Source organism: Melanostigma gelatinosum (genome assembly GCF_949748355.1).
Source record: "Melanostigma gelatinosum genome assembly, chromosome: 15".
In the NCBI taxonomy this organism is placed as follows: Eukaryota; Metazoa; Chordata; class Actinopteri; order Perciformes; family Zoarcidae; genus Melanostigma; species Melanostigma gelatinosum.
In genome coordinates, this window is record NC_136648.1 from 8550584 (window position 1) to 8659847 (window position 109264).

The 109264-nt window shown below is 41.7% G+C and overlaps 9 protein-coding genes across 14 annotated transcripts; 6 read left to right on the forward strand and 3 right to left on the reverse strand.

Annotated features, from left to right (window-relative positions):
* Positions 1-5388: 5388 nt before the first annotated feature.
* Positions 5389-11271, forward strand: cdcp2 (CUB domain containing protein 2; the record flags this gene model as incomplete). Its single annotated transcript, XM_079285040.1, has 6 exons — positions 5389-5455; positions 5710-6057; positions 7531-7872; positions 10154-10507; positions 10664-10842; positions 10966-11271. 6 exons carry the CDS (start codon positions 5389-5391, stop codon positions 11269-11271), a joined length of 1596 nt encoding a protein of 531 aa, XP_079141166.1.
* A 95-nt stretch (positions 11272-11366) lies between these two features.
* On the reverse strand, positions 11367-13152 carry tceanc2 (transcription elongation factor A (SII) N-terminal and central domain containing 2). Its single transcript, XM_079285029.1, has 4 exons — positions 12712-13152; positions 12476-12617; positions 12017-12210; positions 11367-11809 (listed from the first exon to the last, which is right to left on the reverse strand). The coding sequence occupies exons 1-4, from the start codon at positions 12808-12810 to the stop codon at positions 11621-11623; spliced, it is 624 nt and encodes a 207-aa protein (XP_079141155.1). The 5' UTR covers positions 12811-13152; the 3' UTR covers positions 11367-11620.
* Positions 13153-15263: 2111 nt separating this feature from the next.
* Positions 15264-18293, forward strand: tmem59 (transmembrane protein 59). 2 transcript variants are annotated; one of them, XM_079284990.1, is made up of 8 exons: positions 15264-15452; positions 15691-15796; positions 15909-16003; positions 16134-16286; positions 16430-16502; positions 17135-17252; positions 17339-17456; positions 17590-18293. In XM_079284990.1, the coding sequence occupies exons 1-8, from the start codon at positions 15306-15308 to the stop codon at positions 17740-17742; spliced, it is 963 nt and encodes a 320-aa protein (XP_079141116.1). In that variant the 5' UTR covers positions 15264-15305; the 3' UTR covers positions 17743-18293. The 2 variants fall into 2 exon arrangements, with proteins under 2 accessions (XP_079141116.1, XP_079141117.1); XM_079284991.1 differs by having other exon boundaries at positions 16460-16502.
* A 1098-nt stretch (positions 18294-19391) lies between these two features.
* Positions 19392-23050, reverse strand: lrrc42 (leucine rich repeat containing 42). Its single transcript, XM_079284552.1, has 7 exons — positions 22355-23050; positions 22144-22275; positions 21930-22051; positions 21742-21827; positions 21544-21657; positions 19944-20028; positions 19392-19841 (listed from the first exon to the last, which is right to left on the reverse strand). The coding sequence occupies exons 1-7, from the start codon at positions 22741-22743 to the stop codon at positions 19546-19548; spliced, it is 1224 nt and encodes a 407-aa protein (XP_079140678.1). The 5' UTR covers positions 22744-23050; the 3' UTR covers positions 19392-19545.
* Positions 23051-23703: 653 nt separating this feature from the next.
* Positions 23704-28189, forward strand: yipf1 (Yip1 domain family, member 1). 2 transcript variants are annotated; one of them, XM_079284696.1, is made up of 10 exons: positions 23704-23759; positions 24205-24313; positions 24539-24696; positions 24794-24874; positions 24973-25060; positions 25250-25366; positions 25482-25648; positions 26324-26506; positions 27110-27216; positions 27496-28189. In XM_079284696.1, exons 2-9 carry the CDS (start codon positions 24280-24282, stop codon positions 27194-27196), a joined length of 915 nt encoding a protein of 304 aa, XP_079140822.1. In that variant the 5' UTR covers positions 23704-23759; positions 24205-24279; the 3' UTR covers positions 27197-27216; positions 27496-28189. The 2 variants fall into 2 exon arrangements, with proteins under 2 accessions (XP_079140822.1, XP_079140821.1); XM_079284695.1 differs by lacking the exon at positions 23704-23759 and adding an exon at positions 23779-23912.
* A 1514-nt stretch (positions 28190-29703) lies between these two features.
* LOC306789776 (uncharacterized protein) lies at positions 29704-30459 on the forward strand (the record flags this gene model as incomplete). Its single annotated transcript, XM_079285847.1, has 1 exon — positions 29704-30459. The coding sequence occupies one exon, from the start codon at positions 29704-29706 to the stop codon at positions 30457-30459; it is 756 nt and encodes a 251-aa protein (XP_079141973.1).
* Positions 30460-30838: 379 nt separating this feature from the next.
* On the forward strand, positions 30839-39293 carry ndc1 (NDC1 transmembrane nucleoporin). 2 transcript variants are annotated; one of them, XM_079285553.1, is made up of 18 exons: positions 30839-30964; positions 32313-32433; positions 32520-32621; positions 33283-33457; positions 33541-33676; positions 33928-34036; positions 34213-34264; positions 34441-34573; positions 35030-35122; positions 35209-35290; positions 35455-35616; positions 35697-35957; positions 36270-36382; positions 36883-36933; positions 37537-37600; positions 37702-37802; positions 38137-38297; positions 38403-39293. In XM_079285553.1, the coding sequence occupies exons 1-18, from the start codon at positions 30926-30928 to the stop codon at positions 38464-38466; spliced, it is 2019 nt and encodes a 672-aa protein (XP_079141679.1). In that variant the 5' UTR covers positions 30839-30925; the 3' UTR covers positions 38467-39293. The 2 variants fall into 2 exon arrangements, with proteins under 2 accessions (XP_079141679.1, XP_079141680.1); XM_079285554.1 differs by lacking the exon at positions 36883-36933.
* Positions 39294-39991: 698 nt separating this feature from the next.
* Positions 39992-46943, reverse strand: dcaf8 (DDB1 and CUL4 associated factor 8). The gene is made up of 13 exons (XM_079284488.1): positions 46710-46943; positions 46168-46241; positions 45963-46058; positions 45094-45734; positions 44785-44925; positions 44467-44561; positions 44131-44241; positions 43844-43974; positions 43149-43256; positions 42866-42996; positions 42455-42574; positions 42213-42329; positions 39992-41830 (listed from the first exon to the last, which is right to left on the reverse strand). Exons 2-13 carry the CDS (start codon positions 46202-46204, stop codon positions 41723-41725), a joined length of 1836 nt encoding a protein of 611 aa, XP_079140614.1. The 5' UTR covers positions 46205-46241; positions 46710-46943; the 3' UTR covers positions 39992-41722.
* A 1810-nt stretch (positions 46944-48753) lies between these two features.
* On the forward strand, positions 48754-95948 carry LOC306789667 (guanine nucleotide exchange factor VAV3-like). 3 transcript variants are annotated; one of them, XM_079285733.1, is made up of 28 exons: positions 48754-49071; positions 52393-52509; positions 56454-56512; positions 57027-57092; positions 57735-57852; positions 58489-58578; positions 58954-59022; positions 59115-59218; positions 59829-59928; positions 60361-60456; positions 63665-63733; positions 64465-64551; positions 65159-65244; positions 65441-65573; positions 67317-67426; positions 69147-69248; positions 69628-69719; positions 70527-70549; positions 71043-71067; positions 72819-72949; positions 75488-75553; positions 75803-75837; positions 75985-76101; positions 79785-79872; positions 80332-80461; positions 86638-86697; positions 94118-94266; positions 95084-95948. In XM_079285733.1, exons 1-28 carry the CDS (start codon positions 48868-48870, stop codon positions 95123-95125), a joined length of 2568 nt encoding a protein of 855 aa, XP_079141859.1. In that variant the 5' UTR covers positions 48754-48867; the 3' UTR covers positions 95126-95948. The 3 variants fall into 3 exon arrangements, with proteins under 3 accessions (XP_079141859.1, XP_079141860.1, XP_079141861.1); XM_079285734.1 differs by having other exon boundaries at positions 86638-86691; XM_079285735.1 differs by lacking the exon at positions 86638-86697.
* The last annotated feature ends 13316 nt before the right edge of the window (positions 95949-109264 follow it).

Sequence of the window (109264 nt, forward strand, 5' to 3'; positions counted from 1 at the left end):
CCAGTTGTAGAGTTTGACCCGTCAGTGCCCTCAAATATACACCAGCAGCAGCGATCGGGAGAGTGATGATCATAAATTTCTTCACAAAACAATGCTTTAGATACTGAGCCCAAAGTCAGCTATTATAAGGAATGTGTGTGGCTTGCCTTGTACCCAGAGTTCTATTACAACACTGGGCGAAGGCTTTACTCAACATAAAGCATGTGGAGGAAATGTTACTGACTACCTACCTTATGTGTGACGAAAGCCAAGTTCAGCTTCCCATGAAACCAATATTACCGGGAAATAACTATGTGCTGTGTGCTGTGTGCTGTGTGCAAAACAACAGTGTTTAATTTCTCAACGGATCTATCCATCTCGTATGCATCAGGAGGCGGTAAAACACAAGCCCTTGATTTATTTCAATGAGAACTCTGCAATGACTCAACAGAGTCGCAATGCACAGGGCTGCAGCAGAAAAACATGTCGCCTGGAATTTTATTTTTTATCTAGTGTCATCTGGCAACTCACCTGGTAAAACACTACATCTGTAACGGGTATTTCTACCGTTTACCTCGCAGTAATTGCAACAGAAGGGATGAAACGACTGTCACCGGGAGAATTTTTCAGAGTTGTAAAATCTTTCCGCATCGTGCTGTAAACAAACTGTGCTGTGTTTTGGCGTCTGGTAAAGCCTCACAAATCTATTGCTCAGACCAACCTTCCCGGATCATATTTCATCATCTCACAGCTACCTGCTGCAACATGCTGCGTTCAGTCTGAACGTCCATCACCTCAACGATGCGGCAGAACTATCATCTTGGGCATGTCACACAAATTCATAGACGGGAGGAAACAATTTCTTCTGTGAAAGGTTACGTGGGATTGATAAGCAGCAGGATCAAAATTGTGACAGCCCAACCTATGCGTTACAAAAGCTTCCCATGACGCCAATATTACAGCGGGAATAATTATTTGAAGAGGCTGTGGAAAAGGCAACAATAATGTTTGCATCCCAACAGCAACACAATCTGCATTAGGGAGGCTAAGATTAGCCAGTTGAAGAAAATTGTTCACAATTGCACATCGATAGCAGCAACATAGCAAAAATACTATAATACAGCAAGTTAGCAGCGTTGCTAACACTTTATGGCTGAAGATGTATTCATAAGCGTCACGCACTTACCTTTGCTTGACAGTTGATAAGACCATCAATCTTCACAAAGCCGTCCTGAAAGTGACAGTCAGCAGGCTAACATTAGTTTTCTCATGAAATGCTACATGAGGAGCAGAATTAGCACGTGAGCAAATAACAGTGTGACTTCAGCAAATAGTGGGAAATGTTTTGACAACTCAACCCTTCGAAACACGTTTTTCTGGCCAGTTGAGGGCAGCAAAAACAAGTCGTGAACAGAACATTGAAATATCACCATTGTTTAAATTATGTTTTATATTGTACACTTATTGTATATTGTGTAATCATGTAAATTGAAATTCATTTCTCAAAATTGTTATGGTTGTCCTATTTGTAACAATTGTAATGATCTACATTAAATATGCCAAACACCAATAGAATATCTTTGCTGCAGCTGTGACAATCCATTAGTTTTACATGCAGTATGTTTGATAAGTAATATTATTTTTATACAGTGCAATGTTTCTCTTTAGAAAAAAGAACCTCCAATTAAGACAGCTAAATCCCATTTAGCCTCACTGACTTTACAATGTCTCATTATTTGCATTTTACTTTGTTTCTGTGTTTATTTTCTGTGATGATTTTGGTACATATTCACATTATATGCAATTCAATTAGTATAATAGCAAAAACAACCAGCAACATAATACGTCAGCTCATCTAATGTAGCGGAATGAAGGTAGTAGAAGTGGAGGTTTTCATGGGAAGTCGATTCTTTCTCCCTTCTGTCGCTTAACCCAGATAACGGGTTTCATTGCCCTCATAACTATAGAGGGAGGCGTAGCTCATTAAGGTCCATAATCCAATCTGTGAGCTCCCTGAATTGGAGGTGCAATGGCATATCAATGTTGTCCTTGGTAGAGAGAGTGGGTGGACATGTAACAAAGTGGTGCAGAGAAAATGTTAAACTCATTGTGAGTGAGAAAAAATAACATTTCTGGCTGTAAATGAGCACCAGCTGGGAATACAAGGTACAAGCAGCAATGTTCCCTCTGTACACATTCAGTTTGGATGGTCCACAAAGTTGCCACTGATGCTCTAAAAGTTTGATTGTGATGTAGAATGTTCTGAATGTGATTTTAAGTAAAGCTCTGTTGTTAGACATTTAGCTTTTAGTGCAAACTGCACTCAAAAGTAGCAGAAACCGGAGACAGAAATCCAACCAGCTCTGCAAAAAACATGGACCGAACACAATCGTACATTTAAACAGCATGCATCGTAAATTGATTGAGGGTTATCCTGAGGCTCTTTCTGCAGAAACACACCATGCATGATACAATATTTAATTTTATCATGCTAACCAAGACACCATATCACCCCGAACACTTGGAGACGGCATGGAGATGTTGTGCCCAGCTGCAGGCTGTGTGAAGCATTCACTTTTTATTGTCCTGTGACATTGATGTTTATGTGTTCATCTCATTTCCCCCTGACTGTCAAGAGCTTGAGGGAACATTCATCAGAGTGAGCAGTTACCAACAGTTCCTGTACAGCCGTATAGCAGAACGTAATCTGTCTCGAGCTGGAAAAGGATGTTTTGTAAACACATTACGGTTTATTGAAATTTCTCCAGCGAAACACAAACATCAAGATTTGCATCGTCTGTGTTCTTGCTATTTGGATGAAAAGATGCCAGATGCTATAGCTGTCGAGTGCCCCCGCCCACAACAACAACACACACACATATAAACACTCCTCCTGCCACAACCGCAGGTTGGTAATGGATTATGTTATACTGCTCAATATAACTATATTATTATACAACTGGACCAAAACCATTCAATTAAGCTCCCCAGGTCAAAAGGCTGCTATTTGTTGGACTGAGCTTCCTCTTTATTCTGCTGCAATTTATTAATAGTGTTTTTTATTTTTTTTTGCGGTTTTTTTTATGAGCATTTATTTGCTAATGGGTGATTTAATTACTCTAAACAAACGATATCTTTCTGAAACACATTTCAGCCCTGCCCAGTGCTCACATCCTTGAACAATGACAAGCATTCAGAGAGGACGGAATTAAAATTCAAAGGCAAGGCGGTTGACTTTCGTTCCAGGAACTGCTGTGTGAAAAACACTTGACTGATTTTAATCATATTCTTATTTATTTCAGTGTAGAGCTCTGCATGACTTCTGTGAAAGCCAGAGGTGATTCTTTTCACTGTGTTTTCAAAGTGTAACAGCACCATCTAGCAGGTTTCTGTGGGTATTGGCGTTGCTCACTGAATCCATTAGATATTCACTCTAAAAGCCTTCACAGCACCACTGGCAGAGCTAACACTTATTTGCAGCATAGGATTTTGCTAGAGTGCTTTATCTCCCTGTCTGTTACATGCGGGGTTAGGATTGCTTACGTGTGTCTACACTGTTCAGTTGTAAGACCGAGCCAAAGCAGGAGGAATGAGTCAGGGGATATGATTGGCATTTGGCAAATACGACAAAAAATCTCTGTCTGAGAGGCGATTCAGCATTTGTCTCAGAAACAGAAACTGAAGTGTAAACAACATTTGCATTGAAAAAAAGCTTCCATCTTTGAGAGAGATGGCCTTGCGATGACCAGTGACTTCTACTAACAACTCAACTTTATTTCATAGAACTTTTTGCTGGACTACATTTATTGGACAGCTGCAATTAGGTATTAATTACAGACAAGAAAAAACACGTGTGGAAAACATATGATGAGCTAATTAGATACACAGTATGACACGCTGTTAAAAACAGATAGAACAGGAGGATGTAGGATGTTATACTCAAGTACAAGCTGCATGTGTGAGTCTCAGCGGTAACAGAAACAGCAGGGACAGGAAGGACTTCTTGCAGCGGGCACTTTTATTTTTGATTCCATTAAAATGCAAATGCTGTAACACTTGAATAGATTAAAATGTAGAGGATGACTACTTATAATGGAATATTTGAGTGGTGTTGAAAGGATCAGCGCGAGATACATTGTTGGAGAGTTAGACCACTCTGTCAGTTAAATATGAAGCAGACAGGAGACTTTGCTTAGCATTGAGAGACTCCAGGATGAATGAATAGTTACCCCACAGACCCCAAACCAAATTATATAAAGTATATATAAGCTGGTCGTGTTTTTTTTAGCCTTTGGACAGAGCCAGGCTAGCTGTTTGCCCCCTGCCTCTCGTCTCTGTGCTAAGCTAAGCTAACTGTCTCCTGGCTGTAGCGTCATCTTCAATGGACAGCCATGAGCATGGTATCAATCTTCTCATCTAACTTTTGACAAGCAACTCATTTAGCACATTCCCCAGAATGTCAAACTATTCCTTGAAGTGAAGGATTTGAGGATATTTCATTTGCAAACATAGTTCGGTAAAAAAAATATGAACTCATCGTCCTTTTTACCTCCTTTTTTGAAACTTTCAGCGGCATCTCGTGGTCTTCATCTCATGCTCAATAATACACTGTACCATGTACCCTCATCTCTCTCACTACTTATAACCAAAAGTAAACAAAAGATTAAACTACAAACTGTTCCTGCAACAACACGTAGCAATTTTGTCATGTCTTCTGTTAATACAAGGACTTAACTATTTACTCTGTAATGTGTTGCCGTTATTGTTTCACAGTAATAAATCAACATGCATGAACTCACTCAGATTGTATCTATATTGGTTGAACCTGGTTAAATGAACGGTTCATTTAAAAAAGATAAACTGAGATATGTATCTTTCTTTTAATCTCCATTTCTTCATAGAGTTTCATTCCTTTTCAAAGTTAAGATGTGGATGTCTTTGTGTTTCACAAGAAAAGCAACATCCACACAGTGCCCCTTAGTCCACGACATCAATAGTTCTGGGATCCTCTCCCTCACATCGCTCTAATGAAGCCATTTATATTAGTGACAAATGTGTTACTCCTCCTTTCTTTCTTCCTGTCTCTTTTATCAACTCCACTTGCAGCTAGTGTTCAGTATGTGTGTGAGACCATCATTAAAAATGCATGCAATCTCTCCAAACAGTGTCCCGACAAGCCACTCATGCTCATCGGATATCAGTCATTAAAATTTAGCGAAGAGGGCAAAGCGTGGCCTTACGTATGGTATCAGGTTTCTCATTCAGGCAGTGAATGAATTTTTCAAAGTCCTATTACCTCTACAGGCATCACTGCTGATGCCTCAAGGCTGTGCACTCTGACACTGCCGTTGTTTGTCTCTGCTGGTATTGTCGCTAAGGCGTGACAAAAGCCGAATCAACAATAACAACATGAGTCTCATGGTGGCCATCCTGATTCATTTACTACTGCTTGTTGTCAAGGCTGATTCAAAAAAAGGTGAGTTGCTATTCGTTATCTCGATGGAGCAAAGCTTCAATTTGATGGAAGTGCTTTATCTTGCAGGTACTGTATATACAGAAAACGTTGGGCTTCAATTGTTCAATGTCAGCTTGTAATGCACTTTTAGGGGTTGTATCAGGTTGCTAGAAAAAAACATAAGTCAAGAAAATAAGTAAGCAAGGAAAGAGCCATGAATCGTATTCAGACTACTTTTCTCCTGAGCTGAAATTCAACGTAATTGTCATTACAAGGTGTCAAATGTGGCGGAATCCTCTCTGCACCATCTGGCAATATCTCCAGTCCAAACTTCCCAGGCCTGTATCCCTACAACATTGACTGCTCCTGGCTTATCGTGGTGGCAGAGGGCTCCTCCGTTCTCCTGACCTTTCACCACTTTGAGCTGGAGTACCATGCCAACTGTGCATACGACTACATCAAGATCTACAATGGCATATCTGAGGACGAGGGGAACCTCCTTGGGACATTTTGTGGTGACATCTCCCCTCCACAGTTCACCTCTTCTTGGAATGTCATGTCCATCCTCTTCCATTCAGACCGCCATGTGGCCTACGGGGGCTTCAGCGTTGGCTACAGGAAAGGTAACTCGTTATCGTTGATGCAATATGACAGCGATCAGTGGGTCAACAGCCCAAAACCTGAGTTTACTTTTTCTGGCACAACCATAATTCATGGAATTCAGATAAATCGTCTTGACCTTAAACTCACAGGAGCACTTGATTTCACCAAAACATTACACAGAAGGCTCGCTGAGGCTCTGTGAGGCTGTGAGCTAAATGCTCACATCAACAAATTATAATGCTCACAATGATAATGCCATCATAATTATGTTTGGCCAGTATAATTGACCATGTTCATCATCTGAGGTTAGTGTGTTAGCATGCTAACGTGTAACTTTCTCTCAAAAAGCAAAATTTGCCCCAAAGATGGTGCTAGATGAAAGGTCAGGGGATTTAAGTTATTGCAGTTCATCCTCCGGGGACTATGAATGTCTGTATCAAATTTTGACAGCAATTCAATATTTGTTGAGGTATTTCAGTAAAAAAACATATTGGTGCTGAAGTAAAAGTGAATGGATCACAAAAGTCATTAGAATTTATCTTTCAAGGACCTTGAATATCTTTGCAATCTTTACAACCCTCTCTAGAGGTTATTGTACTCCCAAACTGTCGTCTGTAGTGTTCATCTTTTTCAAAAAGAAAAATGTAAGGTGCATCTAGGTCAGGGGTCTTCAACTAAAATTCCAAAAGGTCCAGATTGAGAAAACTCTCCTCGGGCATATATATATATATATATATATATATATATATATATATATATATATATATATATATATATATATATATATATATATATATATATTGAAGAAGCCTAGTAGTAGTAACAATGTCTCTGTGTAGTCAACAACTGTCAAATCAAATAAAGAAAGTACACATCTATTATATAATTATATTTTAACAATTATTGTTCTCAGTTTTCAAATTTAACTGGATGGATTATAAATAATACATAGAAATACATCAATAAATGTTCTTCTCATTTCAAGTACAATAAGGGCTGGATTAAAGAATAACTGACATAACAGAAAGCTTTTGAAAAATGTGCATCTTAAAATAAAGTAATTCATTTTAGAAACATTAATTTCACTGAATTGTCCTGCAGCTTTAAATTCAGTTCATTCAGGTGTGAAGTGATGTCAATAAAAAAGTCAATATATAATATTTTTGTCTTCTAAAAAGATAAATCAGTGAGCATGGACTTTATCTGTGGTTATTAAACCACTTGTTTCAGCTCGATTCTCTCTGGTAACATCATTGTTGGACAGTGAATTCATGTGTTAGGATTCTGATCATTTTGGGCTCTTCGGTTTATTTTCTGTGTCTTCATTTCAGATGTGAGTGGGTACGTTCGTAAAACTCGCTGCCTAATATGTATGATTACGAAATATCGATTTTGGGTCCTGGGTCCGGATGCAACTGCGTCTGGGTCCGGATCCGGACCGCAGTCCGCCAGTTAGAGACCCCTGATCTAGGTTTTCCTTTTATCCTTTCTAGACATGTGCGGTGGGGTCTTAACTGGCCTATCAGGTGTGATCTCCAGTCCGGGCTACCCTCAGGAGTACAGCAACAATGCCGACTGCTCTTGGGCCATCCACGTGTCCAACACCAGTGTGGTCACCTTGGTCTTCTTGGACTTCCAGCTGGAAAACAACGAGGGATGTAATTTTGATTTTGTCGCCTTGTTTGATGGCCCGACAGTCACTCATCGCCACCTGGGTAAAGTCTGCGGGGCAGACAAACCCCCCAACATAGTGACCACATCCAACCATCTTCTGGTGATCTTCAAGTCCGACTTCAACATTGGTGGACGTGGGTTCAAGGCCTACTATTACTCAGGTTGGAAAGTTTGTTGTGTTTATTTGTACGGCAGTGTGTTTAATGTTACGCGAACATTTGGGTTCGCGTAAAGCAACATTCACAGAAATCCTATTTATTTGCATATACAGAGCAGAAAAGCTACAAAAAATCAGAGGAAAAAATACACATTATATCACACTGGAAGTTTGAAACAAGGCACACATAAAGACCTAGAACATGACACAAAATAACCTGTCATCTGATGAAATGAAAATTAAACACCTCTGCTACGATGAAAAGCACTATCTCTGAATAGAGCAGAGCTCATCAACGGTCTCACACCATCCACGAACAAGAAAAGGTCCCCAAAGTAAAAGTCCTTGAGTGTTCTTGCCGCAGCACAGACTTGAATCAAATCGACACACTGCAAGGCAAGGCAAGTTTATTTGTATAGCACATTTCAACAACAAGGTAATTCAAAGTGCTTCACATAAAACCATTAAAAGCATCAAAACACAAGGCAAAAGAAAAGGATATTTAAAAACAATTAAAGAAACAGTGTAAGAAATAAAATTCAGTAGTAAAATGCAGAAATGCAGGAAATTGATTAATATATTAATTGAATGTGGTTCAATTAAAGGCAGCAGCAAACAGAAAAGTCTTCAATCTTGATTTAAATGAGCTGAGGGGACTTTGTTCCAGATATGTGGAGCAGAAAAACTGAACGCTGCTTCTCCATGTTTAGTTCTGACTCTGGGAACAGATAGTAGACCGGTCCCAGACGACCTGAGGGGTCGGGATGGTTCATAAGGTAGCAGCAGATCAGAGATGTATTTTGGCCCTAAACCATTCAGTGCTTTGTAAACCAACAGCAGGATTTTAAAGTCAATTCTTTGTTGGACAGGAAGCCAGTGCAAAGACCTCAGAACTGGAGTGATGTGATCCACCCTCCTGGTCTTAGTGAGGACTCAAGCTGCAGCGTTCTGAATCAGCTGCAGCTTTCTGACGGACTTTTTACAGAGACCTGTAAACACACCGTTACAGTAGTCCAGTTTGCTGAAGATAAATGCGTGGACAAGTTTTTCCAAATCCTGTTGAGACATAAGTCCTCTAATCCTTGATATATTCTTCAGGTGATAGTAGGCTGATTTTGTAATTGTCTTGATATGGCTGTTCAGGTTGAGGTCTGAATCCATAACTACACCTAGATTTCTGGCTTGGTTTGTGGGTTTTAACATCAGTGACTGAAGCTGAGCGGTGATTTTCAATTGTTCGTCCTTGGTACCAAAAACAATTACTTCTGTTTTATCTTTGTTTAATTGAAGAAAATTCTGGCACATCCAGTTGTTGATTTGTTCAATGCAGTTACCCAGCCCTTGTATGGGATTATAGTCCCCTGGTGACATAGTTATGTAGATTTGTGTGTCGTCTGCATAATTATGATAACACACTTTGTTGTTTTCCATAATTTGAGCTAGTGGAAGCATGTAGATGTTGAACAGAAGAGGCCCCAGTATTGAACCTTGGGGAACACCACATGTAATTTTAGTCAGCTCTGATGTGTAATCAGCTACAGACACAAAGTATTCTCGGCCCTTCAAGTAGGATTCAAACCAGTTAAGTGCTGTGCCAGAGAGTCCCACCCAGATTTTTAGTCTTTCTAGGAGTATGGCATGGTCGACCGTGTCGAATGCAGCACTGAGATCTAGTAACACTAAGACTGAACTTCTGCCATTGTCTATGTTTAAGTGGATGTCGTTGAAAACCTTAACAAGAGCAGTTTCAGTGCTGTGGTGCTGTCGAAAGCCTGACTGGAAAACATCAAAGAAGTTATTTACGGCCAAGAAGTTGGTCAGCTGTTGGAAAACCGCTTTTTCAATTATTTTACTTAAAAATGGGAGGTTTGATATTGGCCCATAATTTTTCATCGTTCCGGAGTCTAAACTAACCTTCTTTGCAGGATAACTTTTGGACAGCCGATCACAGACTGTCCCCATTTCTCCTTGTCGAGCATAAACTAATTGGCAAGAGGGTGAAAATGCTGCATTATTTTTTGCAAAGAGTTATATGAGAAGACTGATAGCACTCTCACAAATCACAGTAGTATTGATCTTCTCAATAAAGTCTCAGGCAGAAAACTATTCCTTAAACTGTAAAGGAGTAATCTTATTTCGCCAATAATACTTGTATAAACAGGAACTTGTATTTTCTGTCATGTCACTCGTATAAAACGAATGCAGCATCCTAAAAGGATCCTCACTGAATGACTCTAATATAAATAAAGTTGACAATCTTTATCTGATCAACTGTGCTTTAACAGGTGAATGCCAGCAGGTCCTGTCAGCTGTAAATGGCAACTTCAGCAGCCCGCATTTCCCAAACATCTACCCAAACAACATCAACTGCCACTGGAGCGTCACTCTAGCAGCTGGGTACCGCATCAAACTCTTTTTCCCCGTCATGGACTTGGAAGACCGCAACAGTCTGTCAGACCAGTGTGACTACGACTATGTCGCCGTTTACGATGGGGACAGTCAGACAGACGCCCTGCTGGGCCGCTGGTGTGGCAGGGAGCAACCCCCCTTTCTCGTCTCAAAGGGCAACAAGTTGCTGGTGGTCCTCAGCGCAGACAGAAATGAGGCTCATAGAGGGTTCACTGCTTTTTATCTTGGAGGTAAATGTTCCCTATGTGGTTGATTCGACTTATACTCTGTGCGCTGTAGGTTTAAGTCATTCAACCCCTTTTGCTTACAATGTTCAGTCTAAATATCAAACTCTTCGTGCAAAAAAAAATGCTAAACACTGTGTCGTCTTCCCCCCTCAAATCAAGTGGTACCTGTAAACATTAGCTGCACAAGATCAGAATTCACCATATTGATACCACAGCAGTCCTTACCTCAGCTGGACCGTGAGAGCATCTACCTGGGAGACAAAACCTGTGCAGCCCAGCTGACAGCCACCTCATATAAGATACTTGCTCAGTTTGTCAACTGCGGTACTGCTGGCCAGGTGACTAGCCACATTCTCATATCACTTACTGGTACATCATAATAGGCAACGATTTACCATACTTTGTGTTGAAGATGTTGTGACTAGACTTCTGTTGATGCTGAAACACCTGATCCCTTGCAGAAACACCGGAACATCACAGTGCTGGTAAACAAACTCTACATCGATTTCTCTGATGGGAAGCAGCAGAATGTGCAAGAGTATAAAGTGCAGTGTGACGCCCTGCGGAAGATAGCGTCAGTGACAATCATCTCGGCAGAGGAGCGACATCTCGAGGAGCAGGCCCAGCAAACTGACAATGACAGCAGTGACGATGCAGGCGGTCCGGAAGCTGTGCCTCATGACCTGAGCGACATCGTCTTCATCAGCATCTGTGTTTTGGCTGTTATTCTCATGGTGGTAGCTATTGTTTGGCTGGTGCTGCTATAGAATTGTATGTATAGTCATACAGATGGTCTTAACAAAGGACTCGAAAGCTTACGTTGTCTTATTTTCAATTATATTTTGTATAAAAATGTTCACCAACAGTATAAAAACAGATCATCAACATAAAAATACTGAATGATTCCAGTACAAAGGGATGACATTATCATGACCACCAACAATAAAGTACTTCTTTTTACGTGCATTTATAAAACATCGTAACGCTGCTAATGTGCCATAAAGTGTAAAGATATTTTGTATCCCCTTTACAGAAAATAAAGAAAATTTGTAAAAATATTTTTAAAAATGAACCTGAACAAATTTCAAGTAAAACACCAGAAGTCTTCAAAACCAGTTATTTCTTGTATTTAGAAACCAGCTGGTTGACTGATATTGTGTTGTCCTTCACTTGAGTCCGGATATCAGGGTTGTGTTTGAAGGCAAACACCAGCGCTCTAACAGTCCGTCTGTATGAACTGCTGACTAAGCGGGAGCTCTGGTGAAACACTTCTCTCTCTATGTTGTCTATAAGACCAGAATCCTCCTGTAGGTCAGACAAGAACACGCATGCATAAGCAAACAGATATAGGAAAGGATGTCAATGGAATTGCAGAAAAACATACTGAATTCTCCATCAATTTATATTCCCAAAATATCACATCCAATGTTGTGTCACATCTAAATGAGAGGTGGGATAAACAGAATGAGTGGAACACATTACATTGGATTTCACTGAGCCGCTCTTTCTCACCTTAACCTCCAGGCCCTCAGACATTAGTCTTCTGGCCTTGCTCCGGAGTCCTTCAGATCGTTTGTCGGAGCGCACTTCAATAGCTGGCTTATTGGAATTCTCCTCAATGAACGTCCTCCAGTCAGTGTAAACCTTCGCGGCCACTGACCTCACCTCAGGGTCCAGATGCTTCCGCATTTTGTTGACAGCGTGACCTGAGAAGAGAGGGAGGTTTTCATAATGTGATGAGCCAATTTGTGCAATGTGAATCTGATGAAGGGCTGATGAACTGTCTATTGAACTGAATTGTGTTACCGCCTGAGCAGAGCGATATAAACCATAAATAAAGTACTAACTTTTAACGACTTCACAGTAATGCTTTCCACATCTACAGTGTGTCAGCAGCAGTATGCACAGCGATGCATAAGCATTGCTCGTTTTTAACATAACATCTAAACATGAAGTTTTTCCTCAATCTACCTATTTTGGTGGACTTGAGCACCTCCCTGGATGGGATCTTCTTGCTCAGCTCTGTCAAGGCGGTCAGCAGGTTGTCCTTGCTCTGTTGTGGCAGCTCCAGGATGGACTTGTAGCGCATGATATCCTCGATCACAACCACCCTCTGTAACAGACCAAACACAAGGGCAATGAGTGACTGAAGTAAGTCTGTCACGGAATAACGTTCATTCACATCACATGTAGGTATGACAGCTCACCCGTAAAGATTCAATGGTTGCCTGTTTGTAAACCTTTTCGTTGCTTTTGGATGTTATAGGTGTTTCCCCTTTGGGAAGCCGCACTACAAACTTGTCCATCCTCAAAATATAAAGTAGCAACTGGTTGGTTTTGACGAAACTATAGCTGATGATTAAACAGTTAACACTTAGTTCAATTAAAGGGAATTGGTCGCCAATAACGACGCTCAGGTCAGAAGGAGTGCTAACAGCTGTTAGCTCTATTAGCAGTTAGCTAGCTACCTGGTTAACGCTACCAAGCTATGATCTCCGAATACATTACAATGTATGAAAGTCATTGCTCGCTTGGTTCAAGTCATCCGTCCATCCCCCACTAGTTGATAGTTGAATTTAAGACCACAAACGGTCACTAATCTGTTTGGTAAAGCTAGCTAGCTGCAGCTAAATGGCAAACAGCAGGGACCGATGTTGTGTTCAGGTGCTGTCGAAAATTACAGAGTCAACCCAACAAGGTGGGGACGTCGTCCACATACTACAAAATTCAGCAAATAGGCATCAATCGTATTACTAGACACAGCAAAAATACATACATATTAATACATTAATGAATGCAATTATTAAAGTTGGTTCAACAACTCATAAGAAAAGAGATAAAAGAAGAGGCAGATTTTAAGGCGCTCGTTGTAACTTCCATGTGTTCTGCTGATTTTCACTCAGACTCTGATATGAACATACATAGTGAATACTGACTTTTGATTGATCACAACATCGTTTTAATTTAAATGTACTTTATTGGTGAGACCGTATTTAATAGATGTTAAGTTCAACTGTTACTATTTAGTTTGGATTCAACTTTTTTTCAACCAAGAGATGGTGCCATGATATCTAAAGCATACACAGGTGACACTTGATACATGTTATGCATTAATTATTCTGATGAAGTTTGTACCATAATTCTTTAATTTAAAAGATTCAGAAAACTAAATAATAAAATAATGTAGAGGTTCTCAATAAAACACTGTTGCTGCAACGTTTGATCTTGAATCACCCAGAGAACCTGATATGTAGAGGGCAGAAAGGAGCACCGACACCTAGTGACACGTGTCGGTGCTCAAGTAAAACGTCACTTTACACCAAAGAGTAAAATGTACAAGTGGTACTGCGTTCTGGAAAGTACCGGCCCACTTCAAGCTATATCAGTGATTCACATTTAGAAAGATAAGATGTTAAAAGTAGTTTACAACTGTCTGTTTATTATTAAGTGACAGCTAAATAACTACCATTGAAAAATGTTTACTATTAAAAATATTCATACGCCTGTTAGGGATGATTGTCACCTGTTTGTCATTATTGTTTATTCGCCAATCAGCACCTTATTAACCAGCACCTAAACATTTTTTAAATATATTTGTAACGTTGTTTGCTTTATTGATCAGCTTCAGTGTTGTTTAAATCACAATTTAAAAAGATACCAGCACTTCTACTTTACATTCATCAAAACACCAAAGATATGTATTTCTACTGTATATATTCATTCAGAAAAGCCAATACAGTCAACTTAATTTAGATTATTTATTTGATTCAAATTAGCTAGAGTTCCAGGTGAAAAACCCACACGGATATGAAGGCAAATCACTGTCAAAATCTGTTTTTTCTTTAAGTACATCTTGCTGATTACAACATAATTGACGAAGGTTTTGAATGCAGGACTTTTACTCGTCGTGGATTGTTTCATCAGTATGGTATTTGTACTTTTACTGCAGTGAAGGATCTGAATAATTTTTCGTCCACTAATTACTGGTGGTAGATGGACTGGTTTTTATGTTTGCTGACAGTGAATGCATTTAGTACTGCAGTGTTTGCAAGGGAAATGCAAAATCAAATCCTATCAAATCCTATCCTCAAATTTTTGAATTGTTAAAAATAATTGCTGAAAAAAGGAGTGGTAATGTCAATCAATAAATCAGGACTTTTGTTCATGCTCCTGCTTGTCAACTCCCTTTTTCTGTCCTTATCCTGAACTAGTTCTTTAGCATTCCCTCAACATTCACACAATGTTCTTTTCGTTGGTGTGCGTATAAACATGGGCCTCACCCAATCCTGCCTTGCAAGCGTGTCAGTATCCAATTATGCAAATTATGTATTTCAAAATCAAATGCAGTCGTTCATGTATATATTTACTGTTGTTGTCTTGCTTGCTGCAGAAAGTATTTCTGTGCAGCTTGACTTGTTTTTGTCATAAAACAACATACAAAAGAAAAAACTAAACAAATCTCAGCATAGTTAAAAGAGCATAGGACTCAAAAATAAACTATAAATGACATGTAACTCAAACTAGTATAGCATAACATTGAAGTGAGTTATTACAAGTATTATTATTACAAGCCTGCTCAAAATGATGTTCCTTTCCAAGAAAACAAGAAGATATTTTCACACTGGTTATCATTTTCTTATCTACTAAATTAGAAGAATCGAGGAGTTTACGAGGCGCACGTAAATACAGCACAAGTTTACACTAACAGTCTCGCGTGAGTCCCAGTTCCCGCGAGATAACAGGCCGATTAAATAGGAGGAAGAAGAAGAGCGTGTTGTTTGTTTGGGTTTTCGCTGACAAAATGGGGACTCTTTCCTTCTTTGTCTGCGCGTTGGGACTCTTCGCGTGCACATCAGGGTCTGCAGATGTGTTCGACAGCGTCTTGGGAAACACAGCGTCTTGCCACAAGTCATGTGAAATGACGTACAGTTTGCACACGTATCCACGGGTGAGTAACGTTACTCCTCTCGAGGAGCAAAGTAATTCTCTGCTAGCGTCAGCTAACGTTTGGTATCTTGGGCGAAGCGGAAGTGGGCCCTACAATCACTTTGTTACAACGTCTTTAGTCTAACGTTAATGAAATGTTGTGTGTGAAGGGGGGCAGTTGTATGACCGTTGGACGTGAGTCATCTTTCACGGTTGTTGTTTGTCGAGGCAATCAACTGGTCCTGTGATTTGTTTTGTAGGAGGAGGAACTCTATGCCTGTCAGAGAGGCTGCCGTCTGTTCTCCATTTGTCAGTTTGTTCGTGACAGCGACGATCTTAATCAGACGAAATCCGAGTGTGAATCAAGTAAGCTGTGCACTGAACCTTCAACCTATTTAATGCAGTGTCCAGACCGCTATGATGTCACTTGTTATCCCTGTTTTTTTAAACCTCTCTCACCACCTCAAACCCTCCGCAGCCTGTCGTGAAGCCTACACCCACTCTGATGAGCAGTACGCATGCAACCTGGGCTGTCAGAACCAGCTTCCGTTTGCTGAGCAGCGGCAGGAGCAGGTAATACCTGTTTGGTACATACACGGCCATACCTGCCGACTTTATAAATACACAATGACTCAGTGGTCTGTGTTGATATGCAAACTTCTCAATGAAGAACAGTGTTCTCAGTATTGTTTGTTTTATCTAGCTGGAGGCCATGATGCCTAGGATTCACCTGCTGTTCCCCCTGACTCTGGTCAGAGGGTTTTGGGAGGATTTGATGAGTCAGGCCCACAGCTTCATCACCTCCACGTGGATCTTCTACCTCCAGGCTGATGATGGCAAAGTTGTCATTTTCCAGGTATTTTACTGAGGGGAGGAGGAGGGGGGGGGGGGTGGTACTCTGCAATCTAATCCAACATACTGTAATGCAAACATCCTGTTACTGTCCAAGTGTAATGAAGAACAATGTTAGAAATCCGACTCAGGCCTTCTGTTTAATAGACTGAACCACAAGTCAAGTTTTTCTCCCAGTTTGAAGTGGAAAAAGACTTCAGAGAGGAGCCACAGAAGAGCTGTAAGTCCTCCACTCAGTTTTCTTACAATACAATTAAAGTGTCTTTACAAGTATTGCTGAAACAAATGCATTATTTATCAATGTTTAATTTGAGGTTTTTACAGAAAATAGAGTACTCTGCTATTTTAGAAGATGACTTAGTTTGTTGATATCTTCAGAGGGGCCGAGTGGTCTTCGGGGGGCTGCGGGTTGAGTAGAATGAACACTGGAAGAAGAGAGAAAAGCTGGTAGTCTTATTGAGAGGGGACGCAATATCATTTAAATGTAGGGATAACACGGGTATATTTTCAGTCAGGCACCCTGAAGACATTCACAAGAGCAGTTGTGTACAAAATGAAAAAAGCGAGCTTGTGAAATGAGTGCAAACCCCGGCTCCATTCTCCTACGTATGGCCGACCAATCTCATCGGGAAGTGGCCGTGGATGCCGGATCATAGATTTTAGCCCTTATCCGACATCAGAACGGTTGTGCAGGGAGGGGGTTCCTCAGTTCGGCCAGTGTACTGGTGCCACAGACAGACAGACTGACAGACTGATTCCAGCTTCTTTTTTTTTTTTTTTCAAAATCATCAGGGAAGTAAAAAGATTACATGTGCATGCATGTAAAATAAGTTTTTATTTCTCATTTTCAAGTTCCCGGATTGAGCCCAGTTTACAAAGAATACCATCGCACTTTAATCCAGGAGAGGGACAGAGATATGACCGGGGACAGCAGCTATGATGACTACAGCCTCTTCAACTGTCTCTCCAGGTTTGTAACTGTTGACTTGATTTGTAGAGCATGACATGAACAGAACCAGTCAGGCAAGTCTCTCATATTTGCATATGTCTCCTCAGGAACCCGTGGCTACCAGGGTGGATCCTAACCACAACTCTGGTCCTGTCTGTGCTGGTCCTGATCTGGATCTGCTGTGCCACGGTGGCAACTGCTGTTGACCAGTCTGTTCCTGCTGAGGCAAGTTCTGTGCCCCCCCCCCCCCATTGTAGTTATGTTCAAGGTTGTGATTATCTTTACTTTTTGAGTACTTATGTTGGTAATGTCAAAGCCAAAACAATATTTAAATAGTTTCCTCTTCTTTTCCATTCAGAAATTGAGCATCTATGGTGACCGGGACAACGTAATGGCGCAGAAACTGACTCCATACCCAGCATCCTCGCTGATCATCATTTCCTCCAAAGGGCCAGAGGTAGAGGCCGGGCCGCTCCCTTCCAAAGTCAACCTGAGCCAGTCCGATGTCTAGAGGCCAAAGCCGTAGCAGAGAAGGGATTTCCTCTTTTTATGAATAATATTAGGTTGATTTTTATCCTCTGGCTCCAGACCTGTGCTTCTCTTGGGCTAAACAGGAGCAACTACTTGCAGAAGATTTTGTATAACTGATGTAATGTCTCGTCTCCCTTTTTGATGCTTTTAAAATTGGAGTAATGGAAGGGTATTTTTCTGTATATTGGTATAATTGAGGCATTAAAGTAATCTGCACTAAATATAATGATTTGGGATTTTTCTTCAATTTGAAAGTGTGCGTTGGCTCTCTTGGTGTGCTTATTTTGGTGTGCTTATTTTATTGAACAATAGTTAAATGAAATGTTTGACTTTTTTTTTTTTTGGTCATATAGATCGTGCTAATATGCTCTCTGTATGTTCTCATGTTTCTACTGCAATGATTTACAGAAGTTTGATTTTACAATAAACTTATGCTCATCTCAATTAATAGTGACGGTACACAGTAACACCTACTGTCCTGCTTCACTGTTTGTTCTCATGATTGATCAGGATTAAAAACAATGGAGGGAAGTTGACATGGGTGCGAGTTTTTATTTATTTATTTTTTTTATATATATATACACACTAGTAACGGAGTCTCTAAACACACTTCCAACACAAGAATGAAGCTGTAGGATTTAAGTAACCATTTTTAAGGGCGTAATTGTTTACGCAGGACTGCAGATAATAGCAATAGTTCTCGTGTGATAAATGAGTTATCACTGATCTTTATTTAGGAGTTATGAAATGTCGAAGCGATTGCATGTACAGTGAATCACAACTTGCTTACCACTGGACTTGGAATATGAATAATCTGTAAATACAGCTACATTTTTAAATTGGCTTTAATGTGAATAGCCTCTGATGACTTAATGTAATGGCTTAGCTTTGAATTAGCTGCCAACGCCCCCTTTTTCTCCCCCTCGTGCTATAGTGTTTCTGCATTGGTATACTCCCTACCCTCCAGGTTCCCTGTGTGGTAATTTGATTTGCGGCAGAACTGCACAGCCTCTACACAGTCTGTTTACAGGTCTTGGGGAGTACTATTGCACAAATGGAAAAAGCTGGTTAAAGCCTTTTGTGGCTTTAGTGGGAGCAGCGCAAAGTGTGATACATTGCCTCAAGTTATGTCACTTGCGTCAGTTGGGGCTGTGGAGTACAAGTTTGAAAATTAAAAAAATAAAATATCTGGTGATGTGGAGGGCGAGAACTGAGCTTAACCAGACCTCTAGAAGAGAGACTACATGAGCTGCTACGAGCATGACTCACCTGAATCTCTGCCCGAAGTGTTCCAGTTGCATTGTGGGTAATATAGCTGCCAAGTTTAGCCAAGAAAAAAATAAAGTGGAATAAAAATACCTTTTTTTAAACTGCCCATCGAGGTTTCAACGATGCGATTAATTCTATTAACAGTCCTTCAGAAATATGCAACAAAAGAACAAACCTTGTACAGGGTCTCTATAAAACAAAGATTAGGTAATAAGGCAACCACCTTTAGATTACCATGTCGTTGGCATTGAGCCTCAGTTAAGCCTATTCCATATAAATTCTCAACTAAAAATCAGCTAGGCCGTGTCTCCAAACAACAAAACGTCAAGCAAGGAAGTGGACATATAAATAATACTCAACTTTATTTATAAAAATTCACCCCACCTGTATCCAAGAAAAGGTGTTTACAGTTCACCAGCGTGAATCATCTCGGGAAAATAATTGTTCATTTGAGGCTAAATGTTACCGGTTAGCCGACATGCTCGAGCCGCTCTCTGCTGCATGGTGGCATATCTCAGTAGCTGTTCAACAAGTCCATGTCCTCCGCAGACAGAGCTGATGAAGACAAACGTTTTGTTGGAGGACTTCGATGGGAACTGTCCGGCTTTCCTGACTGACGCTGCCTTTTCTTGATATTGTCCCAGGAAGGCTTCCCTTCGTGACTTCTGGCGGGAGGATTCTGTTTCTCTGGTACGTGACTGTTTGCTGCGGGTCTGAAGAAATGCAGTCTCTCCCTCTCGGCCTCCTTCTCGCTCTCACACACCAAAGGTGCAGCATTCAGTACTTCTCTGACAAACTTCTGCCTGCCAACTAGAGAACAAAAACACTTACAATATAGTCATAGTCATAAGTCATGATCTTGACTTTTAAATAGTAAAGCAAAATCTGAATGCAACGCAAAAATGATCTTACAAAAGCGAAGTGCTGATGTTCTGGATTCATCAATTTTCTTCTGCTTTGGCATCTGTGAGCTATTTGTTTCCCACTGGTTTACAACCTGAAAATTAAACAATTATTTATGAGATGTCAAACAGCTCTACACCTGCAACATTTAGCCCAAACTAGAAAATGCATTTCCTGCTGAAAATGCGTTGGAATGCTGAAAATAGATATCCAATTTTAAAAAAATTGCAAAAAGCTGAATAATTCAAAAAGTTGAAAGATTACAAATATTAAGTTATATCACCCCTCTCCTGAAAGAGCTGAACATTTTGATATTCGAACGGTTTCTGTAGCTTAAAAGAATTCCAGCAGTAGTGATATTTGTTGTAGTAGTAGTAGTAGAAGTATTATTCGCAGTATAAGTATGAGTAGCATTTGAATAAGTACTAGTTGTAGCAGTAGTGATATTTGTAGTAGCAGTAGAAGTTGTCGTCGAAGTATTTGTAATTAGAAGAAGTAGTAGAAGTAGTAGTATCAGCAGTCGTACTAATAGCTGTAGTAGTATTAGTACTGGTTATTAGTACTGGTAGTAGCAGGAATAGCAGTATTAGCAGTTGTGGTATCAGTAATAATAGTAGTGGTAGTGGTAGTAATAATATTTATGGTAGCAGTAATAGCAGTAGCAGTAGTAGTAATAGTAGCAACAGCAAAAGTTGTAGTAGTAGTGGTAATACTAGAAATATTAGCAGTAGTAGTAGTTGTCGCAGTATTAGTAAGAGCATTCATTATTTCAACAAAAAAGCCTAATTTTGAGCGAAACGTTTAAATACAGTTAATCCATGAGGCTTTTATTTTGAAAGGGTGGGACTGGGTGGGGGAGAGGAGACATAATCATCATGTTTGACACATAAACAGAGGTTATTAAATGACAGGCTTCATCACGAGCAGTTCAGTTAGAATTCACTCTCTGGGGCTTTTATTTTGAAATGGGGTGTGGGGTGTGGGGGAGAAGGGGAGAGGGGACAGAATCATAATGTTAGATAAACACAAACCGGTTATTAAATGACAGGCTCATCACAAGCATTTCAGTTAGGATTCATTCTGTGGGGCTTTTATTTTAAAATGGCATGTGTGTGTGTGTGTGTGGGGGGGGGGGTGGAGGAGGGGGGAAAGACCTCTGAAGATCCCTAAGACCTGAATGACTGTATGAGAGACACAGAGAGACAGAGAGGGAGAGGAGTGTATGTGTGCGTGTGTCTGTGAGTCTGTGAGTTCAACATCACTAATTGGCTCAATCGCGAACACCTGTGTGCCTGAAGCCATTTGAAAATATTCTCCATAGAGATCACATTGAAAATAAAAAGCTTAATAATTCAAAAAGTTTAAAGGTTTGAAATATGAAAAGTCATAGCAGACCTCTGGTGAAAGAGCTGAACATTTTAATAGTTGAACGGTTTCTGTAGCTTAAAAAATGAAGGAGGAGAAGCGGTGCGACGGAAGAAATAGAAGAAGTTGAATAAAGATTTGAAGAACAATTGTTGGAATGCTTAACAGCATTCCAACAATTAAACTACATTGCTTGCATTACAGAAACACAAATCAACTGTTGTCAACATCTGAAAACATTTACCTGCTCTGCCCAACCTTCTGTTTTACATCTCGAGTGATCAAAGGTGTCCAGCGGTTTCTCGGAATGAATGAGCCCCAACAGGTCCCACATGTTTGTCTTCAGTCTAGCGCCAAGCTGGAGATAAGAAATGCATTTAGACATCAGCGTCATAATATAGCTGCAGCCAAGTGTTTACACGCACAACCATTACCCTTGTACCTTCAAACTGGTCCCAGATGCGTCAAGATTTTCAAGTTTGGGGAGGCACGTGAGGTATCTCAGAGCCCTCACTGAGATAGGGTTGTCTGTACAAGAAACAGAGTAATGATGGACGTCAAAGACTACATTCTTAGATCTGGAGGTGGTGGTATTTGCGGTGCCACTAAAATGTGACTGTGGGTACTAACAGGAAACATCAAGTAGCTGAAGACAGTCCAGTCCCTTCCTCAGCATCCGGATAGGTGCGGTCAATCTTTGCAGGCCGACATCCGACAGACCGTTACCACCAATGAAAAGCTGGATTAGGTTACTGAAGAAGAAGAAGAAGAAGCAGAGTTAGTTAACATTGGCCCTTAAAAATTCTCCACATCACGTCATCAGGACTAAGAAATCAGTCAGTACCTGGTCAATGAGCTGGATGTTAGGTGATGGAATATCTCGTGCTCGTCGCCCAGTCTGCAGCCAAACAGGTCTAAAGACTTCAAACTGTGAAATGTTTTTATTTCACCCATCCTCTCATGCAAGAGTGGAAATCTGCAGAAATTAAACAAGAGATTATATTGCTGTCTCTGGGAAGTACAACTTGGGAGGCTAACATGTGTTGGCACTTCACCTATTTCTGAGACACAGGGACCCAAGCACCAGCTCCCCATATGCGTCACCGAACAGCTGCAGGGCTTTCGGAGAAACGTCTGCGTTTAAAAACACACGGTTCTCCTCTGCTGCTGCGAAAAGCCTGTCCCCTATCTGCTCGGGGAAGCCCACCAGAGAGTCCACGTGGTGGATGTTGTCCGCCACGAACAACAGGGCGATGTCAAAGAGAGACTTGGTGGTGTATCTCAGACTGCCCTCTGCGTTGTATGTGAATATGAAGTGCTCTTTCCTCAGCACAAACGGGTTTGTCCTTCTGCACGCCGACACTGGCTTCGGCTGCGCCAGGACGATGTCACCGACGCGGCGAAGGCTGCCTCTTTCTCGGACATAAATGGCGCTATTGTCCATGCTAAAGGTCGCACTTTTTACTGTCCCTGTGAGAAGGACACAACTCTTTTAAGTCATGCACGTTTAGACGGCGGAAGCGTTAAAAACAAAACACTCCAGGTGACGTTAGCTCGCTAGTTAGCTAAGCCATGGTCGTTGACTGAGCTAAAGCCGAGACCTGACGGACTCCCGAGTCTTAAAATACTCTCTTTTTTTGGTTTAGCTGCTATCGTGTCTCATATTAATTCGCTTGTAACGCACAGTTTTTAACTTGTTGCAGCCAGAGCCGTCTAGAGTTATATCATCTTCGTTTACTACTTCTACGAATACTTCTTCTTCTTCTTTTGTTTTTAATGGCGGTTGGCAAACAGGTTTTTGGTGCATTACCGCCACCCACCTACTCGCCTCATTCATCATCATTCCCCAAACTTGATTAATTTAAGTGCTTCTCCTTGTAGTGTTACAAAATGCTCTCCACAAAATGCTCTCCAAGACTTCATTTTAGTTTCTTTAATCGTTTATCGAACTACTGCTTTCGCTATTTTGTACTCTTTGACATTTTTGAAATTGGTGTATTTTATTACTTTGAAATCCTTATTATCTTTCTTTATTACCTCACTGCACTCATCATTCCACCTTTTTGTACTGGCTTACCTTATGATTGTCTGATCGGCAGCACCAATTATAGGATCTCTCACATTTTCATTAAATATTTCTATATCCTCTTCTCTATCTGAGTTAACTAAGAAAGGCCCAGGACATTACAGGGTTTTTTGACTTAGAAAAAGCCTATGATATGATTTGGAAGAAATATAAATATGTAATATATTGAATATAGATCAACGTGGTATGTGTTGTTGTTGTTTTGAGGAATAAATTAAAAGTCTGTGGTCTGATCCACACTCCGGAGCAGAAGGTGGCGGTAATGCACCAATGAGCTGGATGCCAACCGCAGTAACACCAGAAGAAGAAGAAGAAGAAGACGACGACGACGAAGAAGAAGAACACTTGCTCGTGCACAACTCTGCTAACTTCCGGTAACTATTGCTTTAAACAAATGATGGTCCATTGGAATGAACGGAGATGACGTGACTCTCTTTAAACGGCTCTGGCTGGTATATCCTGTTCCAACCTCTGATTCCAACCTGACGGAAGTGAAAGGATTCTTTAGGGTTTTGGTATATTATTTGGTAAGCATGCATTGTCTTCAAAAAAATAACAAAAGCTGTGCACTGATTTTAAAATGCAAATGCGACTCGGAGTCGTAAAGTCACGTTCGACAGTTAGCTAACGTGAGCTAATGTACCATTAGATAGCTAAGCTAATGTTAGTTGTTGATGAGCTGTCAAGTAAGGGCTTTGCTAACTTGAGCTAACTTTTATTCCTGTATTGATTTTAGTTTACTACCTATTCATTCAAAAACATACGCTGAGGGAATAATCAGGCCTAGGAGTTTAAAATGTTATTTTCTCTCCTCCATAGCTTTCCCAAAGTAAGTTGTCATTAACTCGCCCATACGTTACTGTGAGGCGACCCACGGACAGTGAATCTGTGTAAATGGCGTCGACAAATGACCCATTCCAATTTCAAGGTAAATGTCCTCCACAATCTCTTTGTTTGATTAAGGAATTAAACTGCTACATTGATGTTTAGCTTCAGTTTGCTCTTTCCCAGTCTGTGTGGCATCTGTAAACACACACATCTCTCATTACTCTCCCTGTGCTGCACTTATTGGTAGAATATAAATCATAGTTCACCCGTAATCTGTCCACATTTTGGATTAACGTTCTCCATTTATCCACCCTATGGAATTTAGAATTTGAAGAAGCTGGCAATCTGTTGGAAGCCAACAGAGATGCAACCACCATTAGTATTGAAGATGATGAAATCAAACCCGAGAAGCAGAGAAGAGCGGCTGCTTTCTCTCCTGATGGTGAAGACGAGGACCCACTGGCCAGTGATGACAAGACAGAGGTCTGCACAACACTGGCACTTTCTTTCACGCATTTCCGTTGGCAATTAAATGTCGATGATTAATTTAGCTTTTCTCCATGTTTTTTCCCAATTGAAGCTTCTCTCTGGGCAACAGAAAAGTGTCCCCTTCTGGACATTTGAGTACTATCAAAGATTTTTTGACGTTGAGACCCATCACGTAATATATATTTACATCTTATTTTAATGACTTTTAAATGTTGTTACATTTTGTCTTGTTACCTTAACACATGTAATGGTTATTAACATTTCTTTCAGGTGAAGGAAAGAATCATTGGATCAATGCTGCCATGGCCTGGAAAGAATTTCATTCATCTCTACCTTCGTAGAAATCCTGATCTATATGGTACGCACACAAACCGTTTAACACGCGTGTCCTAATAACAGGTTGTCCAACTTGTTCTGGTTGTGAAAAAAAAGACAGTTGTGTCCCTGTTCTGTCGCTTACATTTTGTAATATTTGTAGCGAATGCTGTTTAAAGAAACCAAATGGGCGCACAAACTGAAGTTCAAATGTCTTTATGTGTGCTTTCAGGACCATTCTGGATTTGCACCACCCTTGTGTTTGCTATCGCCATCAGTGGAAACATATCCAACTTTCTGGTGCACTTAGGCAAACCAAACTACAAGTACACCCCAGAGTTTCAAAAAGGTACGTGCTGTTATTCTTTGATATTTATGGCTCACTTGTGCAGGTTGAATGTAAGAGGAGACTGTACGTTTTGCTTAAATAACTCTTGTTTTTTTTATTCTGCTGTGTTTTCTAGTGACGATAGCTGCAACAGCGATCTTCAGCTATGCTTGGTTTGTGCCCCTTGCCCTGTGGGGTTTCCTGCTCTGGAGAAACAACAAGATCATGAACTTGGTGTCGTACTCCTTCATGGAGATCGTCTGTGTGTATGGATATTCCCTTGCGATTTACATACCAGCAGTGGTAAGACCTACAATTTTCATTTCAGAATGTCAGTTTCTGTGACTGGCACTCAGCCCCAAGCCCACCGGTTCCAATTAAAGACGTAAAATGAACAAAGATGGGCAACAGAATTCTAGCTTCATTTTTTTAAAAGGCTCAGTAATTCTGTAAACCAGTTGAACACTGTAGCTTTTAGCAAACAGTGCATTTTCTGAGGAATATTTTCAATTGTTGATTAATGCACATTTGGTGCAGTAATGAATATTTCATGACAGCAGGAAGGTGTGTGTGTGTGGGATTGGGTACACAGACAATAGTAGGATCAGTTAATTGTTGGAGTTTTACTTCTCATTGGATTTGTTGATAACAAATAATATATAGAATATCACCAGACTCATCTACAATGTGGTTATAACATTCACCTCTGTAAAATGTAATAGTTGTATCTTTTAATATCTTTCGCACACAGCATGTGATTCAATGTAGAATGTACCATTTACATTGATGTTAGTACCCTGTATTTAATGATGGCATGTAGCCTCATACAAAACATTGTTACCGTTCATTACAAATGTTGACAATTGATTCATACTTATTTCCCTTGTATCCATGAAACATTTTGAGCATTCATTGTGTCTAATAATTATCTTTAAATGAGCCACACATTATATAATGCACTGTCGTTTGCTCCATAAGGTCCTATGGATTCTCCCATATGAATGGCTGAAGTGGTGCACCATCGTGGTGGCTCTCTGCCTCTCTGGCTCAGTTCTGGTGATGACTTTCTGGCCTGCAGTGAAGGATGACCACCCAAAAATTATCATAGCAATCATGTCGGCCATTGTTGTGCTCAACGTCCTGCTTGCTGTCGGCTGTAAGGTAATTGTGCTCCATGATGTTGCTTTTACGTAACTTTACTGTTCGGGTTCATTACAGATTTAATGGAAACTAAATCTGTTTGAAGAAATACGATACAACATTCGTCATCCTGCTTTTGGGAAACTACATCTTTATTAATCCAGTTGATTCTAGCTGCCTGTCCATGTTGGTGTAGATAACAACAATCATTCAGCCACTCTCATTTGTCCTCAATGATCTCAGTAGCACGCAAGCTTTGACCCAACTAGTCTATGTCAGTCACCGACACTACACAGACTCCATGTGGGTTTCTGGGAAATGACTATACCTGATCGTGTCAAGTTAACTCCCTCTGTGGAGACGCTCTTCATCGGAAACTGTGACTGCATTGGCTAACTGGTGTGAGAACGGCCCGTTTGTGCTTTCCTGTCAGGTGCACAGAGGTGTCGTATGTCTGGTCGCATTAAATGTAATTAGTCTACAAAGTAAGCCTGATGGTCTGAAGGTTGATCAAGATGAATGGATGATGGCAAGAATGCTGTATTCTCTCGTCACACTTACTGTAATTGTTTCTTTGCCGGGTTGTTTTACTCTCCTTTCCTTGGTTTTTTTGGGTTTTTTTAGGCCTATTTCTTCAGTAAACCAGAACAAGCCGTACCAGCTGACATTTCTGCTGCAACAAATGTGACCGAAGCGCCCTCTCCGACATGAAAGCCTTTCTTTTACTAAAGGTAACCAATAGTGACCCGGGCCGCGATCCCGTTGTACAAATACACTACTAACCCGACACAAGTCATATTCCTCCACCCTGTACTTTCCCTTTGAATTTGCATTTATTTGTAGCAGCTCTACATTGTTGCATTGGCCTATTTTAGGGGCTTTAGTTCGAGCGTGTGTTTTTTTTTTTTTCTTCACCTGCTAGAACAGAGCATCTAACACCAGACTTCTTTTACACGATTTCTTCTTCCTTAAGCAAGTGTTATTATTTATTTATTTATTTTTTATTGCAGGTTCTCCGGTTGCCTTATCAGAGAGAATTGGGTTGCTGTGTTGATGAAGTCATGGGCCGTCTGGATTTCACCTTCACTCGGACATTCTGGCTCAAGACCTTAAAACCCAGTGTGCATGCTCGGTACAACCGCATGACCGTTGAAAATGAACACTGGCACCAAGTATGCTATTTCTAATGGGATGGGTTCTGCATTTCCTTCAAGATAAATGGGGTACGGTGTTACACAGCACATGAGATCTCTTGTAGTATGGTAGCTTTCTGCTTTATTGTTCTTATGTTGAAATATTTAGACAACCGGTCTGTGTAGTAATGTTGGTCGCGTCGAAGGCATTTTGTGTATGCATTTTATTTTATATTCAGTTAATGGGAACATGTCGGTATACTTTATGTAAAAAATATTCCGTATCAACAGCACAACAATTATAGGTCTTGTTAAGATTTTTAAGGGTTGGACTTATTGTGTACGAATAGAGTAGTTGTATTTTCCTCTAACTGATTTAACCGCAAGTGCCCACAACTAATGCCAAAGACTCATTCTAAATGTCCACGGTATTTACAATTTGTGCAACAGTTTTTTTGTTTGGTTTGTTTCTACATTTTACAAACTGTAGTTGATCAGATTTATGAATTTTAAAATGTCCGTTCTCAATGAGTGTTTCATTGGAAGAAAATAAAAAATGGACTTTGTGGCACCCAACTTTATTTATGAAACCATTGATAATAAAGGTGTTGTGACAATGGTTTGCAGTCCACCCGGTGCCTATGTTCAAGCACAAATGAAACCATGAAGTCGCACACTGTCTTTACACATTAAAGGAATAATTCCACATTTAGGAAAATATGCTTGTTATCATCAATGTGTTACAATGTCTAAGTGCGGCTCGCGACAATAATTCAATTCTTCTACAGCCGTGAGGCGTGTTTATACGTATCAGACAGGAAGACGTTCTTTGTAAACGAGGTTAACATGTCGCAGGAGTCACAGGACTCTGTCTTCTGGTTGGCTGACATTATTCTCTGGCTGCACTTTGCTGCTAAAAGTTAAACCATCTCCAAATTGTTAAGCCACCACAGCTTTCCAAAGACATCACGTGGCAGCTCTGCTTTGGCCACACTTCACCACTGCTCTGGTGTGTTTTTGCCATTAGAGGTGCTGTAAAGTGTATTTTGTTACCCTCAGACAGAGCAATGCTAGCAGTTTCCCCCTGTTTCCAGTCTTTATGTTCAGCTAAATCAACTGGCTTTTAGCTGGAGCCTTAGGCCTATATTTAATTGACAGATATGAGAGTGAAATCAACCCTCTCAGCAGGAAAGTAGACAAGTCTGTTTCCCAAAATGTCTAACTCTTCCTTCAAACAAGTCATTTTGTCGACATATTTTCCAAGTTTAAAACAAGGAAAAACTAAGCTAAACACCAACTGCAATTCAAATCAATTTTAAAACAAACTGACTAAATCTTATTCCTGCAGTGTGCGTTTCATTTCTTACATTTTCCTGATTCAGAATGAAGTGACTGGATAATTACATCATATAAATGCTTAAGATGGCAGTAAACTATTTTTGTTCACCTCTTTCTTCCAGTAAACTCAAAGGTTTTAGGTTGGACAACCTTAAATCACCCACACGTGTAGGCAACGTGACATTTTTTTTCCAGCTCCTAGAGCATTAAAGGCTGCCAGTACATTTCAACAGTTGGACCTTTTAAATATTTACGGGAGGGATTCCAACTCATCCATCTTAACTGTCGTGTGGTTGCGCATACTGATAGAATCTACTGTGTCACTGTTTGGATGCACTGATCACCTGCAGTGGAAAATGTCACTTATGTATGTAAAGCCTGTTTCTACAGGCATGCAGCGTGTGGTCAGCACCTTACACACAGGACACCTCTAAGTCTGTGTTTCATGTAAGCATTAATTCACAAGGACAAGTTCTCAGATTATTTAACAAAATAGGGAGAGAAAAAAAAGAATTGTGTCACTTGAAACTGTGTCACATGGATGGTGGCGCCCTAATTAATGGTCATTCTAGCCCCAGCTTTGTGTTACACAGGAGCTGCCTGTCAAACGGATAACCCTGTTGGAGGAATGTCACCTGCCTCGCTCTTGGCATAGATGAAGCTGCTTGAGAGGTGGATTTACCGACATAATGCTCAAGGACTATTTGATTAACTTGTGAGTAAAAACATTTATTATCTTGCCACAGGATGGCCACTTCAAATGGCAAAGGTGAGAAAGTGTCCAAATTTGAGACATTGAAACTTTTGGAGAAATGCAGAAAGGAAAGAGACGATGCCATGCACAGAGAAAGTGTTCTCAGAGAGAAACTCAGACAGTATGAGTCGAGGATACGTTCAACTGATGCTGTGAAACAGAAACTGAAGAGCTTGACTATGGACAACAAGGAGCTGAGGAAACAAGTGAAGGCTCTTCGTACTGAGATTGGACTTGAGAGCAGCCCTAAGTTCAATGGAAAGACCACAAATGACATAATCAATGACTTGCATGAAAAGGACTGTGAGTGCAGTTCCCTGGTGGAGAAGACTGTGAAACTGAGTCTGACCATTGATGATTTGACTTCACAGTTGGCCAATACAGTCACCTCTAAAACACTTCTGGAGGATCAAGTGCAATCATTGCAGCAAAATCTCAAGGATATGACAAATAATCAACGCCGCTTGCTGAAGTTGTGGGAAGACAAGAAGGTCCAAAGGGAGCAGCTTGCCCTCCCTGCAATTGCCCAGAAACCTGTGCAGAAACCATTCTACCACAAAGCAGTTCAAACAGAGATGTCCGTCAGTTCATCCCAAAAGCTTCCCGCCAATGCTTTTGAGACCAAGTCATTCTCTCGGGACAATGATGAAACAGTTTTGGATAAACACAGTTTTCCGACCTGTGGGAATGGCTTTCATCATGACAAGAAAGCTTTCATGCATGATGAAACAAAAGGAATAAAGAATTGACTCGACTCATTGACTGATATTCACTCACACTGTATTGAGAAAGTAAAGCTGAGATACTTTTTAATTAATGTTATTTATGAATTTTTGGTGCCTTGTGTAATTTGATTCTGTGATAATGTAGTTATTTCAGTATTTGTGTAACTAAACCTAACTTTATAGATCAACATTTAACTGAAACAGCTTTTCAAAGCTATTGTTTGTGAGCTTATTCCGTTTAATCAAGCGCGCAACTGCCTGACTGACATTTATACATATTTTTGTTGGTGTTAAATAAGTTCATTAAACTAAATTCGGGTTGATGTGATACAGCCAACAGGCAGGAACACGGACAACTTTTTTTATCGGGGTCCTTCAAGGGTCCTTTGAATGCATGTGGCGCGATATGGGAAACGGTGGAAAATAGTTTGACAGCAGGAGAGCCGAAGAGATTGTTGTCGTTGTTTGGCTCTCGATCTAGCCAAACAACATGTTTTCTACAGAGCAAAGTTGCTGGTTTGTCCGCAAGGTGAGTCTTTAAACGTAATTCTTCTTTCATGAAAGAGAAGACGTGTTGAGGGTGCTAGCGTGCTAACTTAAAGTAGCCTGTCTGTTTATGCTGGTCGGTAGCGTAGCTAATATAACGTTATATCTTTCAGAGAAATTCAAAAACAAGTTAAAGCACACGATGGATGCAACTGTTTTGCACAATTATACTCGCGTTATACACGAAAAAACCGGAGCAAGGAAAAAATAGAAAGGATTATCAAGAGCAGATTACGCTAATGTTAGCTGTATAAGACCTGCACTTCACTTATACAGCTTTTCCCCCACTAATCTTTTGACATAATGGTGAGTTTTTTGGAAAGAAATGAGCCAAATCAAGTATAGACATCTGTGTGTCTGTTAGTCCACTTTTACGAGTTACCCATCTTAATACAATTGAACAATTCTGAGTGCGTTTTCATAATACCCAAGTCTGGTTGCCTTTCAAACATGTAAGATATGTCACAAAAATGCAGATGCTCTATAGTTTCTACCTCAGGACAATAATAACTTTATTTATATAGCACCTTTTAAAAACAGAATTTACAAAGCAATACAACAGAAAGCTCAACAGTGAGGCCCAACAAAGCAAGACAAACTAAGTTAAGAGTTAAACCCTGATAAAACACTCCAATAGATGAAACTAATCGATACGATAAAAATAAACGAACACATTTATCAAAATAATTCAGTAAAATAAAGCAGTAAAGCGACAATATCACGTATAAGCCAATATGTAAAAATGTGTTTTAAGAAGTAATTTAAAAGAGAACAGATAATAAAGAGGATACAACAAAACCACCCGGGGCTGCAGATCAAGATTACTTTTATTAGGACACTCTGCCTAGTATTTTCTTGATTAGTCAAGTAATCGTTTAGCCTGTTAAATGTCAGAAAATAAATAAAGCTGCCCATCACTTAAGTTTTAAACTGGATATAAAATGCACTTACTGGATAAACATTACATACAATCTGGGTCCTTTTTTTGTTTGTTTGCATTTTCAGAAACAGGATCTTTCAACTCAAATATATTTTTTTCCTCATGGTGGAATGTTGTTTCAACTTCTTACAGATTAAACTGTTACTGCGTTTCATATCACCCAGGTTTACATCTCAGATCTTGGGAGTAGGCAATGTTGGAACAGGGTTTTAAAGAGAAAAGAGATCAAAAGTCTGCAAAACAAATCGAGAGAGCCTTTTGGAATCGCCGATTGTACCTTTCTATAACATATTGATAACTAAGGAGCAGAATACGTTGTCTGTTTAGCCACTGCTCTGTAAAGATGGGTTAAAGATTTATGGATTTAATAATGACTGACTGCTCTTTTCAGGTGATTTGCTGGAGAGCGGTGGCCAGTATTGCTTGGGCTGTCCTGTTGTTGCTACCCATCACAGTGGTTTTTGTAATCCTCAGCAGGTTCAGTCTGCTCCACCCCATCCAGACAATATCCGGTCAGTCACCGCGTTCATTGTGAGATTTGACTCGTCATCAATCTGAAGTTGTGTGAATCTCACTGTGGACTGTTTCTTCATTGCAGAATGCCTGTCCTTCTTATCGTGTGCAAGTGCCATCTTCTCATTGATCCTGCTGTGCGGAGTGATCATCATGGTGGGGTTCCTGAACCTGGAGTATTATACAGGTAGGTGGCAGATCACTGCAAATGTATATTAAGCGTTTCCTTGATTGACAAGGTCCTCCAGTCTCTGGTTTAGTAGATGTTCAGTTTATCAGAGCAAAGATGCATTACATCAGCTTATCATCAAAGTTTATTTATGTGTGTGATGATGCATCACATTATGTTTGGTGTATGTCGCAATACGATGTGGAAGAACATTTTTTAACTGCTCAAATCAAATCTCACAGACCTAAGGACCTAAAATGCTGGCGATACACGTCTGGCACCAGCTCATACACCTTATGCACCGCAGGATTTATTTTGAATAGCTCGAGCTATCCTCAAGACTCAAAGATGAATAAAGCTTCCTGTGCTTTCCCTGAGAGGACACACTGAAGCATAAGGGTACAGTCAACATTCTAGCCTTAGCTACACGTTCAACAGCAAGAAGAAAGTGTTTGGATTCCTCTCATTAAATGGTGGCAACAAGCAATTTTTGTATATTTTGTATTTTATCGTTACAAATCTGTCTTTTAATGAATCATTACATATTAGCACTATTTACCCATAGTATAATCTTTGCCAAATCAGTCAATATGATGCTGACATTGCAAATTGTTTGTACACCTTGGCACATATGCTAGCCTTTGGTTGTAACTGGTAATTTCTTTCTGTTTCTCTTCAGTCATCCCAACGATTGCATGCTCAAAAATCGCCCTGTTGGGTCAGCTGCTCCACCCTCGTCAGTTTGTCAACTCCCTGGCCCACTGCATCATGGGAATAATCGTGGCCTGGTGTTGCGCTGTCACTATCGGGGGCAGATACGAGACGATCGGCTATCCTTGCACACAGGGTGATGGGTGAGCAGCTGTCGCTTCCAACTCATCACGTCGAGACTTCCATGCTTCATCCTCAGTCTAATTTCCTCAATTTTGTTTTTCAGCACTGACGGTTCCCCTCAGATGTGTCTGAATGAATATCACCTCTTCCTTCTGCTGGCTGGAGCCTTTGTTGGGTTCTCTCACAGTCTGCTTGGCGTGATCTACAACATGAACTACGTCTCTTTTCACACTGTTCAGGTATGGGGTTGTAATCACTCAATCAAAAAATACATCAGTGGTCGTTGAAGACACACCGGGCTCAAAGACTGCCATTTGTTTTCATTTAGAATCGGTGTCTATTTTCGATCAACATGCGCACTCACAGTGTTGTAAGCCCTGTTCTCTCCAGTTACACAGGCTCGCCCAAACTTAAGAATAATAAAATAACTGGCATCTTTTAAATGGTGGATGATGAGCGTTGACGTTAACCCACTGTTATTTTCCCCCAGCAATACAAATACCTTCGCTTTAAAGGATCCCTACCTTTGGTGGTGAAGTGCAGCGCCGCTCAAGCACTTTACTCTGTCAGGAACTACATTGTTGTGTATTTCTTTTTGGGTAAGTGATCTCTGGCTACAAAGGAAACTTCAATAACACAGAGCTCTTAGAACAAACTGCTGTAAGAGTTAAAACTTCCATGATCTTCTCCCAAAAAGTCTTTTATTTATTGTTGTTGTTTGCCGCACAAAGTTGTTCGAGATGATAGACAACATATTTCATTTTATTATTAACAGGATATATTCCAAAAGCATGGATTTGTAAAACACTGAATCTTCATTTGAACAGGTCAGTAAGGATTATGTTTTAAAAAATATATCAAGTCAATTTTATTTGAATAACCCAATCTCACAAATTGCCTCAACTGGCTTTATAATCTGTAAAAACAAAATGACTTGCAGGCACACTGTGCTGCTTCCTGGCCTGCATGCATGTATTCATCGATTCATGTCTGTGATCTCCAGCTCTGTCCACCCTCTGGACAGCGTAGCTGGACTGCTGGACCTCTCCCTGCTCTACCACCAGTGGATCAGTGCCAGCTTCCTTCTCTTCACGTGGCACGTCACACTGCTGCTTTTTAGGATATTTGTCACTGAGGTATGTCAATCAATAACAGACAAAATGTATAAAAATCCCTATTATTGAAAAACAAAGGTCTCACATTGCTGCTGTTTCTACATATTTCCCTCTCTGTTTCTCTTATCTTGTAATAAGTTCTGTTTTTCTGTCGCTCAACATTTAATTTACCAGACCTGAGCACATCCGAGGGCTAAAGATTACCCCCAGTGCCAGCTGGCTGTGGTGACCAGCAGACAATTGCATTTTATTGCCAGTTTGTGACTGTAATTGGCTTAAAAGTACAGTGTTGTGTTGCAGAGACGACTTGTTTGCTTCTTAATTATTTAGAGACACTAGGGGGCAATGTTGTCATTGCTTTGAGTTCTCAAGTATCTGAAAAGCACCAGAGCTCATCTCACATGTTCGATTAAATGTACACTTGAGGAGTGGGCCTTCTAAGATAATGTCATCTAATGTATTTCCTGTTATCTGCAGGTCTACAGTTTTCCTGTGCAGTCATCTTTTACCGAGGACGCCCATCAGTGTCTTCCTAAAGTTCTAACGGACAAGCAACCAATGATATTGAAGGTAGATAACATGCATGATTTTCCTCTTCTTTGTGCTTGCTGCTAACCACATATGGTTCTTGTAACTTGTCTTTTCCCAAATTGTAGTTCCTAGCTCTGCAGGACTTGGCTCTGCTGTCTCAACACTCCCCATCAAGACGCTGTGAGGTCTTCAGTCTGAGTCAGCCAGGTCTGTCTTGTTGTCTACACAGACAAGTGGTCCTTGCTTGAGCGGTTACTGATTGACTATTTGCAAAACAAAAATTACACTCTGCATGATCACATTGTATTTATACATAATTAGCTTACAACAAAATCAAAAAGTATTTATCTTTCCATTCTCGTCTTTCCCAGGTGGCCATCCTTACAACTGGAACGCCATCACTCAGGAGTGTCTGTCTCTGCTGGCTGATCTTACCCAGAGACTCGTAGCCTACCATGACACTGTAGCAACCAATGGCAGGGCCAAATCTCTGTCTACTGGGAGTGACAGGAAGACCTCGTCTGAGACATCAAGTATGTTGTTTTAAAACATAATAACATGTCATTATTTATGCCCAGTTCCCTTCATCATTTCACTTCTTCCTTTCTTAAAGTAACCTCGTGCCCAGGAGATCTGATGAGCCCGAGGCCCACTTTACTGATGAAGACTCCCGCCTCCGTCTTCGCAGGCTCCATTGTCGGCGCCCCACAGAGCCCTCTGACGGCACCATTCACTCCTGACCTGGACAGCCCCTTTGCTTCTCCCGCCCTGCGCCGGCTCACTGCTCCTATGGACCAATTCTCACCAGGGTTTGGCACAGTGCAAAGCCCACACATCATGAGGAGAGCCCCAAAGCTCTGGTCCACCCCCACAGGTGAGAGGAGGCTCAAATCAAACACACTTAAAGGTCCAATTTTATCCAGTAAATTATAAGTTTAACCTCGTTTGATCGGTTTCTTTATAGCTCTGATACTAATGTTGAGTCAGTTTTGAGGTGTATTTTGTACTTTTTTTGTATTTATTCACCTCAAATGACTGAACAGAGGTTTTGTAACGTCTGGTATGGCATGACGTCGACTTATAGGTCAGGGTATCATTGCATACGTTTAGTAGCAGATGGTTGATTAGTAGATATGAGCTATTTTTTGGTTGTTCCCACTTATTTACTTGGCGTCTCTCTGTGCAGATTCTCAGGTCAATGGTAGTCCCCCGGCATCACCTGCCTCAGTTCCCAGTCCCAAGCAGGAGCCGTCCAAACCAAGTCGCCTGGCTCAGTTCCTCCAGAACAGAAAAGAACAGGTACTTCAATAAACAATGGCCATACGAATGTGTTTATACCGCATTGACTAAAGGCTTTTCATACTTAACATTTATTAACATTGGGCTAACAATAGTTGCCATACAAGAGGGGTTCGTCTTGTCTTGTTGTTTTATTTTTTTTAACTTTCCAAACAATCCGACACTCATCTCTGCTTTATGCAGTGATTGGCTAACAAGTGCACATGTTTGAAAATGAACAAAGCCAATCCCGTCTGTGCTGGCAGAGCAATAAGATAAGAGTGTCAACTTGATTAAGAACCATTAAGAACCTCCTTGTAGCCTGGTTACTGAGGATTACCTCTGCGTTACAATGTAACGGTCACATTATCTGCCTTTGTTCTGGTGGAGTGTTCGTCCATCTTTGTCATCGTTGTTCAGCACTCTGTTAAGTCTATAAGGCCATTATTTCTACATGTGTGTTACATTTTGTTGTGTAGTTTTGAAAGCAAAACAACTTTATACTTAATTGTCCCATTCAGGTTAAACATTTCTTGGCCAAACGCGTGCTGATAATGTATTTGTTTAACAAGGTAAGGCTGTGTGGCATGTGCATGCTGTCTTCTTTAGACACTGGGGCTCCCTGCATGCTCTCATCTGACACCGTAGATCTTCATTTAGTTTTACTAAACCCAACAACCTCACCCTCCAAGTATCACTAATTTACCTCCTGGTTCTCTGGGCTCAGTTGTGCACACATTACTAATGTAGCTCTTTTCCATTCCCCTCGCTGTTACGATACAATGTTACTAATTACTTTAAAAGCTTGTTTGAAGGAGTTGTGTAACCTACTTGTCTTGCAGGTCACTTGAGTACGGTACTATAAAAACTGTGTTGTTTGTACCATTAAATGTTGAGAAATCATGTCCTTATATCAGGAGAGTGAGGTACTGATGAGTTTACCACCACCAGATGTTGTGCTTGCGTTGCACTATTTCCTATTTGTAGAAACTAGCTTGGTTAGTCTGCATCACTTCCTGAGGTTCACGTATCTTTCGTCGATCACACATGCATGTTGTGATGTAGTCTCATTCAAACCGGTCCAATCCAACAACTTCCTGATTCATCAGTCTGCTGTAAAGATGCATTTGTCTGCTCAGCAGAAAGCTCGTACAAGCTAACATTGTCTCTTACAGCTTCCAGAAGCTTCCAGTCAAGCTCTGTTTGCAGACAGCCAGGCTCACATCTGGGCTTTAGAAGGTGGGAAGAGATGTTGGTCTTGATTTTCATTTGATACAGATGCGACCTGTCCTTGATGATGCAACATGTACATTACTATCTCCTCTAATATCCTCCTCCAGGGCTGTCTTACCTTGTTCAAGCCTCCTTCTCAGAAGACCAGTTTGGTGTTGTACAGACTACATTACCCAGCATTCTCGGTTGCATGCTGGTCTTACAAGAGGTAAGCTGTAATGGTTTACTGCAGCCACCCTGAGGGCCCAGCTGTGTTGTAGAGGGGCGAGTTCATCTAAATCATGATAAAACATCTTTCCTTTATCCACATGGTGTAAACTGTGGTGGCTCAGCCAGATAAGAGAGTTTCTCTGTATCTGTGCAACACTCAGTTGTCGACATTTGTATTGATTGACATTCACTCAAGTGATACTGAACTGCTCTGAAGTGTTTTTGCATGTAAAAGACGAGAAGCGGAGAATTGTACAGATGCTGTACATGGCGACGCAGACGCGAGATCACTTCACCCACTGACGGCAGTTGTTTCCTGTCCTTGTTTTCAGGTAGTAGATCGACACTTCAAGCTGCCTCATGCCTCCAGTAAGCCCGTCAGGTCGGCCAGCAGCATGGGAGACTCCGCTCACAAAACACTGCGCTTTGCTCTCAGGGCCACTCTCAAGACTGCCATCTACAGGATAACAACCACTTTTGGAAATCACTTAAAGTAAGGCCCGTCATTAAAATTGACTTAATTCAAATCCTAAAGATAATAATCATGGGTATATTCTTTTAAAAAAAAATTTTAATACGTGTTTTTTTTAATCCTCAGTGCTGTTAAGATGTCTGCAGAGCACCGGAAGAGATTGCAGCAGTTTCTGGAGTACAAGGAATAACACAACTGTTGTGCTGTCAGATTCTTATTGTGATGTGTGTGCGCCTATGCACATTAGCATAATTGAGGCAACAAGTGAAAGCCCATGGTAGTGCCTCTTTTAATATTTATGCCTGCACTGTGTCATTGCGGATTGTATCGCATAGGCTAGATCACGTCTCCGACGCGAGGGCTTCCTGCCCAACTGACACTCAAACAGATGGAAGTGGTTTCCTCCTGTGTTTGAGAGATTGAAACTAGCTCACTGTACAGATAAGCAACTCATTCCAAAAGACATTTGCTTTACTTGTATTACAAGGAAGCCATATCAGGTGATCATATTTGGCTTTCATGAATTGTGATGAGTTGTAAAGGGCTAGTTGCGCTGCATCGGTTCTAAATTATGTACATGATCTTTTGTCTTTTTTTGTCTTATGAGTGAGATGGATAGTATGAGAGGTCAGAGTGATGAGAAAGATGCTGTGTTCTCTTTAGTTTCACAGGTGTCTGAAATGTGTTCTGGAAATATATATTTTGTTTTACAACTGGTTTTGTTCTAAACACCAGCCGGAAGAACTAGTTTACTGTAATCTATGCACATCAGTTCAGGTTCTCCAACTAGAAAATACACCAGTCAGATTTACAGATCAGACGCCGCTGTTTGTACATGTCAACTATTTGTGTTTGTCGGTTTCTGTTGATGTGAAATAAGGCTCTTTCATGTCTGATGGAGATCTAGGTGTGACTGGCAACAAGTGTGGGGAATCTGCCAACAAGTATCGAGTTTAAATTCTCACTCGGAGACCTGTTGAATAAATAATAAATAATTGACTGAACTAAAGCTTGCTCTTGTCACCAGAGTTACTTCAGGAGTCCCTGGTTGGAAACAGCTAGGAGGAAGAAGGTGTCCCATGTTTATTCAAATGTCCCAGTGAGCCAGCATGCACAGTACCAGAAGTTTATAAATTAAACTAACCAGTCATTCATTTATTGTTTACACCTGTTTTTTTCCAAAAAAGTCCTGCCATACAATTTTTTGGGATTTGTTGCATATGTTTTACACGATGTCTTACAGACCAAATTAATTGTAAAGCAAAGATGTGTTTATTTACGGAAGTTATACTGGAGAGACGTCGCAACAATCAGTCTGACAGAAAAGTCCTAACGGTGGTCCTGAGATGGTCAAATTTGTATACTGTAGTTGTATCGCACATGAGCTTTAAGGACGCTACTAAGTTGCATTATGGGAAATGTAGGTTCCAGCATTTTTGGGGCGTAAGTCAATTTAGATACTTTGATTTTAGTTTTTTAAATCTGTTCTCAATTGCAGTATGAAATCACTAACAAATATTGGCAAAGAATATCAACTTGAATTATCACTATTAGTGTGAGCCGTCACAAACTGCAAAGTTTGTGAATGTGTCTGGAATTCTGCTAAACTGGTGACAAAAGTCTGCACAGATAAAGAATAGGAGCCACTTATGAATCAATCAAAATCATTAATGCAGTATGTTACAAGAATACAACACAGAATCACACTGTGAAATGACAACATCAAGAGCACTGTCTTTGTTTATTGCACGAATCGTACACATTTCCAACTTAACTGGTAGAATGCAATATTAGGCAGTGGACAAAAAAATTGTTCAACGCCTTATGTATACAAGATGCCAAAAATAGCCAGTGGGAAAATCTGGATTTAACTGTCTCAAATGATGGATGAGAATCTAGAAAGTCAACTCTTTATTTTATTTTCTTGAACAAGAGAATCTTAACTTTAATACTCGTCAGCTGTTCTGCTCATAACAGAAGGATGTCATTCACAAAAAGGAAAAACTGAAGAAAAATGGTGCCTCAAGTCAACTCTTTTTCTCTGGATTTTAAAAGTACTTTGTCCTCATATAGAATATAAACCTCTGCATCAATACCAATCAAATGTTTTGACATTTTTTCTCTTTTTTGAAGTCAAACAGCAGTTTCTAAAGTTGATTTTGTTTTTACAGTTTTAATATATATTTATATATGTACATATAAATTCAACTAACAAGAGTTCTCATAGAAAATGAGAAAAGCTGGACTTTATCGCTCTCACACAACAAATTACTGGCAAGCATATTGACCCCACCCCTTTGAGTTGTCATGGTGTTCAAATGTTTGTTTGAAAGACGTCATTCAGCTGTTGATTTGAGACCGTTGGCGTCGCAGAGGCATTTTCAGGAACCACGTGGTTATTACTCCAATCTCAATTAGCACACAAGCAATTGTTTAAATTGGGATTTGATCAAGGTTGGTTCTGGCTCTTTAAGATGATTAAATTCACCCACAGCAATCATTATCCTATGCACATGCTGAACACCATCCAAGATTTCCTGTCAAAGATGGAGAGTCAGGGGAAGAAGAGGGGGAGCAAAGGCTGGTGGAAGCAAAAGAAACTTCTTCCTCAGTCAAAAAATAACATTTTAGTGCAAAATATCTCCCCACTCAGAAAAAAAAAAATAATTCAGAAGAATAAACTAAACTCCACTGTGGGGTCTCCAATGAAGGTTACAACAGCTCTTCCCCCCTCAAGTCACACACTCAGTGCACATTTTGTCCGTGTCTCAAACTAAAGCGTCCCTGATTCAAAGTGCACTCAGTAGTGAGGGGGAGGGAGAAGCATGTCGGGTGATGCAGCATGTAGGGATTTAGTAAGACCAGTTCAGATCTTAAAGGAAGTCACATTTAGGGGATGGGTTGATGGTATGATTCTAAGCCCTTGATCCCTGCTGAACCTCATCCGCACAGAGCGCTCAAGAGCAAGAGGTGTGTCACTAAGAGAGAGAGGGGGGGGGGGGGGGTGCTGGTGATGTACAGCTTCCTACAGGGTGCCTACAGAGGAGGTGCTTGTTGCCTTAAACACACACACAGTACATTGTTCTGGGGCTAGACAGAGCATATAGATAATGTATGCACAAGCAGGGGCCCTCCGAGTGGTTTATAGGGATGCAAGCGCTCACTAAACCTCTTTGTACAATTCTCAAAAATCAGGATTCTGGAAGTGTGTATGCGGTCTGTAGTCGTCATTTGCACACTCACAACTGATGGAAAACCAGGCGTTAGGCTCCGTCACTCTGCTTCAAAAGTATGTTTAATTAGTGTGTTTGTATCTGTGACTTTGTGTGTGTGTAAAAAGAAAACAAGTCTGTGGCTCAGTGTTTGAGTGTGCCAGTGTGTCAATAGTTTGCCTATGTGCCTCAATTCAAGGGCAATAAATGTTTGTGTGTGTGTGTGTGTGTTGCTCAGGAGGACATGCACTGGACATGGTCTGGACCTCCTTCCTCTTCATCAGAGGAATCTGGAGAGCTCCAGGACTCATCTGTGTCTGTGTCTGCACCCTCACGGCGGGCCTGCATCAACACACAGAAGAGGAGGACACAGAGAAGTTAGAATGAGACTCTTTTGGGCTGAAATAACATTTTTAGTGCTAAATTACCAGTAATACTAACTGCATCCTACATACTTTTTAAGGGGCACTCCAGCAATGTAGTATTACCTTTCCATAAAACTGGGAGACTCGCAAAACCCAGATTAAAAAAAGAAGAATCAAAGCAGAGGCGAAAATATCTTTACCTTTAGACAAACTCTGGATCCTAAATGTCCCTTATGTAACCAATAGGAGATATATATATATATATTTTTTTTTTTTTGTTAGATGCTCACTTCTTTTCAACTCCACACCCAAAAACATAATTAACAAATGCAGGTTTGTTGGAGAGTTCGAGAGCTCACCCTCTGAGGCCGTCTGTTCCTCATGTGTCTCATCAGGAACCACAGCAGCTGGGTGTCGTACTGGTCACCGTGGCGCACACTGTCTTCATCGCGCTCCCGCTTGTTTTTCTTCATCACCTTAACAAACACGACAAACAAGTGTGAATTTGGCGAAGAGGAGCATGCAACCCACAACAGACGAACCCCCCCCCCCCCCAATCCCATGAGCCTCCTGGCGGAGATAATGGAGCAGAATAGAATACCTCTTTTAGACCCTTGAGTCCTGTGGGGCTTTCAGCCGTGGGGGCCCACAGTTTGATGTCGTGGTCCAGCCCACTGGTGGCCATACCTGGAAGATTGGGATGTGGCTCCAAACAGTTCACCTGTAGTTGTTGAGGGTAGAGAAAAAGATTAACAAAATGAAGATGGACGAAGTTTTAAAAAGAATATTGTTAAGACAGATGTCTCAAGAGCAAAAAGCACCACAACCACAGTCAGTGCAAGTGTGTTTTATCAAAATAAAATTTGGAACGGAATACAGACACGGAGTAACGAACACTAAGACAAAGAGATTACAGAAGCACTAATAATCAATAGTTGTTTTTTTACAGCCTATCCTAAGTCATCTTTGAACCCAACAAAAAGATATGTCATCCCCCCTCTCTTTGACTCACCACTCCTCCCCGGTCTCCCTCCATAAATTGGACGATGCGAGCAGAGTACTTGTCCCACAGGTAGATGTGTCCGCAGTCACTGCCGCTGACCACAAACTCACTGCGCGGCCCGTAGAAGTTCACCCCCTTCACTGTGTGAGAGAGAGGTGAAGATGAGGGAGGATGATACAGTGTTCGTCTGTGTGACAGCCACAATCTCTCTGCAGTCCTGCTGTATACTTTAAGAAAAAAGGACTCAATCGATTACATTTTGAAATAAATTGTTGGGAATGAAATAGAACACCTGTTGCATTATTGCGGTGTCCTTTGTATCTCCTGCGATAGTCTGCCCCATCACTGTGGTTGGAGTCAAACAGGTAGATGTCCTCATCATTGTAACTGACCAGGAGCTCTGCAGACAAAAAAAGAAAAGAAAAAGAGACAGTTCAAACAGTCTTTTGTTAATTCCCTTTAATGCCATCAAGGCAGAACATGGTCTGAACTTTTTTTGAGATATTTTGACAAGGTCAGCTAAATGTTGGATCTCAGAAAAATAGATTTTTGTTGGACCCAAGTAAATTCCTATAATTGGCTCTAAAGCTGACCTGACTGGTGTTCTGCAAAGCACACGCATGCTTTTTAGAATGCTGATATTGCATTGTGGTTGCATCACGAAGGCCAACAAGGGCAAAAGTTTGGGCGCTTTAAGACATTGAAACAAGCCTGCAGGATTCAGAACTTTCAATATTTCTAAAAGATGTTCACAACAGAAGGAGAAATTAGAAAATCTAAATGAATTCAAAGATAAATGTGAAACAGGAGATTGCAAGGAAATTAAATCATGCTATGAGGTATTCAGTTATTTCCATACACACTGCATGCAAGCTGTTACATGTCTTTATCTCCGCTGTGCTCATGATAGGGAAATCTAAATGTCATGTTTTTAGTACTTTAAACTTATTTTTCTTTCAATGTTTTCATCGTGCAAGTTGTTTTTACCTGTGCCATCGTGACTGTACACGAGGCAGGTTATGTTGGTTTTGGACTCACTGGATACCAGATGTGAAGGACAAAACTTCTTCAGCACACCATTGTTTTCATTCTCATTGATCTTCCTCTGGTCATAGATCCTAAAGAGGGCGAGGAGAAGAGAAAAAGGAATTCAGAAGTAACATCTGAGAGACAGTAAGCAACAATTTCAAATATTACTGTACTATTTCCATTGGATGCCATTTTGCATTAATAGTGAAATAATCAGCATTAGCACCACAACCTGAGCTTCATACCTCACATACTGGTCTCTACCGCCCACAGCAAACTGGTGCGTCTTTGCTGGGTTGACAAAGATGGTGTACAGCCCCACTTTTTTATCTCCTTCCTTTACAACCACCAGTTTACTGCCACACAAATTTTTAAAAAAGGAGACAGAAAAACAGGATTACCATCTCTGGAAAGGGGGCATGTTAATAATCACGGCTTATGGCAAACACAGGAAAACTGGCAAAGAGGAATGCATGAAAAAGTGGATGTCCACCAACACTGAACGAAAGAACAACAACAATACAAACGGCCAGAGGTGACTGAATTTGAACTTGGTAAACTTTAATAATAGTAACACTCACTTGGCAGGACGGTCCAGACGCAGGTCAATACCAAACACCACGGCATCCTCTCCAGCGGACAGAAAGGAGCAGGGGGAATCGGGCTCAAGGGCCAGCTGGAACAAAAACAAGTAGAAACTAGAATTACCACATAGCGATTGCATACCTCCGCAAACCAGCCACGGTGCAGCTTACTTATCCAATTAGACATTCGTGGGAAATTGTCATAATTAGCAGATGATCCTCATCCTGAGATTTGTGAGGTTACAGTAACCGTTGACCACCAAATTATAGTCGGTTCAACACTTCCAGTCACACATACAGTACACAGACGCTCACCTTGTGTGCCGCCCCTTTGTGCTGTGCGACCCGTTTGGTGTTCTTGCAGCGCTGTGTGGCAGAGAGCTCGGCCACTCGGATCTGACCGTCTCGAGCACACATGGCCAAGGTGGAGTCTCCACTGTGAGGCAGGAACTTTGCCTATGTAGATCAAGGGCAGGGAGAAAAGAAGAAGTCTCTGACCAAAATAGTCACTTTGATTAGCCACTCACTCAGTCACTTCAATCTGTGTCTATCATTTACTCGAGATAAACATGAAGTAATCACTAACCCTCATTGTTAAATCAAGGATTCTTTGTTTTCCCTTACCTGAAAGACATTGCTCTTGTGGCCACTGTCAAACTCCAGCTCAGCACGGCGGACAGCCCAGTCCCAGATCACCACTCGCAGGTCGTCGCTGCCCGAAGCCAGGCGTGTGCCCGAGGGGTTGAAGTGCAACGTGTTGACGCAGCCCGTGTGCCTCTCCAGTCGGCCCTGGAGCTCCAGCCTCTGCACGAGGCCACGGGCTCCACACACACGCCTCACAAACTGGTGCGAGTCCCTGCCGATCTCCCTCAAGCGCAGCGAGGGTATCGCCCGCCATATCGGGCCACGCAGGTCACAGAGCTCTGCTCCCAGCCAGGCCTCCATAGCGTCATCGTCGTCTTCGTCATCATCATCTTTCTGTTCGTCGTCCTCGTCGTCATCCTCGTCTGAGCTGGTGGAGTGATTGGTGCCGCCGCCAGGTCTATTCCTCTTTCTGGCGGCCCTTTTCCCACCATCTTTATCCTTGGCCCTCTCCCGTCTGCCTCCCTCACTCTCTCTTTCACCGTCCTCCGTCAGGGAGTAAAGGCCGCTGCCATCCATGCTGTCTGTGTCTTCCTCCTCCTCTCCTTCTCTGTTTCCCCCAATCTCTCCATCCACATCGGACATTGGCTTGTCTCCAGATGCCTCTCCTGTGTCTTTGGGAGCTACAGAAGTAAGGTAAGCCAGAGCCATGGAGGATGTTTAGACATTGCTGTCTCACTGGGAGATCCAACAAAAAGGTGTACAACTACTACTGTAAACTGTAGCACTGGTTCAACGCAGTAAAGATATATCCTTTTAAATATGAACATGAATTAAAATACATATTGTAGCATTGTTTCCACCATATCAAAGGTATCAGCATACGATTCTTAAGAAAAGAATGTCGTTACCATCTTGAGAAGAAGACTGTGTTTGTCCCTCTTTGCTTCCAGAGGCATCTGTCTCCTTGTGTTGATCTTCTTCTGGTTCTTTTTCTTCAGAGCCACCTGGTAAAACCAAACATGTCCTCTGATTAACTGTATGTTGAGCATGACCACTCGCACAGTTATGGTCCAGTATAACTAGTCAGTTATTTTCTTGCACTGATCCATTTACCGTTAAGCGCAGTGGATTTCCCGTCAGCCTCAGACATTATGTATCCGTTGTCCTGCGTCGACCTGAGGGAAAACCTTTGAACAGAAACGTGTAGGTTATTTATTCAGCAAAAATAACAAGGGCTCAAATCAAAACAACAGAAAACGTATGTGCATCAGTACGACACCATTGCTTGCACTCGCTCAACTGTTGTCAACTATCGACGCAGCACTGTTGGCCGCGAGGCACAATGTACCTTTCCACACTAGCAGCCAGGCAAATTTTACTGCCTCTCCCGCAACACAAACAAACTTACTCGCTTGGTAGCGGGCTCACAGGCCCAACTAATGCCGTATTTTGCTTTGTGATGCTTAACAGTGCATTGTCCTCTGCAGTGCTCGACTACCCGACACTGTTGTCAACGTGAGCTAATGCTAACTAGCCTGCGGTGGGCTAACCGATATTTAAACTAAATATTCCTGCTGAACAACCAAACGGCTGGTCATAAAGCGAACAAGCAGATAGCATTGCGTGTAGTGGCTAACTAGCATAGCTTGCGTTACCTCTACTCGAAGGCCCGACGAGGCGTACTTCTTAGTTTGGTCCTGATCTTTATTGCAGATTTATTTTCTCCACCTGACTACTTAGCAATTGAGCTAACTTAAGTGCCTCGGCTAGGAGTTGTTTGACCGTAAATACACGACATTCGGAATGCGTGCAAAAAGCTTTTTTGTAAAAGACAGTCTATAAAGCGAGCTAACTGCGTTCGCACAAGGTTGACTGCTCTGTTTATGTTTTGACGGTTCAGTTTCTTTTTTGGGGCTCCATTTCCGGTGTCGTGCTCGCTTCGTTGTTTTTCTTCCGGAAGTTTACAGACGAGACGCGCAAAATAATAATAACGATAATATGATTACTACTACTACTACTGCTAATAGTTATAATAACAATAATTATGTTATTATGATTAATAATAAATAATATAGATCACCATTGTTTAACGTTATATGTATCAAGTGTGGATTTTAAGTGACTAATGTAATTTAACTGTCCATTAATTCATCACTTTAGAATTAATTTTCTTCATGAATTATTTGCTTCATTTATTTTTCTTGACTATGGCTCAGCGGCCCCTGGGGACTTCTTCACATTCTCTGAGCAATAGTGTAGGTCTACATAGATTTAGGAATATGAGAAAATATTTGCACAACACTTAATAATGATGTTCTTCAAAGTAACTCGACCTTCAAGACAGGACAGTGTGATTAAGCAATACAATGGCCTTGTCTTAAACCTGCTTTATAAATGTATTTAGCCACTTTGGCTGTAAACCAGGCATTGCCATATTATACCTTATAAAGTTGCCATGGAAAGGTAAGCAGTCTTTTTTTATTTGTAATATTTCATCACAAGCAACCACATTAATCATTTAATTTATTTTTTGGAAAAAAATGTTGATTAGAGTCGCTTTAAATACTGACCTCAATTTACTTTTAGGGATCTTATCTGACAGACAGTACATCGAGGGTATTTCAATTGTATTTTAGTGATTATTTTTGTATTTAAGTAATAAAGAGAGCACGTTTTCCTGCTTAGCTTACTCGTATACAAGTACAAATTCATGAGCTTGCTCATTGTCTGAGGAAACATCTGGCACTCAGTGTAAAACAAGATGGGATCCCCCAGCTTCCTTCCTTTGTTTATGTCATGGGCTGAATGACAGTGGTCTATAAATCCCATGCAAGGAGGATTTCCTTCTCCATGTCCCTGTTAGATCCCTTGATTCTTTACTGTCTAATTTATAGAAACACAAGCTACACACCACATAGAACTCATAGTCACCTGAAGCTGTTTATAATCCACATGGAATGTCAGCTGAGAGTGGGAGACTGTGAGGGGAAAGGATTAATATGTACACATAGTTTTTCAGAATAAAAATATGTGAGTAATAGAATAAGTGCAGAAGTCTTTAGTCTTTTAACCAGTTAGTCGAGCAACAAAACACAATCTGCCAACAATTTTAATAATCTGCTGATCAAGTCATTTATCAAGCTTGTCAACTGATTTGATGATTTTATCTTTTTTATATTACTATACATTTCCTATTTTTTTTGGAACATGGCCATTTTTGGAGAACAAGCATTCAGAAATTATTGAAATAAGAATTAGTTTGAGCCACATAGATAAAATGAAACCAACATTACAATGTGAAATGTTTTAATTGCTGCCAAGAGCTGGAGGAGCTTCGTACATGAAGTTAAAAAACTGTATCAAGACATGCACATTGTAACCTTGAAATCTGGTTCACATTTGCATGAATATCAAACTTGGAAACAATCTGCGTTGATTAAACACCGTCTGTCATGTCTAAACAACATTAGAAGTTTCACAAAGACCGGGTTTTACAGGGTTTGTTTCACTGACGACTCATTTCAGAAGCAGGGGGGAAATACAACATTTCTTCTACGACCACCTCTGTGGAAATATCACAGAAGAAGGAAGCGGGAAGTGCACACAGCCGGAGAGGGTTGGCAGCCCACCGCATGCAGCGCTCTTAAACTGCTGCAGCTCTCCGCGTCCTCCAGAGGAGGCGATGCTGGAGGCCGGAGAGACGAGCGGACGGCGCTGAGCGCAGCCATCATGCCGTGCGCAGGCTCAGAAGAGGGACAAAGTTTTTCCAGTCGACATTAAACGCGCTGTTTTTCACCGCTCTCACCCGACAACATGGAGTACTGGAGGCAATGTGCGATGTGGCTGATCAGCTGCAACGTGCTGCCCGCCAACCACCGGGTGACCGCGGACACGGCGCAGGTGTTCGACCTGGCGCAAACCCTGCGGGACGGGGTGCTGCTTTGCCAACTGCTGAACAACTTGAGATCTCACACGATCAACCTGAAGGAGATCAATCTCAGGCCGCAGATGTCACAGGTAGAAGCTCTCGAAACAAACTTGTGGTCGTAACGAGTGCAGACAGAGGAACTGCTGTGGAATCCAAATTAGGGTCGCCAGACAGCAATGGGAGTTAAGAGCATGCCACAACAGCAAACGGTGTGTTGGATTGTGTTAGATGTCAATTTTTAACAATTAGGCGCTCCAGAAACAATTTAGCGTGTTAGTGGAAGAAACCGTATACATGTCACGAATGCTTTTAAACGCTGACTGTAAAAGGAGTTGTGTATGAAGTATAGGCAACACAAGAGCGAATCAATGAGTAGTGATAAGAAAAAAGCAGGTCCACATATAAGGTCTGTGAACACACCACCATTTAAAAAAAAAAGAAGTAAAATCTATGCATATCATTTTTTGTTGTGTCAATACACCTGCAGGCAACAGCACATATTTGCATAAAGACGCCTTATTCAAGGGTTCTTAACACTTTGACGTAATATGTGTGGTGAGTTGTCCCTTTGGGTTCCTCTATCAAAATAGTGAGGATGTTCAGCATGAAGGAAAGCGTTTTGATCATTTCAAATCTGTCACCACATTTGGTTTCAAGTCCAGAATTTGGGAACATATAGAGCCATCCATTTGTGTCTGTGTCAAACTGACATTTGGACCCGTCTGTGACAATTAGTCCAAAGTGAGTCATTGTGTACCCTTTTATATGCTTATATGTCCTTTTCAAATATCTTACTTCAAGCTTTTTTGATTTGCTGAGGTAGCACATAGCCTGTAAAACCCAAAGGGGATGACCCAAAGCTTGACCTCTCGTTACCCATAATTCCTCCTTCTGTCACAGGAGAGGCCTGATAAAATCCTGGCTTTGATCCACCCATTTGTTAGGGAACTTATGTGTGCAGCAGCTCATAGTTTGCTTGCATCATGAGTTTGGAGCCATGTGTAGCTAGCTATTAGAAGACTTTGTGATTTCTTACACTTATTAACAAAAGCTCAAAAACGATGTCTATCTCTATGTTGTCTCAGTGATTGAAAATAGGTTTCATAAAACAAACAAATTGAATCTTAATGTGGTAAAAAAACATTTTACTTGATATAATTGATACGGATGTTTGAATGAATATATCTCTTTAATGTCAACTTAAGGGGGCTGCATGGTGGTGTAGTAGCTAAAACTTTGACGTGGTGAGTTTTCCCTTTCAGTTAATATCAAAATAGTGAGGATTTTCAGCATAAAGGAAATAAAATCTCAACTCACTAATATTCCTTTCAGTGGACTTCACATGATTAGTTTTTGAGAGATTAAAGAGAAGAGAAAAGTAGTTTCAGTTGTTGTTATACATTTATTTGCAATGCTTCATCGCCACAGATTTTGATTTTACCATCCACAAACTGCCATGAATAAATTGAGACATCGAGCCAAACTGACCAATTTTCCTTCGAAAATCTTTGCTTCTGTAATAAATAACAGCCAGCTCCCGAGCAGGGTATTTGATCGTGCTTATAAACTGCCTTGCTGTGTATGCGCTCCGTCAGTGCACATCCACTCTTTTATCTTCTTGTAAAAGCAAACAGGGCATAGTGTGGCGAACAATGAATAGCCAAAGCCTGCGGCTATAGGCCGTCTGAATATGTTCGAGAAAGGCATGTGTGTCAGTGGGCTCCAGATTTTAAATGGCCCTTTCTTTGTGCCCTGCTGACCCACAATCTTGGAAATAGAAACAAGGGCATCAAGGTAATGGACTAGAGGAGAGAGTGCAGTGTGCTGTCGTGAAAATGTGCCCAGAGGTGCTGTTTGTATCTTATGTTTGGAGTGTGACAGTAATATTCTTATGTATACATTTTAAATAATTTGGCTCTCAATGTCATCTCTGCTTTTGTTGTTCATTCTTTCCTAGAGAAAGTGGAAAAGGGGAATATTCAAAGTAAATCCTTCAAGTGAGACTTTCGCATCAGACAAATCAGTGCTGCTGAACATCAATGTAAATGAGCGCAAGATAATAAATGTGTTAAGTTACAAAATGAAAGCTTGATAGTGCAATATCAAATCAACAGGATCAAGATCCCAACTAAACACAGCATCAATCCACCATACATTAAGCCCCCTTCAATCTATATAGACATACCGTGTCAAGGAAGACCTGCACTTGTATTGTGTGTGTGTGTGTGTGTGTGTGTAAAGCCAAGGGTGCTGTGTTTATTCTCAAAGTAGAAAGTGAATATGTACCAGGGGGCTGTGACTGTAATCAGGAGTGGTGCAAAGCCATCATGTTCATGCACTTCCTCTGCAGACACACCGGGCCCCAGGGGGGCCGGTGGAGTGATTACAGGCGTCTCCACGATGAGCTGCTGTGATAAAAAGGAGCCTATCTAGTCCCAAGAATCAACTCGGACTCTTGTTTAGTCATCACTTAATAATGTGCAAAAGGGAAAATGATGTCGGTGCAGTTGTTAACTGTTTGAATGCTTGACTGGGTGTTTTTTTTTTTCCCAGAAGCATTTGTACAGCATTTGGCCCTCGCTTGAACCCACAGCCATAAGCACATTGTTCGTTGACTCCATTCTTCCCACAGAGACACACATCCTATTCGGAAGTGACACCGAAAGAGCACATGTTTCGTGGTTTCATCTTTGCACTGTAAAACGTTATGTTTTCACTTTCAGTTTGCTGTGTGTTGTTCACCTTCACTTTTCAATAAGGCAGCTTCAAGTTCTCTGTCCCCGCAGTATAGTGTCGATGTCGGTTTATTGAGGTTAAACAGACTGGTTGGTTCTTTTAAATGACATGAGGCACGTACGTTTTATGCTTATTTGTGATGCTGAAGGCATTAATCATATTCAAGACATTAAACAGCAATATGTCTTTCCAGAAACAATTGCGCTGTTACTCTGGTTAATCCATAGGCCATGCGATCCACAGTTCAGCAGTTTAAAGGGACTCTTTCTGTGGAAGACATACTCTTGAAGAAAACGGATGGGGGACACTGTTTCTGTGAAGAAATGCCAACAAAGTATTATTGCAATGTGGTGAGCATTGAGAAATCATGAGGCGTGGCTTTTATTGGTTCTTTAATTAGTTTCAGGTGCCTCACATTCTCATGACCAAAAAGAAAGAAATTGTAGTGTGTACAAACTAAAACTGTCTGCGTTAGGTACAACGAAAATATGTTTTTTCTTTACTCATTTTTCATGGTTTGGAGGGACTCACCCATAGAAGTTATTCCTAGAGTTATGAACGATCTAATGGATATTTTATGATGATTCTAGCAAATAGAAGAAGGCCCATATTTCATGAAGTGCTATACAGAGACCAGGCATACTAAATGACGTGTCAATTTTTGCCCTTTGCAGTTCCTGTGCTTGAAGAACATTCGTACGTTCCTGACTTCTTGCTGTGAGGTGTTTGGGATGAAGAAAAATAACTTGTTTGAAGCCTTCGACCTCTTTGACGTTCGAGACTTTGGAAAGGTAACACCCTCATCCATGTTTACACGTCTGGTGATATTCTTCAACAATGCACATATTCCTTCTGTTCTTTTCTGTTCTCTTCCCCTTGCAATGATTCATGAAAGTATTCAAGCTAAATAAACAGTTAATTTTAACGTTTTTCTCCATTTTTCAGATGTTTTAGTTCGAAACAACAGGAAACTTCTGTTAACATGGTGTAATAGTCTGCAAACAAGCAAATTATCATTGTATTGTCAAAACTCTTCTTGCATAAATCACATAATGGTGTCTGAAAAAACTACTCAGATACATCAAAAGAAACAATTTCTTATCATATTACATCAAATCCTGGTTCTGCAGCTGCAGTTATTCAGTCGTGATACAAAAACACAACTGTTAAGAAAAGTATTTTTCATTGAGAAAAAAATCTTGAAAATATTGAATGACATTTTTTTACGACAAATAATTTGAACACGTGACCTGTCATCATTTGCAGTCCACACCTGAACATTGTAGAAAATGGAAGCATGGCGTGTGCATGTCTATGCGTTTCAATGTCGCCTCGTCTTGCATTTTCTTCTGATGCACTTCTGAAGGTGCTCGGTCGACTTCGTCTGATGCCGCGTTGTTGTGGGAGCTGGTTTCAGTGAGTGTAAATAGTGTTACCAGGTCAGTGGGTTTGTGGCGCGCTCCTCAGTGGACTCTCGCAGCAGAGAAGCCTGATTTAACTGAAGAAAGCACACTCACTCTGAACCAGCCTTATTGCCTCATTTCCTTGGTTCAGTGCATTCGGTGCATAACTGCCTCGGAGCTGTATGAGTTGCCTGAGCATGGTTATCTATGGGGAAATATGGTATGAATGTATTTTCTTTGTATTAATCTGTACTGAATATTATTAATAATTCAGTACATCTGATAAAAGAGATCTATGCAGTGATACACTATATTTATTATATCTAAAATAGAGAACATTAAGTCTGTAAAAGTGTTATTATCGTTACAAAAAGCTTAATCTGGTTAAACTACAACCCCTTATGTACAATATTTTCTTCTTATAAATGTCATTATTTTGTCAGCGCAGATATTCCATCTGTTTTTAATAATTCATACATCGCAGGTGGTTTGAAAACTCCAGGTATACGTTAGCAAATTTGAATTAAGATAATAATAATACAGGCAAAAGGGTTAGGAGTCCTTTAGTCAGGCATATTATACGTGATTAAAATGCTTCATTTAGTGCAGAGAATAGACAGGGGTCATTGGTGCTCTCTATAAGTGTGAGGGATTGCATATTTAGCTTTGCGTGCAGTTTCACCACACAGACTCTTTTCTTGCAGTTCAGTGTGTTGTGCTCTACAGAAGCTTCTAGTTAAGCTGGCTGCTGATAATCCCGCATTGGGAGGTGCTGCCTGCAAATATGTACAGCACATACAAGCTGGGCTGCATAATCTCAGTCATGTTCAAGAGTTGTCCATCAAGCTTCCAGAGGGGGAAGATCATGTCGCAATATTAACTTGTTTTTAGTTTAAAAACAAATACGGGTGTCTGCAGGTTCGGCGATTGGGTTGGATCGGCTCCAGGAAGGGTTGTACAGCCGAACAAGAAATCCTTCAATCTCTTCCCTATTTTCCAGAAAACATCCAAAAGAGAACATCTCAAATCTCAGCCAGTCTAATCCACCCGGGTTGAGGTGTGCCAACTCTGCCCGTAGACTGAGCATTAGTCCACTGAATATCTAATGAGAGCTCTCTAACCTACATTCCTCTGCTAAATTACTACTGGCTTACTACACTAACAGCCACGCTGACTGCATGCAGCAGTCTGGAGGCCAGAAATGTGTTTATTTCTTTCCTCAAGATAACATGTCAACCGTGACCATAAAAGCCAAATGTTTGCTTCCTAAATTCAAGTGAATAGAGAATGAAATTTTACGTTGAATGGCTGTTTTTTTTGTTTTCTTCTTAAAGAAAGAGATGCATGTTTTGGTAAATACGGTTCATAGCTCTTTTGTGTAAGATGAAAGGAGTGATACCACTCTCATGCCTGCACATTAAATATGAGGTTACTGGCAGAGGGGCGATCATCTTAGTTTCGATTGAAGACTGGAAAAAAGTAACAAAATCCAAATATCCTCTGAAGCTCACTAAATACTGCTCAGTTTCTGTGCGGATTGAACAAACACCTTCAATTTGTGCTGAAATGAGACCCTTTGAGATTTACATCATAGTTTATTGTTAATATGTGTGAGTACCGTACTATTTGTATAATTTCGCTAAAACATAACCATCAGGCATACACATTTGATTAATGACACGATGTTTCAACTTTACTTACATTTGTTTCATGGTGCTCTGGGGAACAGGCCACACTTTTAACTATCATCCAACACTTCAGGTGTGAGAACAACTTGTTTTTAAGACGAACATAAGTTCTTCCTTTTGCAAAAAATGCCACAGAAATCAAATTGATCGTGTAATTTGTGAGACCTTTAGGACCAGCGTGTGTTTCAGGCAGTTGTGGAAAAATGATACGCAAGTAAATATTAGGGCTGCAAGTACATAACACCACATTTCAAAGAAGTGAAATCATCTCACTTCAAAGGCAGAGCATTTTTTTATTTTATTATTTTAAAGCTGGTCTCTAATACTACAAACATGAATCTTTCAAGTCACGAGCACACCTGGGTTTAGCCAAAGCCACAGCCGTCATTCACACCGGAAGAGGAGATGACTGCAGATAGACAGGCTGTTATAGTTAACCCCTTTCACTAGAAGAGAGTCATTTGCAGCGTTGCTACTTGGAACTGCTTCATGCCAACTAAAGAAATGACTGAGTTTGTCTGGGCATGATTTGGAGAGAGAGCTATGAAATTATGAAATTCGTTTTTTTAATGACGCATAACACACAATAAACGCTGCCGATGCTATATGTCCCAGCAGGGTGGTTCATTCATCTTGGAAGCAGCATGTAGACTAGAGGTTTCAGCATATTGGTTTATTGGTGTAGTTATGTAGTAGCCTTGTTCCGGTACAGATCTGCTGATCAGACTTCTCACTTCTATCTCATGCAAAACCCCCCCCCCCCCCCCCCCCCCCCCCACAACACACACAACCATACAAACACACAACAGTAAGATGAGTTTGACGAAGCATGACCATTTCCTGCAGACCATGTGTGTCTTCCCTTGCCTCTCTGTCTGCTGTCCGCCCCATTGCAATAATGATATAATTATAATAATGTAAATAATGCAAATTATATAACCAATATAAATAATTATAAGAAAGTTTTGCCAACCAGATTGTACTTGTACTGTAAGAAAAAAAGACAACAAATCACATTCGGACATAACACAACATAGGCTACAGACACCAATTTCTCCAATGCTGAGAAATGAAGCCAATGCAGAAATGCCAAAAACTGCTGTTCCTCAAAGGCCACTTGATGTTGGCTCCAAAAGAGAGTCAACCCCCATAGACCCCACTTGACAAAATGCCCATCTTTACAGCATTTTACATGTTTACAACCTGGCAAAAAAACTGTTTTTGTTCTGCATAATTGAGAGCACGGCCACTTTAAGTGACAGGTGGGGTGCTGTATCAGGTCGCTAGCTGCCAGCTGTCACTCTGCTTCGCCGTCTGGGCCTCGGCTCCATCGCTGATGCACATTTTTGGCTCGTTGCTGCCAAGATGGCGTCGGGCGGAGGGCAGCCACCCACTCTGAGCTTCATAGAGGCTCTTCAGATACCTGTGGGTGACGTCATGGAGATTATGTCCATATTTTATGCTGTTACGTACGCGCATTACAAACGCCATATAACGTTGGAGTCAGATTTTGAAGGTGCTCAATTAAGTCTCATGTGTTCTGCTGGTGTTCACTATTATTTGCTCTGACATATTTTTGTATTTATCTCTCTGAGCCATTCAAAAAGTTATTTCAGCACACCTTTGTTTTTGTTTTTTTACCAGGTTATGGACACACTATCCAAGCTCTCCTACACAGCAATTGCACAGCAAGGAGTAATCAAGTAAGTTACCCAATATTAAAAAAAACAAAAAAAACAGTCACTTGACATTTCATAACGTTGTCCTCGGTGTGCTTGAGCTTTTTCTTTTTTATTTCAGCAATGTTTTAAAAAAACAAACGAGTATACCCTCAGAGACAGAAAAGACATAAATGAGGATGTTGTTTATCAGCCTGTGACTTTTCTTTTGCATTTTGTGGAATTGTTTTAACGTGTATTCTTTTATATTATTTTGGCTATATCTATATTCATTTTTCGGCATCCACTGAATGTGATAATGGGCGAGTTGCAGATCTCTATCGCAATAAGATTCGGTTTGTAGCACCAATAAGACTAGTTGTTTCCAATTTGTGTCATTTTCTGCTGTACAAAAGCATATTAGACTGTTCTGGGTATTTGAAAACACTTGAATACGTCAATTTTGTTTCCTGCCCAAAGTAACTCATTGACAATATTTTCTTCATGTTGATTTTTCTGTTAAACACTGAGCCTCACTCTGCTCTGTTGTCATTCCCAGGCCATTTCCAACAGAGGAAAGCCTCAAAGACGAGGACATTTACAATAATCTGGAGGACTTGATTGAGTATGTACGAGGCCCCTCTCTGCGGGGCCATTACTAGTATTGATAGAACATGATTATTTTGCTCTGTAGCAGAACCAGCTCTGCTCATTATCCATGCTCTCCAGGGGTCTGGACACCCACATGTTTTGGTAAAAGGCTTGGCTCCATTTCTCTGTTACTGTCAGAGGGAACGAATGAGTAATGCGGCATGTTTTTGCTGAGTTCTTGCACACCACCCACATCAATCACATTTGATTGACAGATGGAGACAAATAAGGCAATCAAATATGAGTAAAACAGGCCCAGTGTTTGTATTATTTTCATGTCACATTCAAGTTATATCCAGAGCATGTTTTCTTTGAATTGTGCATTATGCCTCTCATTATCTAATACATGCAGTGATTAAGATGAGTTCATGCATATGATGAAAAGAACAGCCCATGATAGAAAACTATCTGTAATCACATGTACTCACATGTGCCTTTTGTTTATATCTGTGTAAATGTATTTTTGGTTTAACATTGCATTTAAAATGATATTGTTTCCGTTATTCACAAATTGTTGCCCCATAGCTTTCACAATGCAGTAAGTTATTTGTCAATGTGTGTGTGTGTGTGTGCGTGTGTGTGTGTGTGTGTGTGTGTGTGTGTGTGTCTGTGATAGTGAGAATGCCCCTGATGATGATGACGACTTGTATGCAGCGGTCTACGGGCTGGAAGAAGACTACACAGATGGAGAGATCTATGAAGACCTCATGAGGAATGAGCAGCATCCCCCCTTGGTACCGCAATGAGTCACACTCACACACACACACACACACACACACACACGCGCGCTTCAGGGGGACTGTAACCTACAATGTCACACTCCAACTTCTCACCTTGTGCAATTGTGTGGATGAAATCCTCTTCTGAACTCAACATCAGGATATCTTTACGTATGGAGACTCATAACTGAAATAAAAGTACCAATGCAACACATCCAGCTACACATGTTTACAAAAGTAAGCAACAGTAAATCTATTTTTTGACAAAAAATAGACGGAATGCAAACCAGAGGGACATTCTTCCCATTCCCCCATTTGTGTTAAAAATGAATATTATTATAATTATTATTATCGCCTGGACCTGCAGAAGTGGAACTCAGTGGAGATCTCAGAGTGATTATTGCCGTGTTTGATGCACACAGGAGGAAGTGTGCGCATGCTGCTTTAAAAATACTGTCGTCGATAAATGATTCGTTTTACAAAAAGAAAGAAAAAAACTGAGCCGCGTGTCAAATTTTTGGTGATGTAATCTGAATACAGATGTTTCATTTCGGCATTCTGACTGCATATTCTCCAGTGTCTGCAGATAAACAAAAAGGAAAGAGAGTGAAGTTCAGGCAACATTTTCTAAGGTGTGCGTCTTTCTAGAAGCAGGCAGAGGTGGACGTCCGGAGCTGCTGCCTCTCAGAGATCAAACAGACGGAGGAGAAATACACAGAGACCCTGGAGTCCATCGAGAAGGTTCATACGTAAACATCCTACTGTTCTATAGCGCACCGAGATCATGTGTTGTTCCATGAAAAGACACATGCTTTTCTTTGTTTTAAATTCATACTAGACAAAGCGTTATTAAATGTGACTTTAAAAAGGGGCATATCTGGATAGTCCCAGTTATAATCTTCATCTTAAATTGCACTGCTACGGCCCTGTTATCTGACTATCTAATGAGATGTCTGTTATTTGTTTCTGTATATGTGCACCTCAGCTGTTATTATTATTATTATTATTACAATTTCAAATGGTTCACCGGTTCCAGTTGAAACATCAGTTCGTGGAAGAATGTGAGGAGAGGCGCTGCTACGTTTCATTCAGGTGTTCAATTGTTTCTGTCTCCAGTATTTCCTGAACCCTCTCAGGAAATATTGCTCTGCGGCTGAAATCGACAAAGTTTTTGTCAACATTCCAGTAAGTCCCAGAAGTTTCCCTTCTCGTCACATGACATGGAAATGAAATGTTCATATCCAGGTACTGATGTCTTTTGTTTCTCTCGAATGCAGGACCTGGTTAAAGTTCACAAGAACCTGATGGGCGACGTGCAGGACTCCATCTTAAACAAAAATGCCTTAAATCTCTACCAGATTTTCATCAGCTACAAAGAGAGGTATTCATGAAAACATCCATCGACATGTGTTGTTAGGTTGCAAGGGAAGTATGTAAGTCGCAACTGCAGTGGCATCTCCCTAAACGTACTTTCCTTTTTTGTGGAGTTATGTCTCAGTAAACAGCAATACATTGTCAATACTACGACAGACGTGACAATTGCAGTTGCGCAGCCATCCTGCTGCACACCGGCTGTTAGCCCTTTGTCAGTTATACGTTTGAATCATATGACAAGAATGAACATGTTGCTATGTGCGTGTTTTAAAAAGGTTCAGATTTGATGCGGTTTTCTCTATTCCAGTTATCTATCAATTTCAGGGTCAAACTGAAAGCACTACAAAATAATACAAATTAGAGGAAGCATGATCCTCTTCTCACTCATATATGTATCATGATGTAATCTAGATGACTGTCTTGCAACAGATTCTTCGTCAGAGAATCCCTTGATACCATCTTTATCACGAGCAACATGATTGCAACAGATTACCAGTTACACTTTCTAATTTTGAGGAGGCACAGTATCGCTCACTGGCTCTCGACACACACTGGCTGTGCTTTTTCTCCAAATCACCACTCATCAATGGCTTCCCTGTCTTTCCTCGGCGCTGCAGACTGCTCATTTATGGGATATACTGCAGTCAGGTGGAGGTCGCCATTGCTGTGTTAGACCTCATTTGCAAAGAGAAAGAGGATGTCCGTCTCAAGCTCGAGGTGAGACACACACCCCATTGTACAGAGATCATGTTTGCCAGCGGCTCCGAGTGTTAATTCTGTGCACTACACATACATTACATTACATGTTTTATTGCATTATGTATCTTGTTCTATCCAGCTTTAAGAAACTTGAAAAACTATGCTCGTATAAATTAGTTAAAGTGGCTTATTTCATGTGATCGATTTTGAATAAAAGATAAAAAGTATTTGTTTAAAATGTGTGTGATGTCATGTCTTTATAAACTCTGAGCTTGGTGTGTGCTCTACAACAGAATAAGATACAAACGTATTCCATACCCAATTTCACTTGACAACAATGAACACTGTTTTGTCTCTTGGTTGACCCGTTCCAGTAACACCTAAGTCATCCGAATAGTGATGCATCATCGCTCATTCTGTTATAAATATGTGTCTCATGGTTTGTTGCAGGAGTGCTCAAAGAGAGCCAACAATGGGAAGTTTACTCTGAGGGACCTGCTGGTTGTCCCGATGCAGAGAGTCCTCAAGTACCACCTGCTTCTTCAGGTAAGGAGGTCTGACTCCACTCATTTCAAATCAGAGTGTCTAAGAGTCTGCTCAGGGTTTAAAGGAAATCTGTTGATTTCAGAGATCAGTCATCCCTGACTAGATCAAGTTGCGTTAATCACGGAAATTTGTTTTATTTCACAAAAGCAGTATTACGAATTCCAGTATTAAAAAAATATAAAAAGCGAGCCTTGAACTAGTCTAGTCAGTGCATCCTGGCTTTTGCCTTTCACGTTAGTCAAGCCAGGTTGAGGAGGTGCGACTAGGTTAAACCAGATTCACGTTGAGCCAGAATTGAGTTATTCGGATACATGTGCGTTCACAACTTTCTTCAAAGTCACAGATTTTATGCTAAAATGGGCAACAGCTACTAAAGGAAGATTACAAAGATGCAAATAATACGTCAAAAAGGAAATCAGGCAGACAATAGTGGACTGTCTGAATGCGTAAGTAGCCTAAAAATATACATTTACTCACCGTATATATATATATATATATATATATATATATATATATATATATATATATATATATATACATAAATAAATATATCTAAATAACAATGATTAATACATTTTGTTGCTTACATGACATGACATGATAGATAGATAGATAGATAGATAGATAGATAGATAGATAGATAGATATATAGATATATAGATAGACTTTATTTCAGACTCGGGGTCCATACAGACAGATACATAAAAAGACACAAACAATAAAAGTACATACGCATAGCAATGCCTTACAAAGAGACATGCTTACAGTGTGCATTCAAATGATCACCTACTTTTTTTTACTTACCTTTTTCTGATTTCCTCAGTGCTTTTCTCTTTTGCTACATGTCCTGCAGTTTATTTTATATTTGATTTTCATCTCTGCCGATTCTATTTATTTTTTAGTGTGTGCAGTACATCTGACAGTATGTGAATTATTGTTCAACATAACAACAGTAATGATGACTATGACATGAATAATTATAAAATGATACATACATAGGAACATGGAATAACTGTAAATAACACAATGACTCTCGATTGGAGTGACTGCTGACTGAGCAGATAAGGCACGAGGATGTATCAAGCTTGGCAGTGAGTCTGGTCTGGAGCAGACGAGCTGCACATAATATATATCTTCATGGTAACGTATGTGCCACTGACTCTGCCCTCACACCCCTGATTGACCCTTTTTTAATGGATTTGCTGAATCTTGAGTGCTTGTTTTCAGCAGTCCACCCTATTTTTTCACGTTATTATTACGTGCTACATATAATGCTTTTAATTCGCAGCTCCACTGGAACATTTGGGCCTTAATGCCTTACTCCAGGACACCACAACAGTAGTTGTTGAGGCAAGAATAAACATCAACATTGAAGGCATTCAAACTTGCAGACTTCTCTAAGGATGTCACATACATGCTAATTTTACCTCAAGTTTGACCCCTCTGAGATTGACCTCTGGGAGGTTTTGTCAACGTTTTTCTCAGTTGATTCGAAGCGTATTTCAGTCGAGAAGTGGCCACTTGAGGGCGACATTCTCCACAACTTTGCCACTCTTCACAACTTCTCAGCAGATTCTCAGTGCAAAAATAGAGAAAGAAAGACAAGTCATCGAGGTGTTGCGTTTACTCTTCTTATGTCACCGCTCTCAAAGAAGGTGCAGCGAATAAAGAAAGTAAAATGCCTTTAATTTTAACCTTTCAACCTTTCATTTTAGATATCATACATAACATACATATTGATGTCATTTGTTTAAGTCTTGCTGATGTCATTCTCTGCTGCAGTGTTGACAGCATGTCATTAACAGCAAGCATCTGTCGAGACTTAAAAATCCCAACAAAACAAAATGAAGCAAATATACTGTCTGAAAAATGGTGGAACTGGTGCCACACGTAGGGAAAATAAACCGCCACAGCATTATGTTGTGATACGTAATTATGCGTGCTGCGAAAATGTCTCACTCCGGACTAGTATAAGTTTATTTCGTCTCATGTCTTCTTGGCTGTTTGACTGGTGTTTTGGCGGTAATAACACCAAAGTCATCACCAGGAGATTTCACAGTGCCTCTGTGCACGTTACACTGCCACCAATAACTGCTGTGTGTTGATTAATAAAAGAGACATATGTGTGAAGGAGTGTTCCGATCCTATCCTTGAATGTAAGAGTAGCAAAACCAAACTGTGAAAAACATCACAAGTGTTTCACTATTATATATATATCGCATGATGTGTAAGCAGCATTTTCATGTTGTAGCTGGTTGAGGTGGAGCCAATTTGACGTACTGATCATACGTACGCAAGTTAAATCTTTACTTGCAAAGTAAGTATAGCTGTCAAATAATGTAGTGAGGCAAAGGCACACTGTTTTCCTATGAGACGTAGCATAAAATGTAAATACTCAGGAAAAGTACTTCATATTTATACTTACTTAAGTACTAGGGGTGTAACGGTTCACAAAATCCACGGTTGGGTTCGGTGCGATACAGTGGAGCCACGGTTCGGTACGTTTCGGTACAGTAGAAAACTATAAATGCCAGAGAAATGTACTTGATTTTAAAATATATTTATTCATTAAAACTAACATCATAAAGTTATTCTTTGACTTTGAACAATGATGGAACTATACCTGAGTGACCCATCGTCTGGGGTGTCTTCTTAGCAACACATAAGCATAAAAAACAAAAACTGCTCCTTAATGTTATGTAGTAGTGTTACTTACATCTTGCTTACATCTTGTATTGTTACTTACATCTTGCAAAAGAGATTTTTCATCTCAATGGGACTACCTGGTTAAATAAAGGTTTAAAATTTTTTTTAATTTTTATTCAAACGTATTGTTCGGTTCGTCACGCGTACCGAACCGTGAGCCTCGTACCGAGCGGTTCAATACGAATACGCGTATCGTTACACCCCTATTAAGTACTATACTTGAGTAAATGCACTTTGTTTCATTCCAGTGCCTCTCTTCTGATGTACATCTTTTTTAAGCTTCATCTTTTATGGTATTAATTGAAGCATATTTGTCAACATTCAGCTAAAAATCTCCCTCATGCCCTCAAATGAGATTCATTTAAGAAAATGACTTGTTTTGTCATGAAAACAACATGCTACCATTTAAAATCAACAACCCAACTACTCGTGCTAAATATGTTTGAGTGTGATTTTGTGTGTGAACAGGGTCTCTCCTTTCCGTTTTGTCCTCCTCAAACAGGAACTAGTCAAACACACTCACGACGCTGCTGACAAGAGCAACTTGAAGATTGCTCTCGATGCCATGAAAGTAAGTGCAGTGCTGGTAAATGGTCTGTAATCAATGTGATTTCAGCTTGTTTCCAATAGCAGGAGGATTTTGTGGAAACAGGCTGTCTGCCATTCAACTATCAACTTTTATTCGATGACAAAAGAAGAAGTCATGAACCACTCATGGTTTTCTACCACAAGTGGGTGTGAATTGATTAAACCTACATCACACTGGGGAGTGCTTCACTTTTCCAGTCCTGTAGGTAACCAGAGTTTGATAGGCAGCTGATAAGAGAAAACAAAAAGGCAGAAAATGCCTGATTCATACTTACAATATTTACATGAGGTGCATGCTCAGATCACAGAGGCACACAAAAAACACCCTGCCTGCAACACACACTTACCTACATATCAGTTGACATTAACATATATCCAGCAGTTGCTGAGGTTAGCTTAGCATTAAGATTGGCAACGGAGAAATGGCATCAGCAGTTTGCCTGCCAGATTTGCTGTACCAAATGGAGTGTAAGAATAGGGTTTCATGTGGTCCACTAGTCACCGTAACTCGTTTTAACATTTTGGTTTGAACAGTCTTTATGCCAGCGGTGTCCTGGCTCCACCATGACCAGTCAAGTATGAGAGTGGTATTGATCTTCTCATCTAACTCTCAGCAAGAAAGCAAAGCAGGTGTACTTTCCCAAAATGAACAAACTATTCCTTTCAATGTACAGATCAGAATGTTGTGTGTTTGTGTGCGTCTGTGTTGCCCAGGACCTGGCTCAGTTTGTCAACGAGGTGAAGAGAGACAATGAGACACTGAGGGAGATCGACCAGTACCAGAGGTCTATTGAAAACCTGGTAAATTCAAATCTGTTTTCTCTCAGCACCTGTTAGTGTACACTTGTTATGGGTGCAAATGATCAGGAAGTCTTTTGGTTTCCTTTTTGATTCAACATTCCCTGGTTCGAACTTCTTGAGTATGATTTGTTCCTTTTCTCACAATTGATGATGATAACTATCTTTAGGCTTTAGACTGCCTGGCCTGACAAAAACAGCCATTTCAATACGTCAACAATAGGCTCTGCGGAATTTTAATGGGCATTTTTCACTATTTTCAGACATTTTAAGGAAAACAATTCATTTGGAAAATAACAAGCAAATTTATTAACAATGAAAATAATTGTTAGTTGCAGCACTAAACTAGTTAAAGGAGGTGTTTATAGCAGCAGCATCACAATAAAGAATTATTACTGTCATTAACATATTAAGTTAAACAGTTTTATATTTCTGTGAGAGAGGTTTCAGTGCTGGAAATGTGTCCCGAGTGACACCTTTTAACACATTTGAACCATTTTACGATATGCATTTGACTCATTAATGCATTTATTTCAAATGCATTTATGTTATACATAATTCATTTTCATTTTAACATATTCATTTCATTCTTCTCCTATTTCACTTTTAGAATCAGCCTCTGATCAGCTACGGTCGACCAAAAGGTGACGGAGAGGTGCGCATGGTCTCCAGTGTTGACAGGAGGAAACAGGACAGGTTGTTCTACTTCAACTTCATTGTCCTAAAAAAGAAATTAGGATATCAGACGGGAAAAACTCCCACTAAACGTCTGATGAAGTTCACTTTACTGAAACGCAGCTGTTGAATACATTTACCACAATTGTCGACAGTGTGCAAGAGCAAATCTTTATGTTTACGTCACTATATAACATTCTGTCTTCTTATTTTAAAGACATATATTTCTTTTTGACGTGGCCGTCATTGTCTGCAAGAGAAGAGGAGACAACTATGAGATGAAGGACATACTTGACCTCAACAACTTCAAGATCACAAACAACCCCACCACCGACAGAGAGGGTAAAAAGGTCAGTTGGCTGCGAAACACAACATACTTCTCCACACATAATTACACAGATGCTGCCCTTGTATATTAGTATTTGTGCACTTTACATTTCATTGAATATAAACTCTCTATTCTTCTAGTTTTATGGCTCGCATCAGTAAACTACACGACTAATGTATGGAAACAATGGTGTTCAAAATCTGTTTGTCTGCAGATTTCATTGCTAAAATAAATGTTGGATGCTTAATGAGAGTAATCTCGACTGATGGAGGGTCAGTCACCCCCCCACAGTTTATACACTACGCTATTGTCCTCCTTTTGGGAAGGTTTGCAGGCCGTATCGTGGCGAAGGACACTTGTTGATGTCTTGTTGATGGATGCCCACAGATGGTGTCTTCTCACTCTGGTGCTGATTGCTGATGTGAAAATGACAGTTTGCCAGAATGGGATGGCGCTGTGGTGTTGCATCAAAGGGACTCCATTATCGTCCTCATTTACTCTATTGTGCGATCGTGATGTGCTTGTTTTGGGTGTTGTCTGTCTGTGTGGGACATGTGGTTGGCATTGATTGGTAATTTAACAAGGCATGGTCATGGTCTTGATGTGGCTTGGGGGATTGTGTGCGTCGTTTGCATTATTCAAGGGAGTCTTTAGCATTATTTAATCAACAATCTTGTACACAAACAGTGTGATTTTTGCTTGGATATGTCATTATTGTGATCCCGTCCACCGTCCAACATTTTGCTACACAAATGTACACAGACACAGAAAAAAGACAAATATCCACAGACATAGAGATACTGTGCAACTACATTTAAGCTAAATGAGCTCGATTCACCTCAACACACGCTCACAAAAACGCACACACACCGCAGACGGAGATGCTAATACCAGGTGATGAATGTGTGCAGTCCTCCAAGGCTGCTCATAGCTACATATCATTTTCTGCTAAATGAAACTTCAGAGTGTGAATGTGGTGCCACGGAGCACCCACACAGTCATCAATGATTTAACACTCCGCAGAGCTCGAAAACACTCAGGACCTTGCAGGGCTGGCCAATCACTGCCGGGTAAACCCGACCATTTTTCCTGTTATTAGATATGACACAACCGGCTGGAACAGATTAGGGTGGCACAAACTGAAAGGTTTGGGAATTGATTGAAAATGATTCCCAAATATGCCCATGGGTAAGGCCTTTAACGTGTTACGTGTTGCAGTGGTAGTAGATATTTGGTGGCCGGCGGTTGAGGAACGTGCCAGGCTGTGAATGTGTTGCTGAAGAGAAAACAAGCAAGCGATAGTTATATTCTACACCCATTGAATCGACCTGCAATTACACATTTTTCTTGGGTATATTTTCTTTTCTTTCCAGTTGTGTACGGTACATATTTTTCTTTTATTTTCAACAGTCACACCACAAAAAGCATTTAACTCGGTAGGCATCCCCGGTATTTCAAAGAGTATGCCTGTTAGGTATCATGCACCGTTTACAGTTAAACCTACAAATCCATCTTACCATCCTGCCATGGGTATCTGAGATTTATGAGAGAAATGAAACCAAAAACAAACTCTAAAAAGAGAGAGAGTTCAGTTTTTTGCTGTAAAGTAACAATGTCACCTGTAACCACTGAGCGATCCTTCCACCCACCATTTTAAAGTATACATCGTGAGCCAGGGTAGTTTCCCTTTCATGCAGAAATGTGCATATGCATTCATGACAAAAAGCATTCGGTTTGATTCCTGCTTTCTTCCTGACCTCCACAGTGGTGCTACGGGTTCTACGTGACTCACCAGCAGGGGCACGCAGGCTTTGAGCTCTTTTTTAAGACCAGGGAACTGAAGAAGAAGTGGCTGGATCAGTTTGAAATGGCCATGTAAGTACGCAAGCACATGGTACGCAACGCAGAAGACCAGTGTGTGTATCGCAGGAAGAACTAACCGTGCACTTGTATATGCACACGTCTTTGTTTGCATGCATGTTACATCAAGGCCAAGGTAGGTATTGACTCTTTCATGTGCACTGTTTGATCAGGTCTTAGCTGTAATCAAACACACACTGCTGACAATAGAACACACACACACACACACACACACACACACACACACACACACACACACACACACACACACACGGTACACATAAACTGTTCCGAAGAGCTGCAGAACTACAAAGAAGTCACTGCCTCGATGGTTCTTCAAATCAGTGCTTTATGGAGGCACATCTCTTTTATTATTTTGTAACAGTGGGAGTTTTTTGTCGGCAGACATCCTGTCTGTATCCTTTGTTATGTTTATTCAGGAGTATACGATGTTGTTTTGACATTACACGCTGATTGACTGAACAAATGCTTTTGTGTGTGGGGTGGATGTGTATGAAAACAATATTCCTGATATACATGCTGACTATCCGCTATGGCCATTATGGGATTACTGTACTTGATATATGCACTGTAGCAAAACACTACAGTGTGTAGGGATGCACATCAATGTGCATTTTAAGTGCTTCTCCTTCTCTAACTTGAACTGAAAGTTGTCACACATCAGCTCATAAACCCACATGACCACTAGGCCCTTGACATTTGCTCAAAACCTAATGTGAACTTTCCAAAACTTAAAGAAAAAAACAACCATTTTTCACTCCCTTGAAACATTTCTTTTTGCACAGATACAGGGTTTTGTGTCTGGAAATAGCTATGTGTGCCTCCTGCATTGGGTAATGACACCAGAAGGGGTCCATTCAGAAAGTGAAAATTGTACCTGTAAAGAGGATGTGGGCTCCTGATGAAGGACTCACTCCTGGGAGCACTCATGGCAGCACGTATTGCTTAGAATGGTGTATTCAACACAAAAGAAATCATGTTTGTCCATGTTCCAGAAAAACTGCTTATTTCTGCTATGCATGTTGCCCCTCTCCCATTTAAACACATGCAACTCAAAAAGGGGTCTGTCTTGGCTGATTCAAGCCCTCTTCATTTACAAGTACACATTCACTGGGGGTAGCATGCTTTCATTTTAGCCAGAAGTAGGAAGGAATGGGCAGGAGTGAAGCACTAAATAAGCTTGTTTTTCACACAACAAATACGTTTTCTTCAGTTAATAAAGAAATGATTGAGAATGTTTTGTATGTTGAAAAACAACAACAGACAGACAGAAACACACTGACATTACACTACTCTGGTCTAGACTGAAATAACAGATTCGGATGGGTTGCCACACTATTTCGCACAGTCTCCGGAGGATGAATCTTATATACTTCGGTGATCCCCTGACTGTTCCTCTAGCTCCACTGTGATGCTGATATTTGGTGGTTTTGATCCCCTGATTTTTCATTTGTCCAACACTTAAACTAATTCCATTTAGCCTCAGCTGTACTTTGTGTTCAGTGATAATTCGACAATGTTAGCATGCTAACACACTAACCTAAGATTGTCTAAATGGTAAACATATGTGAGCATGTTCACGTGCTGAAGTTATCATTTAGCTCAAAGCACAAGTTGTGCCTAAGTGCAGCATCACAGAGCTGCTAGCATGGCTGTGTAGACGCTTGTTTTTCAATTTAAAGTTTTTGTTTTTGTTGTTTTTGTTTTCCCTTAGATCAAATATTCGACCGGAGAAAGCCAACCACAACACCCACCAGTTCATGATGCACACATTTGAAAGGATCACTTCCTGTAGTTTCTGCCACCTCTTGCTCAGGTAATAGTCATATAAACTGTAACTATCACTAATCATTATGTTATTGCGCTGGTCTTAAGAAAATACACTTTCAAATCTTTTGCATATTGGAGGTATTTTACATTTGGTCTTCAGTCGGTTTTCCTCAGGCAATTTTTGAATTTAGCCTCTCACGTAACTGGAAATGGCTTTTTAGCACTGGGTTTAAATTGAAATAACCAGGGACTACAGACTGTTAGCCGTCTCCGTTTTCAGCAGACAGTATCAGTTTTATGGTTTTGGAAAGCTGAAGGACATTTCCCTTTTCTTATCTTGACTGCAACAGATTCAAAATGTCAAGGTATTTATTTTTAAGGACGCTGTTATACATAAAATATATCCTGTGTTTTATTGTGCCCAGGGGCATCTTTAACCAGGGTTACCTCTGTCTGAAATGTGGGCTGGGGGCTCATAAGGAGTGTCTGGGTCGACTAGGAGTCTGTGGGAGATCAGGTGAGATGGAAACCCCCAAAACCGATTGTGTTGCACTAAGTTATCGTGAACACGTATATGCCATCATTTCCATGATATTTGCTGTGTATATTTATGTCCCTCAGAGAACACATCATAACTTTTTTTGGTGGCCTTTCCTATAGCGCCACCATCAGGCCTCAATTTCTACTTGTACGCAAAAATCTAAAAGGCAGATTGCCATGAAATTTACTGAGCACATTTATGCTTCCTAAAGGAGGACCTCTTTACATTTTGGGAACTCCATGAGCTTTCCTCGGGCACCACACATATGCCAGATTCTACATAAGCTATGTAACAGCTTGCGTACTATTGAATTTGGTGTCTTGATTAAAAAAAACGTGTCTCTCTGGATGATGTAACCTTTGACCTTCCCTCACTTTGCCAACCACATGCTCAAATTTCTACTTCCCTTTATTTCCCCCTGAAAGAATCTAAAAATTCTGTTATGAGACTGCAAATTACACATGACGTTTAGCACTTAAAGCTGAATTATGCCATAAAGATATTTAGCAGTTGTTGCATTATACTCATGTGTCAAGCATTAGCTCTTTGTCACGAGTGTGGGACATTCGTCCAGGTCCGTTACCCTCCCTGAATACAGTACACAGACAGCTAAAGGCAGCGCAGGCCATTGACAAGCCTTCTCAGCAGAAGCACGGTGGTCTTTATGCATTCTGAGGCGTGACGAGGGCCAGCAGAGGTTGACGGTTGAGGTTGTATGTCGGGAAGCCACCACACACTCATTTTGTATTCTTCTCACTGTGTCTGTCTCTCACTTGACTGCAGATTCTGCCAAGCCGAAACCCAAGGTAAGTCCTGGACTGCTTCTCCTCTCTGACTTAGACACAAACATAATAAGTGAAGCGTAACGTAGCAGATAAGGTAATATGACACACATGCAGAGTTCTGATTGGCCAGACTCCTGTCAACACATAGCAGCTGGCCAATGAGATCCCCTGCTGCGTCTTTAAACGTACGCAACAGTGGAACGTTCCTGTTTCTTCAATTTGTGACAGTGAATCTAAAAAACACTCCATGATACCCTTTGTAGACAAAATGAGGATAATAATTAGAAAGAAAAAAAAAAATGCTACGAAACAGAACTCCTGTCTGTCTTTCACTATCAAAAAGGTTAGACCACACATCTGAAGAGTATAACACTCATATAGATGATTGTATGAAGAGTATTCAGACTGAACCTGCACAAGGAGTAAGAATTGCCTCTCAATAACCTCTTGCTGCCTTCCTTGTTTTCATTTTCTTTCTCCGTCTTTTTTTTTTACGTTTGCTCTCCATCCACAGGAAAACACAACACCACCAGACCCAGGTCAGTATGGCTCGACCACTTCACCACTTTTGTGGACCTGCTAAGGGCTTTAGGTGTTACCTCTTAAGCTGCTTTCATCTTGGCCCTGCAACAAATCAGAAACACAGACGGGATGAAAAGGAGACGGTTATTTCAAAGCCTTGGAGGAGATAGATGGTGGTTTAACGCTAACCCTTCGATGTTATAATACCCCTCCTCACATTTGTGATCATATACTACTCAACTTCCCAGCCCAACTTAAAAAAAGAAAAGAAATGCAGTGACATGAATCCCTCCTGCTCACACACAGGGTTAAAATGAGGAAATGAGCAACAACAGCTTCCTTTTGACAAACATATTTGAGTAAGAATAACAAATGAATAATAGGATGCAGGAGGAATCCTTATCCAATGCACAAAAAAAAGCCCTTTTCTCACCGGATGCCGTGATGCCTGAACCCAAGACGGCATTGAAATGAATTGGAGTGGGTGGAATCATGATGAGGACTACGGCAGGAGAGATGCTGGCAGAAAAGCACTTCCAGCAGTCTATATGCCTCGGCCTCAACCGCTGAGCTGTGCCTTTGTGTTAAATCAATTTCCATAAGGGGCTTTATGAGAAAGACAGCCACAGCTGTGCTTATTGTTCTTATTAAAAACATGAATGTTAGATATTCAATTCGTCTGAGGTCACCGTCAGCCGCTAGTTTCCTCGGGCTGGTTTGCAGGGAGATGTGCCTGAGGGGGCTCGATGTGCGAGTCTGTGGAGAGTAAGTGGCTGTGTCTTTTAAGTTGGCTGGGGTGTTTCGTCTTAGCCTCGGCCGGATGCTTGTGGCTGTGTTTGTCTGCTATGCCGAGGAAAGGTTGAAGCTGCAACGTACAGGAATAACAGAGATTCATTTCCTGCAAGAGTAAATCGCTGCTTTTTTTTTTTAGGATGCTGACATTTTCGTAGTTTGTGGACATGTATGTACGTGTTGGGGATCAATTGTGCTGAAACATTTAGGACAATGACAGAAAGGGAATTTGCTTTGTGCACATGACTGGTGCAATCAATGAAAAACAGACAACATTGTCTCACCTTTACTGATATTTACGTAGTCAGGCAGATAGTTTTGGGGTTTTGTTTGCCCGTGTTTTGACATATCTGCCTCGTCTGCTGTCAGTCCAATCCAATGCCGTTGTGATGGAGAATTTTGTTTATCGCGCTCGGAGCATTGGAAATATATATTTAAAGAGAGACTTAACAGCAGCCAAACATCTTGTTCTTGCCAACCCCACCTTGCTGCAGTAAAATAGAAGTGTCAGTAAACTGTGACATTGCTGTTGTCAGCAAGAAGAAGGTCAGAAGTAAAATGAACTGCGTACGTATCGTTTTGCATGTCGGCTAGGTTACGGTTGGCTCTTTTGAGAGTAAGAGGTCCCTGTAGACTTGAAAGCATTAGAACAACAATGTCAGTTAAAGTAGGCGTTAACATCACGTTTAACTCCCCGTGTCGAGCAGAATACTTTGAATATCTGAGTTTTCCCTTTTACTCACAGTCTGAGCAACATAGCGCTCTGTGATTCAAAGGCCTGTTACTTATTCCTAGATCTCATAAGTGGTGCCCTTGTACTTATGTCATATATGGTTGCAGTATTTTTGATTGATTACCTCAAAGTAATGATGAATCAGCCTACGCTCTTTCACCTGCTCTATGTCCCTCTGTATAAGACTCTGATAAATGTTGAAAAGTGTGAGTATAGATGTGTTTGTGTTCCCTGTCTCTTTAGGTCTACCCAGGATGGTTGTGATCAGAGACTACAGTGGCATCCCCTGTCCCCAGTGCGGGCCCCCACTAAGCATTCATGCGGGCGATGTTATTGAACTGATGTTTGCCGACCTGCACAGCTCCTGGTGGCAGGTGCGTGTCACTCAGCTCATCTTGGTTTTATCTCGACATCTGTGACTCCATGAAAAAAAATAACATGTCACGGCTCACCGGGTCGGCTTGGTGCAGTGTCGTGGGTTTGAAGCCGTGTAGCGTGTCACCTCTTCTCTCTTACTGATGGATGTCCCGCTATCTGCAAAAGCTTTCACAAATATATTTATGGGGTGACATCAACAATTTATCTCCCTTTGGCCATTATTGTTGATAAATTACAAATTACATTGGGGTTGTTTCATCACATTCTGTGTCCTGTCAGGTGAGCCATGAATTTGATATCATTATGAGGTCAGTGTTAATTAGAAATATCCGTCGAAGATCTGTATGAACTCTTCAGAACCACAGTTGCATTAAAAATAGGGTATTTGTCTGTTCTTTCACTCCTCAGATTGAATCATAGCCTACAGCGGATGATCTAACCAATTAGTGGCTTCAGTTGATTAATTGAGTGCCACACTGAGGCAATAAAACAGCAGACACTGGAGCCTCTGGAGGATGTTTTAATGGTTGGTGCACAACCTCATGTACAGGCACATTTAGCAACCATCTCATGAGGTCAGCCAAAGGTGGAGAGCGTTTGACCTTATCTATTTTTGAAAGGATGGTCGATTTATCTGGGGTCTTGCGGCAGCCTCCCTAGCTGTTTCTCACTCTGCTTTACGGTGGAATTAAAGCCTCGTCCTCCACTTGGTGCTGCTCCAATCAGACTGCAGTGTTTGCCAACGGCACGGCTGGGAGTTGGCGGTTAGCCTGATTTCCTATGCTCCGTGTTTTCTCTCTGTTGTGACAGAGCACAAGGTGGAGGGTGAGGACATGAGTGCGAGGGGACTTCTTGTAAGCCGATGGAATGGCTCGCAGAATGCCATGCTGCAGACCTGATGGCACTGCATTGTTTGTTACCATAGTAACTATGCTGGGAGGAGATAATTAAAGGAATTAAATGATAAGACACATTTGTGTCAATAACTGTCCTGTGCATAATTATACTGCAACAAGGCTTTTTTCTTTTTTTTTAAACTAAGTGAATGATTGCAATGATATCGATAACACGGGTGCAAGGCGATCTAAGAGTGTTCTCCAAACCACAAATGTAATTTAACAGACACTGTGTCAATCATGATAAAATGTTGTCTGTTCAATATATTTATGTTTTCGAGTCTGTGTTCTTCACATTCACATATCCACAAAAAAATTCTGCAGTGACTGCCGAATGCATGTCAACAGCTGGTGGCAGTAATGAGCTGAAAAATGTAGGGTGCAGTCGCAAAAGAGAAGACGATTAAGAAGTGTATGAATGCAGATGCATGAATGCGTGCAAAAAACAACAACAATGTAAGTGCTCTCAACAAGTTTTTTTTGGATCTTACGGTCACACACACAATGCATTGGGTGGGAAACACTGGATCTGAAGAAACCCTGTTTGTTTATAATGAAACCTCCACAGGCTACCTTTAATCTTCAGCGTCCCCTGTGGCGCCAGAGGATGGAATTACAGAACATTGAGAATTCATATCCCCTGTTACCCAGGAGGCAATTATCCCCCATCCCACTGGCAGAACAATACAATCAATCACTGTAATTTCATTTGATCCTTTGGCTGCTGCCTGTTTATGCCAACAGAGTAATAAGTTGAATCTTTATCATACGCTTATCGAAGGCATAACAAATAGAGAGGGGGGTCTCAAAAAACCTTTGATGAAATGTTATTACACAGAATGAATCATAGAGAGGGGTAAAGATTCGCTTTCCAATCTAGTTACTGCCGGGGCTTGCACGGTCCCAGAAAGCATTTCATACTCATAATAAAGAGGAGTGAGGAGGAAAGCATAAACAGGGCAGGAAGCTGAATGAGGAGCTCCACATGCCCTCAACACTTACTGTCTTCTCAGATTGACTCAATGGACTTCAAATTGACCTCAAACTCATAACTGGTCACTCAAATTATCTTGAGCTTAATATATATATATATATATATATATATATATATATATATATATATAGTCTACAAGATGTACATGATAGATAATTTACAATTCATCGATGTATAGACAATCTATACATCTATGTCGGGGTAAGTTTGTATACAATCATGTAATTTGTTTTTCAGTTGGAGAAGAAAGTCTCTCTACACTATGATTGTTGAAGGAATTAATGAATTTCTAAAGCTTGTGTTGTGCTTGAGGCAGTTTAGCTAAAATGCAGTTGTTAGTCTTTAGTGCAAGCCAGAGAGCTCCCGCTGTTTGGATAGTCAAAGACCAGAATAAGATCCATTATTTAGTGTTAAACGAGGCTCTTGTTTTGATGCAGTACAAATCTATCTGCCGGCAGAGTTTGAACCATAATTAACTTGGGCTGCAAATTAGATGTACTGCTTGTTGTGTGCTAATTGCTGAGGATTTATTGAGGCGAGTATGGGAGGGGAAGAGAAAAGGAAGAGAGGAGAGAAAGAGAGAGAACGAGGTGCATTTGCTCCCAGACAAATATAATGCGATTAACAGCCAGTTGCTGTTGCAGGGAAAAATTCTGGCGACAACCAAGATTGGCTTCTTTCCAAGCGACGCTGTGAGGCCTTGCCCATGTGTAAGTGTGCATATTTTTCATAATCAATAAGACACATTTAGTGTGATTACAATGCATTTGGTGGATAATGGCTTCTATTGATGTCTTGCCAAAGAAATGTAGTGCTTTTCAATTGCGCTTCTTCGCTGTAGAAGAGTGATTTTAGCCATTAGATGAGGCTTCAATATCATATTACCAAAATGACCTCCACCCCTCGTGTATCGACTCCATAAAAACACAAAATAACCACAATTCTTTTCCATGCTCCAGGTTCCAAAACCTGTCGATTACTCTGCCCAGCTCTGGTAAGCGATGAAAACAAATGGCTGTAGATTGCTTACGATAACCACAAGTCATTTTCACTTTTTATTGATCGTATTGACTGTTCTCATCCTCATGTTCAGAATGATTGATTGCAGTGTAAGGGCAGCAGTTGTTTATGGGTGCTTCAGGTTTGCAGGTCCTATGGAGAGATACCAGGCTGAGGTGGAGCTTCTGGACCGAGAATACGGCACCTATCTGGTTCGACACCGGAGTAAAGAGTGCACTGAATACGCCATGAGTATAAAGTAAGTGACATGCTGGCTTGTTTTCATTCATTTCCAATCTAATTCTACAATTTCCACACACTACAGTTTACCAATGATGGTGGAATAAACAAAACACACATAGTCAGCAGCAGTCTTGTGGGCTAAAAACACCTTATTGTGAGAGGCGAGTGGCGAGAATCATTCAAGCAAAGAAAATGCCCACATGCAAATAATAGCTCGGCACAGCAATGGTGTGGTGTATGAAAACAAGCAGCTCATCAAATGTTAAAAGTGGATGGGCCGCAGCAGAAGGAGGTCGTGCTGTGTTCCACTCATGCCAGTGAAAAACAAGAAGTTATGGTGACATTATTAATATGATGTATGGAAAAAAAGTTTGCCTGGTCTGATGGATCACAGTTGATGGTAAAATGTCGACGGTGGGGGAGAGAATGAAGTTTACAGGGTTGTTTCATCCCAAGTTTGATATATCTGTCTTAAAGCTTTCAGCCTCTTCAAAAAATATACTGTTGTTCGTTAAACTTGGCCCCTTGAATTTTAAATATTTTGCAGTTTTCATGTTGTGACGTTCATCATTCTGAAAGTTAGCTACAGATTGAGAAATGGCATTTGGATTTGTTAAAGAAGGTGCAATGAGTCAGAAAGTATCGCTATTCATGAAGTTACTTTGGTGACTTTAGCTGTGAGCTAACATAGAATCAGTTAAGTGCATTCGACTAATATCTTTATCGCCACAATGTCATGGTCATAAGAAGCCTGCAGCAGGATGTTGTTTGTGCCATAACTTCAGTGAATACATGTCTTGTTTGCGATGAGCCTGAACTCAAGAGGTGGGCATATCAGCAGCTGCTTATTACATTCATGATCTTGTTTTTATTTCTGTTCTTGTTCAGTGCCATAGCAGTTCACTGTTATGAGGATTGCGCACCAGGTCACTAACAATTACCCGTTGTTTTTTAAGGCTCCGAGTATCAAAGATGAAACTCTGCGTTAGCTACAGGTAGATGAACGCCCCTTAATCTGGGCAAAGAAAAGCAGAACTTTCTCCATGGCTACTAGACACGAGAGGTCATTTAGAATATGTTTTTCTAATTTGAGTATTCACCCTATCTGTGTCAGCGGCACAAGGTGTGTTTGAACCTACATCATACCTAAACATTGTTGAGGTTCATTTTAGTTTACCCTGATGGTCGGCTCAGTCGATGCATCTCCGCTGAATGCAGCATGGGGAAGGGGTGGAATATTTTACCATCCATCTTTTGTCCGTCTCCTCTGCCCAGATATATGTTCAAGGAGAGCCCGATAGCTTTGCATCATACTATTTGCTGCACTTTGGCGATCAGCCTTAGAAATGTATTTCAAAAGGAGGCTACAGCAATGCATTGAAATTTACGATCAAACATCCATCCCTTTAGGCCTCAATCAAAGGCTGCTTTATCTGCAAGTTGAGTGCCTCCGTCGCTGTCTTTTGAAAATACAACACTGGCCATTTAACCAGCGAAAATCTTTCAGGCTGCATCAAAGCCTGTTCAGTCTTTAAAAAAGGACTATCTACTGCCCCCGACCTGACAGCTCCAAGAGATTATAACGATTTGAGGGTGCACTCTGAAATAGTGTTTGGATGTTAAGACTATTTAGCCAGTGACACACCATTCCAGCCCATTTGGTTTGGTGGACTCATACCGTCCCTCATTCACAACTCTGATGCACAGGGCCGGGTTCTGAACACTCTAATCCGAATTGCCTGTCTCACTGCTTCAGATCATTATCAGAATGGCCGTTTGAGATAATGGAGCTTTATATGAGAGCTGCTACTAATCAACTGGAACTGTCTGGTGTCACTAGACACTACAGTTTGTGTGTGTGTGTGTGTGTGTGTGTGTGTGTGTGCAGTCGTGGGAGCCTATACGAGGAAGGAAATACTCAACCAAACAAGGCTCATCTGTCTCCATGTGTTATGCGCCATATAACTCAACACACATCAATAATGTATGACCCGCCATATATTCATCATGTATCTGTGAATTTGCAACATGATCATAATATGCTTCTCATGCGTTAGACATTGCATTGGAAGATTTACAATGCGGATCTATTTTCAGTGTAACTTGCACATCGCCGCGTGGGAGACATGCAATATACAGCATTTTGCTTTCAATTCCACAATATTCTTCAACGAAGCAGCTTGCCTGAGCTACTATTCTCACATGACATATGATTAAATGATAATTTAATTATTAACGTATGCCGATAGCATACAGTCTCACGTACGTTTGACAGTTATGTGTGATACATGTTTCTCTGTTGGATTAATTGAGCACACTAAACGCATCTTTCAGGGAAGGGGTGCTTGGTAAAAACAAATTGGACATAAAATCATTAACACAGAAAGAAAATAAAATAAAGAAGAAAATAAGAACATTTCCCTTTTTCACAGCAGACATGTTGACTAACAGCAGAAAAAACCCAGGTGGAATTAATAAGGGCTGCATTCCATTTAACTTTACTGCCACTGTGTATCCTGGCTCACCAACGGGGCTTAGTAATGTACTTAAATGGAACAAAGCTGTCGTTAATTATGTGAAATGCTCCTTTGCTTTTCCTACTATTTGTCAAAATGTTTGCCGTGAAAAATACTTATTATTAATGGCGGTGGCATTAAATTAAAACATTCAGCTTCATTGTGGTCTTTTGGAGCACCATTTGTATCTTTTCCTGTCCGTACAAAATGGCGATTCTTCAGTAGATTGGCAGGTAGTACATACGATAGATTTAGTACATGTTATGGAGGTGGGTCTGTCTTATAGAGGTGTAGCAAAGCTGCGTTCCATTTACCTCGGAAGTCAGAGATTGGAGCTGGGAATGACATCACACCCGAGGTGATGGCGTTCCAGTACCACAAGTGGGAAGTTAACATTAGTTCTAGCCAGGCTAGCCATCGTTAGAAATACCAGTTGATAAGAACGCTTTATGTGGTATTTTGAGGTCGGGTTGGTGAGGTTGAAATTTCCAACTGGGAACTTCCTACTTCCCAGTTCAAATGGAACGCAGTAATAAGTAGTTATCCACACCTGAAGCTGATCAGCCAGTAACTACTAGGTGGAACAGTTTGTCCACACTACTCAAATGTTTGGCAAAGAAACCATTATTGGATTTAAATTAATTCAGTTATTTTACAAAAGAAATTGCTGCTGTGGATTTGAGGGACTTTTTTGTTTTTCTTTTGTGGGACTTAAAACAACAATACTTTATTAGTTTTGCTTTTAACTGCATTATTTAAAAGTTGCAACAATACTTCAATACTTTTCGTACATTATTTGGTTTTCTTGTTAATTACTCCACACGTTTAGCCTCTAATGCTTCTTACATTTAAAATGAAACAAAGAAGAGAAACCTCTGTTGGGGTTTCCCTGCTATGAAAGGTCTCAATCAGACACTGGTATACAGTATTAATTCGTCTTACAGGGTAAGACTCAGTAATTCTTTGACGCTTCTATTATTACATGACTTCAGTGTATTGGATCTGATTTCCACGGCAGGGAAAACCTGAGGTGTTCTTGCCAAACAAAGTTGCTTGGCGCCGCTCAGCGTGGTAACCAGCCGTCAGCGGAGACAGATCTTCGTGACGGTTCACCATAGAGACTGGATTGACGTGGAAGTATGTGTAGTTGATTAGCAGCCCATCTCTTATTCATCCTCCACAGGTTCAACGACAAAGTCAAGCACATTAAGATTCTGACCAAGGATGGCTGCTTTTACATCGCTGAGAGTCGGCTGTTCAAGACTGTGCTGGTAAAGGTTTTAACTTTGTATGGATTTCAGCTACTGTAGCATTCATGAGTATCATCATTTTGACATTGCTTCTGCAGCACTCTGGAGATAACGCATGCATTTATATTGTACAATGGTTAGACATGTCTACTCGTGGTTTAGTTCTCCATTTGTGTACACACTCACAAAGCTTCGAGCGCATGTTTGAAGCAACTGCCTGTATCTCAGTAGCTAATATTAGCTGGTTTTCAGTGTTGCACTTGAGATGGCCAGATATAAAGATAGATTGCAGTTAGTTGCCCTTCTTAGAAACACTTCCTCAGCAGCTGGTGTGTTATCGAGGTCAAACAAGCAGCCAAGCCAACCTGCCCACACATCTTTGCTTTCATTTCTATCCATTTGTACACAAAGTCACGTAGATTCACACTGGAGTATCATTGTTATGGGTATGTTTTGTTTGATTGTGCTTGTTTTACACAGGACTTGGTGGAATACTACAAGCAGCATTCATTGAAGGAGGGTTTCAGCAGTCTTGACACCACTCTGCAGGTCCCCTATAGGGAACTGTCCAATGGAAGCGTGCCCAAGGCCATTAACAGGGCTGGCAGTGGTGAGTGTGCTTCACAAACATCCACATTTCCTTCCCTGAGACTGTGTATGACAGAGGGAAATGCTACCAGATCAGATCTTGAGCCGGTTACAGTTGAAAGTCATTCTAAGCTTTTGCTGTGACCTGATTGGGATACAGTTTTGCTGCAACTGCAGTTCAGATAAAGTAAAGTGAGCTGTTTTTCTCTGGGAAGTAGTCTTGCTTGTAAAGCTTCTGTATGACCAAAACAGCCAATGAAACCTGACATTCTCCAGGTCATCAAATAGAAACAAAAGAACAAACTAAGGGCAGAAACTGTTTTGCTGAAATCCAAAAAAAGTATCTCACCTGCTATAGTTTGTTACTATAGACCAGCTGATGTACTGTACTGCCTTCTAAGAACTGTAGAAAAATGTCCCACCTTACATTACAAAATCATGATGGCAGAGCTTTTGCTTGGTTATTAAGTTAAAACTGCGTCTTAATACTTGAGGCAGTCCTATCTTTGACCATCGGGACATGCTAGAAATACTTTGCACGGTATAATGAGCGAACGGGACTCCCTGCGGAATAGCGCTTTGGGAGATTGACCTCATCAGTTTTGCTTGATTAGTCTTCTTTTGTCATCATCCTTGGTCAGACTGACAATGTTTATGAGGTAATTATTGGCTGTCAGTGGAAAAGCAGCAGCTTTGATTTCAGCCCGGCGGCCTTATTACGTAACAGGCATGAATAAATGTCCACGTGTGCTTACCGTAAGTTCAACAAGTCCAGTTCCTGCGTCATTACTGGCCCTCGGAGACAGAAGCAGATGCTCATTCATTCTGAGGAGGCATGTGAAGCAGGAAGGTGTTGTGGAAGAAGCAGAATAGAGGAAGAGGCAGGTTAGGAATTGAGTCTGACAGAGAGAGACAGAGAACAGAGGTCGAAATGGCAAAAAGGGTGTAGAAAGTGAGAAAGACAATGATGTAAGAATGGGAAAGAGTGAGATAAATGGGAGGTAGGGAGAGAGTAAAGAAAAGGAAAGAGGTAGAAATGGAGGTTACAAGTGACCCGTTTATCAAAGGGTCCTCTAGCTTTTTGTAGTGGCGTTAATGGGTTAGTTTCAACTAACCACTCTCTTGTCTGTTCAGTAAATACAGAGCAACGTATGCTGTTTTAGCTTAGTGTAAAGACTGGAAACAGGAGGAAACGGTTTGCTGCGTTCTTCACATCTAAAGCTCACACATGAATACATGTAAACCAAAGTTTAAAAACAATTTATGGGCTGTTATGACAAGTATTTCTTGGCTCGAGCGTCATATTTAGGGTACAGACACAAGAGTGGTATCAACCAGTCCTGGCAAGAAAGCAAACAAGTATATTTCGGGAAATAATGAACCATTTCTTTAAAAATGTGGCCAAACTGTACAGACTACATTCTGAGAGATCCAATACAAGCTGGACCACCTGTAGATGAGATGATCCAGTCCTTTTTAAATTGCAACGTATTCCACGTGCCTCTATACCTTGAATAATGTATTTTTCCTGAACCAGATGAGATATCCAAATACAGATGGCATGTTAATACCAAGTGTGAATGGGGGTAAAAGAGAGACAAAGGTGAGGGGTAGGGTTGTCACGATACCAAAATTATGACTTCGATACGATACCTGCCGTAAGTATCACGATACCAATACTTACGATACGATACCAGAATTCAATACAATACCATAAATACTAGGGGTGTAACGGTACGCGTATTCGTATTGAACTGTTCGGTACGAGGCTCACGGTTCGGTACGCATGACGAACCGAATGCGTTTGAATACATTTTTTTTTTTTTTTTAAACCTTTATTTAACCAGGTAGTCCCATTGAGATGAAAAATCTCTTTTGCAAGATGTAAGTAACAATACTACATAACATAAAGGAGCAGTTTTTGTTTTTTATGCTTATGTGTTGCTGAGAAGACACCCCAGAAGATGGGTCACTCAGGTATAGTTCCATCATTGTTCAAAGTCAAAGAATAACTTTATGATGTTAGTTGTAATGAATAAATATATTTTAAAATCAAGTCCATTTCTCTGGCATTTATAGTTTTCTACTGTACCGAAACGTACCGAACCGTGGCTCCACTGTATCGTACCCAACCCAACCGTGAGTTTTGTGAACCGTTACACCCCTAATAAATACGATACGATACTGGTATATTTATCTATAATAGTAATAAATAAAACATCTGTACGGTTCCCTTTTTTACCAGCTTGTTCCTGCCCAGCTTTTTGAACACTTAACAAATGGCATTAATATTAGTATGAGCCTACAGCAAGATATGAATGAAAACTACAAGGTGCCATGATTGCTGCTGACTCTGCTGCCATCTGTCTGACTGTCTGTGGGAGTGGGTGGATAAACAATGCTTCATTTACTTGCATAGTGAGTTTGATGTTTTCACTTTAAATTTTATCTTAATTCATGGAATAATTATTTTTCCTTAACTAAAAATAATGAGCTCAAGATCCACCCTCAGGCTCCACCAGCATGGAGCCATTTTGCATGAATTTTGTTTCATTTAGTGCACGTTTGTGTGCATTGTGACCTCATGATCATATCGGCTTGTTGTCAAACTAGGCTAAGGCTACTCGTGTTAGCTGTATATGGGTGAGCTTGGGGGTGTTCATGTTTATAATCACATTTGCTTACCCGTCGTTCTTTGAACTCTTTAAAAAGTTCAGGGTGTCTGTCTGAAAGGTGCTTTGCCGTGTTTGATGTGTTGCCTCACTGGTCTGTGCGGCTTTGAAACACGTTTCGCAGGCGGGTCTCTGTAGGTCAGTGGGCGTTCCTTCACTGTCTGCAATATAGCCAAAGTACTTCCAGATGATACTTCTGGCATCTTGTTTTCCAACAAGCCGAGGACGGTCGGCAAAAGCTCCTGCGTGTCTCCCCTGTGAGTGCGCGCTGCCTGTTGCTGTGAGCGCGCTGGGTAGCCCCGCCCCCTTGCATGCCTGCAGGCAGCATGACAGGGAGCGGAGCAGCGAGTGCGCTCTGATCGCGAGCTATTTTAATAAAGTATCGATACTAAAATGTGCAAAATCGCATCATTTTTTTATTTTTTTTTTTGAATATTTTATTTTAACAATGCAAGAGAGCATATAGAACACAGAACATTAAACATTACAAACAACTACATAACAAGTTAAGAGAAAAAAAAAACTAAACACAAATAAATGAAATAAAATTAAGTAAATAAAGTAAATAAATAAATAATTCTCCCCACCCAAACAAAAAAAAAACAAAAAAAACAAAAAAAAAAATCGTTTTTAACGTACAGGTACCGCGGTACCTTTTTAGTATCGATACACCGTGCAACCCTAGTGAGGGGTGAGAGTAGTAGAGGGAGAGCAAAAGACAAAGGAGAGAGTGAGAGAGGAAGTGAGTGAAATAAATATGCCTCGGCAGCTCACCAGGCTTGGCAGAGAGGTCCCTGTTAGGGCCCAATGCCCAAGGCAAAGCACCAGGAGCCTGCTACTCCAAGCGTCACACTCCGCATGCTACTCGGCTCCGAGATGGCTTCACAATTTTCCTGACAGGACATGACATTTCACTTGGGCTGGCAGCAGGAGAAACTCGGTGACAGCCGCCCGCTGCCGACACACACCTGAAGGATACCCCTGGTCCAACTGAGGGACTGCGCCTGTTTCCGCAAAACTGTGTGAAAAGTTTGCAAATATGATCTGATGTAAAAGAGCAGAAAGCAGCTGGAGGTAAACTGTCTTAACTTAAAGAGAGGCGTACGTGTAAACAACCACAGCCCGCCGCCGCAGCAGAGGCAAGCAGACGAACGCTGGAACAAAGTCAAAGTTAGCCTTTTGTGTCTGTTCGGATGTCAAATTCTGCTACATCCTTGTCCCTCTGCCTCCTATGGCAGCGTCGGTTTCCCAGCGCATCGGGCTTCAAAGCAGCTGTGCGAGAGGTGTGTTTGTGCATCGCTGCCATTCACAGCGCTTCCTTCTGTGAGAAAGCCTTGACAGATCCTCAATGCATTCTGGGATAGATTATTATTGCCTTAAGTCGTCCACCCCCATAGACAGACTTAGTGTGGGCACCACGTTCTCTGTCTGGTAAACAGCCTCCGTGGAAAGACAGATGTCATGCCAAAACAAAAACACACACACACACACACACACAAAAAATGGTTTGAATCCCAAAACAGGCACCTCATAACAAAGAAAACAGAATGCAAGGCTGAGCAAACGATCAAAAGATGCAGAACTGTTGAAAAACCCTCAAAACTTCGGAGTCATTTGTTTGGAGAACCAAAAGCCCGCATCTTTAATTTACTCTGGCTGATTGCTTGCCGTCTGTGTTCGTGTGTGAATGTTAGGGATTGGAAATAATCTAAAACCATTTTGAGTGAAGCGTCAGTGTTATCAGGATATACAATTCTGTTGTCTTAAATGAATGATTATAAGTGAATACCGTGCAAAATCTGATCTAAAAATGCAAGATATTTAGTTTGATCATACTAAACTGTATCAAATCCCTGTGCTAGTTTATGGTTGTATGTTCAGTACATGTTTATTTATACATGCACACATACAGTACATACATACATCTGTTTGTTTGTACTGTATATACTTCCTGCAGGTAGGTGTATATTTGTTTGCGTGCCCTCTGGTCAGACAGTTGACACACACTCATCCCTGTGGGGGACAGGAAGAAGTCAGGGAGCCATATTGTTGTTGTGACAGCAGGTGGTTTTCTGAGTGTGAGGGTCTGCTGGCGCGATGGATTTCATATAGAAGCACGAGTCGTTGCTGTCGTCTTGTTTTGCTGTGTTTGGTACGTTTTTGGGCTTCATTGTCATGTTGAGAAAGGAAAGGGCCCTCTCCAAGATGTTACTAAAAGGTTGGAAGCACATTATTACTGCAATCCATTGCAAGTCGGATCTAAATGCGTCCCAGCCAACCGATATTTGTACAGCAACTCTCTGAACTTCACGAGCATCGACAGAGGACATACATCTATTATCACAGCGACGGGAAACTGTATGAAGTAACTATTTAAATGAACAACTGTAGAATCCTGTGGGGAAATATTTCTGAAAATCTTTTTCAAGACTCTGCGGTCACCCTGTTACAAGAGAAGGGGAGAAGTGGACTAACACCGCATGCTCGCAACGAAGCACTAATCAACTGAATATGAATGGCTTTGACAGCAACAATGTTGTTTCAGTATGTTTCACAACACAAACGCAACATAAAACATTACACAAAGTCAAAAATGGTGAAAAGATGATTCACGGTGTGGGACGTCATGCTGCTGTGACGTCATGCTGCTGTGCGTCATGCCGCTGTGACGTCATGCCGCTGTGCGTCGTGCCGCTGTGCGTCGTGCCGCTGTGGCGTCGTGCCGCTGTGGCGTCGTGCCGCTGTGGCGTCGTGCCGCTGTGGCGTCGTGCCGCTGTGGCGTCATGCTGCGACGTCATGCTGCTGTGACATCATGCTGCTGTGGCGTCATGCCGCTGCGACGTCATGCCGCTGCGACGTCATGCCGCTGCGACGTCATGCCGCTGCGGCGTCATGCTGCGACGTCATGCTGCTGTGACGTCATGCTGCTGTGGCGTCATGCTGCTGTGGCGTCATGCTGCTGTGACGTCATGCTGCTGTGATGTCATGCTGCTGTGGCGTCATGCTGCGACGTCATGCTGCTGTGACGTCATGCTGCTGTGGCGTCATGCTGCTGTGGCGTCAGGTGTGTTTATGCGGCAAACTCGGGCTAGATAACGCTTGTCTGATTTTCCCACTTGGAGTTTTGACTTCAATGACCTCAATTGACTTTTCCGTGTCCGAAGTCGTTTTTTTCTTCTGAGTTCTGAGTGCAATGGATTGCGGCATATTGTCTGAAAATATCATGTCATGTTGTAGCATTAAGACTTACTTCAAATGAAACCTTAAGGACAGAGCCGAAATAATGAAAAACAACCCCAGACCAAAGTATATCTCACTGTTTTTGCCCTCCGACCCGTCTTTGCGTTTTGCTTGTTCTTTGACTTTGCCAACTTTTCCTCTCTCTCTCTTTCTCTCTATTTTACCCTCTCTCATACTCTCTTTCTGTCAAACTTATATTTACTTTGCTTGTGTTCTCTCTTTACTCCCACTACGGCCTGAACACCCCTCCCCCAATCCACCCATCACTCGCTCTGTTTCTCTGTAGTTCCACTTGGCGGCTGCAGCTTTGTTCCTCCCTCCTCCTCGCCTTTCTGGTCAGGTACAGGTACATCTTTTCTACTCTCTTCGTCTCTCCCTTGCTGTATGCCCACATTTCCAGGTTTCCAAAGACAAACTGTCTTATTTTTCCTGTCTTTGTTAAATAATGTAGTCGAATGATTCCGCTGTTGCGTCGTATTGCGTGGACCGTATGGGTTGCCATGTGGGGAAAAACACTCAAGTCAGCCTCTTGGGAATCCAAATTGGAAGTATTGTGAATTTCTGACAGCTCTGACGTCTCCCACTATATGAAGATAACTGCAGGAATGTCAACAAACGAGTGGGAAATAGCTGCAAAGCAACCTTTGCTGGCATTTACATTTGACTTAAATTCAACAATTATCATTGTCACTTTAGCGAATTAAAAGTGGTCATATATTTTAGTTTGTATGGTTTTACTTGTTAATAAACCACAAACGATATGTTACACAACAAAAATAGCAAATTTAGATTTAATATAAATTTAGAAATAGGTACAACTATAAGGCTAACAATGTCAGTAAATGCTGTAAGTGGGCAGTAAGTGGTTGGTTTTCCCATTTTACGGCAGATATTCAGCACAACGAAAGTTACGGACGTAACTACGGTTCTATGAATCCTGGATGACCGCCAGAGGCAGTGCTTAACACTGGATGTATCCCGTCTCGCGCATGCGCAGGTCGAATATTTATATCAACAAAGTCACGTGTGACCTCGGATGACCACCGTCATCTATAAGTTCCGGTGTCATCCTGAGCTCAGTCCTATGGAATCTTCTCGCGAGTTCACGGGATTCCGAGTGACCAAGAACTCTGGCGGTCATCCAGGATTCATAGAACCGTAGTTACGTCCGTAACTTTCGTTCTATTTCATCCTTACTGACCGCCAGAGGCAGTGCTTAACACTGGATGACTTATACCAAAAGAGTCACGAGGAAGCACAGTAACTACCCCTTATAGCTCCGGCAGAGAAAATTGGCCAAGAACCCTCCCCAGTGGGTGAGGGCCGGCAACGTTAACTCTGTAGTGTTTGGTGAATGTGCTCGGCGATGCCCATGAGGCCGCCGCACATGTATCCCCCACAGGCACACCACTCAGGCTTGCCCTCGGTGTGGAGACACTCTTGGTAGTGACCCTTCACCCCGGATGGCCGAGCGCAGCCGCTCGCCTTGTATGTATCGGCAATGGCCTCCACTATCCAGTGGGACAGGTGCCGTTTTTCCTTTTCCCTTAAAAAGGAGCACAGCCCTTCTTAGGCTCACCATAACTGACTATGCAGGCGGTGGCTGCCATATAAGCTCTGAGGGCCCACACTGGGCACAGCAGCCTTGGCCTCTCCTCTCCCGATGGGGGAGGGGGGGGGGGGGTCAACTTTGCCAGCTGGATAGGCCGGTTTATATGTGACCGTATCCACCCCCTTGGGAGAAACACTGCCTTAGGCCAGAAAGTGACACCCAAGCCATCTGAGTTCCACCTCAGACATGATTCTTCCACTGATAGGGCATGCAGCTCGCCCCCACATTGAGCTGAATTGACAGCAAGGAGAAAACCGTCTTGCTGATAGCCATCTAGGCTCCGCCTGTGCCAGGGGTTCAAAAGGACAAGCATAAGCTGTCCAGTACCAAGGGTAGGTCCCATGCAGGGGAGACCGGCCCTTATCCAGGAGAGACTGTAGAAACTCAGTACAGCAGGCACGGGGCGCTGTACTGGGACCTTGTTCTGAGCCGCACACTAGTCGGAGAACAGCTTCCACCTGTTTCTTGTACTGCAGGCAGGTAGACCGCGCACTGGCATTCAGAATAGTCCGTCAGACTGGTTCTATGCAGCCACTCAGCATCCGGTCGGGCCCTCCCGTGACCCCTAATTGAAGGCGGCAGGGATTGGAATGCCAAATCCGACCCTCTAGTTGCGACAGGAGATCCCTCCTGTCGGGGAAGAACTCTGACAAGCTTACAGCAAAAGCAGAGGGAATGGTGGAAAGGCATAAAGAAGATCCTCTGGCCACGTGTGAGCCAGAGCATCTTGACCCAGAGGGCTGGTCCTCCGTCAGGGAGACCCAGTGGGGGCAGTGGGTCGACACGTCTGGCTGCAGCCGCCACTCTCCCGGTGGAGGCTTGTAACGGAACAGGAAAACCACAACCTTGTTCCATTCTCCTGGTGGGTACATTGCCCACAGGCTGGTCAGGCGAGGGGCCTCCCAAGTCAGAAGGCCACGGTGATCCCCGTAGCAACTTCTGCAGATCTGGTGCCCCATCGATAGTTCATGGGAAATCACAGCAGAGGTGCTGTCCACCGGACAAGCACATGCTTTCCCTTCAACATGGAAGGAAGTGCTCGAGCGCTAGCTCTAGAACCTGGACCTGCGGTCTTTCAGCAGACAACTGCCCCCAGGCTGTCCCGTTCTGTCCCCCTGCACCCGCCTTGAGAGGCAGGTAACTGTTGTGACAATCTCCTGGTGGAATGGAACCGAGCCCCTGGGGCTCGGTTCCTGGGACACTGTTCGCCAGATATGCACTCCCTCCATGGGGATAGTGAATAGATGAATAGACACTGTTTCGATAATATTATTGCCCTGTATCTGTGCCACTTGGCATCCAAGTGAAGGCTGTTCAGCCATCCGCACTGGGGCGACAGACAGGCCCTCATAGGGCCACCCTAATGAAGGTTATGCTCTGAGAAGGGCTCAGGTAGCTCCTCTCCATGTTCACCTTGAGGCCTACCGGGCCACGTGAGAGAAGGCGAGCAGTGTCCTGTGGCGCCTGACGCCGGGACGGCGCCTAGGTCAGCCAGTCGTCTAAGTACGGCAGTATGTTCACGCCCTGCGATTGCAGGGGGAAAGGACAGCAGTAACACACTGTGGACACCCATGGGGAGATGGGAGAGTCCGAATGGAAGCACCCAGGACTGAAAGTTGTGGTGACGCACCATGGGAACAGGCGTCGATAGACGTGCACCACTCTCCCTTGGAAATCCGCTGATGGGAGAAAGAACCCTGACAGCCGGCCTGGAGACATCTCCTGGCACCCCTGCCGGGGGGGGACGGGGACGTAAGTAGGGTTGTATAGGTAGCGGTCCGGCCTCTCAGCAGGACGCCGAGGCCTGTTGCGCTACTAGGGTAAGCTGGAGGCTGAGAAACGGCCTTGTGGGCCAAAAATGGGACCCCTAGGTCTGGGGGTGCAGGCATGTCCCTGCAAAGACCAGAGAACTGCTGCCAGGTCTGGCTAGCTCTAACAGTCCGCTGAAGCGCCTGTACAGCAGCTGACTCGAACAGCTCACCAGGCTCCACTGGGACAGTATGGAGGGTCCTCCTACATGTCTCAGATAGGGGTGACTGCGCCAGCCAAACCTGGCGGCGAGTCTGAACCAGGGTGGACATCATCCATCCACGTTCCCTCGATATGAGCGCAAACGCCTGCAATGAAGCATCACTGAGCAGAAGCGTCGAAGTAGCCCGCTGCAGAGAATCTGCGAGGGAAAGCATGAGGTGGGAGAGGGAGTTGTCGATACGGTGCACAGCGCTGCTGTGTCCTAAGCCCTGGATAGCAGGTCATCTTTGACCCGACATTGGGTCGAGGGCACCTGGCATCGGGCCTCAGAGTCTCCTCAGGGGAAACTGATGGACGCCATAGTCGTCGAACTGGCTGGCATACGTGCAAGGCCAGATTTGCCACCTCCTGCATGGTCTGATGTAAGGCGGGAGAGAGCCCTGGTGTCTCCACCATGCACGCAACTCCCTCAGATATTCCTCGGAGGGAGGAACAGAAAAGGTGGTGAGGGCGGGAAGGTGCCTGAAGAAGGCACTCACAGGTGGATGTTCCAGCTGCTGTGTATGCCCGGCGTGCAAGCGCCATACCAATGACCAGGGTAGGTTGGTCTGGATTCAGCTGCCCTGACAGGGGGAGGTAGACCTCCCGCATCAGGTGTTCCACTTCGGCCAGCCTAGCAGACCTTACTGCTCAAGGCGTGATGCCGCAGGTCCTGCCTGGGTTCTCCCTGCTAGGGCAAGAGGTCAGGGCCGTCCTCCGGCTGAAGAGGAGCTATACAGGTCCTACAGCCGGGAGAGTTGAACATGGCCGCGATTCTGGTGGAACCCTTGTCCCACTAGTTTATGCGGAATTCCCAATCAGTCCGAGCGAGAGCGCTCTGCTGAAGGTTGAGAGAACAGGCAGGGGGCAGTCAGTGGCGAGTGATCCTTCGGACACTCTTCCCTTAGCCAGCCGCTGCGGATATTGGTGACCCACCAGTTAGCCTGAGCGAGAGCACTCTGCAACTGCGGAAACAGGTCAGGCAAAGTCCTTATAGTGAGAGGGGCGAGGACACTCTCTAAGCCCACTCTCTTCACTAAGATAGTTGCTGCAGATATTAGTGTCCCCCCAGTTAGCTTGAGCGAGAGCACTCTGTTACCGTAAAAACGGACAAAACAGACCACAGTCCGTACAGTGAGAGGGGAGCGAGGACACTCTTCACTAAGATAGTTGCTGCCGATATTGGTGTCCCACCAGTTAGCTTGAGCGAGAGCACTCTGCCACTGTGGAAACAGGTCAGGCAAAGTCCTTATAGTGAGAGGGGCGAGGACACTCTTCACTAAACTAGTTGCTGCCGATATTGGTGTCCCACCAGTTAGCTTGAGCGAGAGCACTCTGCTACTGTGAAAAACGGACAAAAAGAACACAGTCCTTACAGTGAGAGGGGCGCGAGGACACTCTTCACTAAGACAGCTGCTGCAGATATTGGTGTCCCACCAGTTAGCTTGAGCGAGAGCACTCTGCTACTGTGAAAACGGACAAAAAAACCCACAGTCCTTACAGTGCGAGGACACTCTCCACTTGGACAGGCGCTGTAACTCTTGGTGTGCTACCAGTTAGCCTGAGCGAGGGCACTCTGCTAACTGATATCCGCTACCGATATGTCCATAATGTTTACAACACTCAATGGACACACCGAGTATTAGCTTCTAGTTAGCCGGAGCGAACTCGACAGCCGTAATGCGTCAAAACCATCCATGGGCCCAACCTCAATGCTGATTTAGTACAACTAGCATTCACCGAGTTAGCCTGAGCGAGCACATTCCGCTAACTGTGATCGTTGTAATGCTACAAAGTTGATGGCCACAGCCCCAGTACCAGCTTTGTTTATCTAGTTTCCCACTGAGTTAACCTGAGCGAGGACGCTCTGTTAACTGTGACAGCCGTAAGGATACAAAGTTGCTGGACGCAGTCCCAGTCTCAGCTTTTGTTTAGCTAGTTTCCCACTGAGTTAACCTGAGCGAGGACGCTCTGTTAACTGTGACAGCTGTAAGGATACAAAGTTGATGGCTACAGCCCCAGTATCAGCTTTGTTTAGCTAGTTTTCCACTGAGTTAACCTGAGCGAGGACGCTCTGTTAACTGTGACAGCCGTAAGGATACAAAGTTGATGGACGCAGTCCCAGTATCAGCTCTGTTTAGCTAGTTTCCCACTGAGTTAACCTGAGCGAGGACGCTCTGTTAACTGTGACAGCTCTGTTAACTGTGACAGCCGTAAGGATACAAAGTTGATGGACGCAGTCCCAGTATCAGCTTTTGTTTTAGCTAGTTTCCCACTGAGTTAACCTGAGCGAGGACGCTCTGTTAACTGTGACAGCTGTAAGGATACAAAGTTGATGGCTACAGCCCCAGTATCAGCTTTGTTTAGCGAGCCAGCTAGCATCCAAGTTAGCCTGAGTGAAGACACTGCTAACTGCGAATTACGTCAGATGTAAAGATTAAATCTCCATGTACACAACGCCAATGCGGACTAGTGTCTCACAAAGTTTGCCTGAGCAGGAACACTCTGCTAACTGTGATAGCCGTAACACTGTGAAGGGCGGGCCGACAGCGTAATTCTACGCTCTCGTTAGCGCGCCACTCGATTACTAGAGCGGAAGCGCTCTGCCAACCGTGGAACAAACAACTGTTTATAGAAAACAATGTTAATCGATCTTACCGATTGCTGTCATCACGACTTAGCTGACCCTTATCAGACTGGTGACGACCGATGATAGGGGCGGCCACCAGTCCGGGGCTCGATGTCCGAACGGCGAACACACCGTTCCCTCCGAAGAGGGACAGCTCGTCGCAGCCTTTGGAGGGCGAGAGAACCGCAACTCCGACCGGTAGTCACAAGGCTACAGCGACGAGCTCTAATATGTCTTGATCGTAGACACATCCTTGTTTAAGCTACCATGGTAGCTAACCTGCGACGCGAGAAGAAAAAAAGGACTGAGCTCAGGATGACACCGGAACTTATAGATGACGGTGGTCATCCGAGGTCACACGTGACTTTGTTGATATAAATATTCGACCTGCGCATGCGCGAGACGGGATACATCCAGTGTTAAGCACTGCCTCTGGCGGTCAGTAAGGATGAAATAGAACAGTCTATTAGGATATATTTGTCCGTGTCTGCCTTTGTGTGCATAAGCATGTATGTGTGGTCTTGAGCTTCTGTGTTGGCATGATGTGCCTGGGTGTGCACGAGGGAGTAGGTATATTCCTTTCATCCAGCATATCTTCCCAGTTGTGTCGCCTGTATTTGTCACAGATAAGGTAAAAAAAAAACGATGCACACCTGTGTTCCCAAGTGATGTGAGCACCGACCTGCACGTGTAGGAATTACCTTGTACAACCTGATAAGCGCTGCGTTCAACATGAACTTTGATGAGATCAACACATGACGATGATAACCCATGACCTATCTTCTCTACTGTGCATTTGGCACAGCCGAGCTGGGCAGCTCGATATATTTGTCCCTCATCAATGACTCTGTGGTTTTGCTTTTACTCTCTGTTTGAATCAGGCCCAAGAGTCGCAGTGTTTTGCTTCCTTAATGTCCTTAAAAGATAGCCATAGTCAATGTACTGTGGATAGTACCTGTGAGAAATGTGCTTCATGCCGTTGTAATGTTAACGTCGTACAAACTACAAACATGCAAAGCGATATACTGATAATATATACTATATACTAAAGGTAGAGAAACAGCGTTTGCCCTGTGATCTTCCTTGGCGTCCCAAAAGGCTTGTTAGTACTTTGTTGGTTGTTTGGTATGGACCTTGGCTTACAATTGTTTGTCAAAGTTTTATTAGAATTTAAAATTAAGATCAGTTTGTAGTAACGTTTCCAGTTGGTCAGCAAGCATCCTTTCCCTTTCAAGTGACAAAACAAAGAGCATATGCAACTTACTTTGAGATTAGATTCAGATTAAACTGTTGAACGGAGCGTGACTCTTTGATTTTGTGAATATAGTAGTTATTGGTGGACCAATGAGAGGAGAGAGCAGCATAATCGCAGCATCAGAGATAATATAATTCTTGGCCGTTTGTAGTCAAAAAGTTGCTCTTAAAACTCATTCTAAATCTCTGAGTATTCTCAGAATCTTTGTGAAATTGAGTGAAGATGTTTCTCCAAAATGAGACAACATGTCTCTGTCTCAGTGTTTTCTCCTAGGGTAGTGGGTGTTGCAGTGGCTCGTTATGACTTCTGCTCCAGAGACACACGGGAGCTCTCCCTGCTGCAGGGAGACATGATCAGGATCTACACCAAGATGTCCAATGGGTGGTGGAAGGGAGAGATCGACGGCAGGGTAGGTCTGCTGTAGGATCCTGTCATTGTGGCACATTTCTGTCCACATTTTATTTATTTATTTGTTTTGTGCCATCTGTGCTCTTACCGTATACTGTGGTAGCTGATGTAGATTTGCTTTACACATGTATTCTTTATAATTGCATTTGCATTGTTGAAATTCTCATTACATCCAGACGGCAATCAATATTTCAAATGTTCTTTGTTTACATTCATTGTGAGCATTAGGGCTAAGTGGCTTTGGAGGATGGCCTGAAGGGACGGGCTGTCAGTGTTGCCAACTTGGCAACTTTGTCATTCGATTTAGCAACTTTTGGAGCTAATGCTGCAAGCTACTTTCATTGGAAAAGAGTTGGCAACACTGGGCTGGGTTTTTTAGTTAAATATATTTTAAAAATCTAATATACTCTTGCTGTTTTCTCACTGTTACCAACCCTAGCTTTAAAGGGAGAAAAATGTTTGTTTTTTTGTCTTATGGGGGTTTAATTGTCTGAGGTAAATAGTCACAAATAATTTTGTGTTTTAACTAATTAAAGCTCAATCAGTCATTTTTGACCATACAAACACTTTATATTTGAGTGTTTATGGCACCGGCATGTAGGAGGTTTGATCTCCGTATGTGTGTGCATTACGCAACATCTGTGAAGCTCCTCACTGTAAGCGCCATGTAGAGTAGAGTTGGGGGTGCCAAGCACGAGGACAATTCACCATTCAAAATTAGGAGAAAGAGCGAGATAATAAAAGAAGTTCATGAAAAATATATCCTGTCAAATATATGTGATGCTGCCTGAATTGTATCCTGTTTTGTTGCCTCTAAGATGGGCTGGTTCCCTTCGACCTACGTGGAAGAGGAAGACTGACTTTGTGGGATGAATGACTATTCAGCGTCTATTCAAAGCCGACCACCTCCGGCCACTGCCATGCTGCTCAGCCACACTCTGTGCCCTGCAAGTCAGATCTCTTTGATAAAAACCCAAAGTCTCAGACTAAAGGGGAAGCGGCGATGCGCTCAAAGACCTTCTCCTGGCCTCTGACAGACTCTCACACGGAGCTGATGTCAATTCACAGATTCCAGGAGCGTCGAGCCATATCTCGCCTCTCTGCGGCCCTGTCTGCCCCCGCGGCCCAATGGGAAGTGCATGTGCTGTGCCCAGATAACCCTAAACCCACCCTTTCTGCTCACCTTGTCTTATTATTGATGACTCCATTGGCTGGTGTGAGAATCGCCTTCACTCTCATCGTGTTTCAATACCAGGAAGGCTCAGTCACCCAACTGGAACACAGATCCTGCTGACAGCGCACCGCCCAGGTACCGCGCCAAATTGAAATGCAGGAGCTGAGGAGCTGAGGAGCTTTGACTGTTGTTGGAACATAGCCCACTTGGCTGTCCAGATTTTGTACTTCACTTTCTATCAAATACTTTTATTTTTAACAGTTTAAATCACTGGACTGATATGTGATATTTAAATGCAATTGCTGAAATGATTCAACACTGACAAAAAAAAAAAAAGGATGGAAAAATTACAGTTCCACAGCGTGAAGGATGGATCTGTCATGCGCTGTGTTTGCAACTTAATGACTATTAGTCTTGTGGAGCCAGAAGTGATTTGGTCATATCATTACAGAGCAAGACATCTTTAGACAAAGTAGTTGTGGAAGAATGTTGTGGAAAGTGTTTTAATCCATCGCCGATAAAGCTATGTCTCCAAGCTTTGATTCCTATTCTGTTATCATTTCTTTTCAGTCATTGTTTATTTGAATCACTACCTCAGCTTTAAGGAGCATCTTCATGAGACGCTGGATTGGTGCCAAAACGTAAAAACTACTTCTAGTTCCCTCCTACTCAAATGTAAAGCAATAGTCTGACACTTTGGAATTCACATCTGTGCTCTCCTGCCAAAGGTTTGATACCACTGTCTGTTCAATATGAAGCTACAGCCAGCAGCTGATTAGCTTAGCTTATCGTAAAGACTGGAAACGGGGGGCTGCGAGCCTGGCTCTGTCTGAAGGTCACAAAATCTGCCCTACCAGCCCCTCTAAAGCTGACTAATTACAATGTTTGTTCAATCCATTCAAAAACTAAAGTGTTGGTTTCATGTGGGATTGTGTTTGGGACTATTTCAGTCACTTCCTGGAGACTCCTGGAGTTTCTGGCAATGTCACAGCAATTCCAAGACTCCAGGAATGAGTGATCTTTAGAGGTGATGGCAGGTCTGTATGCTAAACTACACCAGGGATGTAAGTTAGGAATTACATTTACTCCTGTTCCTTCAAAAAAGTTGGGTTTATTGTACACACGTGTACTTTTTAACAAAAAAGTAGCTCATTTAGAAATCAATTCTAAATTAGTATTTATCTAAACTAAAGTATTGTAATGTTCCACTTACAGAGTCGGAGACAGGGTCCTTTCAATAGGTTTGTTCATCACAACCGTCACTCTTATTTCCGAGTCTCTAGCGAACATTTGTCGTCGAACTACTACAGTGTGTTACACAACAACAACAACTCTCCTTCCGGTTCCGGTCTAACCCCACAATCACTAGCTCCCGACACAGAACCGGCAAAACCCACGTTACAGGGTCGCTACAGTATTTTACATTCCTTACAGGGTGAAAACAAAGTCACATAAAAAGTGTAATAATGCAACAAAAGAAATGAGCGAAATCCCAAATCATTATTATTATTGTCATTAATATTATGATTATTATTATTAAATCAGCAGTTGCAACATATAAGAAGCTGCTGGTGTGACATGTACACATGTTGAACGTGTACCTGAACTGTCCTGTGTGTGCAGCACCTGGGCCAGCTGAGCAGTTTGAGAACAGTGCAACAATGCACTATGCTAAATATTGAATTCATTACAGTTTAGCATGATTGTATCTCTGCAAAGGAAATGAAAATGATTGGAAAAAAATGCAGCTTCTTCCTTAATTAATCATTGCTTTGATTGCCCACCCAGCCAGCACGCCAGGTGACCAAATCAAACACACCTAAGTTGTTGCGTGATCAACATGTGCATTCTGGATCGGCTAACATGCTAAATGCTACAATGCCCGGTGGATTTTACAGCGGTAACTATGAAGTATAGTGGACGTTTTATTATGCTTTGAGTGTAAACAAGAGAGTTGAACCTGGAGCACGTGGCGGAGGACTTCGCGTGGCTCAAGACTCACACAAAGTCGTCTGGACAGGTGCGTAAAACAAACACGCTGTGACTGTAACTCCAGAGCAGAACGTCAATAGTGCCCGTATTGCACGTTACATTGTGCGCGCGTGTGTGCTCTTTTATACAACTGTAGCCTTCATTTTTGTCAACACTGTCCCTTTTACATTTTTGTAAATGTAACGCAGTTTACTCATTAAGTGACCTAAGTTAGCCTACTTAGTACAAGTGCTTGTGTGACGTTACTTGAGTAAAATATTCCAGTACTTTCCATCGCTGAACAAAACTAACTGGCGGATGTCTGCAGCTCCATATTGAATGGACAGACATGGTATCTTATCGAACTCTTGCCAAGATGAGAGAGTAGTTCACAAAATAATCTTCAAGTATTGATTGAAGACCGAACGGACTACAGTTACAGGTGGCCCCATGATACTGTAAGTGAATAGAATGAATCATCAAAAGGAAGGAGCAGCACACACTTTGATGATATTTCACATTGATCCACATTGTAGGAAAAAGAAAGAGGCTCAGTTCCAATGTTTTGGCTTCACACATGTGAAATCACCAGAGAAGTCCTATGCACAAAAGCAATAAAGCCAAATACTTTTTTAAAGGGCATGTGTGTGGGGGGGTGGATTGTGTAATTGGAGGTATAGGTCGACACTTTACTGCGTGCTGCGTCATCTTTTGATCTTTCACTCTAGAAACCAGAGAGCTATTTTACATTAAGATTTTGCCTTTACCTCAACTCTTTTTTTGGGGGGGGGGGGGGGGGTTCAGAATGAATGATTCAAGGGTGATGTAACAGCTGTTCACTGCAGAGCAAGGTAGCACAAGGGCGTTAAGCGATGCTGTTTTCCGTCAAACGTTAACATCCCGCTATCCATGTGTGTGACATCAATATTTAATAAAAGCATACTCTTTGAATTGTACTTGAGAAATTTGATCGACAATTTTCTCTCACACGTGTTACATTGCAGGGGCAAAAGGCTTTGTGGTTGCATCACAAATCATAGTGTCTGTCAGAGTTGTGGAGGCACAGTGGAAAAATGGCAGCGCTCAAATAATGGCTCAACAATCTGAACGGCAAAGACAGACACCAGAAAGCTCTTGTATTTTTTTAAATTAGAATCATTCAAATTGGAAACGTTTACCCCCTTTCACCAAATGTTCAAATGCAAGCTGCTATTTGCAGCATGAGTACATTCCTTTCTGGGTAATTGTGACACATTCCACGAATCAAAACAAACACAATACCACACCTGTGACCAATGCATAAATATTCGAGAGCTTGTGTCTCAGAATGGGTCGTCATCTAATCGGAAGATCTGCGGTTTGATTCCTGGCTCCTCATGTTGAAGTGCCCTTGGGGAAGACGATGATCAAATCGCTTCCGAAGGCGTTGCCATTGGTCTGTGACCAATTTCTTTAGACAAAGTGCCATACAGGTGGAGAGCTCTCATATTCCTCTCTCTTTTGTCGAGCAACGTTTCTTGCCGTCTGCGTGTAAGAATCTCTGCAGTGTTCTGATGCTCTGGACCTATTTTGTTCATCAGTGCTGCTTAACATGTGTCAGTTGCTCTGTCTACTGTTTTAATGCACTTATTATTTAATGTATTTTAAGACATGTATAACCAGGGTCTCACAATCTCTGTATTCTGGTATTATAAACACTCCCTCAGACTTACTTTCCCCCCACTGCTCTGCAGCCTCTCTAATGACCAAGCTCAGCAGAGGGAGGGCTCTGTTGCGCTAACGGTAACCTGCCCATCACAAAGAGGTAGAAAGAATGGCTCCCTTAATACTCTTCCTCTCTTTAATCTGCCTGTTCCTGTCTCAGCCAAAGAGATGAAAGACGACGACAGAGAAGTTGGACAGCAGCCAGAGAGAGAGAGAGACAAATGGGTGTACAAGGTTGCATGGAGTAGATAAAGTGCAGGGAGGAAGAGGACGGTGTGAAGGGGTATGTGTGTGGCTCCGAGAGAGAGAGACAAAAGGCAGACGGAGAGAGGGGAGGAAGCCATGCATCATCTTCATCTGTCTCAATGATCTCCTTAACCCCGAGTCTTTGCCAGTCAGCCCCTCTGGATCTCTATATGGGGTTTAAACAGGGATTTAGCAGAAGCTGAAGCTCCCCTCAAATATGGTGAGCTCTCAGTTCCTCTGAAAAGGGCTTGACTCTCCAAAAGACTTTATCTGTAAGATTTATATTCAACTGCTGACTTGTGACCATCAACCCTGACAAAATCATAAAACTACAACCGCAGAGAAGAATGTAAAGATATCTCATAGAAGCTGTTGTAGCTGACATGTACTATTTAATGGCCATATGATGCTTTAAAATCAGGATTTGACTTGATGAAGGGAGACTCAACTGAATACCACTCCTGTGCTATTATATTTACCGATAAATAACAAAAAGAAAAAAAATCCATTTGATTAAAATCTACAGAACCTTTCTGATCTCATCTCACACTTATAATGAATGTTCTCTTCCTGCTCCTGTCATCGGTCAAAGTGGATTTCTTTTAACCATGACAACAGTCTTCTTTTTTTTTTAAACAATAACCACAGTGAAGCTTTTGTTCAATGGGGGGGGGGGGGGGGGGGGTGAGCAGAGGCTCACAAAGATATTTCAAGCGCAGCATCCAATGATGGATTGGCTCATGGCATTTGGGAAGAATGATGATTGGCCGGATTGAATGATGTAAGAATGTGTGAATGAGAGGAGCTCTGTAAAGCTGGAACATGAGGTTGGAGGTGGCTGAAAAAGCAGAAATTCAATGAGAGAAAATCTCTTCCTCACTGAACTCCAAATCATCATCAGCTGACAAATGTCAACTGTGTTCCAACAATATGGGTGGAAGATTCGATCATTTTTGGAAAAGTCTTATGAGTCTTTCTGGAACCAGCTGGGTTGTTTAGGTATGAGGGCTTTAGCGCAACCAGCGGGTCAAATTGATCAATTATCCAGTTAAACATATATGCATCTGCCCAGATGCATAGGCACAAAATTTGGAATATGAAAAACCTGAGAAACGTTTCCTTTGCCATCATCATCAGGTCAAAATTTCACTTCATCCAATACTTTGGTTTGCAGCATAAATATCTGCAAAGCTAAGGGTTTTCCCGCCAGTCTGCACTTTGTGTTTAGTAAATATTAGCAAACTAAAACAACAAACTAAGATGGTCAAACTTACTTGCCAGATATCAGCATTCTAGCGTGCTACTTTTAGCGCCTCACTGAAAAGCATCGCTGTGGTTGTAGATGCTTATTCTTTCTCATTAGCAGCAATACAATTAAATAACAATAATGTCCAGGAGATGAGTTTATCCAGAGAAAGAAAAGGGATGAGAAGGTAAGGACAAGACCACCCTCCTCCCTCCTCGCCTAGATAGTGTTGCTAAGTCGCTGTGAGGACTCAATCAGGCTACCCAGCAATTAAGATCTCGCAGATCAAAGCAGTCTAAATGAGCTGATCCTCAGAGAACGGCTGCTCTTTTCTCCTCCGTCTAGCTCTCTCTCTCTCCCCCTCCCTTACCCTGGTTAGTTCCTCAAGACTCGTGGCTCCATGGGCTGACTGTGCTTTGACGCGCGACAGCGGTGGGTCTGCTAAATGTAAAATGCTGAATAAATGTGCATGCATGGGTAACACTTTCATATCCTTTACGCCAATTTGCACAGTCTGGGGAGCATGTTTTTAAAGATATTAAGCCCTAATTGGTGATCACGAGTCTTTAACTCCTCTATCTGATGCCCACATGCAGCGCGCAGAAGCTTAACACAAACGTATGAATACCATATCGCCAGAAAGGCATTTCTTTTTTGCACAACATTTGATAACGAGCAATACTCATACATCTAGGCCTGCATTAAAACGCGGTGCAACAAGCCCCTTGTGAGTGTGGCGAGCTGGAACCAGCGCTGGCGTTAAACCGAACGACAGCTTTGAGGTCAATAGTTGTTCAAAGGAGCGTGACTGCCTCTAGCTGCTTAGCAGCTCGGCCATTATCATAGAAAAAGCAGAGCATCTGCCTGTGACTCCTGTGGACAGGTTTAACGAGGTGGTGCTGCTCGTCATGGGGGCCGCTTTGGCAGGGCCTGTTGGTCTCTCGCCCCTCCTGCTGCTTTTCTCTCCCCCCCCCCCCCAAACCCAAACAGGGGTGTTTACTGCTGCCTCTTTCCATCAGGGAACCATTGTTTCATGGTGGACGTCTGTGATTTAGGCTTCTGTCTCCCCTCCTTTATTTCTCGCCACTGTAACTTGAATCTCTTTATTTTTTATGTGCCCATTCTCTGCCACTAAACTACCGCTTCTTGTGTCAGTCTGTATCGCTGACTATCATTCTGTGTGTCTGCTTCTTTTCTGACTGCTTTCTTTGTACCAGCCCTTTGTTTTGGGATTTTCTGCCACCACCACCTGTGCCTCTCTTTCTTCTCATACACGAGACAACAGTCCTTGGATTAACCAATACCATCGCCAACACTGGTTTGCTACAAACGTGGAACAAATACTCTTTGTGAAATCAACATACTTTCTTTGCAGATTTGCAGCAATAATAGCAATTGTATACTTTAAAAATTTGTTTTATTTTGCTGCCTCCCTTATTTATTATGGGTGACTCGTTTTTACACAGGAAATAGTCCCTATGAAAACTGAGGCTTGTGAAATTATGACCTGGACTTTGCATCCCCTTTTGCTTTTCGTGAAGAGGGCCGTGTAACGGGGCAGCAAACTGACACGCATCAAAAATACCTGCAGACACTGTTATCTGTGTATGTAAGCATTCTGTCTGCTGCACTTTGGCAACTTCCTCAGTTGCCTTTTGTGTGTGCTACATTCATGAACTCATGTCATCCTGCAGTCACATGGGTCAAGATGTCCCCATTGTGAAAACGTACATGCACAGATAACAATGGGTGCAGTTTCACGTGCGTCCGTGTTTGCTGCCCTTAACAAAATCATACCACTCTTACAAAGCGTGTCGCACACACTTTTTTTAACACTCTTCGCACCACTACTGGAATCCATGCATGACTTAATGAGCGCCATATTTTCTTTTTTTGCGTTAACCCACTAGTTTCGGGCTGTGAGGAGACCGAGGTAAAGAGCTCCCTAAAGGGAAAATTACTGCCCCTCTGAATATGTAATAAATCATTGACGCTGCCATTCATTATGTGCATGCTTTCCACAACCATGCAGCTAAACAACCTTTGTATTCATTTTTATCAAGCAGCTTTTTGTATTGAAACTTGCAGCTTTAGTTCAGTGTAAAATTTAGATTTTGTAAAATGTTAAGTACAATTATTCAACTCAAATACTTCTGTTACTCAGGGTGCGGCCCTATCAGGAAAACTTGTCTGGTGCCTACTTTAAATATGGTCGAGCAAAAATACCTAAATGTTAAAATTGGCCTAGGTATGATTTTTAGAACTCATCCTGTAGAGAAATCGTTATCAGTCTTTGTGCAATTTGTATTGATACATTCTACAGGTATGCTATTTTTGTCGATGATGCAAACCAGGGTCCAACACTAACCCCACATCCCTCTCAGCATGTGAAAAAATGAGGAGAAACCGTTTTCTTCCAAACTCCGGGAACTCTGGAACAGACTGTGAATGGTATCTTTTATTTATGGCTGCACCGGTGTGATACATAAATAATTTCTTCAACAGGGTGCCGAGGGCTTGCGGCGCCAATCCCAGCCGTGGCTGATTTGCAATTTAGGTGTGGCACTGAAGGCCAGAAGTGCAGGATTTGGCATTGAGAAAAAATAGACAAGAGCTGTGATGGTGTGTGAGACTGAATAGGATTACCATCTGCATCCGAAGAGCCGATTGCTACCCTAGATTGTATTGAAATGAGGGGACATCAGATTGGTTTATGGTCGTGATAAGAAAGCTGATTCTTTTTTTTCTTTTTTCTTTTTAGAGCTTTTGCTTAGTGCCTCTAAACAGTCCTGCTTAAAGATGGCGATGCATTACAGATAAATCATTTCAATTCCATATTTTCTGCAATAATTGTCTTGCAGATTATTGGACAGAAATCCACATCAAGTCCATCCCACCCGACAAAAAGTTGAATAATTCCTCAGCGATAAAAGGATAGTTTCAAATGAAACGAGTGACTTGTACCTTATGAAAAAAGAAAGGCTAACCCGAATGTTTTAAAGCTTTAACCGTTGCCACCGTTGTTTTTTTTATTTCATTAAAAATATATAGTATATAGGCTATGGATTACCTCAAAAATCCCAAATAGCACATGCAATAAGAAATAGTAAAATCACATTTTTCATAATGAATCAACATCTTTTTTTCGTTCTTCTCATATGGAGTATGCTCATATGGAGTATATAGTGCTGTTGGTTTTGTGTACTGTAGACAGTGTTTTATGTCGCTTCGGCGCTGTCCTGGGTCCTGGAACGCAGCGCAGGAGATTTATAGACGGGCAGTTGGAACAAAGGTCTTTTATTTTACATGTCAACTTAAGCTTCAGTCTATTTATTTATGAATGTGTTTAGAGGCCTACATGTGAGCAAATTAGTTTTTATGGGATATTGCTGTAATTAATTTGATGTGATTATTGAATACTTTGTAGTCGTTTTTTGTTTCAATAAAAAGGAAAGTCCGCATTTTTGTCCATATTTCTAGTACCTTTTTTTTTTTTTTGGGGTGACGCAATTTCTATAACTTACATAGTGTCCTCCGCCTCATTGACGCTTTGAATACGGTCCAATATTCTTCTCTTAACCTTCAAAATCGGGACAGCCCTGTATCTTTCTTGAGCTAATGGATGGTGGCCGAGTGAAAGCATTACTTCCTGCTTTTGTCATTTCCAAGAACTCTGAAAGGGCAGTGGGGAGAAAGAAAGGTATTTCCATTTTGTTCCAGTGGAGGCAGCTTAACTTCCTCTTTGTTCAGTGTATTGATTCTAGTGTACTCCGGCTCTGTGTGCCAAGCCAGCGAACCACCCACTAGCTGTCCTTGCGATGTCGGGGATCTGAATAGGAGTTTGATAAAGCCACAGGAAGGTCCTATAGATGTTGGCGAGTTTGTGTGCCTATATTGTACAAATACAAGCCCATGAGGTGCACGGTTGCATGCGATAGTGCTTCAGGCGGTCTCACATGTAACCTTGTTTTACTTAATACAATCTAATGTAAGTTGAATCCCTATTCTCTGCACAAAAGCATCAACGTTACAATTATTTCTAGTTATGTCCTTGTAAATTTGTATTTAAAATATAAAAACGAATTGAAACTGTTAAATTGTGTACATACATAGGACGTGATAGATGATCTGTAAAAAGTGGATTCATTGTAACTGTAATGGAAATGCTACCGTGTATCACTGATTTATCCCTGTGGAGCATCTTTGCACTTCTGCACCTTTTTTAGTAAGAGCTTGCTGCATCCCACAGGGGAAGAAGTCTGACATTGATAACTGATTTGCTCATATGCAGGTTATTGAGTGAGTTATGTCGCTGTAAGGCCCACTCACAAGGACAACTTTTTGCCGCCAGATCAGTGAATTTCAAAGGAATTGCAGTCAGTCGAGTGGCACTAGGGGACAATGTACACATCTGGACACATTTCCTGCGTCACATTTTTGCCATTGATCAATCGTAAGCACACTTGACAATGCTGCCCTTTGAATGAACGGAGAAGTGGTGAAGAAGCTACCGGGGCTCATTTGGTGTCTTGCTGCTCCATCAACTATGTGATGTAACCCTGCTCTGTCTGAGTGCAAACTGCACCAGAGAAGGATTGCTTTGCAGACGGTAGTCGGTGGTATAAATACATATTTTGAACTGAACTTATTTTTCCCGTCAGCAGCCGGGTTAAGGAGCTAGCTGTCTGACAGGTAACGCTAGTAGCCTGCGAGTGTGGAGAGCTTTCCCCCCTCTTCAATGACTCTTAATTGAAATAAATATGGTATACTTGTGAGAACAAAATGCCAATAGGAAATAGAAAGAAGCCTGGAGAGCTATTGTGACCATTGTGTGCTATTGTTCCAAGCTGGCTGGCATGCTGGAGTTGAGATCGATTGCCACACAGCCTTGCGAGTAAGCTACCAATCTAACAGAGAATTTAGAGGATTTAAAAATAAAATACAACAAGGTGAATCCACCATCTCAAAATCTGTTTAAAAGTGCTGTCATTTCCCAACTTTTTTTAAAGTATGTGCTGTAAAGTAATTCGTTTTTTGTTTGCTTTTTGCACTCATTTTACAAGACGAGCAATAACTTTTCTTCAAAACGAAGCTTTCTGAACAAACAAACGGAGAAAAAAGATAAATAATGGGTTGAAATAGCAGATAGTTGTGTCTTGCTTCTCGTGCCAGCCTGCCTGTCACTGTAATGGTGCACTCCTCTGGACAAACATGTGCTATTATGATGGCCACATGGAGCCACGCTTGTAGTTTCATTTCTTTTGTTAACGTGACAGTTGGGCCAGCAGCTGAAGCTTGCTCAATGACGGGTCAAGGACGACTTATTGTTAGAAACACAGTCCTATATTCGTGAGAAGTATAAGGACCTGGATTCTGAGCTGTGAATCACTGTATGTCTTCCGAACATGATTTAAACAGCAGCTATACCTTTTTATAACCCTTTGATTTGAAAACAGCCGGGGGAACAGATATGAATCAGGATTTGCATTCCCATTTTTAGCAAAAGCGTTGGTAATGTTCAAATGGTTTGGAATAATGCATGCAATTATATTCATTGTTGACTGGCTGAAAAGTTTAGCTTTCTGTCCCTGAGCATCACTACATTGTGTTTTGAGTTCTACTCGCTGGGCATTTCAAAGTGTCATTGATGATCTAAATATGGATATTGGACTGCAAATACGCTGACTGCTCCAGTCATGTCGCCGAGCCTCTCTTTCCTAGATACTGAATACCCCTTGTCTTATGTAATGTAACTTTCTGTTGGTGCCACCAGTGCTGACAGTGGCAGAACACAAGGACTGCTCTGCTCATGTCTAAAAATGTCCTCCTAATACCCCCTCCTGAGTCTTAGAAGTGAAAGGAGGAAGGACAAGGTGTTGCTGTGACACGGAACAGTGGGGAACATAACCAGCATACAAAATCCTCAGGTCTTTTCTTTCTGCACTGAATTCCAACCCCTGGGGAAAAAAAGCTTCATGCTGGACTCTAAAATTGTACCAGAAAAACATGATAATAAAATGTTATATATGACAGTATTGGAAAAAAAATATGCATGCATATGTTCAATAACAAGTTGGAGTTGCCGCAACTTTTTCTGTCCCTAAATGTGGTGTAGAAGAAGCAAAAGTTGCTTTGGATATTCCCATGCCCATACTCCGTGTCGAGGAATTATGTAGCTCATTTTCCTTCCTTGGCTAAGAATGTCAGTGTTGGTAGTGTGTTGCTCTGGACGCAAAGCAATGGTCTCAGTTCAGTTGTTTGTCAACCTTTTGTGCCATAATCTTCATTTAAGTGGAGGAGACTTTGGTTTAACCTTAAAACTTTTTTGTGCTAATAGCTAAATGCAGCCCAAAGCTAGGCGCAAGTGTCATAAAACACCAATTTTACTGCACTAACATGTCATAAAGGTAATTGTCTTTCACACACGCACACTCTGGCCCTTAAACACTGCTCTAAAGCTTCGTTTCCTCCAACTGTCACCACAAACCGTCTCAAGAGTGCTACTTCACATTCAGCAGAGCCAGCTCAGAGATAGCAACCTTGAACAAAGCTATTAAATAACAGAAGGCGATATAATTGTAACTGTACTTTGGGCAAGAGCGTAGTTATTTGGTTGAAAGAGCAATTGACCTTTCGCTAAGTCCCCGTCGGCCTTAGTTATCGTCTCTACGACGAGTTTTCAAAACAATAAGTCCTTGATTTCAGACTGTAATCATAAGCAGACTTCCCAATTTCGAGCTGGCTGTCGTTATTTTATTGACTGCTGTAATGACAACGTTTGCTGGTGATTTTATCCGCTGTAGCTAGCTAGCTGGCTGTTTAAGCCAACGTTGGCTTCATGAGTTGGTTGAAAACCGTGTCTCCAGCTTCCAACTGACTCGTTTTAAAAGGAGAACCCTACAGTATCAAAGGGTCTTATATATATATATATATATATATATATATATATATATATATATATATATATATATATATATATATATATATATATATATATATATATATATATATATATATATATATATATATATATATATATATATATATATATACAGTAATTGATGGCTACATACATGGTATTGTGCAAAAAGTCTGCATCTTCACCAGTTCATGATCCACGCAGAGGACATGAAAAATAAAAACAGCCTTGTTCTTGTATTGCAGTGTAGAGCTAGTTAATCGTCCTACTTACATTATAAGCGTGATGAGCTCTTTAGGGAACCTCTTCATGCATGCAGATATAGCAGCATTTTGGACTGTGTTATTGTAAACACATCTTTTCTTTTAACGGTTTGATCCCCGGCTCTTCCTCCTCCGCAGGCCAAGGTGTCCTACGCTTTTGCTCCTGTAATACTATTAATAAAATATTATATAAGTACTCTTAATACAGCCCAAGGCTCACCACTTCAACATGTGAGGAAAAACCTACTATTAAACAATCGCTGTTCTAGGATGTTTAGCGAATGTTAAATTCTTCGAATTTGCTGATAATTGAAATAATTTGACAGTTGCATGGTTCTTGTCTTCTCCCCACCAGATTTACACTGGTTTTAAAGGCTGCTTAAAGTCAAGTTATGTCATTTTCTGAACTTACCAAGCTGTTCTATTGTTTGCATTTACCCACTTAGTCATTATATCCACATTACTGATGATAATTTATCAAAAATCTTATTGTGTTAATATTTTGTGACGGCACCAATGGCCAACCCCACAATGTCGTAGCAGTGTCGATGGTGTTTGGTCAAAAATCTTTTCTGCTATTTTCACACACTGCATTGACTCATTTCAACTAATCCTCATCTTAAGCTCCAAAAGTGGCTTTCCAAGCCAAGTGTCTCTGTCAAAAAAGGCATTTGCCACTCTTTTCACAGACAGTGTCATTTAATGAGAGGCACTTACAGTAGACTCTAACACAATTAGGTGTTTGATGACAACCTTGGTAAGAAAAGGAATCTCTCAAATGAAATTGGTCTCAGTGATCAGTATGTCACCCAGTGGGAAGCGACTTCATTTCGATTCATTGACCCTTCATGAATTAAAACTCATTTCCTGAACGTGTCACTTCATTGAGGCTCCCGCAGCAGGATGCAGGCTTTCAACCCTCTTTCCATTTGATTCAAGGATTAGATGTGATTACAGATTTGAGCTGGACAACCTCTGCGACAGCCGTGCAATCTCTTTTTCCAAGTCTTCTTGTTAAATTTACATAAAGCAGATGGGATTTCGGCTTGAGATTCTTCTGATCCTCCCATGTTTCATGAGCACAAGGATGGTTACAACACGTTAGAAAAAAAACAACTGCAGTCATACAACTAGGAATTCATTTGTTGACTGATCTATTGCCATCAGCAACTGTTGCTTCAGTGAATAGGTCAACGATTGGTATTGATAGCTTTCAAAAATCCTTTAAAATGACATTCAGCTGTGGCCATCGGCTTGTACGTATCTACAAACAATACACTGTTTCACGCCACACATCTGGTCTCAAATGTTACTGCCTAATAAAATGACTACTGTTCAACAACAAGACAAAGACATTTTTCCCTTTGGTGGAAGTGTATTGTGTAAGTGTGTACTGTAAACATAGTTTTGACAGCAGCTCTCAAATGAAGAGAACCATGTGCCACACAAGCAAATAAATGATACAACCAAACTGTT

Excerpts from the sequence above, each read along its gene's own strand:
- LOC306789667 (XM_079285733.1), top strand. The coding sequence starts at position 48,868 with ATGGAGTACTGGAGGCAATGTGCGATGTGGCTGATCAGCTGCAACGTG. Across the intron at positions 70,550-71,042 it reads CTGCCAAGCCGAAACCCAAG|GAAAACACAACACCACCAGA; the intron begins GTAAGTCCTGGA and ends CTCCATCCACAG. Across the intron at positions 71,068-72,818 it reads CACAACACCACCAGACCCAG|GTCTACCCAGGATGGTTGTG; the intron begins GTCAGTATGGCT and ends CTGTCTCTTTAG.
- tmem59 (XM_079284990.1), top strand. The coding sequence starts at position 15,306 with ATGGGGACTCTTTCCTTCTTTGTCTGCGCGTTGGGACTCTTCGCGTGC. Across the intron at positions 15,453-15,690 it reads GTTTGCACACGTATCCACGG|GAGGAGGAACTCTATGCCTG; the intron begins GTGAGTAACGTT and ends TTTGTTTTGTAG. Across the intron at positions 16,004-16,133 it reads CTGAGCAGCGGCAGGAGCAG|CTGGAGGCCATGATGCCTAG; the intron begins GTAATACCTGTT and ends TGTTTTATCTAG.
- lrrc42 (XM_079284552.1), bottom strand. The coding sequence starts at position 22,743 with ATGGACAATAGCGCCATTTATGTCCGAGAAAGAGGCAGCCTTCGCCGC. Across the intron at positions 22,052-22,143 it reads ACATCCAGCTCATTGACCAG|TAACCTAATCCAGCTTTTCA; the intron begins GTACTGACTGAT and ends CTTCTTCTTCAG. Across the intron at positions 21,828-21,929 it reads TCAGCTACTTGATGTTTCCT|ACAACCCTATCTCAGTGAGG; the intron begins GTTAGTACCCAC and ends TTTCTTGTACAG.
- tceanc2 (XM_079285029.1), bottom strand. The coding sequence starts at position 12,810 with ATGGACAAGTTTGTAGTGCGGCTTCCCAAAGGGGAAACACCTATAACA. Across the intron at positions 12,211-12,475 it reads GCTCAAGTCCACCAAAATAG|GTCACGCTGTCAACAAAATG; the intron begins GTAGATTGAGGA and ends CTCTCTTCTCAG. Across the intron at positions 11,810-12,016 it reads CTGAGGGCCTGGAGGTTAAG|GAGGATTCTGGTCTTATAGA; the intron begins GTGAGAAAGAGC and ends TCTGACCTACAG.
- ndc1 (XM_079285553.1), top strand. The coding sequence starts at position 30,926 with ATGTTTTCTACAGAGCAAAGTTGCTGGTTTGTCCGCAAG. Across the intron at positions 33,677-33,927 it reads TCTCTTTTCACACTGTTCAG|CAATACAAATACCTTCGCTT; the intron begins GTATGGGGTTGT and ends ATTTTCCCCCAG. Across the intron at positions 36,934-37,536 it reads TAATGTATTTGTTTAACAAG|CTTCCAGAAGCTTCCAGTCA; the intron begins GTAAGGCTGTGT and ends TGTCTCTTACAG.
- yipf1 (XM_079284696.1), top strand. The coding sequence starts at position 24,280 with ATGGCGTCGACAAATGACCCATTCCAATTTCAAG. Across the intron at positions 25,367-25,481 it reads CACCCCAGAGTTTCAAAAAG|TGACGATAGCTGCAACAGCG; the intron begins GTACGTGCTGTT and ends TGTGTTTTCTAG. Across the intron at positions 25,649-26,323 it reads CGATTTACATACCAGCAGTG|GTCCTATGGATTCTCCCATA; the intron begins GTAAGACCTACA and ends TTGCTCCATAAG.
- dcaf8 (XM_079284488.1), bottom strand. The coding sequence starts at position 46,204 with ATGTCTGAGGCTGACGGGAAATCCACTGCGCTTAACG. Across the intron at positions 46,059-46,167 it reads GAAATCCACTGCGCTTAACG|GTGGCTCTGAAGAAAAAGAA; the intron begins GTAAATGGATCA and ends TGGTTTTACCAG. Across the intron at positions 41,831-42,212 it reads GGAACAGACGGCCTCAGAGG|GCCCGCCGTGAGGGTGCAGA; the intron begins GTGAGCTCTCGA and ends GTGTTGATGCAG.